Source organism: Phaethon aethereus (assembly GCF_964289735.1).
Source record: "Phaethon aethereus genome assembly, chromosome: 3".
Lineage (NCBI taxonomy): Eukaryota > Metazoa > Chordata > Aves > Phaethontiformes > Phaethontidae > Phaethon > Phaethon aethereus.
The window spans coordinates 69,820,359-69,964,537 of record NC_138576.1 but is presented as its reverse complement, the minus strand read 5'-3'; the positions used below and the strand labels follow the sequence as shown (position 1 = coordinate 69,964,537).

The following is a 144,179-nucleotide window of genomic DNA, read 5'->3' as shown; positions in this document are numbered from 1 at the left end:
CAGTACATTGTTAATAACTGATAACTGGTTTATAAGTAATGTTTTAAACAAGAATAAACCTCAGGTGCTTAACCCAACTGAAAGCTCAGATGTGATTCACAGGAGTATCTGAGTCAGACATGTTTCCAAATACTAAATCACATGGGTGCCTTGCATGTATTTCTGCAACTGAATTCCCCTTGCTTCTGTACATGGGGTGCATGGGGTTTCTGTTATTTGGTGCCCCATAAATAAGTCTGTATGAACACCACAAAGGTAACCAAGCACCTTTTAATGGTGAATGATGGTTCTTTTGACAGTATCAGAATTTGAATGCTGCTTTTTAAAACTACTGAGCTGCTTATAGATAATCCACAAACTTTAAAATTCTTAAGCACTGTTGTAAATCTGGAAAATATCACAGTTTCTCTTTTTTTTTTTTTCATGCTCTGTGGCAGCAGTTGTCTACTGACCTGTCTTGTAATTGCATGGAAAGAAGCTGTAATTTGTTTTACTACCTTAAGATTTTAAGATCTGTTACATTCTAACACTTTTAAGAGAACTAGTCTTATAACCATCTTAGTCCTCATACTGCGTCAGTAAGTTTTAGTCCTTAGATGCTTGAGCTGAACAAGGGGCCTCCTGATGCGTAGGAATTCATTCGAATGCAAGTTTTTAGTGTGTGTGCTGCCTGTAATGCTGGCCCCGAGTGTGTTTCAGTTGGCTTTGGGGTGTGCTGATGTTTGCTTACAAGTAGACAGCTATTAAGAAGCTCATATTCTGTAAATCAAAAATAAGATACGTAACCAAAAATGAGCCTGAACAGAGTTCAGGTCTTCTTTCCTGACTAAAAAATTATTTTCAGCAAGACAGTGAAGTCCTGTGTGGTAGAGCTGAAGAGATAATCTGCTTATAAGGTCTGAACAGCTAATCTGTCCTCCCTCAGGAAAGCCTAACTGGCTGAAGCAGCTAGTCAGTCATTGTCTTTATGACTAAAGAAAACATTTCCAGGGCTCTTTAACACTTGAAAACTTGCCTAGTCACTTCTTTCTTACACAAAATCATACAGAAATGGTTTCAAGGTAAGCTTCTTACACTTTCATTCTAATTCTAAAAGTGCCAGTGGTTTAAGCCACGTGCATGTCGCTGGGAATCGAATATTTCATTACTATCCCTTACCCTATTAAACATTTCAAACTTTGTGTTTTGTGCTTTTTGGAAACCCTGCATGCTTTGTTAACCATTTGCTTGCAATATAAGGTGAGTCTTTTAATTCTTAATGAATACTTAATTAAATACCTGCCAGAAGTATTGTAGGCACAGCAGCTTCTGAGGCCAAAGAGGAGCTCCCTGTTCTGTGTCTCCTCTGTTGGCAAGCATGTTTTATTAGCAAGAAGAAATGATGCAAATCCTTGTTCCTTAGCTTTTTATCTGTATTTAATTTGGTTCTAATGTGCTTATAGTCAGTGGCGTTGACTTCAAATGACTAGCTGCAGGCTATATAACTTACTTTAGAGTTGAAAAATTGCTCAGAACAAAGTGAGCCAGCAGGTCAAGAAACACATTTTTAATGTAAATTTGTAGAGTAATGTGAGGATCCAGCAGTTAACAGCTGGTGAGGGAACTTGGAGTAATGATATCTGAATATTGTGACCTCTCTTAGTCCAGAAGTGGAGTTCTTGATTGAACTTAGTTTCACTTTTTGGATGAGTTTGTTTTAATTCAGATGTTGCTGAAAGCAAAAAACAGTTGTGTTAAAAACCTCTCTTTAGTATTACATTTCTATTACACAAGTTAATTTTAATGTTTCCTTATTGTTTAATAAAATCATTGTACAAAACCAATTTGAAGGGATGGTTTAGTCTCTTCAGGCTAGTAGGATATTTTTCTAGGCAGATGTAGTTGGGCACATACACAAGAACAGTGATGCCTGGCACTCTACAAGCAATATACATTTTCTCAATTTGCTCTGTATTAGCTAAAAAGATAAGCATTGGGGTCTTTTCTTCTTTGTAATAAATCTTTATCACTTCAACTGTTAGTTTCTAGAATAACATATAATCTCTTGAATTCCTAAAGGAAGGCTTCTGTAGGAGTCTGTCTGAGAAGACAGTGTGCCTCGTGTCCTCTTACGCTTCCATCTTCAGTTTTTTGTTTTCTTCTCGTCTCTTAGGAATGCCTGTGAGAGGAACATGTGTAGTGATTACTGTAGGCAGGACAGGAGGTTGCTGCCTTTCTAGGCTGAGAGGCATAGGCATTTGAAGAGCCGCTTGATATTTCTGCGTAGGCTATCCAAATGTACACTTTGCCTAGCAGTCTGATACAGTTGTGATAGAGGGACTAAAATGAAGTGGCATTTTTTGTCAAATCATAGCCCCAGATGTTGCAGCTGCTGCAGTGAAAATCTCATCCGTCTTGGAGTGCTTACTGGCTTTTGGGTGAGCTTGGGTTTCAGGATAGAGTGGGGGGAAGGTTAAATCTATCTAAACAATAGCCACTGTTAGACAAAAGGTAGCATACTCTGAGATGGGAACGAAGTGGGGGGCTGCTGCCTGTCTTTCTGAATCATTTTTCTTCCTGGTTTTCCAAGCTCTTTGGACACTATTTGTTTTAATTCTTCAGCTTCTTGCAGTACCTTTAGCAATATCAGCAGTGGGAGTTAGTGTTGTGTTTTGACTTGCTGAGAGTTTTCAAAGACGCATTGACTAAAACATGGCGACTCGAGTAGTCTGTGAATGGTGAAATGAAACAATGGTTAAACTGATATTTAGAGCCTTGCCTACCCTACATCATTTCTGTAGCTTCACTGATGCAATGAGGGTTTAATGCTGACTCTTCAGCTGATAACAAGTCAGATGGTCTTCCAGTTGTTCTAAGTAGTAAACTATCTCAAAGACAATATTAGACAGTAATCGTAGAGCAAACTGCTGTGAAAGATCAAACAGTACAGAACAGAAAATGCAAAAACAATCTCAAGTTAACTGCCTTTTGTTTGCAGAGTATTGCCACTTTTAAATGCTTAATTTTGAACTGTTCTTTCAGATGTAATCAAAAGATATTGCCAATTTCTGAACTGATTAATTTGCAGCTAGGTTTTTGTCTTTATTCTTTCCTTTCTGCTTCCTCAATTTCTCTAATCCTGGCATCCCAGCCTGTATTCCAGGAATGCTATTTCTATTTTGTTCTCTTAGAACTGACCTTTAGAGTTTTGTTCCTAAAACCAGTATTGGTCGGAAAAGCAATTGGGGGGGTGGGGTATGGAAACCAACAGCCAAAAAACTCCCCAGAAATGCAATCAAACAAAAAACCCCAAACCCACATCCAAAAAACTTGTAGTAGAGAATGAATAAAACGCAGTCAGGAAAGACTAAATGATTCTAAGACAGAAATGCATTTTACTGTTCTGTGCTTCCAGGTGTGATCAACATATTGCTTATCAGTGTTTCACAAGCAGCTGGTTTCAAAGGCTTATGCTTACTAGACCTACTGAAAAACATTTGTACTAACTGATGCAGTTTTTGTAGTAAACCTTTCTGAAGTTTATTTATAACAGAAATGTTACTGGAGTTACTTGAGGTGAGCAGAAAACCTTTGTTGTTCATTCCAGCTAAAAGCTTAAGCTGCTGTCCTAGAAGAAAAGTACAAGTCTGCTTACTGTCAAGGCTATTTAAAATTTAAGGACTTGACACGTGAAGAAGAATCCTAGCTAAAAAAAAAAAAAAAAAAATTATGCTAATGACTGTTTTGGGTTTTTTAAAAAGACATTTTACCAGGCTTCCCAAATTAGTTTCTGCTTCTCTAGTGGGTACAGGTTTCTTTGAAAAGATTTATCTTTCCAAAACAGAACTATGGAATTTGATCCTCTTTCTGTGAATCTGGGAACTGCTGCCACCAACAGTAGGATAGGAAACTGGAGACGAACCATGAACCATCCTTGCTGCTGTGGTACAGCAGTTGTCTTCCTGAGACAGTGGCACCAAGCAGATTAAACCTGTGAATCCGTGTCCCTTGAAAAGAGCACTTACTGGATGGCAGAAGCACTGAACTGCTGAAGTGCTAACTAGTAAAAGGAAGGCATGCATTTATGGGAATTTCATGCTATGAACCTTTTCTGGATATTTCCTTTGTACTATCTGCTATTGCCAGCTGTCTAAGAGGAGCAATTGTAGTACAAGTTTCCTGAATTTTAACACATGGCTGACCCAAGAGCTCATTCTATTACAATGAAGTCCAGTCTCTAGGGAGAGTGTTTTCAAAGGTGTGTCCAATTTTTGCATAGCTTCTCCAATTTTAGTGCTATAAAGCATACTTGCATTGTAACACAGCAGTTCTGCATCAGAAAGTCCAGCATTACAAAAACATTTTGCTTCAGAAGTGTGAACGGAAACAAAAATCAGTAATTGCTCTATGTGGGTCGCTAATCATTCTTATCAACTGAGGTTTAGAGAGGGAAGCTGTTGTCAATAAAAGCTGCTGTGCGCACAACGGATGTGCATTAGCTGTTAGTGTGTATGCTCATGGCTAGTGAGAAATGCACAGTGGTTTTCATTGTCCTCTTTCTCCATGAAAGAGCTAGCCCGCTGCAGGTGAACTGTAATGCGGGCAAGTGTGTGCCTGTGCACATCAGGATTGTCAGACTTGGGGGTAAGTTGCTCTTCTGTCTGAGTCTAGTGTCTCTTGAGTGAAACATCTTAGAAAATGTGGAAAGATTCTTCTTATGACTCTTCTTATGATAAATAGGTGCTTCTGTTGCTATCTGCTCTTTCAAGATTCTGGGAGAAATACAGAAGAGCCAGTCAAGATGTCTGTGGAGATCTTAGATACTCTTCTAGTAACTTAGTGTAGTGATAATGTAATTTTTCATTGGAATTTTATTTAATGACTTTTGCTAGCCAGCTTCCTTCCCACTTAATTTATGCTAAGAGTCTTGACACACTGACAGTTAAGTTATGTCTGCTTGCAGAAATAAGTTGGCAAATGCTCTTGGTTATTTTTTTTTTCTTGGTTTTTAATATTTTTGGGAAGAGGAGGGAGGTACTTAACTCAGCCAGAAGTAATGGAGGAAGGCTGAGTCTGTTCCAGGTCTGCAGAGGAATAATACTTTTCCTAATCTAGGTTCTGCTTTTCAATGCAAAGAATCTTTTGTATTCTAATATGCTTAGGTACTGTTACTGTTATCTTTCTAAAAAGACAGTAATAGTGATTGATGGCAATGCTTAGGATTTCTACAAGTTAGAGAGGCTTCACTCTTGTTTGAGTGAATGATTGTTCGATCAGAAGTAAATATGAAGTGCAACAGTTACTGTAACAAGTCTATTGTTTTTTAAAGCCGTGTTTGAAGAAGTTGCCTTTGTGATGTTCATTCTGTGACCTTTGGAATTTGTGAAAGATTCTAATTTTATAAATATTCGAAATGTCCATAAGCCTAGACCTAATATTCGATGCATGTATGGCAGTGCCCAGGAGCTAAAATAATTTTCTGATTAAGTGCTTTCTTTTCTCCATGCCTACATGCTATCTTGCGGCAAAGATCGAACTCTAAGCCATAAGTGCTACTTGGATGTAATATTTATGGCCAGTAAGTAGGAAAAAGCTTGTTACAAAACCAAACCATTTCCCTTTTTATAGTATTTTGGAACTGATTTTCAAAGATTTAAATAGGGTTGGGGCTGATGCCTCTGCCCAAGGAGAGGCTAGGGGGAGGGTTTTTCATTGTTAACAATACAGATATTAAATTGAGATAAAACGTTTAGTCACTTAGTTTCACTTGTTTTGGAATTGGTTGAGTTTATACCCGTTTTCCCATTAAATCTCAAGGGTCAGAGGATAGCGTGAAAGCTTACTTGCCAGGAGTTCCTAGGAGCTCAATTCCCAAACTAGGCAAATGTAGTCCAGAAATGCAGTGAAATTTCGCTCTCTGAGTGAAAACTGAGTACCAGCAAAAAAATCTGGGGAATGTATTTGAGACGTCAATATATGGATCAGGTTACCAATGTATTTAAAATGTTTAATGCTCTGTAAGAATCCATTTCTGTAGTATTGTGAATCTTATTTTTTTCTTTTAAATTTCTCAAACTGTGCTAAGGCAAAAATTACTGGGTTTGTTTGTATTTTTTTCCTTCTACTTTTTTTTTTTTTTTAACAACTTCTGAAACAGGAATCCGGAGCAGGTGAATGGATAGACTTTGGCATGATGACTTTATTAAACTCTATGTATCTCTCTTGGTCTTTCTTTTCCTACAAGCTGAATACCTCTAGATTTTTTCTGAGTAACTTTATTTCCCTGCTACATCTGGAGAACTGACTATTTGCATCTGAGCTCTTATTAGACAGAAATATATCTTACCTTTCCAGTCTGGTTGTTACTGTGGGATGTTTTGCCAGTTTTCCTGAAGGCTAGTAAAACCTGCCTTTGTCCTGCTGAACTCTCTTCGTTCCTGTGAATGAAAGCAGGAACTTAATACTGTGGTGTGTTATTTGGGGAAGGCTAAGGCAGCCCCCTGGTTAGGAAAGCTGCGTTCCCCATGGTTCAGATGCCTAGCATCTGAGCTTTGTTAGATCGACTTGCAGGAACCGGGTAAGTATTGGTAACCTGTAAAAACATGTTCAATACAGTCATCTACTACTGCTGAGGGGAGAGGCCTGGAGGGTGTGCTTTTTACACCCCTACTTAAAATGTTCTTGTATTTCAAAAGGTATGTTTCTTCTCTTCAGTTTAATTTTAAGGAAAGTAAGGCAGCTTATTCTTATATTTGCATGGAGGCCTGATTTCCTGCTGGAAGGAAAGCAGTCAGTGTTATTACTGAAAACAGTTTTCTTCTAGTCAACTTTGTTTTGCATGGCATACTCTGAAAGTGCTGAAAGCCTCCGTTCTGAGGGAAAAGCTTTCGTGCAAGGAAGTGTTCAGTGTGCTTTGGGGCACATGTTTTTTTCCAATGTTGTACTTCTCTACTGGAGAAGACCAAGTGTCTGATTTGTTGTGCACATAGTTCAGGATTAGCTTTGTCAGCTGAACTACAACATATGTGTTTTTTCTCTGCGCTGTTTTTATTTACACTGAAGTAAAATCTTTGGGTCAGGCAGAAGTATTTGCACATGATACTTACGAAATTAAAATGTGGAGGAGGGAAGTTGTGTTTTTTTCTGGTTTTATGTCAGAAGAAGGAATGTCTTGGTGGGGAACATAACTTGTAATTTTGAGACATACAAGGCTTGATGGTCTGATATTTTTTTTCCTATCACATAACTGGCTTTCAACAGAAATCATTATTTTACTGTCATCTTTAGCAGAAACAATTAGTTTCTTTTTTTTCCTTCCTTCAACCTCCAAATACAAGAAGGACCTCATTGCTGTACACACTGTCTGACGTTATTAGTAATACCATTATAATATTCTTTTTCTTGGATTTAGTTTTTTCATCTGCAAGAACAAAGACCACTTCTGTATGAGCTGAGGTAACAAAAGCAGATGTGTTGATGGTGAAGATGAGACCATAGTCTTGCCTCTTTCAAGATGCCCTAGGGAGACTGATGTGTTTCGTGAAATAAACTTTCTGCTGCTCTTAATCCTGTACAAGCTGGAGAAATAAGGGCTATGATGTGATCTGTATAGAGTATTGATTTTTTTAAATTTTTTTTTTTAAAAAACTTTAAAAAAAATCTTTTAGCAGGTGTATCATGATAGGGAGATGTTTCTCTTCCTAGTTGTCCCTTTTCAGGCCTGTAAATCAATGACTACATTATCACTTTTAGATGCCTTCATATTACAACTACAAATCTTCCTAACTTTGCTTTTAGAAATTACTTGTCTCCTAAACTTCAAGCTACTAAAGATTCCCACCCCCCCCTTTGGAATTGAGTTTATAGCTTGTTGTTTTAGTTGTACAAGAAAAGCTTTTTGTTATAACTGTTATTACTGTCAGTTAAAATCTGTACTTTTTCTGTTTGGCTTTCCTGACCTGTAGTCTAGCTTTCCCTTTTGCTGCTCAATGATACTGCAGCATTGGTGTTAACCACATAAAATAATGTATTAATTACTTCTGGGGCACCTGGTAACAAAGATTTGGGGTGTAAATAATAAGGCTTTTATCTTCTATAATTTCTACTGGGGTGATGGGATTTATTTCAGGGGAAAAGCAGCTTAGATAAACGGTATATTGCTGTCTTGTTCAGCCAGGTTTAAAGTTTATCTAATACGCCACTTTAACTGGAAAGGTAAAACTTTGACTCTAGATCTTCCTTTAACAGTTCAGGGGAAAATGTGGTTTCTTTCTGTATCCATTTCAACAGTTTGAGAAAATAAATATAGTCACTTTTTAATTTTTGAGAGCTTTCTCTACTTTTACATTGGAAAGGAATCTAATAGAAGACAAGGAAAAGATGTTTAGGAATATAATCTTAGACCATGTCACAATTCTTTGTATAGAGGAGCAGAACTGTTCCTTAAATGTTAGACAACTTTGTCAGTGTTTGAAACATAACATTTCTTTATGTAGTGTACTATCATAGTCAGTACATGGTAAAGCCTTTGTATGTCTAAACACTTAAAAACAAAAGGTTTTGTTTTTCCTTCCCTCTTTGTGCCAATACGTAACAGGCCTACTCTCACTGTTTGTGCATTTGCAGAGTTCCTCCCGTATACAAAAACAGTCTCAAAACATAATTTGACATACTACTTTTTATGTATAGCTGTGGTTACTTACATCTGCAGTAACTTGTTTTTCTTTTTCTGAATTGCTTGCTCTATGAAACAGTTCCCTTTACCCGAATTGGAGTATGTCTTGTAGAAAAAAGTACTAATTGGATTGTTTGTTAAAGTTTCCTTCTTCCCCTGGAAAAAGTTGTATGGATAGTTCTGGACATGACAAAGAACAGCCAGTCTTAAACTGTGAATCCTCCTGGAAAATAATGATTATCTCTAACAAGTTCCGTAGGAGACTTTCATCTTCTAAAGTTTGCATTAGTGTTTGGCGTGGAGGTCAAATTTAGAAAACATTGGCTTCCTACATGCTGAGTTGCTCTTCGTACATCTAGCCTTTCCCCACCTAGTATTTCTGCTGCTTAAGAATGAGTTGTGCTGATACTTACTTCATGAAATCTTCTAAATAAGCTGGAAGGCTCACTGGTATGTTCTCTTTCGCATACAGGCTCGTGTTATGTACGATTTTGCTGCTGAGCCTGGAAACAACGAGCTGACTGTCAGTGAAGGGGAGATCATTGTAATTACCAACCCGGTAAGAAAACAGAGATGAAATCAAGGCTTCGGTGTGCTGCCCTGACCTACTTCTAGCAGGTGGAAGAAAAAAGGTGCTAGTTGACATCTGAAAGCTGTGGCTATCCTCCTCCTCAGAAGCATGAAACCTGCCTCTGAAGTTAAATGTAAACTAGAAAGAGTGTCTCCAGATCTTGCATGGCATGTGCCTCTCAACCTTGAGATTATCCTTAATATTCTTGTGGGTTATAGCTCCTGCTCATCACACATCTCTGCACCTTCAGTAAGTGAAGCAGAGATTTTACAGATACTACCAATAGCTTAATGTCTTGAGCTTTGTTTCTTTATAATCTGTTGAATAAAATTAATGCTTTAGAAATAGTATACTAATAGCTGTGTTTTGATGCAGTCTGTGTCCAGACAATTGACTGTAGTTTCATAAATGATCAAAAGTCCTAAAAATCAAACTTTTTCCCCCTCATGCTTGTTAAATCTAAAGCCCATAACAGCCATGTGAAACAAGCATGATCTGTGTTCTGTTTAAATTAGTATCTACTGCTTCAGCAAATTTAAGTGAGTTTGTTCATGGTCATGCAGTTGTAACTGTATTTTGAACATTGCATTTGATAGCAAGACAGTGATTCCTCCTGCGCCATTTAAAGCATGCCGTGAGATCCATCTAGCAAAACTATTTGTATATTGTTACTTCTTTTAGGATGTTGGTGGAGGCTGGTTAGAAGGAAAAAACAGCCAGGGCGAGAGAGGACTTGTTCCAACAGATTACGTTGAGGTAAGTGACTACTACGCTGCTCTGCGCTAAGAAAGCAGAACTACTGCAAAGGCCATCCTCTGGTTTGCTGATCAGACTGTATTGCTCAAACATAAAACTTCCAGTGTTAAAGCTTGGAATATATAATCTTACAGCAACTGTGGCTGGCTTTGGAGACCAGTGCAAGCATGCCATCCAAAGCTACTGTGCTTCTTACTGGTATCCCAAGAAATGCAACAGGAGGTTGTCTATAGTAAATACCGGTGATGTGCAGAACACGAGCTATTTTGAGTCTGCTTCTGGTTTTGGGGGTCTCATAATCCAATCATTGTTTTGTTTTCCTGTCTGAAGATACAGATACGGAATCGAAATGAGTAATGCAAGTTTACACTGGAGTTGCTGTGGCAGATTTGCCACATTCTCATAAATCTCTGGAATGGAGCCCCATTTCTGGGGCTCAGGATATGGGATCCCAAATCCAGGGACTACTCAGCAATTTTTTTCCTGAGGGCCTTTGCTGTCTCTTCAGTGTATGTTGATCTGCTCTTTAGGACTGGTGGCATGGGGTGGGGATGGAATGGGGGTCTCAATGCAAAGGCTGAAATCCAATTCACTGCTGGAGGGCCCAGTGTCTGTATGTCTGCAGGTTGCCAGTTAGGTTAAGACTCTGGCTGTAATTCCTGCAGCCTCATCTTAAGGCATGTTTCTCCTTTCCTTCACCAGTGCTGTGTGTGTTTATTTAAAAAACCAAAAGGAGAGTGGTGGTGAGGGGAGGATGCTTGTTCATGTAACCTTGGCTTTTTGTCTTCAGTTGGATAGCTTATGGCCTAGTAGCTTTTGGCTCTCCAGACTTGCTGTTCCAAACTGATCCTCTGAGTATTGAGTTCCCAGTCTCCAAGCAGTAATGTTAACAACCTTGTTAATCCCCAATGAATTTATAGTTAGGTGTCTACTGCCACAACAGTCTTAGGTGTTACATTGTGATAATGCAAACCAGTTCCATCTGTTGTGGGAGTAAATCCTCTAGATTCTCACATCAACTTCTTGTAAAAGGTACTATTCAATGTGAATTCAAAAAGAGTATGTGCAACTGTCTTAGTATCTAGTGACATGAATGTTAGTATGATTATATATGATAGACAGCATAATTTGATTAATGGAAGCATGAAAAATCTTTTGCAACTTTTTCCATTTCAGATTATAACCGAAGGTGCAAAAGATGGAATTAGCTGTGGTAACTCATTAGCTGACCAAGCCTTTTTTGATTCCCTTTCTTCAAATACAGCTCAGACCAACTCTGCTGCAAAAAGCAGTAATCAGGTATGTCTCCAGGTTTTCTAGGCACAGTGGGCATGACAGGTTCAGTTGACATAAATACTTGTACTCTTTGGTTGTGCTGTACCATATTTATAAACCCTCATAGAAGTACTAATTAAAGGAACTGTGTTTCCATTAGGGAACATTTTTGGTTAATATTAATGACATGTCTCTGCTACTGTCCCTGCTGGAAAAATTAGTATTCTAACACTTTCAAAAATAGAGCATTTTTATTCTTTCCAGTCTGCAATCATGTAAATCTGGGACTACCTGTGTCTCAGTTCTGTATAAATGCACTATAGCAAATTTACTTTATTTTCAAGTCACTTGTGTTAGTATGCTAACTTTTTTAAGTAACTATAACTTTTTTTAAATGTCTCCTACAATTGGGTGGTCCATGCATCATGAGCCAGAGTGAATGGATATTTATTTTTTTCAGAATTTGAGTAAGAGTTGTTTTTTTGATTAAAGAAGATGAAGTTAAGTTCGTGCATTGTCCCTAGACAGTTGGAGAAGAGGCTGACTTTGGAAGAATGTGAATGTTTTTCTCCTATTCCCCCCCACCCTCCCTTTTATTCATTGCTTTTTGCCCAGTGTGTCAGTTCATTAAGCAGCAAGTATTTAGTCTCAGGTTAGATATCTGTAGACATGCATTATCTTAAACACAAGCTGTTTATTACGGTCTGCAGATTGCTGCATGTCCCACATGTAGGAACAGTTAAACATTTCAAAGTCCACAGGTCAACAGAAGGAACAAAATCTGCTTTTCCTAACAGCAGCATGCAGAGGTCTCGCATGTTGGAAAGTAAATGCTTTCTTCTTCATAGCAGCTGGGGACACACACCTGCTTGTGGATCAGTTAAATATCAGTTATTAGTTTTCTTAATTGTAGTGTGCTACACAGGACTTTGACGTGAAGTGAGATCTTTTGAAAACTGTACATGGGGTGGTTTTGTATGACTGTGAATGTAACAGTTCATTGACTGTATAGTGTTTGATTTGTGCTTCCTTGTATTCAGCCGGACAATACCAGGATTGTGATTCTGTGATCACACATGTAGTGAGAACTCCAGACCTCACTGTGACTGGTTCACTGTTTATCACTAATTATTCTTTTTAATTGATGCCAGGTCAATATTTAGGTTAAAGACAGAATTCTTGAAATGCCTCATTAGTTTCTCATGTCAGACTGAGCCAAAAACATTGATTATAGGTTTGTTTTCCCTCAGTAAAACTTACAGTAATTTTGAAGGTAAAGTGGGAACCTCATTTCTTCTGCTCTGTCTGTTAGCCTTGCCCCATTTTTTTACTCCTATAGAGTTGCTAGCCAAACTTTATTTCTGGGTAAGCTTGAAATATTTGTAGCAGCTACTGCTGTCAAATCCAAATACTGTTTCTCTTCTGAAGGAAGAGAAACATATAACTTAATTTCACCTGGGAAGAATTGTGTACTAACAAAATGAATATACAATATTTTGAATGGTAGTAGAGGCATCTATGAGAGATTGATCTGTGCTTAACACAAGGTACTTGTGCCTGGAGAAGAAAAAAAAAAAAAGCCCTTGCCTATATACGACGAAAGGTTAGAATAAAGATACCTATTATATCCTAAATAATAGAGAATTACTATGGTAATCTAGTTTTGGAAGTTGCATTTCTAGAGGAGGGAAAAGTTTAAAAATACAGTCACTTTACAATACAGTTTACACAGTATCAGCAGTATACTGGCCCTGTAATCTGTACAGATTGCAGTTTCTCCTTAAATTTTGGAAAGGAGTAACTTTAGGCGAACATCTTATTTCACTGCCTTGTTCTTATAAGTGTCCTATTCCTCTCCATTATCCTTCAAATGCTGTGTGAGACAGTTGGAAGAACCAGGGTACCATAGTGTATTACAGTAAAACTATAGTGCTAACATTAATAGAAGAGAGAGGGAGGAGAAAAGTGTGCACCTGGATGCAGTCAAGGCCATGCAAAATGCAGAGGAAGCAAACTTCCTCAGGCTGGTGTGTTTGGATCTTTGGTTCCTGCTATGAAAAAACAGGAAAACAATACGGTTGTGTGGTCAGGATTTCATGTCATAAGTAATTTCCATTTTCTCGATTTGTTTTTAACTGAGTTCAGTAACTGCAGTTTAGTTCTATGTACTTTCTAGAAAAACAGCAGATCTTGATTTGAAGACTGGTTTCTTCAGCTTCTGACAGACATCTGGTAGTTTGTTCCAGTGGCTTATCACTAATAGGAATTCAACTTATATACTGAGCAGTCTCACTTCCACTTTCAGCTGTTAAGCCCTTCTCCTGGATCAGAGAGCTCTCTAGTGCATGGTATTTTCTCTTTGCAAAAATTCTATGGCTAATTGTCCTCTTGATTAAGAAGTTCTATCTGTCTGGTGTAAGACACTTTTCCTGCCCTTAAGAAAACCTTTTTTTTTTTTTCCCTGCAGTTTCTTTGATCTTGTGACTCGTCTGTAAAATGTGTGCATTGCTCATGTGTACATCACATGATGTCAAACAAATTTGACATTGCTGTTCCGGTGTATAAAAGCTTGATATAGTGAAAGATTGCATTGATTCGTGTAGTATTGCATCATGACGTTATACTGAGTTGCTCATTCCCTGCATACTGGCTTCTCTTTTAAAGCCACTGCTTATAAGAATATGATCTTCTACTTTACGGGTATGACCCTTCTTCCTAGATGTATTACTTTGCATTTGGTTATGATAACATTTACATTGTTCATCATGAGTTCGCTCAGGCACTTTGGATTGAGCTTGCAAGCAACTGACTTACTCTTTTCAAGTGCCTTAATGAGTGACTAGTTCAATATACAAAGCATTTCATCTTAAATGAAACTTGTGTGTTCAGGCTATGGAGAGCAAAGAAAAACAACGAATTAGGTGTCAATGTAAAGGGAATCAATGCTGGGCGTGGCATAGTAGAGGGAACTAAAATGTTCATAGATGTAGTCTGGTGGACTGAATAAGAAATGGCAGCATTCCTGAATGCTGACATTTTATGCTATTTATTATATTTCATAGTAACATGGTGGGGTACAAGTTCATTACAAGAAGACTTTAGAAAAGCACTTCTAAATAAATGGGATGTTTTGGGATTTTTCTTACTACTACTTTATTGAAGAAATTACCTTCTGTAAATATTAAATCGCTTTAACATACACGTAATTACACAGCACCCCCACCCCCCAGTTTCAATAAGTCAAAAGCCGTTTTAATTCTTCAAATTCCTTTCCGTCTTCTAACAGTAAACAAAAACCAGGTTGTTGCGTAGTCTTTTAGTACCAAGCCTTATTAAAAATAATAGATCTGGTTGAGTTGAAATGTATGAGTATGGGGTGTTTTTGTTTTCTTAAGAGATCAGTTAAACCACTGTGGTGTGGTTTAACCCTGGCTGGCAGCTGAGGCCCATCCAGCTGCTCACTTATTCCCCGCCACTGGGATGGAGGAGACAATCAGAAGGGTAACAGTGTGGGAACTTGTGGGTTGGGATAAAGACAGTTTAATAGGTAAAGCAAAAGCTGTGCTTGCAAGCGAAGCAAAGTAAGGAATTAATTCACTACTTCCCATTGACAGGCTGGTGTTTAACTGTCCCCAAAAAAGCAGAATTCCATCATGCTTAACAATTACTTGGGAAGACAAATGCCATGACTCTGAACATCACCCATTCCTCCTCCTTCCCCATAGTGCTTATTGCTGAGAATGATGTCATATGGTATGGAATATCCCTTTGGTAAGTTGGGGTCAGCTGTCCCAGCTGTGTCCCCTCCCAGCCTACTCGCTGGAGGAGCAAAGTGAGAAGTAGAGAAGGCCTTGACGTTGTGCAAGCACTATTCAGCAATAACTAAACCACCTCAGTGTTATCAACGCTGTTTTGGTCACAAATCCAAAGCATAGCCCTGTACTAGCTACTTTGAAGAAAATGAACTCTATCTCAGCCAGTACAACCAGTTATGTTTGAATGCAAACTTCATGTCTATAGTTTTATTTTCTAAGTTCTGAAGTGGTTAGGTATCTCAAATGGCAATGTGCTTCTCACAGGGCTTAAAATTATTTTTTAGCTTTATACATTATGTTTTCGCTGGCATATCTGCATATGCCCTGATAAGTCTGAGGGGATAACTGCTTTTCTTAGAGTAGCAATGCTGCATGTAATAGAGAACCCTAAGTCATTACAGTTTTCCCAGATCAGTTTCTATGCATGCATATTTCTCTCTCTCAAAATAAAACTTACTTCCTCCCTCTGCCTACACCCATCCCTTTTTGCTTTCCAGGCAGACAAGAGGCTTTTGGTTTCCTACTCTGGAATCCATAACTTTTTGGGGTTAAGAAAACCTCATCAGCTCAAACATTGCTCTGCTCCCTGTCTGTCCTTTTCCAAGAAGGTTTTTTGTTGTTCAGTAAATCTCCTGAAAAGTAATTAATAAGCAATAACTAAAAGCAGCTGCTCTTACTTCTTTTTCTTCACTGAGAAAGGTACAGTGACTACAACAACAATTTGGTGTTGTACCTTACCTGGGTGTGCCACAGATGTAATGTGACAGAAAAGGGGCACAGAGATGCTTCCTAAGGAGAAGAGAAGAATTCCACATGACCTTCGGCAGTTCAGTCTTCTCCCACTCATTCCTTGCATCAGTAGTGTCCTGGCAATAAGCTGCCTTGGTAAAGCTTGCAACTGCTCTTTTAAAGAGCTACCGGTAGACGATATTGGGGAGATGGAAAGCAATCAGAGGAAGCAATGAAGCTAATTGTACACAAACAAGGGAGAAAAAATGACTCAAGGTGACTGTTTTTACACTCAGAAGAAGAAAAACAGATAGGAGAATTTAATGTTACATTTGCCCATAACATTTGTGGTTTAATGTCTAAAAAGCCTTTAAAAATTATTCACCAAAAGTACAATTTAAGTAACCCTTAGTTGCCAAAGATGGAGGGTGTTGCATGGCTTTTCTATGGGTCTCGTGCTGTTTTGACCTTGGACAGAGCGAAATGAGAAATGTTTCTTCTCTGTCAATGTGCTGTTCTGAGCAGCAATGCAGGTTGCTAATTTTAGACAGTCATTTGGAACAACCAGTAAGTACATTGGCACTTATGTTTTTTCTACTTGTTAGAATTGCATATATATATTAAAGCAAATTACCTGTAAACTCTTCTGGTATTAGAATGACACTGGCAATAATGGTACTGAAATTAATATAAATTATGGCAGGTTAAACCAAATAAACATCTTGAAATACACTGAACACAAGATTTCTCATTTCTGATGAAAAACGAGTGGTATATTGTTCTGCTGTAGTATTTCTTTGATGCCAAGTTGCTTCCAAGGGCAGTAGCAACAATGGATATCCTGTTTCACACTTTAAATAGTGTTTCTCATTGCGGTTGACAGAGACTGTTAGCTTGGTGGCATTTGGACCCCTCATAATTAAAGTATGTCTAGAAATACAAGCATTGATGTAAAATTCATTCTGAGTACTCTCCTCCAACTGTTTGGGGTTTTTTTTGCAATCAAGACTAGTGCTTCTCAAGTCACAGATGTACTTACATTTATTTTGCATGTCTTCCAGGTTCAGAAACTTCTGTTTTAACGGTGATGATCTCTCTCTCCATTCTAAACCACAGCTTGTGGTGGTTTTTCATTCATCTAACTTAAAATGTTCTAAGAGTTGTGAACAAATATGAACTTTACATTTTAACAATAGTGTTTATCTGAGTTATTTAATCTAAATCTGAATGATATCAGCCTAAACTAGTTCTCCTTATTAAGAAGCTAAACCATACAATAGGCTTATTAGTGGCCTGTAAACAAACTGTATGTACCATTAGCCATAGTGGCTATGTACAGCCTGTGTAACATGCGTGTTTGAACGCAGGATAGAAGTGCTATAAATTTCAGTATACTACGCATTTTAGTCTGTATGGTTTCTCCTCCCTTCCCTCTAGAGGTTAGTCTAGCATCTGGTGGGTTTTTTTTCACGCTCGCTCTCTCTCTGGAGGATAGAAAACTGGTATTAAAAATATGTATAAATGAAAGTGGAGTACTGCCTGTCTGTTTCAGGGTGGAAGTGAACACCAGCTATGTTGACGTAGGAGCTGTAGATGTGTATTCAAGACACAGAAATAGTTCTTGTAGCTAACCGTAAGCTGCATTTGTAGAGGAGTTTGTTCCCTTTTCTTGACACTGATTCTCTAATCACTGCCAAGTCTACTTCTGTATGAAGATGACTCTACAGCTCTTCTTAGTTCTGGATAAAAGAAGTATCTTGAGAGTTCGCATTTTTGTGAATTGCAGATTTGTCAATCAATTCCAGTGTGACCTTGGTGAATCCATGTTTCCTGTCTTCCGTTATGTTATGGGCAGAACAGCAAGGGCCCAGGGGTAGGTACAGGAAGCAACCGACAGAAACCTCTCATGTCTGTATTGTTTTATCCAGTGGTAAGTGTGAAATAACTCAGAATAGTTTCTCTCTCAGTGGAAGAAAGATAAACTGCTATACAATTGTTGAAGGATGTGAGAATAAATGGACTGTCTTATGTGTAGAAAACCCTTTCCCTTCAGAAAGCTATGGGACTTCTGTATAGGCAGGATGACTAAATAGTAGTGAAAACACCTAGTTTGGTGAGCAGGAGCTGAGGCAAGTCTTAAGTTACTTGGTGTGTAGACATAAGTTGTTGAACATGCATAAGGAGGACACTAAAGCAGCTATTCTCAGAGATTTACTTCCTATCTTTTCTACTCTTTGCAACTTAGTGCTAGAAAGGCAAATTGTCATTGTTAAATTTGCATACCATAACTTCCTGTGCCCTGAACTTCTATGAGCAGCAATAAATGCGAAGATGAAGAAAATAAATATAGTGCTTTTATTAAGAGTACACTATTCTACTTCTGTGGAAATTTTGACATGCATGTTATTGCATTCCTGTAACAGCATTTCCATTCTCTGGCGTTGCTGTGTGTGCAGTAAAGTAGAAGTATTGTCATGGGAAATGTGACTCACTCATGTTTGCTTCAGTCCAGTTTGTCTTGTTAAACCGCTATGCTAAATTACCTTATAAAATGCGCGTGTACATTCACCATGGAAGTTACAATTACTTACGGATTTTGGAAATTAGTGCTTCCCTGACTAATAAACCTTAACTCTGCATAAATGCATGTTTGTAAGATTAAGTGTAAAGTTGTCTCTATGCGTAAGTCACGTCTAGAAGGGCATAGTGCAAAAGATACCTAAAAAGAAATATAAGCAAAACTAGTGCGTTAGAAATGTTCAGAAGAAAAAAAAAAAAAAAAAAAAATACCCAGAGTGTTTTATGCTAGTTTGGCTTTCATGATTAGTAACTTCTAGTTCCTGTTACAGATTCTCCATTGCTACGTGTAATTTGAAAGTAACTCTTTCCCCCCACCACCCAGTTTCAATCGCAATATTGCATTCAGACCTGTGACAGTGATTTGACCAGTTCTTGTTTAACCAGAGTACCAGGCAGTGACTCCCGTACAGTATGAGAAATGGTGGCTTGCTTGCTTTGAAATAAATCACATTCACATATTAAAAAATAACTGTCCAACATATGATAGTGATTGTACAAATTATGGAGCTGTTGAGTTTTTTTCTTGTGGGTGTTCCAGTGAAATGTAAAGGCTCAGGCAGCAAGTTGTTGTTAAACCGTAGTACTGATCACTCCTCACCCGTGGTCTATACCCATACCCTCAGGCAAAATCTGACTATTGAAATAGTTTTCCACAATTTGCAGTGTTTGAATGCTCTTTTTCTTGTAGCATCGTTTTCATTTGACTTCTTGTTTTGTGAGGTAGCCTTGTGGTCTCGTAGCTTGGCATTGACTACTATAAAGAATATTTTCATTTTCTAACCGTGACAGTCTTGTCAGGTCTCCTATGAGTGTTCCTACTTGCTTGCACACTTAGAGTGGCAGTGGCATGCATGTGTTGAACGATCCCCTTCACCACAGCAGGGGGCTTACTGCAGTATATAGTTCCCTTTCAGATTTGAAATTTTGTTGTTGTTGTTTATTGTTCACTGAGCATTTCTTATTTTAAGGTGGAATCATTGGCATTTGCCATTGAAAGTGGGAAACTGGAAAGCCTTAGCTGGTAATAGTCTCCAACTCTTCTTCCTCCAAAAAAAAAAAAGCCAACAAGGGAAACCCCTGTCCCCCGTTCCCAAACAAAAATACAGAGTGCTTTTCCCAAAAAGGAAGGATAAAGCCCTGTTTAATCTCTGTAGCCTGATCCTGGGATGTCTAGAGAACAGCAGAGAGGAACAGGGAGTCTTTCTTCTGTTTCTGGCATTGCTGTGAGTGGAAAACTGCCTGAAATTTCTCATCTGTGTTTCAAGAAGAAATCATTAGAGATTGAAATCAGCTGAAGAGAAGACAAGGCTATAAAGAGGTGTCTTGATTGCCATTTACATGTGCAGGTGTGGGTAACAAACAGAAGTCTGAGAGCACTCAATTTAATAAATGTCTACAAGATTTTTAGTGGCTGAAAGTTGAAACTAAGCAAACTTAAAATCATTTCCTTTAAGCAGTGAGGGTGACAACAGATGTGTGTTCTCCCTCCCCTCGTCCCATCACTGATTATTCTTTACTCAAGTCTAAGTTATGTATCTTTTTAAAAGACCATTCTGTACTTCAAAGATGGGTTTTTTTTGAGCCGAATCGGGAGTTAATAGATGGAAATCCTCTGCCTGCTCTGTGCAGAAGCCATGCGGCGTCTAGTCCACTTTAGTAGTACTCCATTCTTCCACTGGTGGTTTGGTTTTTTTCCTGCTGAAAGCAAGAAGTGTCCAGTGAGTGTGCCTCGGCTGCGTGCGGCCTGTGAGCAGGCAAAGGCCAGCTCCTTTGCAGTGACTACTTTATGAAGGGTGCAATGGGGCTGGGAGTGGAGGTGCTGAATGATGATTTCCTCTGGAAGGAAGCGCGATGACAGGAGCAGCTGAGGAACAAATGGGTTCCTTGGACAGCATTGCTCCTGCCTCCTTGTTAGCTGCTTCTGGAGGTCCTCCTGTTGCTTTCATGTATTTATCCACAGGAACATTCTAGTATGTGAATCTGTAAGGCTGGTTATCTCTTAAAGTCTAGCCCATCTCCACTCATGCTTTTCCTAGAGGATTTTTTCTCAGGAGAAAACATGTTTAAATTGTGCAATAGAAAAGACGGCCTTCCTTCAGGAGTGAAAGAAGTGCCCAGGACCACAATGCTAAGGTAATGATTTACCAGGAAGAAAGCTTGGGCGTAAAATACCATGGGCATGGCAGTGACTTAAGTATCTGCTAATGTGCACACTTGCTCTATGGTCAATACAGCACAGTGAATGCAGTTCTGTGGTTGCTGCAGAGTAGGCTTTTAGCCCTTCACATTCCCTTCCTGGAGGAAAAAGCTTGATTTTTAGGGTGACTGTCTATATTCACTTTTTTTCCTGTATCTACTCAGAGGCTGTTATCCAAAGGACTTGAGTTTAGTGTAATGTCTGAGTATGCCTAAGGCTTTGTCTCCATGCAAGTAACTAAAGCAGCTATAAAACTGGAGAGGTATGTTCATTCCTGTGAGCTATTCAGCTGAGCCACCATGACTTTTCTTGTATTTTGTGCCATTCCTCTGTGCTGTCTGTCTCTCCTCAGCCCTCTTCAAGAGTTTAACAATTCTCACTGCAGCTTTGACTGTCCTGGACTTCCCTTGGTCTGATCAGACTTACTTTCTCTACGCACTGCTTCAGCATGGCTTTTGTCTCCGAGTGGATTTCAAGGTGTATTTCTTACAGTTGGAAGTCGTCATTTTTGATGGCAGTTACCGAGATCTTTTCAGGTACTGAACTTAGTTTTAGCATCTGAACATCATCTTTGTTTTGGCTTTTGTCCCTCAGGAGTGGAATGGATCTATTCATCCATTAGGAGCATCCCTCAATATGAGGAATGAGTCTGCCAGGAACAAGTTAGTTGTTCAAGAGGTCAAAAAAAGATTTTTAGCCAGGGCAGAGAAACGCCTCAGTGACTTAGCTTAGCTTCACTGTTGTACTATTTAATTCATGATTATTTTGGTAAAGATACTGACATTCTACCCTCAAGCTGAGGATTTTCCTGTTGTGGTAGAATTCTTTCTCATTCAACTATAATTAGATCTTTAAAACCGTACTAGACTTCTCCCCAGCCCCCCACCAGTAATGATCTGTTTCTATAGTGAGTTTGAATCTGCCCTTATTGGAGGACTCTTAAAATATTTAGTAATGTGTTCCCTCTGTTGTCTGTTCCCCAGATAACATTTTGTAGTGTTTTTTCTCCTGGAACAGTAGGAGTGAGCAAGTCTGTAATAGTCCACAAAAGAGAAAATCAGGTGCCTTTAAGGAGTTATCCTTGAATTTATTCTCAGTGTACTTGTTTGATGTTACCTTGAGGAGCAAGGAGATGCAATGCTTCATTTGAAGGTTGATTAGTTTCTTAGTTATGTGTGGTGTGGCATTTCTTTTTGTGCGTTTGCATTTGAGATTGCGTGCATACTTCGATGTTAGGTGTGCTGTATCAAGTTCTATTGACTAAATAACAGCTTCTTACAAGAATTCTTCATCTTTTTTTGTGCCGACTAAAGAGATCAGAGGATTATCAATTTCAGTTATGGAAAACTAAAGGTGTGAGAACATGCAATTTAATCACTTAGAAAATACTTGCTGGCTTAATTAGGGTTTATTCAGCCAGAGGTAAGCTGCATAAATGGCTTCTCATACAGAATTTGTCCACTGCTGAGATCCACAGAACCACGGAGTAGAGCTGAGATTACCCTTTTAATAAATGCTGTGTCTTTTACTTGGTCCTCCATGGTGCTATGGGGCCTTGAGGATGGCAGGCCTGATTCCTGAACCCTTCTCCATGTTTACTGATTTTTGGCTACCATTTAAAAGTGTCCACAGTGTGTGTGTATGTAGGCAAACGTTTGAAGAAAGATGAAAGGAGACATGTAAATGCTCTTTGAGAGGTGTTGTCTATATATACATTCCTAACCCATCTCTTGCCTCCTTCCCCAGTGCCTTGGAAAGAAATGTGGACCCTTTGGCTGAAAGGAGCTGAGTGGCAATAGCATATCCCACCCCTTTTATAGCCTGGGTGATACACTTCAGGGCAAGAGCTTACCCAAAGCTTTCTTGGACACCTCAGAAGTAAAATTTTCTGATTTGAATAGTGCTTCCATGTAGGTACATAGAGATAAGACATCTAAGAGGGCAATTTAAGTAAACCATTTCCCCTTGCTGTACAGCATTCAGGGTATATCAGCGACTGTCTGCAAGTTTGGTGACGATTGCTCTTGACAGTCATTCTTTAGTAGTGTACCCAGTGTTAATATTATTGCCTCCCCCTTGTTTTGCAGCACATTTTCAGGTTTTTTTGCCACCCACTCATGTACCAAATTTCACATGAACTGCAGAGAAGAGGAAAACTTTACTCAGCCTTTTGGCAATCATCCCACTTCTGGGCTTTCATTTGCCGGTGATCAGCGCAACATATGTTGCAGAAGTATATGCAAATGAATATTATGCAAACTATTCTTTTTCTAGGTGCTCTAAGTTATGTTAGGAGCAGGCATGGTTTCCCATATAGTTGGGCCCCAGCATATGTGTTTTACTTTAGCAAAGATGACAAACTCTGAATGATGTATGTTTTTTTCCTCTTTACATAAACTCCTATCAGATGAACATCATAGGAAGAGCAGGCTAGTATAAGCTACCAGCAGCTTGTTTGTAATTGCTGAGAGTTGCACTGTGGATCAGCTAGCCAAGAACTGGGTAGACCTCAACGATATTGCTCCCTTAGGGAATAATGTTCTTGCATCAGTTTCATCCTCAAAAAAAAAAAAAAAAATCTCCCAAACTATGAATATAGAAGTTGTTCACATAATCTCTTTGACTCCATCAGTTCCTAGAGACCCACTGACTCTTGTGAGTCTTCTGAATGGTGATTTCCTCCCCGCTCGGGGGCTTGATCTTAATTTCCAGATCCTGGGGATTCTGTACCTAAGGAACAGGTGTTACATGCTATCAACAGTGCTTTCAAGTCTCAGAGGTTTGATAGTGTCTGTGAAGTCTGTCAGATTACTTTATTTTAGGAAAAACTAAAGCAAGACCTCTTATTCTTAAGTAGTATCTCAGAAGTTGAAATGAAAGGAGAGAATTTTTAATGAAAAATGGAGAGTTGAGTAGTGGTACCTTTTTTATGTATTTTGTGTAAGAAACAAACTTATTCAACATTTTTGCAGGGAATAATTTGGCTTTTAGTGGGAGCTTTATTAATTTTTTCTGTACTGGCAAATGTTCTAAGACTCATGTAAATGTTACAGTCTAATAGCAATTCATTTATATTAGGCATCCCTTCTTTGATATGCTGCTTCATGATAAAAATAATGCACTGGCTTCTGTAGGTTTTGAGACTTCCTTTTACAAAACTCAGTTTCTCCCTCTGCTGAACAAGACAAGCTTTGTAGGCTTTGTTTGCTTTCCTTCCCTTTCTCCTCCTTCCTCCTACACTTCGGGTGTGTGGGGTTTTTTCCTTTCTGCCAGCTAGTCTCTGCACTAAGTGTCTGGAGTAGACTGCACTTAACTAGTCAATGCTTTTTCAAGGTGTAGTGTTAAAATCAAGGAGCTGAGCAGGATGCTAAGCTATTAATCCAACTTACTGAGAGAGGAATTTGACAAATTGATGCAGTAGTTAAAGACATGTCTGCTCTACACTCTCACTGAGGTTTCCACCTCCACAGCAGCATCAGCAGAAGGGTATGTGTGATTACTTTCACCAGGAGCTTATGCTGAGAGAGTAGGTCTACAGGGAAATGCCAGACTGTTCCCTGGCAGATGTTTGTTTCCTTCTCTCATCCTCAGTGTGAATGAGTTAAGCTCTGACAGGGAAGCTGAACAGGTTGCTGGCCCTTATTCCCTAACTGTCATGCCAAGTGTGATGGTGTGGGTGTGCAATTTATGATTTGCTTTTAGTAAAGCCACTAATCTGAGCTTGATAAAATAAGTATTTGAAAAAACCTAATCCTTGACTTTTGCATTTCTGTTTTAAATGTGCTAGTTAACCCATGGCTTTATGTAATTAGTAATTCACATGCACCATACTTATGGTGTTGGTGTAAAATAATTACAATGGGTAAGAGTGCTTCCTAACACGGACGGAGCAAATAGTTTAATTTCCCTGAGGAGATGTAACGCTCTTATTAGTATGTGTTGGTGTCACATTGCCAGAAAGCTGATCAGTTCTTCCAGGTGCTTACTGCATTTAAGAGTTGTGTAGTTGGGAACATAGGATTTGGCAGCTGCTCCTAAATAGAACAAGTGCAGTGCTGAATGCAAACCCATAGCCTATCAGCTATGATCAAAAACTTCAAGAAGAAACTACATGGTCATTGCTCATTTCTTCTTTACTTTTGTCTTTATACAATATAGGCAAACAATGCCAGTGATCCTTGGTCCAGTTGGAACGTTGGGAAATCTGGGAACTGGGATAATGGAAATGCTGTTGACAGCTGGGTGACAAAACCTGAAAATGCAGCTGGCCAGAGAAACAGTGCTTCAAATAACTGGGAGACAGCAGCAGCATTTGGTCATCCACAGGCATATCAAGGACCAGGTGTGCTAATAATAATGCGTATATTTTTGAATACATTAGAGTAGGTGAACAATAGAGGTAAGAATTACTTAATCTTTCATAACTGTAGAACACGGATTACTGGGGAAAAAAAAAACAACCAAGACTGGCTTCCTAGTAGCATATTGCCACGTGGATAACTGGACATGAAAATAATAGGGTTTGTTTTTTTTTTAAAAAAAAAATCAGATCCACAGTAACAGACACCTCAAACTTGTATGGCAATCTGGCAAGCCGAAGTCTTGTGCATACATAATCTATTCTCAGGCCTGTTGTTGAGCTTGCATAACTGGAACTTAAACACCCTTGAATTTGTGCCCTCAGGCCTGTGAAGAAGTCATATCTTAAATCCTTAATTTTAGGATGTGGCTAGCTTTCCAGAAGATTCCTCTACCTTTTTTTAGTAAAGGCCTAATTTAAGAGGAGAACTCATAACTAGGGAATGCTAACTTGGAGTCTATGAATATGGAACACTATTGAATTCATCTTAACATGCCAGCATCTCTCCTTTCTTTTTCTTGTCTCCCTCCCCCCCAGACACTCTCCCTCAATGAATTTCTAGTGTAGAGTTTTGCAGATTGTATTTGGTGAGGATGGTGGTAATTAAGGAGGAATCACAAAATATTAAGAGCTAGTTCAGCCTTCTGTATTTACCTTGTTGATTACTTGCGTAGGAGTGCTGAGGTAGCTGCTTCTACTTTTAAAGAGAAAATGTTTAACTTTCTCCTTTCCCTACCCCTCTGCCCCCTCCTGCAGCTGCTGATGACGATGATTGGGATGATGACTGGGATGACCCAAAATCAACTTCACCATCTTATCTTGGTTACAAGGAGGCTGAGGCATCAGAGCCTGGGGGGGTCCAGCGTGGAAATTCTCGTGCAGCTGCTATGAAGTTACCACTTAACAAGTAATGGAAAATGCGGGGCAAATGTGTATATATTGAAGAGAATTGGAATTTGTCAAGATGTGTAAATGTGTGGCCATTCAACCTTCTTGAAATATGCAATGTAGATATTACAGTTGTAGGGTAAAAGTTGAGATGGATTTGTAGCTCAGCATTCTCCCTGTGTGATCAGACAATGCAGATCCATGACAACTTGAAAGTACATGACAAAGCTGTATAATTTTTGGACATGTTATATAGTCAAATGACACTTGCAAGGTCTGAATTTCTGGTCTTTAAAATTTAACTGTCTTTAACACTATGTCTGCTTAGTGAAAATAAAAGGTAATGGATGGCTTGTCCATACAGTGAGACTGATCAGACATGCTGTCCCAGAGTTTGTGAGCAATTTGAGTTGCTAAGAAATGGGGAAAAGTTCTGCTCTTGTGCGTCTGTGCATCACTCAGGTTGATTCTTGAGCCACAGAAAGCTCGATTTTTAGATAAAAAAAACCTTAGAATAGCATGAAGCTTTGTCAGGATTATACTAGCATTATCTTATGTTACAGCTTAGTGTTTATTCAAAAACTACTGTTACTCTGAGAAGCTACTGTGTGGTAATCTTGAAGTGGATGAAAGCAGAGTGGAAAAGAATTGTAGAATAAAGGTATCCTTGGGTAGGTAACTAAAATTAACAACTAGTATGCAGAGGCAGTTGACTTTGTTCATCAGCAGAGGCTTTGTCCAGTTTTGCAACAGTACTTCTGCATCATTGTGGCATCTACTCGTTGCAAACCCATTTAGTATAACCAGCATAAACATACCTTGTTTAAGAGTGTTATTTGTCTGTGAAGTAAGTCCTAATTTACTCCTGGTGTTTCTGCAAGCAGGCAGTGCTTGAAGGGCTAAGTATCTTCCTAATGAGAAAGAGAACCACCATTTGCTTTTTGTAAGACTTTTTACACTGACTTTACAGTTATTTTTGTGTGGTTTTCTTTCTAATTGGTGGATGAATTATTTAACGTAACTCATGTTTAGAAGCACTTGGTAAATCTGCAGTTAGTTGTTCTTTCAAATGATTGAAGTCTCATCTGAAACGGCAGGACGGTGTGCATGAGTGTGTGTGTGTGCGCGTTTCCAGAGAGGGTGGACGGCCGTGGAGTGGCAGATATTACTTTGTGTCCTCCTGTTATGTTTGCCTGATGGGCTGCAGAGCACAAATAGCAACTTAGCCTTGGAAGAAGCGACCTGCATTACACAAATAAAAGCTGGAGGTCAGGAGGTAAAACTTTTTCAGCACTTTCAGGTCAAATTGTTGGTTGTTTAAATAATACACATCAATTCTTTTCTATACTTGGGAAATACTAGAGGTTTCTTCCTATAGTGGCAGGTAATTCTGCATATGTCAATTCTTCAGAGGAAGTAAAATACAGAATAAACCTACCACTTTGTTTTATTGTTAGATTTCCTGGATTTGCAAAACCTGGGATGGAACAGTATCTGTTGGCAAAGCAGCTAGCAAAACCCAAAGAGAAAATTCCCATAATTGTAAGTTAGGGATGTGTGTGTGGTTTTTGTGTGTGGGTGGTGTGGTTTGTTTTGGGGTTGGGTTTTTTTGGTTTGGGGTTTTTGTTTGGTGTAGAGTTTTTTTGTTTAATTCCTCCCCACTCTTCCCTTTTTCCCCAGCTTAACTTTTAGTGTCAGGGTTGCTATATGTATTTGGGTCAGAAGAAACTGATACTGAACATATAATTAGAGATAGAACTGTCATAATAAAACTGTGTACCACTTAAGTATTTTAAAGTTGTGGTAGACAACTTTCAGCATCATATATCACTGAGGGATTTTTCAGGGTCAAGTTGTAACTCCTCCTTTCTTCTAAGTGTGCTGATTTGTATGTGTGTCCGTTCTGTACCCTCCCACCCCCCCCCGGATCTGCATTACTTGTGATCATGAAAATAAGCCTTTTTGGGATTGGGAGGCAGAGCAAATGCATTACACTGCCTATTAATTATCTAGATGGTTATCTAATACATAGGAGCTACGTTCATAAAAGCTTGCAATATTCAGTCATGATAGTCAGGTCATCTTCTGATCTAAAAACCAAACTGTTTCTAGATATATGCAATTCTAGTGAAATGTGGTTGAAGGAGTATTCCCTAGAATTCACAACTACTTCGCTATTAGGGAAAAATTGTAAAATACAGAGTATAGATTTTTTTTTTTTTTTTAATTTCATAACATAGATATTACAAGGTAAATACAACTGTGGTCAGTCATCTCTGGTTGTGAGAAATGCCTCTATTTCTTGACTATCAGGCTCTTGCTGAAATCAATGGAAGCTTTCAAGTGAAGAGAGAAAGTATTTGTCTCCTTGTTTGCAGCTAGTACAACACAATGTATTTAAAGATAATATTTGCAATTTCTTACAGATTGGGGATTATGGCCCAATGTGGGTTTATCCTACCTCTACATTTGACTGTGTTGTGGCAGATCCCAAAAAGGGTTCGAAAATGTATGGTCTCAAGAGCTACATTGAATATCAGCTGACCTGCACTGTAAGTATATTTGAAACAGGATCTTCTCTCTCACAAATATGGGTCATTTGTACAGACAAATAATGCAGTTCGTGTCACTTGGTAACAGGATTGTAAGACTAAGTGGTAGTTGTCATACTTTTTTCCTCAAAGAGTTACTTTGTTTTAGCATTTCAAGTTCTTCTGTAATTACAGATTCAAGGCTCTAAATCATAAATTTTATCTACATTCCATGTATTTACTATTCTGGTCACACTTGTTTCATGTCACTATCTGTAGATGCCTGTCAAAATTCAGAGTTGTGTTTCCTTTACAGAACACTAATCGGTCTGTCAACCACAGATACAAGCACTTTGACTGGTTGTATGAGCGTCTCCTGGTTAAATTTGGATTAGCCATTCCAATCCCATCTCTTCCAGACAAGCAAGTAACAGGTAATTATTCCCAGTTGTGAATTCATGGGACAGGAAATAAGGAGATCACTTTTTCACAAGGTTCACTTATTTCTTGCTGTTTGTTTTTCTCATTATTTTAAAAGAAGGTGTCAAACAAACCCCAACCTTTCATGATGCAAAACTTACGATGACTTGTGGTGGCCTTTTGATAATAAAATACCAACATTAAGAGCATCATTTCACAACTCAGGTTTAGTAGTCCAGCGATTTAAAAAAAAAAAAAAATTAAAAACAAACAAGAAAACCCTGGTTACTACAGAAGAGAATATTTATTATTGGAGAGAAGAGATAACTACTTATGTTCCATATTTGCAGACTCCCTGGAGAAATGGGGGGGGGGGGGGGTAGGTTGGCTTTGGGGTTTTGTTGTTGTTGTTTTGGTTTTTTGTTGGTTTCTGTTTGTTTTCCTTTTCTTTTGCATTTGATTGTAAATGTGTTATCTTCTAGGAGCTTTGAAGCAAAGCTCCCAAAGTAAAGGGAGCATCCCCTGACAAACTGTGGTTTTGGGTTTTTTGTTTGTGGGGTTTTTTTTTTTGCTGACAAGTAAAATGTTGCAGCTGTTTCTCGTGTTGCTTGATTTCACATTTGATTTAGAAAGCATTTTTCATTTGTATAACATTCGGCTCTAGTTTGATGTCAGTTCAGCTTGACCAAACTCTCTGAATCTTACGGAAATCTTCTGTTCTGACTTCAAGAAAAGTGGGATTGGGCCCTTTTAAATGCTCATGAGTTCAGTCAGTGCAATCAAATATGGCAATGCCTGTGCATTTTCAGTAGTGTCTGGCTTCCTTTCTACAAGGGTGTGCTTGAGAGCACGTGAAGAAAAGAATGGATACCTGTATTTGAGGAAAAGGCTTTACTTGTGCCTATTTCCACTTGTGTGCTTTCTGGTAATATTTTTTTATACAGCCTTTAAGACAACCAGCCAAAACCAAACATACAACAGCCGGCATGTCGCCAACCATGTGGCTGTGGGCATCACTGAAAATGCAGCAGCTCTGCTATGTTTGAAGAAAGCTAAGCATTGATGCAGATGCTGGGATAAATGCCGAGGAAACTGAAAAGTGAGGAAGCGACTTCCTCCCGTTTCCTTAGTCTCATGTTTAGAATTCACCAGTATTTTTGCTTAAACATGTGCATGTGGACTAAAAGGAAACCTGAAGACCTGATGTGATCTCTGCATTTTATTGTAACTGTATTTTAAAAGACTCAAGAGTTTGTCATCACCGTTAAACCTTGCCTGTGTCTTCCAGAGTCTGTGGGAGAGGATAACTTGTCTCATAAAAAAAACCAACCCACAAACCAAACCAACAACCACAAAAAAAAACCCCAACGAAAAAAACCCCCACCCATGCCTCTTTTTCTCTCCTTTTTTTTTTTGTTTTGAAACATTATGGGGAAACTCTGAGCTTATTTTTCATTGTGTTTAGGAGTCTTCTTTCTGAAGACTGTCTAGAAAAGTATTTCTGTCAAGAAAAATATTTCTGTCCATTAGTCTTGGCAAGCAAGACACTTTACAGACAGACTGACTTTGCTCAGGATCATGATGTTGCTGGTGATGATATGCCTAATGACCAGCACATAACTTCCAGATGTTACTGTTCCTGTTGCCTTGCATTCCATATGCTGGCAGGAATGCTGTGTAGATTTCAGTATAGATTAAGGGTGGAACAAGGTATTACTGCAGGTTATAGAATGTCTTTTCCACAATAGTGGATTTATATAGTTTGTGTTAAAATCTCTTAACTACTGAAAAAATGAGTTAGCCTTACATGTATGTATTCTAACTGGTTTATACGTATGACTTATTGAGATTTTTTTTTAAGTTTTTTTTCCAACACATTCCTTTACCTATATGTAAATATGTTTATGGGAGGTACTGATTTTTTAAATCCGCTATTCGTATCTGAGCACTCCAATTTAAAAATGCTTTGTTATCTAGGATATGCCAATTTGGAAAGTAAGTAGTTCCTTTTTGTCCAGTGTTTTTGAGCCTTATGTTGACCAAGGATTTACTAGACTGTATCAGAAAAATGTTTGCATTCTGAGCCTGGGCCTAGCTTCTCTCGTGGGTCATCTGAATATGTAATTTTTTCATCTGAAAGTTTGTTAATTTTTTTTTGGGGAAAAAAAAAAGATTATCTGAATTGTGGGTGGGTATTATGGTGTTCTAATATTTCCTGGCTATCTTTAAAAGGAAGAGTAGTCTTGGTCAGTAACCAATATACTGAAATTTAAGGTTTTTCTGATTTGTCAGCATAATGTTTCCTTCTTGTAAGTTCTGAGTAATTAAACGGTTACAAACTTGGCCAATGAATTAGGGATTCTGTTTTAATTAAAAAAAAAAAGATGGGGGGGGAGAAGAAAAGAAAAAATCCAAGGGTACTAGAGTAGAAAAGTAACAACTGCCATTCAATGTATAACAGGGCGCTTTGAAGAAGAATTTATCAAAATGCGTATGGAGAGACTGCAGGCTTGGATGACGAGGATGTGTCGCCATCCTGTTGTCTCAGAAAGTGAAGTTTTCCAGCAATTTCTCAATTTCCGAGACGAGAAGGTAGGAAATAAACTTTACACACAGACTGAGATTGAGGAATTGCTCCCCCCCACCCGCTTCAAACTTGGAGTTCAGCTTTGCAGCCTTCTCACTTGTCTCCCCTTCACCGCGGGCAGTAGTGGCGAGCTGAAAGCTGCTGCCTTCACTAACTAACTTCGCTGCTTGATTAAAATGAGGCATAAAATTGCTTGTGTGAAAGGCTATATGCTGTTCCAACAGAAGTGGAGCATCTTTAAAGTAGCTTTGTTGCCAGTCTTTTAAGGACAAGTTTGTGTCTTCCAGCAGAATAGGAACGTATACAACAACTCTTTTGGCTGTTGCCCTGATCTGTCTCTGTTGGAGTTACTGAGGTTTGTAGCAGTACTGTGGTACTGCTTTGTTAACAGAAGCTCCTTTGTAGGAGATCTTGGAGGTGTCTGACCCTATATTGTATTTACCCCCACCCAAGTTTTCACTGGAATGAGTTGTAATAGCATTATGCTGCAGTCTTAACTGATGTAACCCGCTCTTTTATATTCCCATGTCTGTCCCCCCACGCATTATCTTATGCTTTTTTAAGAGGTTTTAATATCTTCACCTCCAGTAAATAATTGTTTCTTCATGACTGAACTGCAGCTCTGTTACTAATTTGGGTATCTACTGATGAGGAAATAAACAGGAAAACTGCTGCTTTTAACTCAAAATAGTCATACTTCTAAATACACATAGATTTTGCTGAAGAAATAAATGATCCTTGGAAGTTTTTAAGACGAGACTGGATAAAGCCCTTAGTAACTAAGGTCACAGCTGACCAGTTTTGAGTAGGAGGTTGGACTACAAACCTCCTGAGGTCACTTCCAACCAGAATTATTCTGTGATCCTGTAAGTAGAGGCTTAATAACATAGTACGTAGCAGTCCTAGTGAAGTGCTATTTGGATGGCCAGTGGAGAGTTTTATAATTGTGCTAGCTAGTCAGCAGTTCTTAGAAGTTCTTCTAACTTATGGACTGCTATAAACAGAACAGATGTTGCAATACATGTGGAATTTTTAACCTTTTTATCTGCTCCCACTAAGAACTTAGTATGGCAATTGCATAATAGTCTCATGATCTTCTTTAGTAGACTGTGATATCAACACTATCACATCTGTGGAGACAGCTGAATATAATTGCTCTTATGCTGTATTTCAGTAAAATACAAGAAGGGTCTTTTTACCCTAGAATCTAGAAAACAAAGTGCACAAAGAAGAGGGAGAGAAACTCTAAGAAACCTTGGCCCCACTGAAACTTTCATTTAAAAGGTTTTAATTTATGGGTGGTCTATTGGTCAACTGTTCTTGTAAATGCTTCGTTCACTGCCTAAGTACATGCCCCTAAAGATGCATGAACAGTGGTGGTCAAACTTTGTCTTCCTCCCCACCCCTCTTTCCCCAACTTCCTTCAAGGAGTGGAAAACTGGAAAGCGGAAGGCAGAAAAAGATGAAACTGTAGGAGTCCTGATCTTTTCTACAATGGAACCAGAAGCTCCTGACTTGGACATGGTAGAAATGTAAGGTGGTTTCTTTTTGCATGGACATTATGCATCTGGATATACAACAGATACCGAGCTAATATAAAAATAGAATAGTAAGAGTGCACATATATTCATGGATTTGAAGAGGTACTCGTCAAGGCAGAGCTGAAAAATTGTTTGAATGTGAGATCTTCATATCAACCCCTCCAAAACTTGGTGGAACTACATGTGATGTCTCTTTGATTTCAGTGGCTGAATACTCATCCTAAAAAGATTTATGCAAAGCTAGTTGATGAGACAGAGTACTGGCATATCCTATGGAGTTATGTTTTATATTGCTATCGAAGTATATTTTGATTTTTAATCCTTCAATTGTGAACGGTTCCAAGGTGTGCTAGACTTACCAAGTAGCTTAGGATAACTGTAGGTGGACCATCAAGGAAAACAACGTTTCTGTAAAATACTTGTATCCAATGCACACACATGGATCTGGAATCCATGGAAAGCTATTAAAAATTAAAAGTGACTTAAATTATCAAATTTCATTTTAAATGGGTTACTACATTTTTCATATATCCTTCTGGAAGTGCAAATGGATATATTTATTTTATATATGTATATGTTATACATACACTTTTTTAATGTATAGTTCTCTTGGTGGTAGACCTTTGGGTTTCATAGAGTGAAACACTGGATTTACTCTGCAGCCTTTCTTTTACTCCTTTAGGCTTAATTATTTTTCTTAGATGATATGTAGTATGCATGGCATGTTTTGCTTGCTGTTGTAGAACGTGGAAACTTGGATGATGTTTTGTGTCTGAAACTGTGGATAAACTAGTTGAAATGTTTATAGTGGCAAAGCAGTAGTGTACCTACACCTGGAAATAACCCAGCATAGGTTTTATCCAAGTGATGCATATTAAGATGTCTATAATAGCCATGTGGTAGCAATTCTGTACTAGTGAAAAAGATGGACATTTTTAGGTCACTTCTGCTTTGAACATGAGGATTTCAAACTTGTTTGCTTTTCTTAAGTGATGTGTCTTACATATCCCAGCGGTATAAAAGCCAAATGGGTGAACCAGAGGGATGGTTTTGTGCATGGGGTGCAGGAGAGAGAGTCTGTATTATATACAGAACCCTGGCAGGGAACAGCCAGGATGTGTTCTGCAGAATAGTTGATCCCCAAACAGGGTGAGGGCAAGCAAGCAGCCTGTGGGAGACGCTCCCCAGAGGGTATTGGCTCCTGGGCTGGGGCTGGCAGCCTGGGGCGGTTCTGGGGACCTATCCCCAGGCATTGCAGGGGTGGCTGTAACACCTCAGACATCCACACCATGTTCCAGTGCCTGGGAATGTCACAGGGTACTGTTAAAAAAAAGCATGTATGAACATAGTCTTGAAAGCCATTACTCCTGTAGGTGGACAAACCAGCTTGTTCAGTAGTTCTTAGGTTCTTCAATGAAAAGATGCTCTTTACTGAAACACTTTTGCTAGTGCTCTGGCAGTCCTGTGTCATCCTGGTTTTGATCAAAGGATAGTAACCCCTGTGCTGGTTTATGAACTTTTTTGTGATCATGATACCGTAAAGTATGACATACAGAAAATTAAAAAGGATGGTTTGCTACTGGGAAAACTGGAGTAAAACAAGGGCCTCTTGAAAAGCCCAGGTTCTGTTTCTGTGCAAGTAACTCTTTGGGTAGGGTTTCCAGCTGAGGAAGGAGGTGCTGGTGGGGAGGTGGGAGCCTCTGGATGGTTGGGCCATGGCTGGAGCTGCTGCCCTGGCTCTGGGGAGTCGTTTAGAGTTGCCTTGCTGTGAGAGCTGTCTCGTGCAGGCTTTCACTGAGAGCACTGGTAAGATCTGATGCAGTTTCAATAATGCTCGTTGAAAATTAGAAAATACATGTCTAGTTTTCTTTTGTACAGCTCACAGAGTAGTGCTGTGTATGCAGTGCTGTGTTAATGGAAAGCTTTGATAGCTGCATGAAAACATGCTTAGAGGGGTAAAAAAGCACATACTAATGCAGAATTCTCTTTTGAGCATCACTGATTTTTTTTTTATTATTTTTTATTTACTCTCTGTAACACAACTGAACACAATGGTATTGTCAATATAATATGAAATTATGCATATATATTTCCCTAGAAGAACTGCTATATTAATTTTTATTCACCTATTTTAGACTTTTATTAAAATATCTGGAACAAGTATTTTCTCTATATTTGTTCATTGTTGTATGAATTTTGATAATTCTGTTGTTCTAACATCTAATTTCCTGTCAATGTGGGGTCCATGTATTTGTGTTAAGTACTCTAGGGATGCATTTTCCTCAAACTGGATTTTGCTGTTCTGTTACTGTTTGGCCTCATTGGGGAGGATACTTAGCTAATAGACTTTTTTTTTTTTTTTTAAATTTAAGGTAACTAACTATAGTGAGAATGATAGTCCAGTACCACATGTTTAAAAGAGTGGGGGAAAATAGAATGAAAAATACCTGTATCTGAAGAGGGAAATTCTGACCTTAGTGAACTGGCAGAGATTTCAAGAGATTAATTTATTTCTCTGATTAAGACCTAGCTGACACTACTAAACATTTCAGTATTGTGTTTAAAGTTAGCGTAATGTATCTGTTAAACTGCTTTTTGGTTTTGCTTTTTCCAAATGCCACAGAGAACAGAAATGCGATGCAGTCGGTAGGTTCACCAAAGCAATGGATGATGGAGTTAAAGAGCTGCTGACAGTGGGACAAGAGCACTGGAAGAGGTGTACAGGGCGTAAGTGTCCCTTCTGAACTCAGCAGTCATTTCTGTGTTGCTTTTCTCCTGTGTTTTTGGGGGGGGGGTTGGTCATTGTTTTTGTTGTTTATAATTCAAGGCACATCTTAAAACTAAAGGAAATCCTAAATTATCATGAGGCTTGTATGGCATTCTGGCTGCTTTCAGTGTCTATTGTGCAAGTTTGTTGTTTTTGTGTGTGTGTGTGTGTGGAGGGGGGTTTCTTTTTCTCATAACAGAAATATTTGGTCCCTGCCCATAATTTTAAAAATATTAAAAGTTAAATAATTCTAGTAATCCAGCTAAAGCCCTTGTTGGACCTGTTCTCATATATTTGTAATTTGTTTACATTTTAGTGACATGGGCAAAGTAGACCTGGCTATTTGATGAACTCATAAATGATTACATTTTATTAACCCCTTACTTAGGATTCTTGCATGCTAGGAGGAGTAATGTAAAGATGAAATGAGTTTAAAAAAGAAAAAGGAAAGAAAAAAAACCAACTTGATTCTAACTTAATCTTTAGCCCAATTCTTTTTCTCCTATCTTGTCTCTTCCTTCCCACAGATATTTAGGGTTGCAGAACTTCACACCAAGTCCCTATGACTCTGCCTGGGCTCTAATTTCCTAGTCCACAGCAGTGTTCAGTGTTTGTGGCCACCACAAGGCAGCTATTGAAAGGAAGCAGGTACTACAGCTGAGGATCATAATAAGAAACACTTCAGGGCAGGCTGTAGTGTCTGGCGACCTGTCACATAAATGTCCTCAAATCTCCTCTATTTTTTTCTTTAATTTTTTTTCCCTCCTTTTTAACTCCCGCAAAAAAACATAGTCCCCAGCCTTGGGAGTAAGAACATTTCCTGAATTCTCTTTTTGATGCTTTCTAACATAACACTGCAGCTGAGTATCTGGGGCTGCCCAGAGGGAATGGGAAGTATAGAAGCCCACTCTTTTCTGGTAGTGATAACATTAGACCTTAGTATCTGTTGGATGTGAACTTTAAATTATTTACATTTCTCCACTTTGAATAAGAGGGTTTCTTTCTACATATCACTGACGCTCCTGCTGGTCAAAAATAGTGTAACACAGGATACAGCTCTAACATTGTACAGATCTCACTTCACTAGGGAAATGATACCGAGGGGGAAGTGGAGGGTAGGGGAAGGAATAAGATTCCTCAGATGAGACTAGAAAAATAACATTGCTTTGCAGTTACAGAAGCAGTGATCAAAACTGCATACTTAAGGGCTGCCTGTGACTTGTGCTTACAGTAGAAATTCCGTATTTTGTTCATGGCTAAAATCTCCCAAAACTTAGACACTAGTGCTTTAGGTACGGAGTGACTCTTCTAATACTTACAGCTATTAATTAGTTAGCATAAATGCAGTAAGTCAGATGTGATTGTGTTGAAAATTTTAATTTTCCAGACATTTATATGGAATAGAGAAAGGACACTGGTAAATTGGGACGCGCAAAACTGAAGAATTTCAGTAGTCTCCTAGGTTTTAAGTTCCTTGTCAGCTCTAGTCCCAACTCCTAGACAGAAGTATTTTTGGCATTTCCTGAGTAATAGTTACGTGCATTCCATTCTATGATACTTAAAATGACTGACAGCGGAAACTTCTCCAGTGCAAGTGAAAAGAAACCAAACATTCTTCACTGAAGTTTCCACTTGGGCTTCAGTAACATCTTAATGGCTGATAACAGAACTCTGATACTGTGAATGGTACCTGTTGTATTGGAAATACCAGTTGTCATAAATAATCTACATTCTGGGCAAGAACTTGATCAAAGATAACCAATAAACTTAGGCAGTTTGGGGGGTTTGTGGCGTTTTTTTAGTGGTTTCTTTTGTTTCGTTGTTTTTTGTTTGTTTGTGTTTTTAACCACACTAAGGGGTTCATCTTTGAAAATCAGATTGTGTGGGATGCTAGAGCAACTAAAAAACTTCTGTCTACCTGGATAGTGTACTGTCTGAATGCAAATGTTTGACAACAAAAAGCACATCTACTTGAATTTTTTTCTGCTAGCATAGGTAGCTTGTAAAAATTGCTTTCACTTTTCAGATTGGTTTTTAAGGTGGCTGGGGTGGTGGTATTCAAAGTGTTAATACTGAATACACTCATAAATCACAGCTTATTGACTTAATTGAGGAAGCAATTTATGCATATGTTTTCAAGAAATAGATTATAAAAACCAATTTTATTATTTCAATACTTGCATTAATTTTTATCCCTAGATAATCTTGGTTTCTAGTACCTTTAAATATAAAATCTATGATTGGAGGAGAGTTTAGGTATTATAGGTCTGTGTAGTAACCCCCTTTCTTAAAATATGAATAAAATCTATCACTGCAGCACTTCTCTTTCCCCTCAGGAGGATAAAGGTTGCTCATGAGGGGGAGACAAAATTCTCACTTTATGCATAGGAGGACTGAGCTAGGAGTGCAGTGAGATTTTTTCTTTTTTCTTTTTTTTTTTTCCTATAGCAGTCACACAGTTTCCCCAACTGCTTGTGGCTTTCAAAAATCCAGATTGCAGTTGCTTTATCCAGTTTTGGAACGTCTGTAGCGGGGGAGGGGGGAAGAATGTGATTGTAAATGCTTCACTAGAGGAAATGTAAAACCTAGTTGGTTTTGACATCTGCTTCTGTCACGGTTTTGAAATGCTGCATATTTAGTCTCACTTACCTTTGTGGGTTTTTACTTCTGTTTCCTTCTTTTTTCCCCCATCCTTTTCGCCCTTTCAGCACTACCCAAGGAATACCAGAAGATAGGAAAAGCATTGCAGAGCCTGGCACTGGTCTTCAGCACTAGTGGATACCAAGGTATTTCTGTAGCTTCATTTGTACTTTACTTAACAAAAGATATTTTAATTATATCATGCTACGTTTTTTGCCAAATATCTTAATGCTTTCCTCTTTGAACCTTAGATGTTTAACATGATTCTGGAAAAAATATTAAAAACTTGTTTCCCTGTGTATATTATGGAGTTTTTATATTCTAGTCTGCTATCTTGTTTTCTCTCACTATATAATCATGTGGTGGGTTGTTGGTAGTGGAGTTTAGCTTGATCCCATTAATATAAAATCTGGTCACTGACCTGACTGACAAAACATGTTGTAGCATTATTTGTGATATCAAAGGGGAGAAAATGCGGCCTTGAAAATATCTGCCGCAGAACTATTGTGTGACTCCGTGAAACAACTCCTCCACACAGGGACAGAAAATATATTACAAGATTTTTGTGTAGCCTTATGTGGGATGGAGGATTGGCTACTGTAGGCTTTTCTTGTCCTTCGCCTTTCCTTCTCCTTCAAGACCCCTAAAATAGAGCCTGTCATGTTAGGTATAAAAGTTGTGGGAGGGAAAAGAGGGTGTCAATTGCCCAAAGTTCTCCTAAAATGTGGTCTTTAGGTCAAACTTAAAATCCTGCTCTGATATGTTAAGTTGTGCTGATGTCTTTCTGATAACTGGAAAACATTTCCTCATATACCAGAGGGAGCTAATTGAGCTCATTTTCTCTGGAGTTCTTTTGTCAAATGTATTTTTTTTCCTTTCTTTTTTTTTTTTTTCCCTAGACTTAATAGCAAAACTGTTCTGTTATAAAACCCTAAATGTTGTAGCATAGAGGCTTCCTGAAATCTTTCCATCTTGGGACTTCTAGTTGATCAGTACTTACTCTGACTACTCATCTGTCCCTTGCTTTGTACTCTTAAAGCTTCCCCCCGCCCCCCCCCGCCCCCCCCCCATAAACCATGTGTTAAAATGCAACCACTTCTGAAACTCAGGTTCTCTGCTGCTGGAAACATTGGAAATAGGCATAGTCCCTATAGTTTGTTCTCACCTTTGTCCTATGGTTCAACAGAATGACTGCTTAGTTAGAATCGGAGCATAGCATGTTGCCTAAAACATTACTTTTGGATGTGAAAACCAAGTTAGGGATTTGAATAGTTATGTACTCTTAGCATGGGTTAAAAAACTGTAAATCCTACCCAGATAAAATCTATAGCAAGAATTTTTGAGAAAGGACTGAAAATTGCTTGAACTATAACACGCATTCTTTTGCCAGGGTAAAGGGAAAACAATGTGGCTTAAAGCTAGGATGCAAAATTGCAGATTAACCTTATGAAGGAAAGCTTCAATTTAGTTTCCAGCGTATTCAAATGGTATGAAAAAATAGATCCCGTGATGCTTGGGAACAAGGCAAGGATGTTTCTTTGCTGTTTGCCCAGTTGTACCTGATTGCACCCTAGTATGTTGCTCAGGAAAATGCCCGTCACACTAATGCTTTTGTCCTGATTCCATATATTTTGCTCTTTTTAATAAGTGGTACACCAGTGTATTTTTTCAGAATTAATAATATATGGGATTCTTTGCTTTTTAATTTGAGTTCCCAGGAAGAGAGAGTAAGTGCAGTGCACATGTTGCTTTAGATGTCTTCATCACTGCTGCCCTCATTCTGTCCTGCCTGCTGTTTGTGTACAATTTTATCTGATGGCTGGCTCAGGTACAGGTCTGTGGATTAAGCAGACTCTATGCAAGAGATGTAAGCACCTAGCTTTAAAGTGATAGAATGTGGCTTTTGTGATCTCAATATTTAAAAGAAGGCACTGGACCAATTTGAAATAAAAGTCTTAGCTAGGCTGAGTTTGGGGTATGATTTTTCTGCACTTATTGGTAAAGAGGAATGGCTCCTTCAGCCATCTTTGAAAGCACTCAGTTCAGTTTCTGTTGGGAGCTGAATCTCTTAATCCTTTTTTTTTTTATTATTATTATTAAATACTTGTGTTCTGGAAGTTTAAGCATGTAGGCTGCTGAAGATCGCAACAACTGATTTGATGACATGAACATTTCCAGCTACTGGTAGCTGACTTGTGACATACTGAATACACTGTTAGTTGGTTCATTTGCACAGTTAGGATGGGATGTATCTACTGTCTTTACCTCTTTCAAGAGTGCTGCCTGCTTGCTTTGCAAAGCCTTATGTGTGGTGGATGTCTACTGCCTTTTCTTCTGATTTCCAGCCTAAAATGTTTAAGGTTGCTCCAGCCGAGATGTCCTTGTTAATCTGACTCACTCAAGCTCTTTTCCTTATGCTGCAGAATGAGCCTTATCAGTTAGTTGCCAGGCACAGTGCATATTAGGAATCTGTCCCCAGTATTTGCAGAGGCAAGGGTACCTTTATTTGAGAGGTTCTTCTTTAACTTGGCCTTTAACTACGCGTACTGTCCAATTGGTTTTAAGAACACAGGCTCTGAAAGCATGATCCTGGTCCAAAAATGCATACTGGACAGTTCCAGAATATGCCTGGAAGTATCTTGCAGCCTGGCACTATGTTGCCTGTCCTATTGCATCATACGATGCTTTTAGGTTAACACAGCATTAAATAGCACAGCTTCTCTTTTGCGGTGCCAAATCTGGGCGAGTCTTTCTCCTATATTAAGAAAATGTGAATGACTGTGGTATGCCATTGAACTGTAGTAAGATCTCCTAATCCTACATCACTCCTCCGGAATTTTGTTAGGTGGTTACGTGCAGGTTTCACTATCCTGCCAGCTAGCAACAGGCACATCTTGCCTTCCAAGCTTCTTATGTGCTGAACATCAGTCTGAGTTGTACTTGTCAAGAAAAATCTTGCTACAAATAGTTCCCTAGTACATCAAACTTGATCTCTTTTTCTACTCCTGGATTCTGTTAAAACATGCTTTGAAAGAAAAGAAAACAAAAACACTTCTTGACAAAAAAAATCTGCTGTCCTAATCAAGACTTACAGAATATTAGTTCCCTCAAACATGTCTGATGTATTCCCTCAGAGGTGATAATCACTGGCATTTACCAAGCAGCTGAATTGCTAAGAGATGCTCTGCTAAACATCTCCGAAAGACCCCTCATAGTTTTACATCTTCCTTCATCTCCCCCTGACAGCATGCAGGCCTGTAAATCAATGAAAATATCAGTTTCTCCTTGTGGTTCGGTTAAAATATCTGTAGATTATTACTGGCCATTTCAACTGGTCTTTTTACAACTACGTTCAGTCAATGGTTTTAAACCCTCTGTTTCTCATGGGGATATATATAATGCATTCTGCCCTAATTTTGTTGTAATTGTTAGCAGCACGTGGGGTTTTCTGCTTTTCCATTGGTTGAAGAACCCCTGACATCCTGGTATATCCTTGCACTGGGACCCAGCTTAACTTTCACGGCTTGAGTTAAGCAGCCCATTCCCAGCTTTGCATCGGTTCAGAAGCTGAGAATGTTACTTAGACAGGGACAAGTTTCTAGCAAAGTTCTGACCAAAACCCATCCTGACAACAGTGACTGGGAGCAATCTGCTGCTGGAATTCAGGTTATTCTGATGTGAGCATGGAGGTTGTGTGTGGTGTCTCTGACAAGGTGGCCTGGTGTAGGGAGTGATGGGTTGAGCATGGCATGACACCGCTGATAACATGTATTAGAACCTTTGGAGGGTGTCGCAGGTGAGAGATGACATCTGACTCTTTAAGGCTGCCCTGGCACTACCTGAAAAAAAGATTGTAGAAGAAAATAATGCAGTATGGGGAGCTGCAGGCATTTTTCTACCACTTGTGTACCTGCCTGTTGTCGGGATCCACTGTCTGGAACAAGTTTTAAATATACTATCCCTTAGCCCTACTTTTGGAGGAGTGTGAATGCCTCTGCTAGTAGTAGAAACTCTTAATGCACTCTGTGCCTTCTACAAGCTAGCTTTGTGTCCTGCTGCTCCCAAAGGAAAGAGGATCGGTGTTGGGAGGGTTTGCCTAGATTCTTTGAAGCTCCAATCTATGCAGGTCCTTTGAGTGAGTTCTGCACAGAAGGGGGTGATTTTCTCTTTCTCCTCAAATATACATACTCCTCCTCTTTCTTTTTGCTCAGATAGGAAAAAGTCATCATTTCTTATGGCATTATGAAATGAACAGCAACATCTAGACCAACCTGGCTTCGAACTCTAAAGACACACCATGTTTTCTCCCAAAATCTAGGAGTCAGCTGCCTAAGCAGCAGTTGCTTCAAGGTTACTTCTGAGCAGACATAGGGAATTCTGAAATAATGAAATTATTTAAGTCTACCTGAAATAATGAAATTGATCTCCCTGAAATTTTTTTATTGTTTTACAACAATGTGAAGGTATCTTCTGAAATACATACCGCTTGGATCTCACTATAGGATTTCATGTTGTTCTTATTTTATCCAGACAGGCTCAAATAGGAGAAAAAATAACTATTTATTTAGCAGTGTTTGTGTTGCTGGACTTACTAGTTCTTAGGATTAGTAACTTTCCCTCAAAGCTTCTGGCTTTATCAAACCAGTCTAATGGACAGTAAGAATTGATTGATAGAACTGAAGCAACATTCAGTCATTACCTTATTTCTTTCAGGACATGCTGAAACGAAGGAATCCTATCTAATAAATCTCTAACATAGATTAGTCCATATGTTGTAGTAAAAGGTACATTTTACATTTACAAAAGGTTCATCATTAATGAAATCAATGTTTGGTAATTTTCAGTTAAGTCACTGATTAATGTCTATAGAATAAAACCAAAATGTTTGTAAAAGACTAACTGCTGCCTAATATCAAGACATGTCTGAAAAAATGAGAAAAATCATTTTTTCTTAAACTAAACTAATATTCGATATCTGCAAATTATACCTTCCCCTTTCTCTACCTCAATTTGCTGTTCGTACTGTTGACTACATGCTTTGGACAAGCTAACAAGGATGGAAAAAACCTGTGTTGTTTTGGGAAGGTGAAGTGGCATGAAAAAAACAAGAATGTAAGGCTTGTTTCCATCTTCGTCTCACATAGCCATGTCCTGCTAGTCACACAGTGTTATGAGCGCTTGTGGTGGTGTCTAGCTTAGGATTTGTGGTGATGTCTGTATTTTTAAGGGTAGTTTGTGGGGTCCTTTGATCTATTTCATATGATGATGAAAGTTAGAAAAAACACTCTCAAAAGCAGCTTACAGATCTTGAAAATATTATCCGAGTTCCCTAAAGGGTCAGAAATCTTGTTGGTAAGAAAAAAAACTAGTTGGGCCTCCTTCTGCTTCCCTGACCTAACAGTTATAGTCAAGAACTGTTGGAGAGCTTAGGGCTCTGTAAGGCATCGTGGAGAATTTACTGCTTATGAGATATGAAAAAAATTTATTAAAAATCAGAACAGCAGGTGTCTCTTCAGCTTTGTTAGTCTGTCTTCTGGTGTAATCCTCCTCATTCTCCATTCCCTCCCATTCTGGGTAGGCTTCCTGTTGCCTCATGTCAGGGATACCTGCGTATTTAAACTACATGTAACTATGAAACATGGAAGTGAATAGTGCTAATACTATGGTAGAACAGTGTTTATGTGGTCCCTTTAGGATTAATTTTGTACCAGATCTTGCTTTAATGGTATAAAAACTACTAATATTTTTTAACTTCTTTATTATGGCTGGTTATAAAATGATGACTAGGCATTTAATCATTGTAAAATAAGCTATTTTAGAAATTTGCCTTGAATCAAGGCAAGGTTCTTACTGTAATTGACTTACTGTAATTTGAACACTGATGTTTACTTTTTAGGAGAATCTGATCTTAATGGAGCAATAACAGAAGCAGGAAAAACTTATGAAGAAATTGCCAGTCTTGTAGCAGATCAGGTAGGAGTATTATGAACGTATTGGCATAGCGTGTACAAACATATCACCTATTTGCATCACTTCTGACTTTCCCTCTTTTCTGTTAAAACATAACTGCTAGTGCTGCAGACCAGTTAAATGAAATTACTATTAAGACTTTTAAATGCACGGTCATCTTTTTTTCTACTACGTGTCAGCTTTGGGGGGATGTGATGGGAGGCTATTTCTTCTGGATCAGAAAGATCATATTCTAGTTTCTAAACATACTAAAATGATTACTTCCTCTTTAAATGTGTTTTTTTTTTCTGATGTCAGTGAGCTGTCTTCATTACTGATACAAAAGAATGAGATTTAATCAGTTATAGGGTTTCTACCTTCCACCTGCATTCCCCAAATGTCTACAGGATCCAGATCTTGCTACGTTTCATTGTCTTGAAATGTAATTACCTGCTTCAGTAAAAATCTAGCTTAAATAAATCCTCTTTGCTGTCAGATTCAAGTCATAAATTGATGTTTAGTGTATTAACTTTACAGTCTCCAAAATGCAGCTCCTCTTGATCTCAAGCTTGAGTCTGGAAGTTCTTAAAACAGCTTTCCAAGTTGGCAACTAAGGAGATGCACCTGTGCGTGTACATACCTGTATATGTAAGGAGATTGTTGCTTAATAGTGCAGTTGGTAGGACTGGTAACTCCAGTGAAAATTTGAGGCAAAACCCCACTTCATAAGCTAGTGTTGAGTAAAACAGAGGCATCTGCTCACTGGTGCTCGGTGCTTTACTCCAAAGAGCTTATATTTTAATAAGGACCTTCTTAAATATGAAAAATTTGCAACAAGCAATAAAGATTTTTGGTTGTTTTTTTTTTCTGTTCTTCCCTTTTTTCCCCTCACCCTTTTTTTTGGTATCACAGTTTCTTTTCTGTCACGTTAATATGCCACAGATAGTTTTACTAATATTTACACTCTGTTTATTAGCCAAAGAAAGATCTTCACTTTTTGATGGAAACAAATCATGAATATAAGGGATTTCTTGGTTGCTTCCCTGACATCATAGGAGCTCATAAGGTATGTGAGGGGCCTTTCCTTTTAAGCGTTGGGCAGTAGGAAGATCTACAGCAAGAAAAGTGGTGGTATGGTATGCTACATTTGTGCAGCAGCCTGGCCCCTGCTTCCAGAAACACTGACAGATTCTGTGAAACTGGCCTGTTGATTTTTAAAATAAAAAATACTTAGAGGGGAGGGAAGCCAGAAGTTGAGATTTGAGAACATCCTAACTTTCTGCTGTAGTAGAGCACTAGAAGCTTCATTATTTTCTTTAGGTTAACTTCATGTCCCAATATGGTGAATAACAGTAGTGTAAATTCGTAGTATTTGAGTCTGAGATGGTAGCTAATACTAAGCCATTGTAGGAAAAACCATGTATGCTTGCATGGCTAGCTTACTGATATGTGATAATAATCATGTGCTGCTTAGACATTTCTTTGATACTAAAAAATATAGAGATAATTGATACTAAAAAATAGAGAATAGGGCTAACTTGGGGAGGGGAGGCAGAACTATCAGCAACAAAATCCAACCACTTTGTTCTCTGTTTCAATATGAAACCCATTGAATAATAAAACAATAGATTTAGCCCTTGTGTCTGGTTTTGTCTATTATGCTTTTTTTTTGGTCCTAGAGTTTTCCTTAAGTTCATGTGCCAGCTGTAACGTATTTCAGGAAACTAAAAATGTTGAGGTATTAAACAAGTACTTAACACTTGAAGTGTTAAATGTATAAAACAAGAACATACTTCTGGGAGCAACAAAGATAAAAGTATATCAGATTTGTGTATTCTTTCTTCAGGACACTTATGGTCCCTCATCCCGCAGAATCCTCGGGGAAAAAATATCATAAAAGGAGAAGAAATGTTTTTAAAACTCAAAACATAAGCGTACTGCCAAGAGATGTGTAAACAGATTCTCTTGAACGTTGTTTGGCACAAATGCATTGTGAAGGGGGAGGCATTTCTTTTTATGCTTGTTGCTTATGTGATACAAGGATTTTCCTGAATCGAAAGTTATAGATTGTAATGCATTGTCATCTCTTGGAAATTAATTTATGTTGTCTCACCTTTTATAATGTGCAAATAAGATTCTACAGGCATTTGAGAGTTTGAGGCTTTTGGATGTCTGATATGTTGGTCAGTTGTATTTTGAAACTTGGTCCTTCAGTCGTTTCTATATATAACCTCATGTATTACTGCCTTTACCAAACTCAGCTTCCTAGTGACTGTGTTCATGCCTGTGTTTGAAATTATTTTTTGCAAGCTGCTAGGACTCTTGAAAGTAATAGAGTGAAATAACAAACTTCAGATGAAAATATGGGAAGGCAGAATCGGTCATTTTGCAGGTATATGTATGTGTATAGCGTGCAAGCTCAAAGTGTGTCCAGTGGCGTTTTAGATGACTATAAAGACCTTTAAGTTGGCTACTCTTTTAATCTCCTCTTTTAATCTTTCTGCATTTGGTTTCTACAGGGAGCAATAGAAAGAGTGAAGGAAAGTGATAAATTAGTTGCAACCAGTAAAATAACGCCACAAGACAAACAGAACATGGTGAAACGTGTGAGCACCATGGCTTATGCACTGCAAGGTAAACCAAATTTGGGGCTAAATGGCAATGTTGTAGACCTCTGAAGGACATCTCTTAAGTAACAAACTTTGAAAGAGAATCTTTGTTCTACTGGGAATGATAAGAAGAGCTAGGCGTAGGTTATGTTTGTGTGTTTGGGTTTTTGGTTGGGGTTTTTTTGTGGTGTGGTTTTTTTTTTTTTTTTTTTCTTTGTAACCTGCTTAGGTTTTCCTAAAATTGCAGTTTTTTTCCCATTGTTTTCTTTCAAATCTCATATTGTTATTGCAAACGATGCATGTTTTGGCAATGCAATTAAAAAAAGAAAAAAAACCAAAACAAACCCAAACCAAACAAAAAACAAACAAAACGAAAGAATCAGTCTGGGGTGGCTGATTTTTGATTTTGAAATGATAATGTCTCAAAGAGAAAGCATAAGCCCTGATACAGGTCAGTTCATAACATGCGGAAGTGTTTTTCTAACTCATGGTTTGGTCAGACATGATCCAGTTGAGATTCATGTTCTTGTGGATAAGATTTTATTTCCTGGATGTTCTTTGAATGAACGTTTTCCTCTTTAGGTTAGAGATGTTGTAAATGTGAGACATAGCACACTGCACTTGAAAAACCAGGGAAGTGAGGAGTCGGGGCTCAGTTCTGCAGGGTATCAAGCCCTTAAGTGCATCCTGTTACTGATTTCGGTGGGACTACTCATTGCTGAGGGAATTCCATCTTTTTTAGCTGACTTAAAGCCAAGAGGACTCAGTATTTTACAGGACCAAGTCAGAGGAGCACACAAAATTGATTTTAAAAACAAACAGGAAAACTCCCCGCCCCTTCCTTCCTGGTCACAATGATGCAAGAGGACTGTGCTGTATAAGTGGTAATCATGGAAGAGACCTCTAGGATGACTTTCACAATCTAGAATATTTCTTCTCCCTCTACTGGTATCTCAGAATATATGTAACTTTTAATTTCAGCCATAAGCTGTGATCTGACAAGAGATGCAGAAAGTGGTGAAAGGTGTTATGCGTTCAGTAATGCTGTTTCTCAGGTTTCTACTGAAACAGCCTCAGTCAAGAATGGGTCAAACACTACTGGCTGTATCTTTTTTGGAGCTAAATATTTACAGCTGTGGCTTACAACTTGATATCTGTACCCTTGGAAATTTGAATGTCGTAACCAAATTCTGTTGCAAACACTTCAGGAAAAAGCAGTTACCTCAGCAGGAGAAAATCCTGCTTGTATTCTGTATCAAATCTTTGTACACCTCAGTACTGTAACAAGAACCTGGCTTTATCCAGGAAGCATCCATATTTTAGCAGTGAGTAATTGACATCCTACCAATTTTACAAACAGTTCCATCATAACTTGAGTGCTGCAGGCAAAACGGGTTGCAGAAGCAGACCAGTAACGGTACTGGCAGGGCTGGACACTGATCTTGTTGCACCGTAACTAACGTGAACTGAGTGAAACTGTTCCCAATTACAAATGCTTCTCTTAAATAATTTGCCTCCTGGGTCTAATTGCAGCCGAGATGAATCACTTCCACAGTAACCGGATTTATGACTACAACAGTGTCATTCGTCTCTATCTGGAGCAGCAGGCACAGTTTTATGAAACGGTAAGGTGTGTTTTATGTTTAAATAAATAAAGAAATAATAAATAAATAATAGGATTAAATAAATAATAAAACTTAATCATAAGTTTTATGAAAAGGTAAGGCACTACTTCAGTGCCATTTTCCTGGCACACTGTACTGCTACTTTTATAAGAAATACTCACAGTACTCAATCTTTTTGTATGAGCCTTTCCCAGAGAGCAGAAGAATTGTACATGTAAAAAAATAAAGCAGGAAAGAATGAGTTAAAATAACGTTTTCCTGTAGATACTATCCTATGTACATGACTATGTAATGTAGGTCATATTAGACCTATTAGACCTAAAAACAATGCTGAGAAATGTTGTTGATGGCTTGATTTTTTATTTTTTTTTTAATCTCTCAATGCCAGTACTAAGGTTACAAAGAATTTTAGTTCTGTGATGTGCAGTAAGAAAGACCTGCTGTACTGAATACAACAATAAACCGTTTGAACGAAACTTCCCTCTCATGGGACAGGAGAATGAAGGGAAGCTTCTGTGAATTAAAGGCTGATGTATACAGCCGTGGGGTGGAGGGACTGGAGTGGTTTAGGTGACTTATTAAATACACTAACTCTGAGCATTTGACCTACAACCTTAGTTTTCATTTAACATTGTTCTTATGCATTTATTCCTTGTGGGTTTTTTAAATGAAACCCAAGAACAAATTTTTTAATGTGATACGCTGGTAAAACATGTGAGTTTGAGTGTGCTGGAACCTGGCTTCTGTCGCTTTTAAAGGAGTAACATAAGCAACTGGTTGCCTTTCACAGCAGTAAAAGCTGCCAGTGGGGCTTCAGAGGTATCTTTAGTGAACAAGAACTTCAGGTCCCCCCTCAGGTCACCTTGCTCAGTTTCTCTGACACATCTGATGGGGTTAGGTATAGGTTTCCCCTTACCTTCTTTCAGTCTATCCTAGTTGTTCTGGTTGCAGCCTCAGCAGTCTCCTTGTACCAGTCCTCCCTCCCCGAGTACAGGGACCAGATCCATGCTTACCTGTGGGGTGCCGGCTACCATGAGAGCTGTGGGGAGAACACAGGGGCTCTGTTCTGATGTGGGGCTTTGTTTCAGCAGGGAAATGGATTTCGTGAAAAATCTGGCTTTATTCCTGTAGCCCTCCCGCATAGTGCAGTGCTAGATAACCTAATTGTAGGCAGGCTGACAGCCCTGCCTACAACACTTTCTCCAACACAACCTGAGTGGTCAAAGCACAAAATGAACCAGGCAGAAAGTATGTATATGAGAAGAAAAGTCTTTATAATGGAGTGGTTTGAATCCTACATACACAAAATCTGCTCTAAAAACTGCAGGTTTTCAGAAAATGAGGGAACAACTCATCTAATTTCTTAACCTGCAATTGTATTTCTGTGTAGTGTGAAGCAACTATATATTTAATACGTTCTGTTTCTTTGTTTCAGATTGCACAGAAGCTGAGGCAGGCACTCAGCCGCTTTCCTGTGATGTAGAGAATAAGGAACAACTCCGAAGTGCTTTTCTGATTTGGGGGCAATGCTAATAAAAACCTTGTTAGACTTTGCCAGCCAAAAGCAACCCCAACAACAGCAAAAATCAGTTGTAGAAAAAAATAATTATTTAAAATTTTACTTTATCAGCCTAAATCATAAGATAAGGTTCTCTTATCTTGAATGCTCTCCCATTTGTATCATTATTTATATAAACACAGCTAGATAATGCTGTTGGTTATAGGGATCTAAATTATGAAACTGATATGTTGCCATGGTCTTCATGCAGACTTGTGTCTATTAGATGTTCTTCCAAAAACTCTTAATCAACATCAGTTACAAATTTGTTTGTTTTTTTTTTTAAGTGGAAAAGCAGACAAGCTTGAGAAGATGACTTTAACACTTGTTATATTCAGCTCAGCGCTCTAGTGATTCAGCAGCCAGGAGGAATTTTATTCGTGAATGTTTCTGGTACATGTTCATGATAATCTCCAGAATCAACACTTTGTTCTAAATTTTGCTTCCCGTTCGCTGCCATGGCATACTGCTCCCATTATGACTTCTGGTAAATACCATTAGTTCTTCCCTTTCTTTTTTCCCCTTCTAACTAAATCTTGCGCTTGTGGCACAACACGTCAGAGCTTATGTCAGGCTCTTTCTTTCTCGCTATGCACTCTGTAAGGAGATAAGTACAAACAAGGAAAGAGCCGTTCAGGAAGGTGTGAAAAACAGTTTTCCATACCAGCACTTTGACAACCCCCCAATGTTATGTTGTAAGGCACTGGTGTTCCTCAGTGCTGTACAGGGCCAGCTTCCCTTTTACCCCTCTGAGAGTTTGAAGTGTTTCAGCAGAGGGGATACTGCCACATATAACAAACTAATAGAAGTCCCCAAAGTCCAGCTAAGCTCAGGTCTTCATGCAGTAGTATGGTGTGCTGTTGGCTCGGGTTAACTTTTTGTTACCTCTAATGCAAACTAAAAGGTGACAAAAGTACTGAATAACATCATTAGTTATCACACAAGCTGTGCTTTGATCATCATCTCTTATCAAGTGGCCCAGTGTCCTCTTTCATGCTACTGAAGTATCATTTGAGGCCTGGGCTTTTCAAAACAAAAAAGCCACCACTAACCCTCTTCACAATGGGCACCAACTTACAGTAATTTCATTTCATGCCGTAAGCAAGCAGGAAAGCCAAAATGCAGTTTCTGCTAAAATGTGCCTAGAAAATGAACATTTTAGCAAAAAATAAAATTTTTTTAAAAGGCATTTTTACTAATAAGCCATTCAAAGTGATGGGTACAGTCTGCTGGTTGAATAGTTGCCTTATTCTCTTTTGCATAGGTGTTACTTTTGTGTGCTAGAATGAAAATCTGGGTCTGCCTGAATAACCTGAAACCAAACCAAACAAGACTAAGCCTAAGTCTAGATGCCTTTCCGTGTCACGGGTTTTGTTCACGTTTTATAAGCCTTGTCTTTTTCTCCTCCCAATTTTAGTTCTTAGCTTCCAAAATTCCATAGCGGTGTTGATACAGCCATTTAAATATGTACAAATTGTAAAGAATGTGTATAAATGTTTTACACCAAATGTAAGATCTGCTTGCATGTAGAAGCAGCTTATATAATAAATTGTTACAATGTGTATAGTAAATTCTGAAATCACTTTTTCAAGCCAGCATTTTTTTAGCATTTGTATATTCACTTTTTGGTAATGAAATCTCTTTGTAACAGACTCTTACTTTGGGAGGGGGAAGGGGGGGGGTCTTTTTACCAATCTTTAAATAGCTCCGTATGCACTAAAGTTGAAGGTTCTTTATCTTGAATAGATTGTTTTGGAATCTAAGTGTAAGCTGTGCATTCCCAGTGCAGGGAAGCTATGACAGTAGCAACTGTGTCAGATGCAACATTTTGGCAAAAAGAAAAACTGTTTAAAGACTTCTAGTAAAATGAAGTTAAACTGATAATAAATATTTATGTATATCCGCCAGACTATTTTATTTTTTTCTTTGAAATCATCACGTTGCTTTTTAACAGGGTGATGCAGTAGGAGGCAAATCCTCCTTATAGCTTTTCAGCAGCTTACACACACTGGCCAGCTGAGGAATGAGAAAGCATCCATGTGTCTTCCATAAAGCAGGCATCACAACTGAGCAGTACAATAGTGCTAGTGACTGCAAACCAGCAAAGGCTACGGGTATGTTGTAAACTTTCATTATTCAGGTCAGCCCAGCTTGTGGTTGATGGAACCGTCCTGACTGCAAATAAGTAGTAGAGCACAGTGCTACTGTGTATTCCTGGCTTTGTGTAGGCATGGTGTTGACCCAGAATAGAAATTAGATTGTCTTTGGTATTTGTTTTTTAAATTAGACATCAATAGTGGCATAGTTAGGTTGGGTGAGTTCGGAGCAACAGAAAATCTTCACACTGAAGATGCAGTCATAAAAGAAGAATAACCAGTTAGAGTAAGACTTGAGCAGTGCCCTCCTGAATTTCGTTCGTCTTAGCTGAATAATTAATCTCTGGAGCATCAAAAAGCCTTAATACAGTTTCCTGGCTTATGCTTTTCTTTGAGGGTGAGACAAACACTGGCATTATCCTGGTGACTTTGTAAAAGACATCAAACCTAGCTGTTGGGTTTAACTTCATATTTTAATTGTTTGTTCCATTACTGCTAAAATACGAAATTAATTTTTTAACAATGAAAGTGTAGCTATACAAAGGGGAGTGTTATCTGTATTTCTTGTCTGCAGTTAATCCTACGTGGGATTAGACGGCAGCAGCAGATTTTGTTGTTGCAATATATGGTATGTTTTATATGGTATTGTTTACTGCAATTAAGAGTATTCTTCAATGCTATAATGAGGCCTAACTTTGCATGGATACTGACATTTTTACATTACTGAGCAATTTCTGTTTTCTATGACAAAGTAGTTGAGAAAGTATTACCATAACATACACTTTATTCTGTCAGTTCTGATTAAATAATATATATCAATTTTACTGGTACTAAATCACCTCTCCTATGAAGAAAGGGTGAGAGAGTTGGGGATGTTCAGCCTGGAGAAGAGAAGGCTCTGGGGAGACATTATTGCAGCTTTCCAGTACTTAAAGGGGGCTTACAAAAAGATGGGGACAGACTTTTTAGCAGGGCCTGTAGCAACAGGACAAGGGGTAATGGTTTTAAACTGAAAGAGGGTAGATTTAGACTAGATTTAAGGAAGAAATTGTTCACAGTGAGGGTGGTGAAACACTGGCACAGGTAGCCCAGACAGGTGGTAGATGCCCCATCCCTGGAAACATTCCAGGTCAGGCTGGACGGGGCTCTGAGCAACCTGATCTAGTTGGAGATGTCCCTGCTCACTGCAGGGGGGTTGGACTAAATGGCCTTTAAAGGTCCCTTCCAACCCAAACTGTTCTATGGTTCTAAACTTAGTCTGAATTATTTTGCTGCACTAAACAAGACTAACAGCCTTGTAAAGAGAGAGAAGCATCTCTTGTGCTGTGGTTTAGTTTGGCATACACCGGACACTCTGCCAGTCTGTATTGGCCAAAAGCACTCCACAGCCTCGTGGTGCGCGGCTGTCCGCAGTGAGCAAAGCACCCGCTAGGCTGGCATCCTGCTGTAGCGCTTCACACCGAGACCTGTGAGCATGCACCAGGGGAAGGTGAGTTGTGTGTGGGACTTCACTCAGTTGTTTGTTTCACTCTACAGCCTTTCTGTACTCTTCTGTAACTCTTCTGATAAAATTAGCACTAATTAACAAACAAGTACAGAACAGGAGAGGTAACCATTTGGGCAGAAAACCTCCTTTTTTTTCTGTCTAAAGAATCCCTAACAAAAATGACCTCACAGCATTAGAAACATAAGGACTGGCTGGAGACCAATCCACCCATCCTGTAGTGTGGAAATACCATTATAGCCATACTATTTTAAAGGACATCTAAGTCACAAATCACTTTTTCTTGGAATCTTGGAGATTCCACAATATGCCCGCATAGCCCTTTCCAGTAAATCAGCATGCTACCGCTTAAAAAGCTTTCCCTTACATACATCATCACTTCTCCAAATTGTGTGTATATAAAATGCTACCTCTAAGCTTGAGTTTTCATTAACTAGAACAGTTAACCAACCTATCTAATAATTTTTATGTACTAGAAGTCTTCCCTCATGTTAAAGTGTATCACCTTTCTTCCCCAGGTGCATAAAGCGAATCTGTTCTCTTGCTCATGCCAGTCCTGTTCAGTCATGCCAGAACGAGGATTGTCGTTCTCACCCTTCCAATGGTCACACTGCTGGCTTGTCAGTTCACGGTATTAATGCCCATGTTGCCCAGCTGTGTTGCTGCCTGGCTGTGTAACTTCCACACAGTGGTCAAATGCTATACGTAAAGCTTTGTGCATTGTGTGCATATCACAAATGAAATGGAATTCCCAACCACATTTTCAATTTGTAATACTTGGTTCTGTCTGTATTTGCAACCCAGGCCTAGCTAGGGTCATGCAGGTTTTTCTGCTTTTAATCAATATACGTTATACTCCAATTATTTAATAGACTTTTAGTGTAAGTTTTCAACTTTGTTTATGCCTATTTAGTAGTCACCATATTTAGAATACATTTTCTTGAATTTCTTCTGATATTTGAATGTGAGAAATTTGTCCAAATTATTTCTAAAACCCTTTTGTTTGCATCTATATATCCCCTGTTAGGCTAATCTTCCAGTCAAAGGAGACTATTTGACTATTTACACAGATTCTTCTCAACAAACATGGATTAGCTGAGTTTTGCCTTTTTTTTTTTTTTTTTTCTTTTTCCTCCCCATGGCTCTTTGCACATCAGTTGTGACTTTGGGATCTTTGCAGTATCTTTGCTGACACAAGTCAGTATCGTTGGGATACCGAATTTTAACCAACATAATTTCCTTGTTTTATAAAAGTAAAAGATGCGTTTGTCTATTTTTAATCTTCTGGGCCTTTTAATCTTTCCTAACTGGTCATGCTTTCGTAAACTATCATAACTTTTTGCCTTCCTTCAGATTCCAGCTAGTACGCCTACCTCCTTCCTGCTGAACTTTCTGAACTCTAGGGTCTTTGTCCTCTAGAGAGTTAACAACTCTTTGCTTCAGGATAAAGTTGATTAGTTTCTTTGAATGGGTCCTGTCAATCTGAAGCCAGCTTTCTCATGTTTACTAAACACCGTTCTTCTACAGCCTTTGGCTGTATTATCCTGTTAAAATATGATTAAGTCACACATTTTTCTGTCAGGGCTGAAGGAAGAAGATGTATCATACTATTTTCCATTAACAGCAGACTTTTTGTACTCTAAGTTTTCCTCTTACACCTAGCATCTTTAAAGACTATTCACTCTTGAAAATTATTTGCTAATAAACTCATTTTGTCTTAGCACACATTATCAATTTAAGGTCACTTTTCATTCACATTGCCTTCTGCTGCAATTAAATCTCAGTAGGTCCAAATCTAAAATTGTTACTCTTCACTGGTATCTTTTATCTTCTGAAATGTCATTCTGAAATAAACAAATAATTTGATGAATTGTTATTCCAAGAAATGGTTTTCCTAAAAATATATATAATGAAGTAGAATATTAAAGATGTAATTAAGTTGCTAGCTCCAAGAGGTTTGTTAGAGGTTATCTCTGCAGGATAGCAGCAAATGGTAGGAGTATAAAAATAACAGAAAATGTAGAAAGATTGTAGGGACTTTTTAAAAAAAAAAAAAGTATGAAGTGGTTTGTTTTCTTTTGAATTGTATGTCAGTTATTTGACCTTAGTTATTAGCCTGTCCCCAAAGACACTCGCCAAGAGCGAGGAATAGGGGACAAGTGACATATGTGTATGCACACACATAGGACTGTGCAGCACTTGTGCTAATGAGGATTGCTGAACCAGTCCCTGTGGGCTGACAGATCTGCGAAGAAAAGCTCCAAACTGAGAAAACTCATCTGCCAAGTGGGTCAGTAACCAGGCAGGTTCTTTGACCATCTAACAGAATTGATAAAGGGGAAGGGGGAGCGAGGGACACAGAACAGAGCATTTGCAATTGGCCAGCTTAGAAGAGGCTTGGCTGGGGCAGTGGAAGAGCCTGAAGAGCTTGGAAAGGCAGAGAAAGTCTGTGACTCTGGAAAGAAAAAAAAAAAAAGGGGGGGGGGGGTGTGTAAAGGTTGCCTTTAAGGTTTTTAATTCTTTTTCAGGGTTTCATTAAAAGATTTGCCCAAAGGTTAGAGGCAATGAGAGAAGGGGCAGTGGTTAAGTTAATTTTGTTTAGCTGTTGGGTGCCTGCCAGAAATAACTACACTTTGGAACCCTTACGCACTTTCAATCATAACATGTCTCTCAGGAAAATGCCTCTGTGCTGGACTACCTAGAAAGGATGAGCTTAAGCTGTTAGGATCAGTGAAAGCTGGCCCTGATGCTGGTATTGTGGAGTCAGTGAGCTGCACAGTCCCATTTACATGAAGGGGTGACTGACAGCAGCACTGAGCTTAGGGGAGGAAGAGCACTGCACAATACCTAAGCCAAAGCAGGTCAAGTGTCCTTGGGAGTGAAACACAGCTGCCTGGGGGTGTCTGGCCAAGGGCGCGTGCTGCAGTCTGATGTTTCAGTGTCTCACTGTGTTTCTTCAGACTTCTTCCTGCCCATGAACAATCTCTGCCATGAACTAGGAAAGACCAGAGCAATATGAAAGCAAGCACCAGATGAGCTCTCCAGAAACAGACTTTCTACATGTGTGGTTTCAGTAAATTAACCTGCACTGAATGTACATCATTTTTCCTATAGGCTTCCTTGCAGGAAATGTCAGTGCGGGGATGTACAGACAGACAAGTATTTTTACCTTTTGCTGTGAAAGACCTGTACCAGGATGTGTGAGTATCTATATCTCACTGGTAGGGAAACTGAAGGACAAATGAACTGTCAAGAAGGTAGGAGGACTGAGAATGGATCCCAACTGCTAATTCTGAGAAAGAAATTTGATGCTGAAATTCATCTAAATTCAAAACTGCAATTCCCAACCCCTACCCAGCTTCCTTCTCCTGCCTTGGGCCTCCCCACCTCTCCAGCCTCTTCAGCTGCTGACAGATCACGATGGTAAAGTTTCTTGTACATGCAAGAAGTATCTATTAAATTGCTTGTCACAGCGTCCACCCCCATCCACCTGCAATTATGTGATGTCTTAGTGACTAATGAATTTGGTCACCCACATGATACTTGAAAATAGTGGGACAGCAGCCTGGAGTTTATAGAATAGGGACTGTGAAGAGCATGCTCTCATCCTTTCTGTACCAAAGATAAAGGGACTGAAAACAGGACCTTGATAAATTGAAAGGCAAGCTTTTTATTTGTGACCATTTACAGTAGAGTATCTGAAGAAAATTAGCCTGTTTAAAAAAAAACCACAAAACCAAATGACAGTTGTGGATGAAACTGGATGCTAAGCATAATGGTACTTCTAATGCAGAAGCTAAACATTTATCAGACTTCTTTCATATCTGTAATTACATAAAGATAACTATATTAGGTTAGTTAAGGTACTATCTTTTGTACTTTGTATCTCTTTCTGTACAAGAGTGGTAGCAGCTTCTAGGACCATGAATTATCTAGATTAAATGCTTCATTATGTTTACTCCTCTGCTTTACAGTTTGGGGGAAGAGGATCTCCCCACTCCCATGTGATCCTTGTGCATTGCTCATCTAGACCTTCCTGGACCCATCAAAATTTATTACACTCCTAATGTAAATTGCACTGTGTTCACTTTGTTGGTATCTCTGAGACCCTGCATCTCCTGCTAGGGCAGGACAACATCATTGCTAGTACATTCTTGCCATTCTGTAAGACTGTCTGGAGGGCTTTGGCTAGGATGTCATCCCCTTATGATACTACCAGCACTCAGAACTCTAGTAGGAATCTGAAATATATACCAGCGTTTCTTAAAGCCCCTTAAAATGTTTATGTGAAAAGCCCATCTTTTTTTTGGTTTTAAATGTGCTACTGAAATTTCCAACTACATGATGGAAACACAAATCTTCAGAAGCCTAAAACAAGAGAGTGCCACTGTTTATCCAAAGTACATCTATTTATTTTATTATTTTGAATCAAATTCTTTCCAAGCCAGACATGGCATCTTGTAAAATTTGATGCATCCAAAAATATAATGATTCATCAAGTTAAACTATTGCCAAAGGGGAAGGTGCCTCAAAAAATGAAGGCAGGGGTGAGGGACAGTTTTCTAATTATTGACTGGTTCCTGACTAGATGACTAGTATTTTTAAGCTCAGTAACGATTTTGTTTAAAAATTCAACAGCTGGAAGAGAAATGAAAAGTTAAACATAGCGTCTGTTGCAATATAGTAGCAAAATATAAAACAGGCTGCTTGGTGTTAGGATGGAGCTGCTGAGCTTGACATTGCCCAAGCAGGTTCCCATCTGATTGCATTCACCAGGACTGCACCGCTCGGGACTCGTTATGCCAGCAAAGAAAGTTGAGAAGTAAGGAAACTCTTCATTTGTCTTCCCTGTTTAAGTAGTGACACTTTTCTGGCTAATTCCAAATTGTACCTACCAAACTTTCAGCATGGACTTCCCCCCCCTCCAAGACAAAACTTTGGGAAGGAGGTAGGTGTAGAACACTTCTTCCCTAGTATGAGCATGTTTATGCTTACTTGGCAACAGATAAACTTTACTGGGCTAAGAATTACTGCCAGTCTAGCTTCTACTTATAAACACAGTATTAATACTTGGCAGAAAGGAAACAACAACAACAACAACTCCAAACAAACAAAACCACAATGCAAGTGTTTATGAAAGCCTTCCAAAATTTAAACCAAAATTGCAATCAGTAAGAGGAGGTTGCTATCCAAAGACTGCTATACTGTAAACTAAGTCTCCAGGATGGCTGCAGGAGTTGCGATCTATCTAAATGTGGTGTAAAATCAGCATGTGAAAAGAGCAACTTGCAGGGATTGCAACGGTTTCAGAGGGGATTGAGGGTCTGCTCCTAGAGCAAGAGTTGAGTTCAGAAAAGCTGTGTTTGTAGGTACTGTCTGGCACAGCTCCCCTCTAAGTGAGCTGCTAGGTTTATACTGTAATTATCTAGTGTTGGTATCTAATAAAAATGACTAGTGGCCTTAGGTCATTTTTAAATAGTAAAACAAAACAGACCTTCCTGAAGGGGATTGTGTGTCACAGGGAAAAAACCAAAACCCACCCAACCAACCAGTAAACACTGTATTGGGTGGTTGCAAGGGAGTTTGTGCAGATGCCTGCAGCTGTGCAGAAGTCCTGCAGAGCTGCGCACGGTCTCCGGGCTGTGCTTCTCACTGCTGTGGAGCCAGAGAGCAGTAATCAGCTCAGGTCCACGGCTGAACCCTGGCTGGCTCAAGGTGTATGTGCGGCACACGGGTCTGGTGATAAACTCTTCTACAGCATGGAGAAAGACTAGACAGGTGTGCACCGTCACTGTGCTCTTCCCCGCTCAATCCCAGGATCCAGTGACACCTCAACTGGCCCTGTGTGGAGCCAGCTAAGATCTTACAAAGAATATTGGTTCTGCTCTGTGTCTTGCAAGATGCTTTGCTAGACAGCTGATGGCCCTGAAGGCAGAGAGAGGGTGTGAGTGTAGCTGGCTCCTGGCACAGTGAGTAAACAGCCCTAGAAATCTGCCCCAGGATACCTTATAGTTTCCTCCTGTGCAAGTCCAGCCACCACTAAGTTAAATTCAATAACCAGCACTAGGCAACAGTTCAAGTGCAGATGATCATTAAAAAAAAAATATTAATCTAATAACTCTAGTCAACGTGCATAGATTTGTCTCTTAAGGCAGGAGGTTGCTTAAACAGTAGTCATTTTGTAATGGTTGTATCCTGGCCCATGCAGGACTTCCATTCCCGTATCAGGGCAGCCTTCTGAGAAGCAGCTTCTAGGATTAAACTGATTTTAGTTACGCCGTCTTCAAAGAGGCATTTTTAAGCTCACAAGAGCATTTTTGCTTTTATTCAGGCATGCTATGAACTCTATGCATCAGTATTTCTATGCGGAAAATATCTGCACAAGTTCTGGCCCTTCCACGTAGTTTGCAATAAATCTCCAGGACCAGAGGAAGTCTCTTTCAAATTTCTGGAAGGAGTAAAGAGAGAATTCAGCTGAACTCCTACCAAAATATGCAGGGAATATTATTCAAGATAGCTACTCTGTAACAAGACCACAGGAAAGCTGTCACTGCACCCATCTTTTTAAAAGACACAGGAAGCGATTGCAGGGATAACCATGCAGTAACTCTCCCCGTGCATCAGGATCACTAACAACAGAAACTAACCATCAGCAGACCAATTGGGCAAAAAGCATCAGAGAATGAAGCAGGGAGAAAGGAGGGGTAGGGACAAAGAAGGGGGGGGTAATGGCAGCGTAAGGAACAGCAAATAAAGTTGGTGATGAGGACAGCAAGGAAGGCAATCCAAAGACCTAATGAAGTAGAGGTAATGAAAAAAGCAGCAAAAACACATTGCACGAGGTGAACGACAGTGGACTGAGTGCCTGACAGAAGTAGGGCTGTTACTTTTGGCTTGTGGCTCACTCAGAGGGGGAAACATGAACATTGGTGTCATGCTCGAGCCGCCCCTGGCCCCTCCAAGGTGTGTTTTCCATGGCACTGTAATTCTCCCACCCCAGGAGCTGGCTACCCCACAAATCCACAGCTTTGCTGAGCTTTTCAAGCCACACCCACACGCAGCCTTTATCAAGCTGCTGAGATTACTTTGGCCTGCCCATGCCCAGCAGCCTGCCCAGGTCACAGGTACTGCTGGGGTACCTGTAACAGGGGCTGGTACCAAAAGCAAGGAAATGTCCTAGGAGTAGAGTGCAGACTACAGGGAAAGATGGTTTCTCATCTCCCTTCCACCCTCATAATTTTTAAGACCTCCCTCCTGTAGCTTGGAGAAAAAAAACCTGCTCCAAATGAATTTACAGCTCTAATTCCTGCAACTTTCAATCAGCAGGGCCAGTGAGCCCTAGACCAGCCTACTCACCTATATGGACTAATTGTTTTTGCTATGCAATCCATGACCAATCCCCAGACTAGCATGGGATGGCTACAGACACAGTGAAATCTAAACCCCTGCACCCTGGAGTGGGAACATATCATTCTTAATCAGCCTCAAACTGCCTTAATGGTTTATATGTTAATAGTGGACACGGCACGAGTTAGAAGCACAGGCAGTTCTTTTCATAAAAGCAATGCAAAATCTTGTTTCAGTGAAGTAGAATGGCACACCTAAGTAAACAAGTCAAATGGTCAAAAAACAAATACTGACTAGCAAGCAAAATGAAAGCCTACCTATGTTTACTTAAATCCACAGATTATGTATATGTACAACTGGTGCATTAAGAATAACGTAACGTATCAAAATGGTTGTTCAAATAACTTAAAACCATGGTATTTCCACAGTCCTTCTCTTTTCTGGTCTGTTCCCCCATTCACACACTGTGCTATTTTGTCAGCTACCCAGCTACAGCGGCACTGACAGAGATCACGCCTTGTTCTACACTCCTCCTTTCCTTTCAAAAAAAACATGTTATTCACTCCTCATTCACCATAAATCACGGGGCTGTGAAATAGCTTGACTCCTTATCCAGTTTGCTCTATTTTACTGTTTCAGGTTTTCTTCACCCTTCTCCAGTTCATGGATAGTGGTAATGAGGAATTTCATTAACTATTCTGATTTGAACTAGTTCATACTCACTGTCTTTTCAAATTATTCAGTCCAAGTCATCTGGTCATAAAGCTGCTGAGAAGGAGAGGAACTCCTGAGATTTATCACCCAATGCCATTTCTACAAGGTTTTTCAAAATTGACAAAAACCACTTAAAATCCCAAACCCTCAGTCTTCCAGGTAAATGAATGTAGTTCTCTTTCCTTCATGGGAACATGTTATTACACTGCTTCTTGTTCCCCTTGCTCTTTGGTCTGAAACCCCTCCTAAATCTCAAAATTAATGAACAGGGCTTTATAAAGCATGAGGAAACATAATACCACAAAGCATCTGTTTATGAAATGAAATGAGAGAAACAAGCCTAACTTCAGTTTAAAAGCACCACATATATTGTACTGGAAACAACTAAAATGCAAAAAATGTTGGCATGTGGTAATAGAAGAGCAAATCTATGCGTGCAAGACAGTTTGGGTTGCTTTGACAGGGTGACTGAATACATGGCTTTTTTCTATGTGGGTTAGTATCCAGCATATACCCATTATCAAAGGCAGTAGCTAGAAATTCTGTATCTTAACAAAGATGCAGCAAATAAATCCTGAACGTTACACCTAGGGCATGTTTCCCATGACACTTACATATGAGAACTGGGGTTATGGATTATATTTAATATTTGGGAGAAAAGAACTACTCATTACAGACATATGGGGATCCTTTTCTCTGTAGTTGTAGGGTGGTGGTACTGCTTGCTAGACAGCTGTTGTGTTCCACCAGGCTAATGGCACCGACCACGGCTGCCACACACTGTGTTTAAAGCAGTTTTAAAGACCTACGAGATCTTTCTGTAGAAAAGTGTAAAAAAGTAAAATGCTGATAATATATTTATCTACACAATATGAAATGAGTCAAATAATAGCAATAGACTTTTGCCCCTTGCATTCTCCTAAGTCGATTATTCTTTTCAAAAGCAGTGATTTCATGTGCTTTTGTTACAAATTCATGTTTCTGAAGGTAAGCACTTAGCTTCTAAAAATCTACTTATACTCTCCAAATAGAACACTATTTTTTTTTACCCCTTTTTTGGTTCAAATGCTTGAGTAAACCTGAATCTTTTACATGGACCAGGTTGTATCCAACATTCACTTATGTTCACAAAAAATCTTTAGCTTTGTGTTATGTATGCAAGAAAAACCAGAACTGGCATGTGAGACTACTTTAAAATACCAACCTCTATTGTTTTTATACATGCATTTCTGTGAACACAGAATATGTGCTCATCTAACTAACAAAATCCTATTATAAAATACAACAATTATAAATAGCCAGCAATGAAAATAAACTCAGTTAATGTGCTCTATTATCCTTATGACTGTTCAAACAACTCCCACTAATGCTTACAAGCAGAAACTCCATAGAAGATATTCACCCTTGAATGTCTGATCACACTGAGGGCAGACTCTAGTTCAATAAGCTTTAAATAAATTAACATTAATTAGAGTCATGAGTTGAGCATGGAAACTCAATTCTCCTTGTCCTTACTTCCCACCCCTCATTTTTAAATGCCTCAGTATAGGTCTCACCTATTTCGTATGCTCCTTTTTTCTGATATGTAGTCTGTATTATCCAATAGGACAAAATAACTAAAGATTCTTATGTTAACAGAATTAATTTACAAATGAATCATAGTAAGAGGGTTCAGAGGCTAACATTTTCCTTAACAAATAAAGTGTACTGCACCATCAAAATTATCCAGATATATATGAAACCCTGCTGTGACTTGACTGACTGCATTTTCTCCATGTTTCAATTTTTGTACAACTTGCCTAGACTAAAAAATACAAAGGTGTTTTTTATTCTTTCAAATTATTTAGCTTTCAGGTTCATCTTCTGTATCATAATCAGCTTTCTGTTGTATTCTTGCATTTTCTACCCTTGTATTCATCTGTTTCTGTCTGGCTAGCTATAACATCTCAACAGAGAATGAAATTCTCACACTCTAAACAACCAGAAAAACTCTATTCTTCCTTCTTACAAATATGGTGCATGAAAAGAATAGTTCAATTCTTATTTAGGAACGACTTTGCTGCACCAGGCAGTCTCTTCTAGTATCCTGCCTATGAAAATGGTAACCACTATATACTAGAGAAATGCCACAACAGGCAATGTGGGATCACCTCTCTCCAGAGTTTTCTTTTTCTCGGACAAGAGGAAGGCCTCTTTCACCTCATGAAAACCATATCCCTTCATATGGGGTAATCACAAAACTCTGCTTTCACTTGCTGATGTTCAGCAGAGGTGTGCACAATTTGTCAAAAGGTAAGAAAAAGCATATGCTCACTGAGAAAAACTGACAACTGACATGCCATCTCTCTCTCTCTGTGGATATTAAGAAGTTCATTTTAAATTTGAACTTTCTATTTTATTAAGCATTTTCGTTTTCCTCTCAGGAGTTCCAGAAAATTAGTCCAGAACCAGTGGAAAACTCTGTGTTTTCCCAGTCCTTTGAACATCAGAGAGGAATACCTACAGCTAATCATAAGCATGTTAGTCTGGAAGAAAGAACAAAAATTTTATCGGGTTGTCTGGTCACTACTACTGCCTAAATAAACGCCATCTGACTAATGCTGTTCATCTGCACATAGTTTTGGGATGAAGAAAGTTAAGCTTTAAAACAGCTGCTGTTACTGAAAATAGTCTCTTAATAAGAAAAGGCTAGTATCTGTGAATGCAATCTGCCTCTCTAGATAGAGCTCTTTCATTTAGCAAGCACCCTGTTAAAATATAAGTGGAAAAGGAGGTGAGAAATTCCACTGACCTCCCAACACTTCAAACACAATTTGTCATTAGCTGCATTCGTAAAACAGTTAGCACTTCACCACAGCATCTCACAGCCACTTCTGGTACATTCAGAGCTTAAATTCACAGCCCAGTCGTCTGCCAATGTGGAGCTAGCACCTGCAGGCAGATAGGCCCTGACTCAGTCTGAACGTAAAGCCAGTTGGCTTCCAGTCCAACCACCTTTAGCAGCTGAACCTGCACTGTTTATTCACTTGAGAAGTCTCACCCAAGCAAGGAGCTGTGAGATTTAGGCTACTGATAAAGTTAGGCATATGTTTTAGTGTCCTGCTGAACGGGAAGCTCAGGTCTGCTTTATTAACCCACCCCTCTCCCTTCCAAATAATTGGTTAAAGGGTAATACTGATACAGAAATATTAGTATTAAAACTCTCTTTTTCCTGCTGTAAGGATCACAGTCCCCAGGGACAAGGAGTAAGGGGAGCTCATCAGGAAAGGTTGTAAACAGGAGTGGAAAGTTGAGTGACCAAGCACTGGAACTTGCTGCCCAAGGAGGAGGTGGAGTCACCATCACTGGAAGTATTCAAAAAACGTGTTGATGTGGCGCTTTGGGACATGGTTTAGGGGGCATGGTGGTGTTGGGTTAACGGTTGGACTTGATGATCTCAAAGGTCCCTTCCAACCTTAGTGATTCTGTGAAATATTTTCACTGGCTTAAGTAAAGAAGATGTCTCTGCATCACTCCTCTTACACTCATGCCAAGATCAAATGTTATTTGTCAACCTCTAAACACACAAATAAAGCATACTAATTTATCACTTGTGCTTCTCACACTCTTCAAAGTTATTTTTAAGGAAATGCTGTTGACTTTTTTAAGAGACAGTGACCTAGCTCAAAGTACATCATACTGTCTCTGTAACAAAGTACCAGATGTCTTTTGCACACAAAGTTCTTTACACAGTCAAGACAAGCATAACCAACTAGAATAGAAAGCTCTTCTCACAATTTCTCTGAGTGTAAGAGGTGACGTTAAAAACCTACAGCTACTTTCAGAGCAACATTTTGAGCACTTTATCAACGTTGCAAATTCTTCTCTGCAGCAAATTCAGCTTTCAGTAAAAGTTATTCTAATATTAACTAGAAAATATGAAAACAATAAAAGGTTTTGCATATTAGCAGCAGTTACGAGTTGTTTTGAATGTCATGTGCAGGAAAAGCTATGCTGAGGTATTTCCCATTTCTTCTTTACTTACCAAAGTAAAAAGTTTCTCATAAAAGGCAAAAACCAAACTGTTTTCAATGACCTTGTGGGCACACACATTTCCTGAGGAATTTGTGACCACTGAGGCTATGTGCAAGTTGCCAGAAATCTCCAGGAAATGCCGTCATAAGTAATCTTTTATATTTAGTCTCAGAGCTTTAAAAAAAAATACCATTGCTTCCAGTAGCATAATACTGGACAGAGACAGGCATTTTTTGTTTGTTTCTACCGTGTATACCCAAAGCTTTTTGGACTAGAGTCCCAGATTGCAAAGATCACTCAACAGCACATAAAGACAGACAAGTAATACTACAGGGACATTCACCCATTCTATGCCCTAAAGTCTGGGATATGGGGTACACACAGCTCTCCCAGACAGACAGCAGACAACTATACACCGTGCTCTCCCCAGTTCTGCTAAACTCTGTTTTGCAACACCCCTGTTGTTCCTCTTCTGATGCGTCTCCAGACAAACATACAATGCCGCCTGCTAAGATCAGCATGCAGGACTCTCTTTCATTAAGACAGTTATCCAGACCCTGTAAATATCCATTACGGTAAAGACCTCTGAGCAGGAGTCACTGTAATACATAGCATGCTTCGGAGGTAAACAAGGGGCGGGGAAGGGAGTGGAAATGTGAATCAAATTGAATAATGACTTGGAAGATCACAGAATCATTAAGGTTGGAAAAGACCTTTGAGATCATCAAGTCCAACCATCAACCCAACACCACCATGCCCACTAAACCATGTCCTGAAGATGAAAATGTTCAGCAATTTCACTGAGGCGATTTCTACAGCTGAGGCAACAGCTGAATTTCTAATGATAGCAAAAGAACTGTGCTTAAAAATATGTATAAGCACAGTATGGATGTTATCTTCAACACAATTTATGCCACAGGTGAGTTATCAGGAACCAAACTTTATTTAGTAGCTGAATGCTGTATCCTCCTACCACAGAGGCTGGCCCTCTAACATACCAGTGCTGCAATTTTGTTTGAACTGTATTTCACACAGTTCTGTAGTCAGCAAACATGACATCTTAAGGAATCCTCCCCTTCTGATACGGAGAGAGAAGGATCTCTCTTCCCATCGTCTAAAGACAGGAGCTGGAAAAGAAGTTGTAAGGAGAAAAAGAAAGCAAAAGAGCACTTACTGCTGACAAGATATATTCCATCCCCCAAACTACTTCCACTATTCTCTTCATGCAGAATGGCAGAGATAGCCCGCTGACTTGTTGCTTCTCTCAGCTGAAGGCAGCAGAGACATCGGAAGACCACCTCCCACTATTTATCTGTGGGAACATTCAGAAAGCAATGCAAAATATCTGTGACTGCTCAGATGTAGAAAGAGTGATAAAGAACCAAAGATGGGAGTGCGAAGAAGGGCAAAGAAACTAATGTGCTGAAACTATCAAGGCAGAAGATTAAAGGAAAGGAAAAACCCACTGAGAAAGGAGGATGAAATGAAAAAATGCGGAGGAGTTCATGAGGGTGTGTGGCCTGGGTAAAACCAGATGGTGTAGAAAAGGGAATGAGTTCACCTGGGGGACTCCTCAAATGACTATGGGAATTAATCTGTTTCCATGATACTCATACAAATGCTCCAGAGCAAAAGATAGCTCAACTCCACACGTCAGCTAAAAGATGATCTGTCAATCTCAACATTTTCCCTTAAAAATGGACTTTCATGCATTGAATCATAGTCAGTTTGGTTAGATAAAAAGATCTTGACTGCTATAAAATAAGGCAAGGGAAACCTTCGTGTGCCCCCCTAATATATTGAGCAAGGTTCCTGTCTGAGCACTCACTTTGGACGTCAATCTGTGTGAAGGAGGTTTGTAAGTTGTATGGCTTTATTCACCACTCCTCTTCACCATTTTCTCATGTTTTCTCAATTGTATGTTTCTAAGATAACTGACCTGTGATACAAAGTCTAATTAACTGATTGACTGCTTTTTCAGTAATCACGACATCACACCTTTTAAAAATGCATCTTTCCATGCTGTGGATGTTTTGCAACCAGAACCCTCTGAGAAGATCTGTTTGTAACAGATTAAAAAGGATTCACTCACAGAGCCACCTATGGAAGCACTGCTTTGTCACACACATTGCTAAAGGTTTCTAGGTTTCCACCTTCATCTGAGTTTTCTTTTCACATCTTCACCTCCTCATATTGATTTGAGGTGCTGAAAAAAATGCTATCCCACATGCACCCGTCCTTTCTCTAGTATTTTGCTCAACAAATCTGACAGTAAGTTTTTATTAATAATCAGAAATTGTATGTTCTTGAAATCTGCAGTGAAAAGCACTGCAAATTACTAATGAGTTACAAGCATGGGCAATAGAGAGTGACATACCAGTGTGCTCCAAGTGACAGTCTACTCTTATGATGGAGTTTAAAGAGGACTATGAAGAACCATTCCTCAAAGGCAAAGACACACAGAAAACAAAAGTGGGGTTTTTTTTTCGTTCTTATTAAACATGTGAGTACATGATCAAGGGCAACTTTTTAAAATCAGATGTGATACAACTGTCTTAGGCAGCTATGATTGTTTAAGTGATACTTTCAGTATTATCTCAAGTAAGCATTCTTCTCTAGGGAAAGAGGACATGGTGAAAGATGACAAAGATATAAATGGATACTTGGTCTGCCATTTCCATAGGATAGCTGTAAGAAAAACTTTTCTGTTTAAAATACAGAATGGTTAATTCACATGCTTTCTTACATTCTCTAAAACCCCCAAACTTCTGAGCTGTGTTCTCTCACATTTTTCTTCATCCTGGACACTTAATTTCTGAAGTTTTGGGGTCATTTCTGTTACATTACTCATCACACTTTATCTCACCTGACATACTGCATCAAAGATTAGGATGGGGCGGGGGGGGGGAAGTTCTATGCAAATACAAATTCCACTTTCCCTGCCAGATCCTTTCAAAAAGCTGTCTATTTCAAGAAGGCACCATAAACATACCTAAAATTAACCTTGTTTTCAAATCACTGCTTGTTATACACTAAATGAAAGAGAAGTGACAGGAAAATAGTATCTGCTTTTCATTTTGTTTGCACCAGGTTCACTGGGGGCAGGACCCATGTTACGCTACACATGGCTGATCACAGCCATGACCAATGTCCTCAATGTTAATGCAAGACAATAACAACAGATGGTAGTCTGGGTATTTTGAATTTCACAGTTTTCTCTACATGTAAAAGTAAAGTATAATTCTGTCCTATTAGCAAATTAGAATCATGCTTGTTTTACTTGTGTATAGGTAGCAAATATGCTTTCTGCTAGAAATTGCAGCAAATTTCTCTCATCTGAACATACTTGTGTACCTGCACCTACCTCAAACCATTCCTTATGGCGGAACTCTGGAAAAACCTAGTGCTTCATCCTGTACTGTCTCAACAGGGAATTGCGATAGGAATCCTGAAATATCAGAGGGAAAAAAAAAAAGCGCACTTTTACCTGAAGGAACACCGGTTTTAACTACTAGTTAAGCTAAAACGTGCATTGTGCCTTTTACCCGAACACAGACAACCCACGGGACCGCGCTCTCTAGGCACGGCAGAAACGCGCCCCGCGGAGCCCGAGGGCCGCACCCGGCGCAAGGAGCTGCGCTGCTCGCCCCTGCCAGCGGGACCGCCTCGCCCCGGCCGCCCCGAGAAGCGGGCCCGGGCGGCGCAGCGGCCCTGGGGGGGCCGCTCCCCACAGGAAGCGGAGAGGAGCGCGGCCTCTCCCGGGGCAAACCGAGAAAACTCGGGCAGAGGAAGCAATTTTGGCGCTTGAAAGCATTTCACTCATCCTGGCCTTCCTCGCCTCACGCAGCACGGCTGAGAGCTCGACGACGAGCTCTACCTCGGCCGCCGCGGCCCGGACGCGCCAGCGAGGGGCTGGCGGAACAGCACCTTCGGGCCAGGGCCCAGAGCGCCCCGCCGGCCGCAGCCACGCGGCACGGCTGTTGGGGGCGGCCGCGGCCGCCGCTACTCCCCTCCCCTGTGGGCGGGGGCTTGTACCTGTCCCGGAGGAGGAGGAGGAGCCGCAGCCGGGGAGCCAGGGGGACAAAGTTAACTGGAAAGTTTTAAAGGACCCCGTGGGTGGGAAGAGAAAGGGAGAGAGGAGAGGGGGAAGGTGGCCACCGCCCGGCGTCGCAGCCGGGGACTCCCTGAGGAGCAGGCAGCAGCCGTGCCGCAGGGCCGCCGGGGACGGGGAGAGGCGACGGCCGCCAACTCTCCGCTCCCTTCAGCGCTGGCCGACCCCTCACAGGCGCTTGGGGGCCTGCTGAGGTGACCGGCTCCCGGGAAGGGGACGCGGCCGTCCTCCTTGCTTGCCTTCCTGGGCGTTCTCGCCGCCGGGGAGAAGCGGGCTTCCAGGACCGGGGAACCCCGCGCCCGGACGGGGGCGCGGGGCTGCTGGCGGCCCCCCCCCGAAGCCGCCTTCGCCACCGGCGCCGGGGGTCGCATCCCCACTTCGCCAGCACCCCCTGCTCTTGCCTCACTGTGGCCGGCGGCTCCCATGGCTCTAAGCAAAGGGCTGCGGCTGCTCTGGAAGCAGGAGCCGGGGCCGAGCGCCCTGCTGGAGGCACGCACCCGCCAGGACTGCCTGCTGCTGGAGGCCGGCACCGTGGCGGCGCTCAGTAAGTGCCCCGGGGCGGGCCGGGCCGGGCGGCTTCCCGCGCGGTGCGTGTGGGGGAAGGCTGCGGCGTGGGGAGATGGCGTGTCTGTGGGTACGTGCCTGGTGCCTCTGTGGTGCCAGTGGAGGGGTGCCGGGGGGCGGCAGTAGCGGCCGATGCCCAGGAGGTTTTTGGGGCACTTTTCCCTGTGGCGCGGAGAGAGGAAGGGGAGAGCGCAGACCTGGGCCTAGTGGGGCGCCGACCTTCCGGTACTCGCTCACCTCACTTTAGACCCCGGCCTCCAGCATGGCCCTCCAGGCCTGCCCACTTGTTTGGCGTGACCCCCGGTGCCCTGCCGTGCACGGAGGGTTTCCTCCACGTGTGACTCCTGGCCCGATCCATGTCCAACCGTCTCTTTTTCTGCTCGGGATGCCTTTAGCCTGCTCGCCAGCAGCCAGGGTGGAAGAAGCAGGGAAGGCCACCTGCCTGCCTGGTGGCTGTGGGGTCTGGGCATAGGGCACCTTTACTATGCAAGCCTTGTGCTCTACAGCCTGGTATGAGCCTCACTAACTGCAGAGAAGGGTCCAGCTAAAGGGATGGGGCCCGTTGCCTCTTGAAGAAGTTTCTGTCCGGCTACATCGAGTGCCAACCACCAGCGTAGACATCTAGTTCACAGCAGAGATTGTTTTGGGTGACTGGCTTGAGATTCATCTCCCGTAAAGAAAACCTGGCTTCTTACTGTGTTGCCATACCTGCCCTTGTGGTTTGCACTGTAAATGGTTACTTGAGCGTCTGGCTCTTAATGGAGGAGCTCAAGTTTCACTTGGGGCAGTAGAAGTCATAAACATGTTGAGGGTTGTATCATCTGGTGTTTTGATAGTTGCCATCCGTGAATTAATGCAATGCTAATGTTGAGACTGACACGGAAGAATGGGGTGCCTGAGAATGTAAGATGCAAAAAGTAATGCAGGGGAAGACGTGCTTGTGCTGTGTTCCTGAATTGTTTTGTGTGTAATATTTACCTGTTCCTCCAATCATGCCACTGTTCACAGTGCTGTAGGAGTTCGTATTCAAGTAGCTCAAAGGAAAAGGGGAAGTCTTAAACTGTGAACTCTTTGTAGTAAGAACTGTATGTATATTATTGGTTGTACAATGTCAGCCACAACGTAAGCTCAAAATCTGGGCCCGCTGAGCTGAATCTTCCATGATGTACAGTGGCAAAACATCCAGACTAAAATGCTTTATTTTCAGATATTGGGGATTTTATGAATGAAGAAGGCCAAGAAGGTCATCAGGTCGCAGCTGATAGTGGAAAAATTTTGACCTGTCTGATAAAGATCTATTATTGCCACACTGTGGCTTGGGGTTTTTTGTAATTTTATTGGAATTTTATGTTCTGTAATACTTCGGGGGTTCAGTTTCTTGTTAAATTCACTGGTAATGGTGGACATGAATGTGTTACATTTTTCTAGGGTTTTTTGTGTCAGTTTTCAATGAACTGACAAAGTGAGAACATCAATTTTCAATGAACTGCCAAAGTGAAAAATCTCTTAGTACTAAGCAGCATTTTACTCACTTTCCCTGATTCAAAAACCTGTTGATTTTAAAGCTTTCCATTGATATCAATGGCTTTTGGTCTGCATTTCGTTATTCTGATACAAATCTAAAGCAGCTCCACTAAGGCCACTGTGCATGAATAACATTGAGAGACCAATATTCACATAGCTGACCCCAAGCCATTTGCATGACCAGTAGTTGGAAAGGTTATTTGTAATCCCACTAATTAAAGGGGGATTGACTTATGGTAGATTTTTCTTCCTCAGTGTTGCTATCCCCCATTTGAATTGCTAATAGCTAAAAATGGTTAGAGAATTTATATAGTCTCTCTTAAAATGTGTTAGAAGAATTTTGAAGTAGTGATTCATGTAGTGGCTAGTGTAAAAGCCTGTTTGCCACGCCTTTTGAAAGTCCAATGTCACCTCTTAAGATAACTGTAATCATGCATGCATTGGCATCCAGCCCACTCCATGTTAATAACTTTGTCATTTTATTTAATTTGGTTCCTCTTTTCCTGCCTGGGTTGGTTCCTATATTGTAGGAAAAGCTAGTTTATCCAGTTGAGCCTGTTTAGTTTGTTTCTTCTGTTTATGGAGCAAAGGACCAGAAAAGGAGGGAAAACCAGCATTAGGTATTGTGGTGGTAAATATACAAGAATTGTGAAGAGGAAGCTCCGCGGCCAGAGTGGTAACAGAAACATTAATTCTGTTTTGTTTGTCTGGCCTTTAGGTAGCTGCTAAACATAGAACACTTCAGTGGAAGGTTAACAACTTGTGTATGTGTGGTTTCAGATATACTAGCCTTTGGATTGTGTTAATTTTCACTTCTCTGTCTAATTTTCCATTTCTAAAATGAAATTTTTAAAAAATTGCATACCTGTGGTGAGGAGTTATGCAACTGTGCCTTATGCAAACGTCCACACTAAATAAAAGCAGATACCTATACCTGGAGCACTCAAGCCATGTAACAGTTTACGCAATTTTGCAATAGCAGCCTCGTGTCAATAGAACCCTAGAGAGGAATAATCATGGATGGCCAGCAAAAGCCTGAGAAAAAAAATTAATAATTGTTCATTATTCTTTTTCCATAATTACCAAGTGTCTCTTTGCCCTTGAACAGGTATAACATCTGCATTTTTTTGAAAGGTCAATTGCTTCTATAATACTTTAGCACTAGAAGAAACTTAAATGTTGAATTTAACCTAGTTCAAGTTACAGAAGGGAGTGAGAATAATCCTAGAACAAGGGGTGTTGCAAGAAAGAAATCTAAAAAACCGCACACTTGGATAAACGTAGTGTCTATACAGGCCATGAAGTTCTGGCAAACTCATAATTAAAATAAACCCTTTCAAATATTTAAACCAAAATTTTGATACTGTCTTGTGAATGGATGACTTCATACTTTTTTCCTCTTTCAGTACCTTAGAAAGATCATGATGACCATTTTAGTTGTAAATTGGTTATGTTTCAGGATTTCCTTATTGCACATAGAGATGTAATACTTCCCACTTGAAAAATATTTTCACATTTGATGTCAGTAGTGCAGATCTTTAATTGTCTGAGATGTCAGCAATTTATAAAACGAGCACTCTCGGGCTATAATGGAAATCTAACCTAAGAAACTTTTTGAAAAATCAAGGAATCAAAAATCACAACGGGCAACCTAGCTACATAACCCCAAACTGCTTAACTTAATCTGTATAGGAATGTAATATAAACAGAACAATTTTCTGTTCTATCATAAATTAAATAGTATTTTTGAAACGGGAGTTTTTCTTCCTCTTCTCATGATGTCACAGTGGGGTGGAGGGTAAAACTCACTGTTTTGAATTTAACAGCACATTTTGCAAGAGGCTTTTTTTGCCACTTGCAGCCCTGAAGCTTCAGTCCTCTCCAGGAATTCTATGAACTAGAATATCAACAATTATCTTCTATGGAAGAAACTTACAGTCATGAAGGATGAAGAAAAATTGTCACTGATTTAGAAGTGTGTGCTTATACAAGAGGGAGTAGTGATACAAATGTTGGTCCTACTTTTAACACGTTACAGTTTTAATGCTTTATGGATGAAGTGAATTGAACTAAGGCTATCGCACTGAAATACAGATATTTAATTTTACTATAGCGGGTAATCTCAGTGAAATGATGCAACAGGAGTGCTCTGATACAAAAACCTTCTTTATGCTGAATTTCAGTAAGGGCAGAGCCAAAGGGTGCACAGAATTATTTTTTTTGTAAGCACTTTGATTCTGCAATTGCCATTATTAAAGGTTGTTAAACCACCTATTACAGTGGATCCTAAATGACGACAGTCTTTTGAATATACTGAAATTTAAAGCTGATAAAGTGCACATTTTTGCAAATATGGCTGAAGGTTTTCCTCCAGACTCACCCACAGACCTGGGAAGTAAGCCTTTACTAGGGGAAAAACTTACATAGTGTTAAGAGGTGTCTACAAATGCGCAGAGCAGCTCTATGCCTCCTCTGTGGCTTCAGTTGCTGGTATGTGTGTGGTTCTCTGATGCGTCTGAGTAAAATCAGGGTATACCCTTGCAGGGAGAGGGATGCAAAACCAGGAAATGGCAATTATTTACCTACATATCTTTGTTTGTACAGAATGCAGTTTCTGTGCTGTATGTACATTCACTGTTGACAATTAGCTTTAGTTTTGTGATTAGGTGGATAAATATGCCATTGAGTGGTGTATGGAAATCAAACACCAATACTTGTGTAAATGTTTTGTGAATGTATTTTTAAGCAATATACCCAATGCAAAACAGTGAGCCCTACAGCATGACTCATTTTTACTCTTATGCCAGGATATTTATATACCTAATCTCCCTATTCCATCTGTATTTCTAAAACTTCTTCTTTAAATTAACAACAAAAAAAAATCCAATTACAGATTTTTATGTAGTTTAGTGGTGGTCAAACTTCTTACATTTGTGGATCCCTACAAAACTTGTGGTGGAAGTAAGCTATGTAGCAGAAACCTTGCTTTCCTTGGTTACACTGGCACTGGGCACTTGCAAACTGTGGTTTACCGGGCTGAAATTCACTGTTACAGGAGCAAGTGTGTGTTAAAGTTCCTTCGCTGTTGTTGAAATGAAAATCAGGTACACAGAAGGTGAAGATGTATTGGTATAAATGTAGGGTGTAGATTACAAGACTTGTCATCTATGCTAGGAAACTGGTAGTGATTGTGAAGTATGAATTCTGCTTGGTGGCTTATGTCTGTAGTGACTACAAGTTTCTATGTTAATATATGTGATATATGACAGGAACCATGACAGGAACCACATAAAGATAATGGTCAAGCTCCAGGGAAATGACTTAGGGACTTCTCTTTTATCTTTATGTTCTTGACCGCCTGCAGACCACAGGGCTGGCCAGTAGAAACCTGGTGGTTTTATGAGTCCGTTCTTCTTTGGTTGTGAATAAATATATTCATATATACACATGCAAGTATGAAAACATAATCACTTGCTAGAAGCAGGATGTTCTCAAACTAATATAGAAAGCCAGTGAACTGATCTTTCCAAAATGCCATTTTCCTGATGTTTGCTGTGTTTTAAACCAGAAATACCACTTTCTAGAAAATTGGTAAATATATTGCTTAATGACTCTCTTAACTGTAACTCTGACTACTGACCTCTGACTACTGACCTCTTCCCAGCTCTGTATTTCTTGACCTATATGGTATTTCAGAATACAGTCTGACTTGCATAATGCCTGTGTAGCTCAGCTTGAATGTGAACAGGATGATTCTAGTGATGAAAGATAATGAAAATAAATGAAAATGCAACAAAGTTCTTTAGGACTGTCTGAGGATGACAGAAAACAGAATTTGGAGGCAAGTTAATTGTCTAAACTCATATAATACCACACATTGGACATCTTTCTAGGTAAGACGTGGCACTTCGGGGCATGATTTAGTGGGCATGGTGGTGTCGGGTTGACAGTTGGACTTGATCTTAAAGGTCTTTTCCAAACTTAATGATTCTATGATTCTAAGACACTGATGGTAGTACATATTTTTTTTTTTTCGCCTCACATGTTTTGGTGGGGTTTTTTTGTGTATGAAATTTTTGTTTGATTATAGATTTGCTCTTTCTGGGGAAAATTCACACTTCTTTCCTCAAAATGCTAAACAACACAAAGCAAACAAGCTACTGAGACCCCATCACATCAAACCTATGTTTCTAAAAGTACTTAGATATGCTTCAGAATATATATGTATAGTGGTTCCGACAGCTAAGTAGGGGTCTATTTCCAGAATCAGGCTTACTAATCAGAGGGAGAGCAAGAATCTGTAACCTGGTCCCAGACTTTTCTTCACGAGCTCTTTCTTCAGTTTTATCTTTAAGTTGTAGGTATTACTGTGTTTGTCCTTAATGTTGCACTTGGAACTATGGTACCTTTCTGCCCTCTCCCTCTGGTCACTGACCTTTCTGAGCACCATACGTTTGAGAGCTGTGCTTGTTCCTGCTGAAGTCGAGGGGATCAGCCCTAAGGAAGGGTTGAATAAAGGAAACTGCATAGGTCTGGCCAGTTCCTGCTAGCCATAAAATCGAATTTGCAGCTTTTACAAGCAAGAAGTCACACTTAGATAGGCCATGTGGTATATGTAGTTGTATGTCTTTTCATGGTGTTTTTCTTTGGCTCTGAAGTATTTTATGCAGGGAAGAACATCACTTTTAGTTGAGTTTACTGTAGCTTAGGTTCATGAATTATTGCGTGCCTTTTGTTTTGCAAGGGTTAAAATTTTTGAACTAAGGTGCCAACCTTATGTATGATTTACATCAGGAGCCTTTACATAATTGATATTAAGAAAAGTGCTTGAGGAATGCAGACAGTGTGCAGGTCTGTAAAGCTGTTATGAACACAACACAGTAGTAATTATTGCAGAAGGGTGGATACTCAATTATATACTTAGTGGAAGGAAAGATTACTAAAAAAATATTAATGGGAAGCTTTAGTGGAGTTTGGTAATTACTATGCGTACTGTTTAGTTACTTATAGTTATTATAAAGTAGTATGCACTTTATAAAGTAAACAAATGCACTCCGTATTTGAAAACTCAACTTGTTCTCCCAGTAGAAAACTTCATGAGTTTCATCAACTTCTGTAGCAGTATTGTGCATTAACTATATATGCAATGTATCTCAAGCTGCCTGACTTGAAAAAGGAAGGAATTTACGTGTTATGTTAAACATCCAGACCTCATCCTAGGTTTTCAAGCAGACTGCTCTCTCTGCTTCTGCATTTCAGGGTTCTTATGAAAGCTGTTGCAGAATAAAAACCCTGAATCTGGAACATTTGACAGAGAAACATGGAAATAATTTTCATGTTACCAATTTAAAAAGTGCTATGTCTTTAGACACATCTGTCAAATGTTGTTGCTAAAACAGTATTTTAAATATTGTTGAAACTTGTTAGATATGGTTTATATTTTCCCTGTTCGTCAGCAATCCTTTAGACTTTTGTAGTAATTTTTCCCTTTAACTCTCTTCTTCATCCAGCAAAGACAGGAGCACATCAGTTAGTTTTGTTCTCTGTCTAGTGATTCTCTTTCTGATTCTGGCTCTTGTGTCCTAGTATCATTTGTGAATACTTTAGGAGATGTTTCAGACCAAGTTTTGATGACAGTTATTTGAGATTTCAATGAGAAATTTTTAAGATTTATAAATATTTCTTTTTAATAGTAAGATATGACTTGGCTCAAGCCTTCTGCAGTAATGTCCTTTTAAAGTCACATTTTAGTCATCCTTTCTATGTATCACTTTTTATTGTGGTTGTTGGGGATTCCTCCTCCTTTTCCACCTCCAAAAAAAAAAAAATTTGTCTGGGGTGTGTCAGAATCCAGTGAGGGCCTCCCAGTGCTGGAGGGGTGACACCTGTACCCTCGTCTGCACGCTGGCAGGACATGGGACGAGACAGTGCCGTGGTGGTTGGAGGCTGTGAGGGATGAAGGAGTCATCCTCAAATTCATGAGGGCCCTTATGGAGGGGGTGCAGCATACAGGAGCTGCTGCCTGGCTTCTGCTGCCTGAGGCCCCTGCCCTGGCCCATGCGAAAGGACGGTGGTCACAGTGCAGCTCGGGAGTTTGTGCGACACAGAGGAGTATAATGGAACAGTAGATTTCAAATGCCATGAGTATCTACAACAAAGGGATTTTTTTTTTGCCGCACAAATTTGGTCTCTATGCACTAAAATATTCTGGCCTCTCCATTTGTGTGACCCACAGGTGTTAGTGTGCCTGTTCGGCGTGTTTCTTCCCTCTTGGACTACCCCCTGGTGAAGCTTTAGAGCATGCTGTATCTTTAGAGAGTGCATGTCAAGGAAAGATCACTTTGTCGCTTTTTGGTTTCTTTGTCTAAATTGTTCCAGGGAGCAAAATGAACCCTAGAATAAATAACAGAATCTACCATGTAGTGGAAGTTATTGGCAAGTTGTTAGCCAGCCAAAAAGAGTGGCAGTGCAACCCAGAGTCCTCTGAGAGCTTTGTGTTTGGAGCCTGCTTTTCCTTTCCAGGCAGCTCTGCTGGTACTGATGCCCTGGCTGATGCTGCTGTGCAGGCAAATGTTACGTCAAATGGCCTGCCCAGAATGACGGGATGTTTCTGTACCATCAGTACAGATGTTACTTCACAGTACAGTGCTTCTGTACCAGTACCAGTACTGGCAAAATGCAGCTATTTGTCTGTGCATTTGGAAGAGTCCCATGCCAGGAGCTGATGTGCATGTGATGCCACTGGCTTGACCTGGGAAACTTTGGTGGCTTCTGGACATGCCAGTGTCAGGTGCTTCTTGCTGTTAGCAGCATGAGTTGTGTGTTGCTTATTTCCGCACTGAAATAAATTCCATTCTTTTGGATCATACTCTTACCAGACACTTCAACAGCCAGCTTTCCAAGCCTTAATTCTATTTTGAAGAGTATTACTGTTCTTTCAAAATGTCTTAAATGTTTTCAGGTTGTGCCTAGCCTGCAAGTTTGCGAGCTCCTGCATCAGTCTGACATCTGAATCTCTTGCTATTTCTGTTGTTCTCTATTTCTTCTTAGAGATGGAATATTTGAAGGGAGAATTTTGTTTATGGTTTTTCCTTTGTATTTTAAAGGGAGCAAAGATAAGCTTTTAAGGCCGAGAATAAATGTAAGAAAAAAGTATGTTGTTGTTGCTTTTTTCTAGTGAAGGTGCCATGGAATGTGAAACATCACTTTTGTAACTTTTTTTTTTTAATACATAAGGAAGGCCTGAGAGGGAGTATTTTTTGTTTTTTAAATGAAACATTGTTATATTTTATCTAAACTTTTTTTGCTGAGGTTTTTTTGAAGTGCCAGAGAACTGAGCTTCCAGAGTCAGCTCTTAAGAGGTGCTGGTACTGAATATTGAAATTGTTGCTGTCCAGAGGTTTGGTTTACCCAATAAAAATCCCTTTATCTTCTTTCTGTGGCTTATGTTTTGTTTCACTGGCGTATGTGGTATCAACATTTTACTAGTTTCTGTAATTCACTCAGTGATTGCAAGAAAGCAAAATAGGGAAGTTGTGGAAGTCTGATGTCAAAAGTAAAGTTAGGAAAAAATTAAGTCTTCTCTATTTGTCACAGATGCAAAAATTTGAGACAAATGTGTTTTGATTTCCTGTGGGGCTTGTCTCTACTGAGGACTCCACGAGAGTTGTGCAAGTGGAAGTGTCCTTCCTTTTGCTTCAAAATGTCAGCGATATGAGAGATAATTTGTTTTCCATGCTTCTCACTGAGCTACTTGCCTCTTGAGGTTTATAAAGAGATTTCTGCTTCTTTCTTTCCTGCTCTATCATCCATTGCAGGCAGTTCAGTTTGTCCTTTTTATGCTTGGAGTTTTCAGATTTTTTTAAAGTGCTGAAATTTATAGGAATGTAAGATTCTAAAGTATTAGCTAACCTCTGAAAGTACCATATTGCTGTTGATCTGTGGTTTGAGAAGTAAATAAGACATTTGAGGATCATTCCTCATTCATGAGGCTAACCTTGCTCCTCATTAGGAAATACATACAAATTGCAGACTTGCTCATTGAGGAAGTGCTTTGTTTTTACTTTAAAGTAGCCAGTGACAAGTTTGAGCCATGTTATGGCTCAATATCTAAATGTTCAGTTTGTGCCCATTGAAGTCAGTTGTTGCAGAAATACACAAATCTAACATTAGCATCTGACCCTTTAATTTTATTTATTTATTTTTAAACAGCTAATTCTTACTTCACTAAAATATAAGTTTAATCCCTCTTGAAACTAACATCTGAAGTGTCTATATCAAATTGTGTTATCTTGCATAAAAAATTCTGATTCTGTCTGAAACTAGACTGTGCCAGTCTGGAAACAGAAACCATCCTTTTTTACACATTAAGAAAAGATGTATTATATTTAGTTTATGGCCAGAGAAATTATTACTTTTGCTCTTATTTTAGAATGGTGTAAAGTTTACATGAACCTGCATATTTCTTTACTTATTCTGAAACTGATGTGGCACCTGTAACACAGAATAAGAACATCACTAATGTCCACCTTGATTGGAAGGGTAGTTAGTGCCCTTGTTTCTTCCAGGGTGGTATGTGGAGAGGCTATGCATTTCTGTCCCATGAATTTTTAACTGCTGTGTTCTTACAGCATTTTAACCATACCGTTGTACTGTAGTTTTGTTTACTCAGCAAAATCAGCTGGGAAGCATTGCTGTAGGCTGTAGCAATCTGAAAATTTGATAAAGACTAGAAAACTAAGGTTTGCTGCCTTTCGTTGTGTTTTTCAGCTCCGGAAGAAAAGGATGCAATTAAAGGACAATATGAAAAACTCATGGATGCTTACGGCTGCTTAGGAGAGCTTCAGCTTAAATGTGGTAAGTGAACATCTGTATTACTGAGATTATAAAACGCCCAGACAATGCCAAATGACAACAACAAGTGGCTAAAGTTGTCTGTTTCCTTAACTTGTGAAAGCTAATTGCAGCTTGTGATGTTCAGTCTGGAAAAGATCTATTGCTTTTTTATGCTGTGCCAAAAGCATACTGCTAAGCGATAGTCTAAGGATTTTGGATTTTTTCTAACTTTTTTTTTGTCTAACATTCTTAGCTGCCTGAAGATAATTGGTCTTTTTTCTCCTTATCACATTTGTCCAAGGCAAATTATGATGTCTCACTTTTTTAAGGATCATGTTTAAGCAGTGGTTAATCATAGTCATCTGAGACTGTACTACATGTTCCCAGTCCTTGCTGTAATGCTCAATTGCCTTTAACGGGTAATTCATGTGGATAAGGATTTGCAAAAGCAGGCCTTTAACTTCAACTAGTATAGTAACGAGTATTTATTGTCATTGATGTAAATTTCTGTACAGTTTGGCAATCTGGATTTAGCAAAGGACTTGCTGTTACACTGCCTACAGGAATGTTAATGGAAATAGCATGCTTTAGGGAAAGAACTGCAGTCATTGATTTGAAGGTAATAGTACTTTACACACCAGACTTCAAATTCACTGATGAAGAAAGATGCATTAAAACAAAAAGCATTATATGACTTATTCCTATGGTCTTCTTACAGCAAGCTTTAATTTTGACTTGGTGGAATGACAAGACTGTTTTCCATATAACTTGATGCAGTGGTGTGAGTGCTGGTGTGTTTAGATCAGTGTATCTTTTTGTAGCCCACTTACCATTTTATGGCATGAGTAATACGACTTCCGATTGATCTGAAGAGGCAACTGCAATCTGAAAGATTTCTGTGTCATAATTTAAAACTGTAGGTCCATTTAGTCTTTTTAAATGAATGTGGGCTTTTTGTTTGTTTTTTTTCTTGTGGAGTTAATTAGGCATTTCTATGGAGATTAATATCAATTTGCTAATGTAATTAAAAATGGAGGGCTTGTGATTAGTTTTTCTTGGCACTTGGACCTGTTTTTCTTCATAGGAGTCTAATGAATCATGCTGTAATAGTAAAGGAATGTAGCTATTGAATTCAAGCTCTTCAAGTTACAGATGAGGGTAGTTTCTTGTACGTGAAGGGAACTAAATATATCTTATTCTAGTCTTTGTATTAAAAGGTGAATGATTTCAAATGGGGTATGTGATATTCCCAGCATTTTTTTTTCTCTTTTCTCCTTTTATTTCTGTGTTTCCCATGTCCTTACTTTTTTTTGAACAATACCTGCTTAACTTCAGTGCCCTTAAAGTGTGAGGTTTTTCCTCTCTGAGCTTTGTCACTGCACTTCTGTCTTGTTCTAGCATTCAATTACAAGTCCTGGTACAGGACTTCCTTTGGAAAGGATTGTTAAAAATTTTATTGGTAATTGGATTAAAAAGTTAACTACTAGAGGCAAACTTCTAATTGTGATTGAGTGAAAGTCGGGAGGGTCATGCTGTAATGGTAAGCAAACATTTTCTGCTGCTGAACATGTTTGAAAAAGCAAAGAAGATTGCATGCCAGCTCACCATTCAAGAGGTAGCCCATCTTTTTTTCCACCGTCTTGGTTAGATCTTCCATCTTACATATAAGTTCCATTCCTTTAACTATTGCTTACATAAAAGGTTAACACTAGAAAGGAATGCAATGTAACTTTTTTCTTTTTTTAAATAATGTATTCTAGCAGCTGCAAACAAGGGCATAATTGGCCAGCTCTTCGCTGAACATCAGTGATCACACAGACTTTGTTCAGGAGTATCACTATTTTTTTCTTACTACTGGAAACCTGTAGATCTATAAGTACTAAATTAACTGAAAATATTTGTGAAAGTACATTCCACTGGGATATTAAAAGAGTATATTTGTAGAGCAGGAGGAGAGACTTTTTTTCCAACACATGAAAGATGTCTCTGAGCACTGTAATTAATCTGTAAATATCTCTACTTAGGAATCCAAATAAATCACATTGTATGCCTGCCAAAGTAGATGCTTTTCACAAGAAAGTAGATGAAATATGTGAAACTGACTCACAAAGTTAGTGTTTCCCACCAGTAAGAACATTCACTCCTATGTATTTATGTCTGTTAACATGACTCACTAAGTTCTTCTGCTTTCTTTTGTGAGATGGATGGCAGCAGAATGAATTGTACAGTGTTTCTGAGCTGTATCTCAGCCAAGATTTTGCTGCTAAAGAAGATCTATCAAATACATCTTAAACTAAGTGTTAAAAGAGCTGGCTTTGCAGTGTTTGGTTTAGACACTGTGATGTCAGGAAGGGGTACATACATAAGGTAGTGTTTTGACACCATCACCACATAGGTTACTTAGTTTAATACAGTTACTGTATTTGAGGAGGCATTCTGAATTAATTTGACTGTGTATATACTCTTGCTGTTGCATATGTACAATGTGTAGTTGAAAGGAAGACGTTTCAGAGGCAAAAAGGACAACTAAGTACCTGTTTTCTATTCCTTTTGAAGATATCCTAATATGTAATTGTATTTAGAAGAGGGAGAAAGAGTATCTTTGAGACTAAAACTGTAGTTTGGAAAATCTGCTATAGATTTCCTGAGAGATTTTCAGATAGATGCTTAGAATCTGTTCCTCTGCTGTGTTCTGTTGCTAATTTTGAAGGCAAAAATACCTTGCAAATTGTTTTTCAGTGGACTATAAAGTGAAGTGGAGATATGTGTGGAATGGAGATGGAACAGGCTGAGAGAACATAAGGCATGACTGTGTTAGAATGGAGAAAGAGCAAAAACTGGAACGAATTCATTTTTAAAAGGAAAAGGCAGTCTTGAGTGAAATATTTACAGTTAAGAAGGACGAAATAAGAATTGAATACTGTCTCCCTTTTGCTGCAGCTCGTAATATGCAACTCTGAAGTCACTCCATGAACTGCAGGGGAAACAATTGCCTTGAGTCATGTAGACAGGTTAAATACAGATACTGCAGCTTATTATTGTAGGGTGTGACGTACCAGAACTGTGTTTCCTGTTCAACTTGGATTAAGGCAGTTGATTTCACAAGAGCTTTTGAAAAAATGGATGCAAGTTATTTTTGTCTTGTTCCTATGCCAAATATTCTCCATCCTCTGCCTCCCTTGTGCAACCTGATAAAAGGGCATTCAACACATACCACTGTGAGCAAAACATTTCTTACACTTCTTCGAAAGTGTTCTTTACAGATGGTTGTGGTGATTTATAGCTGTAATGGGGCAAAATAATGATCTTGATCATGATACATGAACATTTACACCCATGTATCTGATATCAAAATTTAGCCCGTAGGCTTTGAAAGATTTTTTTTTCCTTCAGTACTGTAGGTGGGTCTTGTTTTTTCATAGATGTGTTGCTGTAGAAAGCATGACACTTCACTTCTTGCTCTAAAATTATTTCAGAGATTTCTTTAAAACATTCCAGATTGAATTCTAGGGAGATGAGGGACATTTCCACAGGTGTGAGCATCAGTTGCAGTTCTTATGTTCCTAAATCACTTTCGTCTATGTGTAAAGTTTAGAAAGGCTAATATGAAGCAGGATTGCACATCAAACTACTTCTAAGAGCTTTAAAAAAAAAAAGTAAGTTGTTTTCCAAGGTGGGGAGCCTGCTGAATAGTCTGCAGCTGATGTGGCTGTTGGTACAAAGTGAAGTGTAAGAGTCAGACCTGGAGCCTTGGTTACTTCACAGGAAAAAGTTTTCCGTTTTTTGGGTTGCTTTTTATTGGCCTTAGTGCTGGCCCCATTCATCATGCACTTCGCAGCTGCAGCTGAGTATAACATGCTTTCTGCTACTGTACTGCACATGAAATCAGAGGAAAATTACCATAAATTTTCCACCCAGTGTACTTCCATTAATTACTTTTTTTGATAGAAACTTCAGGCTCCTGTTTCAAGAAATAAGACTGGAGTTTGGCCTGTCCCCTACTCCAGATACGCAGGGAGCTCCTGAGAGCGGGGATCCTCTGTAGACTGGTTGCAGCAGTAGTACTGGCGAGGCCACTGACTTTAGGGAATTGATTTAGTGTTAATTCTTCCTTTTGATCTTGAGGATGCACTGACAGCATTTTAAAACTTAGCTTCCTGACTTAGTTGAGCTTATACTGAAGTGGTGACTGCTCATTTCATGGCTGTAGTATTTTTTTCCCATGTTGCTGTTGATGTTCTGGACAGAAGAAACAAATACTTTGAATACTCTTCAGCTCCTTTCAAAGGTTGTAACCCCATAACACAATTCCTGATGCTGCTGCCAGGTGGATTTGACTGGACTACCTGATGTATTTTTGTTGTGATTTGTGTTGGTCTGGTACTTCAAGTGCTACCTGCATAAAAACAGTTTCACTGGAAACTTAAAAGGAGCAGTATTTTTAATACAATTACAGAATTGGAAATGGTAGTGAGCTGCAGTTTTCAAAAGTTAAGGCTACAGAGATTAATGGAATAGTCTCAACTGTTTTAAGGGGAAATACTTTCTAGTTTTAAGGAATGTCTGTATGTTTCGATTTGATCAGTTTCATTAAAGTTATGGTATTTTCACAGCTTGCTCAGCAAAACCAATTTAATTTAAAAAATCCTCTCTTTCTTGTGCCGTGGACTCACAAACCAACTACCGTAGGAAATTACATGTTGTGTTGATGGCAGGATTTTTTTTTATTTTGTTTTGTTTATTTTGTTTGGGATTTTCTGTGGGGATTTTTTTTCTTTTTTGGGGGAGACGGGGTAAGGGGTGGGTGTAGAAAACCAGGAATGCAACTTCCTGCATTTTTTTTTTTATATTTACAGGATAATAAAAATGAATTGTTGAAGAACTAAAAGAATTTTTCAGTAAATTCTTGTCAGCTAAAAATGTTATTTTCCTTGCAATGAATGAACAATTACCAAATAACTTAGTATCTGCAATTTTTAGAAATGGAGAAAGTTGATTTTAATTTTGCTTTGTATAAAAATTACTTGCTCCAGTAGCAGCATCCATCCTGATTGAGCAATTGAAGGAATTTCTGCCCTTAAATTTAAGTGCATTTAGGTACAGTTGTGGTTGATACAGGTGTTTTCATGTTAAGTATCTATTTTCTATGGGAAAGATTATGGCTTGTTAACATTTACATACCAGAAAAGAAACCACATTTACTTTTTAAAGTTTAAATTTAGAAGTGGACTGATTTTTTGCTTTAATATATCCATAATAATAATCAGACTTTCAGTGACCGGCAAGCATTTTTCCTGTGGCTGATAATGTGAGATTTCTGCCATATTAAGTACTATTTGGATATGTAGTGCCTTTGTTTTATTCCTTGGTATAGCATTTTCAATCTGACAAACTGCCTAAGTGAAAGCATGAGTGGAGGTAGTGAAGTTATAATTTCATCACAATCCAATGTCCAATGTAGTTATTGATGTAATTAAAAACATTGGCAGCCTGGGTTGAGGGAAAACAGTGTGAGAAAAAAGGTTTGGGATTGAAAGAAGATTCCCTGCCATAAAATGATGTTGCTGGCAAAGAAGGGAAGACGGGGAAAGCTGCATTTCACTGTGCGTAGTTGTATAGTTTAGTGCTGGGTAATTTCTTAAACCTTAGTAAAGACATGATTAAAAGATGAATAGCAGAGTAGTGTTTTGGTAGCATTAATTTTGCTGGGTGAAGTTCCAAAAGGGTGAAAGGCTGACAGTAGCCCTACCTCTGCTCAGGACCCTGTGGCTACATCTGTGTTGTGAATAAAAGTGGGGCAGGGCATAGGCTTGAGTGCTGTCAATAGGATGTTGTGATTAGCTTGCTCCCTGTCCCAAGAGTGGCATGTGCATCGGGCAAGGATCTTCCTCCCCCAGGCAGTGCAGTGATAGCCTATAGCTGATTCCCAGGAACACTGTCCAAATATCACCTGGGATGAAGGTGATACCACAGAACGGGGCTTGGGACTTTTTTCCAAGGTGCAGAGTCAGATCTGTGTTAAGCTGGGGCTGTGGAGATGTAGGGTTTCTGCATTCTGGCTGTTCTGTAGTGTATCCTGAGTGATTTAAGCAAATCAGAGAGGTTAGAGTTGATCTGAAGACCACCTCATCTCACAGAGCAGTCTAGGAGACACGGTGGCAAAGCAGGCTAGTGTTATTGTAGCTTAAATCTATTTCACAGAATCACTGAATCACTAGGTTGGAAAGGACCTTCAAGATCATCAAGTCCAATCATTAATCCAGCGCCACTGTGTCCCCTAAACCATGTCCTGAAGTGCCACATCCACACGTTTTTTGAACACTTCCAGAGATGGTGACTCCACCACCTCCCTGGGCAGCCTGTTCCAATGCCTGACCACTCTCTTGGTGAAGAAATTTTTCCTAATATCCAATCTAAACCTCCCTGGCGCAACTTGAGGCCATTTCCTCTCGTCCTATCACTAGTTACTTGGGAGAAGAGGCCAACACCCTCGTCGCCACAACCCCCTTTCAGGTAGTTGTAGAGAGCAGTAAGGTCTCCTCTCAGCCTCCTCTTCTCCAGACTAAACAACCTCAGTTCCCTCAGCTGCTCCTCATAAGACTTGTTCTCCAGACCCCTCACCAGCTTCGTTGCCCTTCTGGACACGCTCCAGCACCTCAACATCCTTCTTGTAGTGAGGGGCCCAACACTGAACACAGGATTCAAGGTGCGGCCTCACCAGTGCTGAGTACAGGGCCACCATCACTTCCCTACTCCTGCTGGCCACACTAGTTCTGATACAGGCCAGGACGCTGTTGGCCTTCTTGGCCACCTGGACACACTGCCAGCTCATATTCAGCCGGCTGTCAACCAGCACCCCCAGGTCCCTTTCCGCCGGGCAGCTCTCCAGCCACTCCTCCCCAAGCCTGTAGCGTTGCATGGGGTTGTTGTGGCCGAAGTGCAGGACCCTGCACTTGGCCTTATTAAACCTCATACAGTTGGCCTCTGCCTATCAATCCAGCCTGTCCAGATCCCTCTGCAGAGCTCTCCTACCCTCCAGCAGATCAACACTGCCACCCAGCTTGGTGTCATCTGCAAACTTACTGAGGGAGCACTTGATTCCCTCATCCAGATCATCAATAAAGATATTGAACAAGACTGGTCCCAGAACCGAGCCCTGGGGAACACCGCTTGTGACCGGCCGCCAGCTGGATTTAACGCCGTTCACCACAACAATTTTGTCGCTTTTTTCCTTTTTCTCCAATTTTCTGGTTTTTAAGTGTGAACTCCTTTGCCAGTCTGCCTCTGTTCAAATGCATTGGGAAAAGTGCATGAAGGGTGAAGGCAGCTTTGTAATTTGGAGTGCTGTAAAGAGACTTATTCTGTGTATATAGAATCATGGAAGGGTTTGCGTCGGAAGGGACCTTTAAAGATTATTTAGTCCAACCCCCCTGCCATGGGCAGGGATATCTTTCACTAGATCAGGTTGCTCAGAGCCTCATCCAGCCTGACCTTGAACACTTCCAGGGATGGGACATCCACAACTGCTCTGGGCAACATGTTCCAGTGTCTCACCATTCTCACTGTAAAACATTTCTTTCTAATGTTTCTAATCTAAACCTGCCCTCTTTCAGTTTAAAACCATCGCCCCTTGTCCTGTCACTACAGGCCCTGGTAAAAAGTATATTGAAAGGTTGCAATAAGGTCTCCCCAGAGCCATCTCTTCTCCAAGCCGAGCAACCCCAACTCTGTCATGTGGGATTACTGCACAGTGGCAGGAAAGAGTGTTACAGCTTTAGAAAGCCATCAATCTCCTGATGCTTCAGGGACAATGCAGTAGCTTCTGAGCTGTGATTACCATTTTTGAGCTCATTAGCTAGTGATTTGGGGGAGTAGGGATGCTGGACCTCTGCATGTGTAGTAATGTGTCTCCTATTTTGGGGGTGAGTGGTTATGTGGAGGAGGTAGTAAAAAGAGTCTAGAGTCTCTGCTAAAGGATAGCAAGTTTCTAGGTAAGGCAAAACTGTGCAGTTTTGGTTGGCTTTTCTGTCATGCTTTATTCCTACTCGTTGCCTTCTTAAATTAAAGAATTGTTTTGTTATTTTCCAGTTATTTTCCACCGGTGACAAGCTCGTCGAAGGACAGAACCACAGATAACAAGACCACTATTATTAAATTTTTGTTCTTTTTGGCTATTTTAATATTGACTTTCTCATTCAGTCTCTTCTGAACCATCTAGGAAAGTGTAAGGTCACTGAAGCCAATGAAGGTGCATGTATTCTTTGTCTCAGCATCCCAGCCAGACGGCTCTCAGAGTCTGTCACTACTGGTTTTCTGTCCCTGAAATTGACTGATAGTAAGGCATATTAATAGTGTTTCTATACATTGCTTCCAAATTCTCATGAGTGACAGTTACTTCAAACTGATCACTTTTGCATGGATTCAGCAAAGTTACAGAAGCTATTAGCTATCCTGAGAGACAGCTAACTCCTCCTAACCCCTTCTGGAGGCTGCAAGACAGTATTTAGTCAGGTATGAACTACCATGGTGATAACTGATGTATCTCCCACTCTTAATCCTTTATAATTATGCACACTTACATACAAAGGAGGAATCAACTGTCAGGTTTTATGTATTTCTAACCCTCCACTATGGTGTCATCTAGAAAAGTACAGAAGACGTACTTCTTAAAAACACTCAAGAAGGAGAACACAGCATACCCTTGTTACATAAAGAAATGTGGTGAACAGAGATTTTTAGTAAATACCACCTACACTGGCCTTTATGCAAAGCTGGAGTCAGCAGAACAGAATGAATAAGATCTAATCTCCCACCTTGTCCTGTCATTCCAGTCCTATGTGCCTACACAAATATTCTGGCCCTGCTGAAAACCACTTCTAACTCAAGTTTCTGTAGCCAGCCTGCGATCTGGAAGCAAGGACTCCCCTGCTGATGTTTCAGAAAAAACCTAGTTGTTGCTTGAGAGTTGGTCTGCATTTGGACAGTGGGCCACCGTGGACGGTTGAAGAGTGATTCTACAAAGTGTTCCCCTGTGCTGTCTGAAACCATACTATTCCAGATTGTCACTGTGCCCTTAGCTAATTAGCTTGCTCTTGGCAGGTCAGCTGTTGTTTCTGCTATGCTAGAGTGATAAATCTTGGCTCATTTCCACCTTTTCTTACTAACTGGAGTGAATAGGATGACACTGTCTCCATGAGAGGCCAATTTAAGTGAACCAAACAGTTTCTTCCTAGCAAAACCAGTGTTTTCAGAACAGTTGTTCTACTGTTTCTTAATTACTTGATCATTTCGGAGAGAATGAGCAGAGGTTGAAATCCTGCTGTGTATGAGAGATCTGATCACAGTGGTGTTCTCAAGCTTCAAAATTTATCTTTTAGTTTTGGAGCCCTGAAGTTCAGCTGCTTCATTTTCACACTTTGCTTCACAGCCATGAGAGCTGGAATTCTTTTTAGTGGTAATTGAGGTTGTCATCTAATCATGTACATCCTTTTGTGACATTAAAAGTACGATGTCAAGAATTGGTAATACTGAAACTTTCTGAATGGCTGAACACACCCAGCTTCATCTGAAGCCAGTAAGAAATCTGAATGCTTCGTATCTTTAAAATTTGGAAGTCAGTTGAAAAATCCATAGTGAGGAATACACTTTATCTCATAAATGACCAGTTTTTTACCTTTCCCTTCAATCAAATCCAGTGAAAACTATGTTCTCTAGGATGGTGAAATTTGATTTTTGAGTAGTGTCCCAACACCAAGCTCATTGCACTTCATAAAGTAAGTGGGAGAAACATTCTAATGTAGTAAAGGATGGGAATGTGTAAGTATTGTGGAATATTATGCAATTGCACTCACTCACCTGCAGTAAAAAAAAATTCATAAATGTAAATGAACACAGGCTGTGTGCTTGTCCTTTGTTTTCTTCTGAAGCAAATATACTGGCCTCTGCTGGGGCCGTGTCAGCATTGCATGTGACAAGACTGATGCAAAATGGCATAGCCTGTGTCCAACTGTAACCCTCTGTAACTATCTGTCACCTTCTAGGTAACACTCGGCTGCACTTTCTGGTCCTGGTGACAGGCTGTACATCGGTGGGAAAAATCCTGGACGCGGAAGTTTACAAAATTACTGCAACAGATTTCTGTCCTCTCCAGGAAGAAACAAAGGAAGAGGAACGTGTTACTACCTTGAAGAAAATACTGAGCTCTGGGATGTTCTATTTCTCCTGGCCTAATGCAGGCTCAAACTTTGACTTGACTGTGCGGGCTCAGCGGCAGGGTGATAACCACTATGGATCTGGTAACTCGTTTTTCTGGTTAGTACTGTGTGTTACACCAAAGTCTCCTGTCATCCCCACCTGCATCTTATTGGTCAGACTTTCTCAGAGGGAAATGAACATACGCATTTCAGGCACACCTCCTTTGTGTCTTTTTACAGGGCATGTAGCCTTAGTGTATTCATGGTAAACCTGGGTCAAACAAGTAACTTCTGTTTAATTAAAATTAATCTGATAGTGAAATGCAATTCTAATAACTGGATGTTTTATATTGTTAAGAAGGAGACACAAGATGTATTGCTCACACTACAGAAACATGTCTGTATATGTCATGAATAGTTTCCCCTCCAGTTCTTTTTAATAATTTGCTTTAAAAGTCACCTAATAGCAGCCTGCGTTTGAACTGTTCATAAAACCCATTGCTTGTGCTGAAGTATCTTCTGCTTCTTAAAAGTGTATGTGTTTAATGTTTTAATAGCATGCCCTAGTTTTTATGTTGAAAATATCAATATTAAATATGTTTGCAGCTTAGTGTAAATGTATGCTGCACAGAACGAATCTCCTGTGATACACTGCTCTGTACTTCTTGCTTTCTTGTGCTTACATAGCAAGGAAAAAGTATTTCTTGTTGTGGTAAGTACTAGTTGAGTGGAAAGGAAAACACACAAATGCTGGGTTTTGTCTTCCCTACAGAAGGATGGTGCACCCACTCTACAGTTGGTGCATCGTTGCTGTAGTTCAGTTTGTTTGCTTTACAAGTTCTGCCAAAGTGCTTGAATTCCTATATCCTAGTTTTTTTTCATTTTAAACAAAAAAGATAGTCACACAGGAAGCATAGCTGTACTGGAAATAAACGAGGGTTAGATGATTTAGGTGGAAAATAACTGGCAGGGTTACGTGTGGGTGTGCTGCTAGAATGTGTGATAAGTCTGGTGGCCCAAAGTAGGTGAATATTATTAAATAAGCAAAAAAGTTCATAATGGATGATAAATAACCATGAGAGAACAGTTCGTTCAGGCTAAATAACCTTTCTATCTATGACTGGTAAGGTGTAGTGTTTTGAGTGTAACTCAAAAGAGAGATATATAAAAACTTGCTTTCAACTGTGCTAATTATGCATCCCTCTCAAAAAAGCTCTCCCAGCATGTCAAATGAGCTATGTTCCAGTGTTGAAACGAAACAACCTTTAAAGCAACTCTTTTTACCTGTACTGTCTTTTGAAACTTTTGTTTTTGGAAGATAAGTATTTGAGCTTTCCTTCTTTGCTGCTTCTGGCTAATCTAGAAGTAGCCCTTGAAGAGGTTCCATTCTCCTGTATGTTGTAGAACAGGGATGAATGGCGACAACATCACATTTAGGGTAAAAAGATGTTCCAAAGAAAATTAATCGAGGCAAATATGTGATATGGGAGATTTCAGACCAAACAATATATTCTTGAGAAAAGTAAACAATGGGATAAATAGTTACATGATTAAAAGTTCCAGATGACCTTAGTTATAAGCAACACAAACTGCCTGTTAAATGAACTGCAACAACAAAAAAATTCTACTGGAATTTGTCTGAGTGAGGACTTCCTCTGTGAGCGGAGCTGGGAGAAGGAGGTGGAAGAGATATCAAAAATTGTTGTAGAGCTGCTTTTTCAGTTACATATTTGGTTCAAAAATGTAAGAATGACTTGTACCTTTTTCGGAGAAATGCTACACTCTAGAAGGACAATTTTTCAAGGGTTTTGTTGGATGTAATAACTCGTAGAGGTCTGCTGTTGAGCAATAAATGATCATAAAGGGGCCCTCATCTGTGACTAAAAGCACATTTTGAAAAATGAAATGATGAAAACCATTATAATAGAAGATAGTAGCATCATTGTTAAGTAGGCATAGTAGGTTTTTTGGGTTGTTGATCATAAAATAAATTGAAGGTTAAAGCAGACATTCCTCTTAATTTTAGTAGCACTTTTTGCAATATCCCCATTGACTTCTGGGCCCAGTTTCTGCTTGGAAAAATTTTCCTGGAAATCCTGGTGGATTTTAAAATGGCTCTTCATCCTGTAGTATGTGCTAAGGTCTGGGCAGTACTGTTCAAAAAGTAATTATCTTGACAGCACTGTAATTTATGAAAAAGATTACTAAATATAAATGTATTTCTGGAGCTGAAAGCGGTGACGTTTGCATCTGAATTTATAAGACAGAAGTACAGTATACAAGGACAGCACCTTGATGGTAGCTGTGCTATTAAAATTTGCCATGTTCTGTTCACTGTAGTATTTCGGAAGGATTTCTTCCTGATATTTCCTGTTTTTGGATAAAGAAAAGGTAGAACAGAAAAGGAGTCACAAAACCTTAATTGCTTAAATTAGTGATTGTTATGGGGTGGCACACATGCCTGTCTCTTATTTTCTTCAGTAATGTATCTGTATGTTGTTGAACCTTTCAGGAACCAGCTATTGCATATCCCCTTCAAACACTACCAGGTGAACTGCTCTGACTGGTTGCTGAAGGTGATCTGTGGTGTAGTGGACATTCGCACTGTTTATGCTTCCCACAAGAAGGCGAAAGCCTGCCTCATTTCTCGCATGAGCTGTGAGCAAGCTGGTGCCCGGTTTCACGTTCGAGGGGTCAATGATGATGGACATGTGTCTAACTTCGTTGAGACAGAGCAGGTAAGCGGATGTATCCAATAGCTTTGAATAATTCAGTCCACTCGAGTTTAATTGGGGCAGAGTTTCCAACAAGAATTAAAGGAGTTCAGCAAGTATTTTTTCCAAGAATATTTAAAATATTATTGCATGACAGGTCTATTTGTTCATGCCTGTTAAGCATTTCTTTGCAATCTGTTCTTTTTCTGTGTTTCTGACTTTTCCATGCACACAATTTTCACAAATACTTTTGACTTTTTTCCTGAATGTGGAGGTCTGGCCATTTGATATTGTCGTGAACTATAGACATGGGGTTTTTAAACCATTCAGAGAGCTCTGTGTGTTAATTCATGTGAAATCAACGTGTGTAACAATAAGTTTCTCAATTGCACAAAACTTGCTTAGAATTATCAGTCATGAGGCCCATGTATTAAGCAAAATAATGTTTTCAAATCTGTCCCAGAATAAATGGCACGCTTTTATACATTCTGCGTACATTTTAAAGCATATTTTTTCTAGAATTTATCATGTTTCCCATGCTATAGAATGTTGGAAAAGAACTAGTTTGAAAGTTTTTCTATAAAGTAATGGTCTCTACACTTCATTTCTCTTTCATTCATTTTAAGTATCCCTGTTAGTCCATACCACCAGGTTTTCTGGGCTAGCCATTGAAAGTCCTTTGCACAACAGTGGTATAACTATGTCTACAGTCATGTAAAAGAATTTGGTTAGTGATGCTGGTGATTTTCAGCAAAGACTGGAGCTGAGATTTGCTTTTGACTCTAAGGAAGTTACTTAGCATCATATAAAATCATGATCATGAATATTCGTATTCAAAGTTACTTTTGATGCAGTATTGGATTGAAGCCATCAGTTCTTTGTACAGTTGTTTTTTCAGCTATAAAAGAGGGTGATTATTAACTTCCTGCCTCACAAGACTTTTGCAGACCAGTGAGGACAACATTTGTAGAAGGTAGGTAGTATATGCCATGCTTTGGTGAAGAACTCTCAGTGCTCAAATACATCATTCTAGTTAAGAGGAAACTGCCCAGCAAAGGAACTGTGTTCACTGGGAGTCTTTGGCTAGTAAAGGAAATGGAGAAGAAACACCATCTTCTCAGAGCAAGGCAAATTCCAGCACAGCTCATTTTGGAAGAGACTTTGCTTTATATTCCCCTTTGCTTCATGGGGGATTCTCTCCAGTGAGAGGTGGTATGACACAGTTTTTATACATACATACATACTAAAAACCCTATTTCCAGCTGATGCAGAGACAAAATATATGAGTGAAATGCATTCAGCAGGCTCCCTTGATTGACACAGCCAAACAAAATAACAGAGCCAGCTGGTTTTATTGCATGTGGCTTAGCTTACTACCTTGAAAATGAACAAAAAGCAATGGACCCTGAAGAATGCGAAGTCTTCTGTGCCAGCTGAAATGAGTGCTTTCCTATTCAAGTATAATCACCTTTTCCTTTTTGAACAGAAGTAGTAATTACTAGCAGTCAGAACCATCATACAGAAATGGATGTCTCTATAAGCAGAATAGATGAATGGCTGGTAGTAGTTTTCAATAAAGGACAAGGATCTGCTTCTAAAATTTCATTGTTTTCACAGAATCACTAAGGTTGGAAAGGACCTTCAAGATCATCAAGTCCAATCATTAATCCAGCGCTACCATGTCCCCTAAACCATGTCCTGAAGCGTCACATCCACATGTTTTTTGAACTCTTCCAGAGATGGTGACTCCACCACCTCCCTGGGCAGCCTGTTTCAATGCTTGACCACCCTGTCGGTGAAGAAATTTTTCCTAATATCCAATCTAAACCTCCCTGGCGCAACTTGAGGCCATTTCCTCTTGTCCTATCACTAGTTACTTGGGAGAAGAGGCCAACACCCTCGTCGCCACAACCCCCTTTCAGGTAGTTGTAGAGAGCAGTCTTCAGCCTCCTCTTCTCCAGACTAAACAACCTCAGTTCCCTCAGCCGCTCCTCATAAGACTTGTTCTCCAGACCCCTCACCAGCTTCGTTGCCCTTCTCTGGACACGCTCCAGCACCTCAGCATCCTTCTTGTAGCGAGGAGCCCAAAACTGAACACAGGATTCAAGGTGCGGCCTCACCAGTTGCGAGTACAGGGCCACGATCACTTCCCTACTCCTGCTGGCCACACTAGTTCTGATACAGGCCAGGATGCTGTTGGCCTTCTTGGCCACCTGGACACACTGCCGGCTCATATTCAGCCGTCTGTCAGCCAGCACCCCCAGATCCCTTTCCGCCGGGCAGCTCTCCAGCCACTCTTCCCCAAGCCTGTAGTGTTGCATGGGGTTGTTGTGGCCGAAGTGCAGGACCCTGCACTTGGCCTTATTAAACCTCATACAGTTGACCTCTGCCTATCAATCCAGCCTGTCCAGATCCCTCTGCAGAGCCCTCCTGTCCTCCAGCAGATCAACACTGCCACCCAGCTTGGTGTCATCTGCAAACTTACTGAGGGAGCACTCGATCCCCTCATTCAGATCATCAATAAAGATATTGAATGTGACCGGCCCCAGAACTGAGCCCTGGGGAACACCGCTTGTGACCAGCCACCAGCTGGATTTAATGCCATTCACCACAACTCTCTGGCTCGGCCATCCAGCCAGTTCCTCACCCAGCGAAGAGTAAACCTGTCTAAGACATGAGCCGCCAGTTTCTCCAGGAGAATGCTGTGGGAGACGCTGTCAAAGGCTTTACTAAAGTCCAGGTAGACAATGTCCACAGTCTTTCCCTCATCCACTAGGCGTGTCACCTGATCATAGAAGGAGATCAGGTTGGTCAAGCAGGACCTGCCTTTCATGAACCCATGCTGGCTGGGCCTGATCCCTTGGTTGTCCTGCACATGCCCTGTGAGCACTCTCAAGACGAACTGCTCCATGATCTTCCCCAATACGGAGGTCAGGCTGACAGGACTGTAGTTCCCAGGATCCTCCTTCCGGCCTTTCTTGTAGATGGGCGTCACATTGGCAAGCCTCCAGTCTTCTGGGACCTCCCCTGTTAACCAGGACTGCTGATAAATGAGGGAGAGTGGCTTGGCAAGCTCCTCTGCCAGCTCTCTCAGTACTCTCGGGTGGATCCCATCAGGCCCCATAGACTTGTGGGTGTCCAGGTAGCTTAACAGGTCCTTAACTGCTTCCTCCTGGATTATGGGCGGGTTATTGTGCTCTCCATCCCCATCTTCCAGCTCAGGGGGCTGAATACCCTGCGGATGCCTGGACTGGCTATTAAAGACTGAGGCAAAGAAGTCGTTAAGTACCTCAGCCTTGTCCTCGTCCTTGGAGACAAGGTTCCCCGCCATATCCAGTAAGGGATGGAGATTCTCCTTGCCTCTCTTTTTGTTGTTTATATATTTGTAGAAGCATTTTTTATTATCCTTTACATCTGTGGCCAGACTGAGCTCTATCTGGGCTTTTGCCGTTCTAATTTTGTCCTGCTTGACCTAACGAGATCCTTGTACTCTTCATGAGTTGCCTGCCCCTTCTTCCAGAGGCGATAAACTCTCCTCTTTTCCCTGAGTCCCAGCAAAATCTTCCTGTTCAGTCAGGCCGGTCACCTTCCCCGCCAGCTCGTCTTATGGCACATGGGGAGCATCTGCTCCTGTGCCTTTAAGATTTCCTTCTTGAAGACTGTCCAGCCTTCCTGGACCCCTTTGTCCTTCAGGACTGTCTCCCAAGGGACTCTCTCAACCAGTGACCTAAACAGGCCAAAGTCTGCCCTCCAGAAGTCCATGGTAGCAGTTTTGCTGACCCCTCTCCTTACTTCGCTCACAATTGAGAATTCTATCATGTCATGGTCACTAAGCCCAAGACAGCCTCCGACTATCACATCTCTCACCAGTCCTTCTCTGTTTGTAAACAGCAGGTCCAGCAAGGCACCTCCCCTGGTGGGCTCACTCACCAGCTGTGTCAGGAAGTTCTCCTCCACACACTCCGGGAACCTCCCAGATTGTTTCTTCTCTGCCATGTTATACTTCCAGCAGATGTCCGATAGATTGAAGTCCCCCACAAGAACAAGGGCCAGCGAATGCAAGACTTCTGCCAGTCACTTACAGAATGTCTCGTCTGTCTCTTTGTCCTTGTTGGGTGGTCTGTAGCAGACTCCCAGCAAGATATCTGCCTCATTGGCCTTCCCCCTCATCCTTACCCATAAGCATTCTACTTGGTCTTCACAATCGTTGATTTCTATACAATCAAAACACTCCCTAACATACAGAGCCACCCCACCACCTCTCCTTCCCTGCCTATCCGTTTGGAAGAGCTTATAGCCATCCATTGCAGCACTCCAGTCATGAGAAGCATCCCACCATGTTTCTGTGATGGCAACTACGTCATAGCTGTCCCGCTGCACAATGGCTTCCAGCTCCTCCTGTTTGGTACCCATGCTGCATGCATCGGTGTAGATGTAGATGTTTTCAGTGTCTTCTGGGCAGTTCTGCAAAACTGTATGTAGCGTAGATTGTTTTTATATGTGTATGTATGTGTGCCCATACAATGAAAGTAGATTGCTTAGGTGATGCTCATAAGGGAAGGCTGGTGAGACATCTCTGTAAGACACAGTGACTGTAGCATAGAGATATTTAAGCTATCTGTGTCGTGACTTGTTCCGGAAGAGTTATAGCTGTATCGTTGTAGGAGTGTGTCTGACTGCTGAGGGTGGCAACACCCCTCAAAAGTGCCCATATTTTATCACCAGTGTTTCCTTGTGGCATTGTGTGAGTGTAGTGGCTCACACTCAGTGCTGTCCTTTCTGTTATCCCACTGCACGAGGCAGGCTTGCCTTCAGGGACCTGTTTGGCCAAAATCTAGCCATGTTTGGGCACTTGCAAAGTCTCCTCTAAGATGTTGCCTTGATGGTACAGCTTTAAGCACTTCACCTAGTTCTGCCTAGGGACATGTGTAGAGCTGCCTTAGACTCGGCAGTGCTGCATTGCTCAGCAGAAGTCCCAGAGGAGTTGCAGACTGGTATTCCCCAGTCTGCTGGTGAGGTTTAATCCCCAAGAGGTGCTCGAAACATGCAAAATATTACACGAGTGACTTTCTGCCTAGTGGTCGGAGTTCTCTTTGGGGATGTGGGTGGCTTTTTGCTCATGTCCCTCCTTTTCCTGGTTTGCCTGAATTTTCAGTAGGCTGGCCTGGCAGCTTTCCACTTAGTGTTCAGGCTTCCACAAATTCTGCTTGTTGGATGCCAGACTCTTCCTCTGCAGTGCTTGGGTCTCTAATGTCAGCCTCTGAATTCTCTGCTAATAATTATCTTTTGTGCCTCTGCTCCAAAGCAACTGCAAGTCAAATCCTGCAGCATCTACATCTTTCTAGAAAGTCTGTCAGTGCATTGGGAAATGCAGATAAGTCTGCTCACGAAAAAGTGGAATTTTTCCCTGGAACTTGGGAACAGAAAAAGGGACATAAGCCATTTTAAGTTATAACTTGGTACAGTCTGCTACTTCAGTTGAGTGTCTTCTTATGAGCATTAGTGCAAAGTATGTTCCTCAGGATTTGAAGAATGTTCTCTTGCTGAAATGCAGAGGAAAGAAAATATTAGAAAGGATTGTCAGCTTTTTTTCAGATCAGTCTCATATTTGCAGCACTGCACTTAGCAGTTGTTGAATTATGGGAAATACTTCAGCTGTCCTGGCCACTAGTTGGGTCAGAAGTATCTCATTCTATTTAATTATATTCCTGGAGTACATTATGTTGCAAATGATTAGCATGAAAAATAAGATGGCCCTGGCACCCCAGCAGAAAACCTGAGGATTGGCTCAGTACTTGGTTGCTAATGCTTCCCTTAGTTGGGGCTGGGTCAGGCTGTTCACAGGAACTGCTGTGCTTTGCTCCCCTTCAGACAGGGGCTGCCATGAAATGAGAGGACTGAAGGTTTTTGAGTGTTTTGCAGTTGGGTAAGCAAAAGCGTGAGAGTGAAATGGTTATAGGGTGAAAGGCTTGAGTAGGTTGAAAATTATGACAAGGGTTTGCAGTTTTAAAGGATTGTGTGTTTTCGTTCGGTTTCTGTTTTTAAAGGAGAAAAGAAGGTTGCTGTTGCTCATGGTGATAAACACTAGTTTTACCAAGCGGCGTGTCCTAACAAAGTGAAGTTGGGCTAACCACTGGGATGCCTGAGATCCAGTTCAGACTGGCATCCGCTTACCATTAGGAAGGAAGAGTCCTAGAATAAACTCTCTCCTGCTTCATAGTAGACTACTGAGTAATCGGCTATGAGGTAATATCTTGGCTGAATAACATTTTGTTTCCATTTGCTGCAGCCTGTACAGTATAATGGCATGCTGGCTGTGTGCTTTCATGGATAAATAGCATCCTAGGATTCTGAAAAGCCGGGACTTTTCCCCCCTTCATAGGAATTACTTCTAATATTTTTCTGTTTTTAGAAGAGGGAGAAACAATTAGTCTTATCTCCAGGCAGCTCTTTTATACATAGACGGTATGCTTTTGTCTCCCACTGAGTTAGCCTTGTGGCATTTTAGCTCCGCAATGAGTCATTTTTTGTGGGCTCACTTAACTGCTGTGACTCACAGTGTTTGAGAAGAAGGGAGAAAAAGTTAAATAGCTCACTTAACTTTTGCTTTTCAAAAAATAGCTACTAGTAGATCTTTCAGATATTTGATCATTTGGCTTGCATCTTTACAAAGAAAAAAGAAGAAAGAAAAAATGGTAGGAAATGCTTAAGGAGAAACAAAACATGATGGAAGGAGAAAAGAGGGCTTTTTTGAAATCCCTCTAATGTGTACTTCCACATTTGCTGCCAGTGTTTTGTGATGGGATGGCAGCCCTTTCTACTTGCAATGTTGCAGTTAATCCTTGAGTAGTTTTAAAATCAGTCTCTGTTTCCCAGTGATAGCTTAAATCTTTCCCTTCACCCTTTCTTCCTCCGCTAGTAATCCCCTAATGTTGAGACTGTATCGCATTCTTTAAATTCTTTTCTGCTGATAGGGTTGAGAAACAAGCGTGCTTTCTTCATTTAGTTCGTGTGCCTAACCCTGTTTAGATTTCAGCTCCTCCCCCAGTTATCCTCCAAAGAGTTGTGCTAAACTTTTGATATCTTAGTATGTGCCTTATGGGGAACAAATGTAATTTACCAAAGATAAATGAATGGTTTCATTTGTTTTCCCCCTTCATGAAACTGTTCAATAAAGAAAACGGAAACCTTGACAAGACATTAAAAGGAAATGCTATGAATTTGGATTAAACTTCCCTTCCAGTTTAAGAAAGAGTTGTCAGGCATGGATTAAGAAAAATTATCCCTATTTCTCAATAACTCCTAGACCATGTTGGATAGCTCTTCAGGAGAGGAATGGATGCAATCATGTGGTTAATTTATTTTTTGGATCAAGTTTTAGTATGGCCCCAGGCAGGGCAAAGAGGATTATTTTGGCAAGTATATCCTTGAATCCCGTGGTCTGAGTTAAAGGGACTCGTGGAGAGGTATGTTTAGGCCATCTGTTATCCATGCTCTTTGTGGATTGTGTGGCAGAGCTGGGAATCCCAGAACAAGCCACGTGAGTATCTATTTCATCATGGACTGTGTCTTTGTGCCCCTTGAGTCTGTAATGAATTTTGCCGTTTGAAGTTGTGACTGGATAATTATTTCCTTCTAATGAAGCTGAGTGATGGAGATTAGTGTATAAATTATTCCAAGTGATGAATGGGAGCAGCACGTTGGGATTAGAAACACCAGCTGGTTGACATAGATGTTTGCTTCTTGCTCAGAACGAGTACCAGTTTGCTTCTTGCTCAGAAGCTTACTAGCAGTTCCTGTGCATGAAGCTTGAGTTATCAGGAAAGGTCTGGTAAAAATCACAGGGGCAAGGTCTGGCCCTAGGCAAGAGAAGAGAAAGATTGAGAAACGTCCTCTTGAACTGTCAGCACTATCACCTTTGATCCTGGAGTCATAGAAAGAAACCCCAAAAAGAGTCTAAGACAGCAGAAGTCAAAAGAAAAATGTGGCAAATTCTAACACCCAAGGCCAGAGTGCAGGCAATCTATTATCAAGGTGAGGAGGTCCTCCACATTGGTTAAGTATCCCGTTGCTATTATGTTGTCTGATGGCAAACTGCAGGATACATGTCTGAAAATTCATACAGCTAACTGAATTGGATTGTTCTACGGGCCAGATCCTTTGAGATTAATGAAGTTGTTCTTGAGAGTTTTGAGTATTTGATAGGAATGAACATTCTCCTGGGGCAAGTGGGCAACAACTTGCTGTCATTTTGGATCTAAGACAAAAGATAAGACTCCACAACAGTTTTATGAAGCCCAAAGACAAAGATTTAGCAGTATGTATCAACCCTAATGACAAAGTGTTGTCCACTGATGTGGACACTGATGTTGAACTGCTAGAGGAAAACCTGTATGATCTTCTTGGATGTATTTCTTGTGCATGAGTTAAGGAAAACAGAAGACAGGAAAATTCTGGAAATAAAATGCTGTTTAGGAAGGAATAGTTTCTTTTCTTATAGAACTGTTCATTTTTTGTGTCATGCCTTAGAATAAGAGAAATGTATCTGCTAGAGGACAGGGTAGTATAGTCAAAACTAGAACGACAAAAAAGTGGGACAGATAATGTGCTTGTAGAAAACATGACATTGTGAACAAGAAATGATCAAGGTTTGGAATAATACGAGAAAAGAAGTTCTGTACTTATCCATGCATAAATGCTGGAATTGCATAAGCAATGAAGTTATGTTTTATTTATGTGTGTAATTTTAACCTGGATGTATTATCAGTGCTTATTTAAGATTTTAACAAATGGGGTTTCTTACAGTGTATATGGGTGTTAAGACTATGCCCATTCCAGAACTGGAAAGTTGTCTTAGTCTTTCAACCTGCTTGCTTAAGAAATCTGCTGGTAGGAAGGCTGTTGCCACTATTATTGTAATGTCAAGGGGCATACACAGTAGAAGGCAATGTCAAGATCAGGGATCATGTTCCTTGGAGTGGAGAATGAAGGATAGTGGGTATTACAGAAATTCAGGGAAGATTTGCATGGTCGTAATGCTTAACGAAGTGATTATGGTCTGTTTAGGAAGGAATGACTGTCAGAAAACAGTGTTACTGTCCCACTCATTAAAAAATACTAGGTCTTTTTCCAACTCACTGGCAACTTTGAAGAAAATAATTTTGGATTCATCTGGGTCACGAGAATGAAGTGAGGATTGTGAAAGACCGCAGAATTGCTCCAGAGAACAGAATGAAGAGCCCTGAAAGCGAGTGGGGAGCGGGGGGAAGGTGCTAATGTGGAGAACTTTTTTGTGAAAGACTGTGTTGGAGAGGCCATGCTCCTGGTTCAAAATCCACATGTGAATTTCTAAAAGCTACATGACAATGTGCATAAAAACGTCAGTTTCTTTAAAATGCCCTATCGTCATAGCGGAGTTTTGTATTAGATCTCATCCTGACAGAGGACATCCCCAGCTCTTCACAGCAGGACATGGGCATCCTGTTTAGATCACAGGAATGATCCCCAAATAGTTTGTATTTTTTTAATTGTTGTTCAATTCTCCAAATGGACAGCTTAATAGAGCAGAAAACAGTTGGAAGAGGTAATGGGTGAAAATCAGTGAACAGAAAATGTGAGTGATAGTAGTAACAAACATCTGTTAACTTTTATGATGTTGAATCACTAGTAAGTGGAAATGTGAGCATCTGTTAATGCAGAAAGGCAGAAATATTTGGTTAGTATTTTTGTTCTGTATTTGGCATAAAGAATGCAGGTTATATATTCATGGTCTGTAACTGTCATGAAATACTTTCCATTTAAACTGTAGCTCAGGAAGATGTTAAACTGCAGGTATTAAAAGTATTATTATTATATTTTAATAAGTGGGTCTAGAGGATTTGCAGCTGGCCAAAGAGATACTTGAGCTGTCGATTTTTCAGTTAGTTATGGAAACAGGATGTTCCAGAAGATTGTAAAGAAAACTGATCCTCTGTAGCAAGCTGAGTGGCCAAATTGTAGTTCAGATGAAGCTTTGTCTGTAATCGTAATTATTAGATGTTTCATTTCAACTCACTGCATCACTAAGGTGATGATTCGTGTCAAATTTTGAAGTGAGCCAGTCCTGACTCTTTTTTTGCACAGATTCAGGACCTGATCGTCATTTACTGTGAGTCAGGATAATGCTGGGGCTGTCCGTGGAGCTACACAAACTTGCTTTAGCTTAGAATTGGCTCCTCTGGGTCCCTGACTGTGAGTGAAAATATGATTCAGTGTTTAGAAGTCACTGAGTCATCTTGGCACAGCCTGTCTCAGTGAGGATGTGATAAAGAGGAAGAAGGTGGGCAGGCTCATTCCTCCTGTAGTCCAACTGCAGGATGAACTCTTCTGAGCACAGCAGTGCAAAGAGAGGTGCACCAGTGTGTTGCCATGGTAATTAGCTCCTGCACTCAGGTACCGGCAATGTTGGGAGAGCGTGTTTTAGGCCCACATTACTCAAGGTGTGAGGCAGGCCTCGCAAGGAGGCTTTTCTGAGCAACCCCCTCTCTCGCAGGGGGTTGTGCTAGGATGAGGTGCAGCAGAGAAAGGTTCTTAATTCATTGATGTGAGGCTGAAAACATTGAAACATACAGTTTTGCACTAAATCTGGGCTAGCCATCATTCTAACACTGACAGTGTGTCCTTGACAAAGCCACTTAAGTCTTTCATCTTAGTGAAATGGGTATAGTAGTAAGTGCTCTGCAAAAATATTGTAAGGAATAGTTAGATAAAACTGGTGGCAGAATATTTAGATACCTACCTCTCTGGTCTAGCTGTACTTCTTTTCACACTTGTAGCTCTAGAAATTGTACATTCATAGCGATATAAAGATGAGAGGTCAAGGTAAATGAAGGCACTTCCCCTGAGTCACCCAGCCAGCATATGTAGTGGCAAATCCAAAAGCACAAACCCCATTAAAGCTGTAGAGTAACCCATTTTCATGTTCTCGTCTATTTTGGGAGCTACTAGGCAGCTGGCAGCAGTTGTGCTAAGTGATACGATGTGTTTAGAGAAGCAGCTACCTGGATGACCTGGATACCATTCCTCCACAGGGCTGCAGAAGACTCATTGTCGTGCATGAGAGAACGGAGATGGGTATCATGGGTATCATGTGTCCCCATGGAAAACAGCCAGGATTCCGCTGCTAAGTATAGGCCAGGGGAGTGAGCCAGGCTCTGCACAGTTGCTCTGTGGTCATACTGAAATCATAGTACCTTTTGTGCTAAGTTAACATATAACATAACGCTTTGCTTGGGGGCTGGTGGCGGGGGAAGGCAAAGGGGAAAATCAGTCTTTGTACTTTGCATGGATTTGACTCAAAATCAGCGTGTTAGCAGTGATCATAAGAACAAATACTAAGGGAGAATTTGAGGTCTGGTTAGGGAGGGAAATGGGGAGTTTGGAGCCTCTCGCTGTAAGCCTCCTGGAAAGGAAGTAGATCACATGCTGTTCACTGAATCTCAGAATGGGAGTGGCGAAGCTGCTAGTTTTGCTGAGACTTATTTGGACACTCTGACAAGGCACAACATGCAGTGAAATAAGAAATAGTAAATAAAGCAAGAGATAAGCTTATCCCACACCTGACATTACCCATCATCAGTCACAAGGAGCAATGACATTTTGCACAGTTAGATTTTGAGAGAGACAGAGGGAGAGTATATGGCTGGTCTTCCTGAGTATCTCCACCAGTAGATCAGATCCATCTTCATTGTGAATGAAAGATTCCTTCCTTTTGCCAGTGGTGGTGTTTTAAATTTTCTCTTCTTTCTGGTAAGTAGTGAATTGAATCTGCTGAGGTGACATGAAAGCAAATACGTTGTGCTTTGTTCCCCTGCCTGAGACTATGGAAAAGTGGCTGAGCAGTAAGTGGATACATGGAGATACATGGTTTACTTTTTTTACCCTTTGAGTTCAGAGTCTTAAACTGTCACCTGGTGAAGGGGTCACACGCTGATAGATCTAACTGCAGAACTCCTTCCCTTGATTTTCTTTTTGCAGACAATTTACTTGGATGATGATGTCTCTTCCTTTGTGCAGATCAGAGGTTCTGTTCCACTGTTTTGGGAGCAACTGGGGCTTCAGGTAAACAAATAATCAAAAAGCCTGCCTTACTAATCTCTCTTGCTACTTATAATTTAGAAGTTACATAAAATCTAATTTTTTTTTTTTAATGAGCTGCAAAGCTCATTCCTTGAAAATGCAGAGCCCTTTCATTTTCGGTTTACCTTGTAGGAAATTTTGTGTATTTAGACAAACAGAACTAAGCCAGGCAAATGGCTATAGTTAACTGAAGTTTAACATTTTCATGTGTGTGTTTGCCTCTACAGGGAATTATTTGTAAGGGACTATGTCCTAATGTCTTAAGCTGAAGCTTACAGCAATATCTTTATTACATTTTCGATTTGATTTGGAGTAGCCTTTCCTTCTGAAATGCCTGGTTGGCTTGATGATATTGACCTCCACAGTAATACTGGAGTATCTAGGGATACCAGGAGCTCTATAGGAGCACGTTACCTTGAAACAAAGTGTAATGTCTGGATGGTGTATTTGCTAGATTTCAGTGAAAAGGGTGATGATGATCTAATCTGATCTTCTGCAAGGCAGAGATGTAGGGTTTCATCAGGACGTTATTACTAGTGGGTTACATATGGTCTGTGACTTACAGTTTATATACAGTTAGAAGCTCAAGTAATCATCCTAGCACTCTTTGCATTCTCTGAACAGAGGGATGAGCAACCGGAATGAGTACGCACATATATGCATATATTTTAGTATAGAGAATATGTAATATAACTGGTTTTTTAGATTCTTTAAAGATCATTTGATACTTTTTTATCAGTAAATCTAGCACTTAGGTAGTGTTCAGAACTACTGGATTTAGCACAAAAGGAAGATGACTAAAGGATGTGTGGTGTTGTCTGTTAGCACCATCCAGTGCAATACTTGCTTCTTTTTATAAAGCAGGTCTGCCCGTATGGTTGTGCACACATTCTGCCCATGGTGTGTCTGTATCCAGCACTGTTCTGTATGTTATGAAGCTATAGAGCTTTTCCCCAGGTATTTTTGGGCACTGGGTAGCATCTCTAGTTACACAGAATTTTCAATTTTTTAGTAGGGACACAGTCTGCATTTTTACCTAATCTGGGTTAGATTATGCAGCTTTCATTTATGTTGGTGAATACTCATAACTCTTATTCCTTGGATATGATTATGCTGGCATTGGTGTTAAAAAGAATTGCAGATACCAACCTCATGAAAAACAAAGGAAGATGATGAAGTACAGAAAAAAATGCATGATCCTATAAATAATTAGCAGTGTAGTTTTTGGAGAGGAAAGAAGTGATCTGCATACTGTAATAACAGTAGCTAGCATTGAAAAGGAGCTTGAGGCTACTGTTGTTGACATCCATATTAAAAGTCCTGTTGGATTGATGGCACAGGATTTAATCCTTCATATTTTCAAAGAACTGTTCTGATGCTTTTTAGTTTTGGTAAATAATGAAAGATGAAAGAACTTGGAATGCATAACACATGGAGCTGGCATAACTGCAGCCTTTTCTGCTGAGGGAAGGACAGGAAGAACGCTGGGCACACAGCATACTCGTGTGAGGCAGTGTGAGATATTTGCTAGAGGAAGCTGGCGAAGGGCTGTGATTTGTTTAGCCATAAAAAGATGTGTAGGTATCCCTTTGTTTAATGATCGTTGTGTTTTCACTTGTAATTGTAAATGTTGTTGTCTGATAAAAGCTGTGGATTTTGTATTAAGGATATTTTGTGTGTGGGTGTGTGGAATCTGTTAGAGGTGTCTGGTGCTGTTAGTGAGATAGTTTTTCTCTGAAGGAAAAAGGGAGACATCTAGTGATTTAGGACTGTAGCAATTTAAGAAGTTATTTCTCTCTTTCTTCTCTTTCCAATATTTTATTTTAGGTGGGTTCTCATCATCTGAGGCTTAACAGAGGTCTGGAAGCAAATGCTCCTGCCTTTGACAGGTAAGCTTCATTCCACTTTGGCAATAATGCAACAGCCTGGCGTTTAACCAAGATTCCACAACTTTATGCCTTCCTATTAAATCCTGAGAGATGTGAAACATCTCTCGGATGATGTAGCCAATCCCCCAGATGATCTGGGATTATTAAGTGGGTTTACATTATTTATTCACTTTTTTTTTTTGCATTTTCCTTTCTGTTTTCAATGGTAATTGAATTAATTTGGTCTCCTGGCTTGTTTCTGTAAAAGCTAAAAAATACTGAGTGATATGCAAAACGAAGGTCTGTATATCTCTTTGTGGGTGAACAAATGTGAATTTACACTTCAGGTACACAGAACAGATCTTCTTTACTACTGTAACCCAGGCAAGTAAAAAGTAAACACTGCTTTCTCTCCAATTTGGATTTGTTTTTCATCATTGTTTTACTGCTATACTGAAACAACAGTGTCTTATTCTATGATCAGTGTTGTATGGTGCTGTCATGGTGATGCTTTCCTACTTTACCTAAAGACTAGCTTGTAAACCTTTTTAAACCATTAATACTCTGCTTGTCAGCTGGAAACTGTAAAAAAAGCTGTACATTATCTTGATTTCTTTGAATATCTGACTATGAAGTCCTATCCTTTAAGGGCAAACTCCCATGGACATCAGTGAGAACATTGCCTGAAAAGGACATGAAGGATTTGGCCTGTGGGAAATTTTCAACTTCTAAGTGCCAGGTCCTGTGATTAATTTCTGTTTTGATTTGGATTTGGCAAAACAGAGTTTATGTTGATTTTGGGTAAGGGCTGTTAATTCCTTCATTTCATTTACTGCAACTGTTAGCAAATATGACATTAGTGACTCTTAATAGTTTTGCAGCACTGAAGACCCCAAACAAGGATTAGAATCTAAAGTGACTATGCACTATAGCAGTCCCAGCTCCAAAGAGTTTTAGCCTACATCCTCCAAGCTTTTAAATCCTACTGAATTCAAATGCCTTTGACGCTCAAGGTCTTGTGGTCGTCTGGTGCCATGATAACTTGCCCTGCCAGTGTCCCTGAGGCTCCATCTTAGAGGTTTGCATTCCACAGCAGAGATAATTTACATAAGAAGAAAACAATAACTTACTCGGCATCCTCTTGTGATGCTCAAGAAATTGAGAGTACCTCAGCAAGGAACAACTCTGTAAGACCATTTAGCTCAGAATCTTTTTTCTGTCACCCTGATGCAACTGATGAATAGCTTTCTTGTAAGAAACATGAACATGACGATCAGCTTGCACTATTCCTTCTTTCACTTGTGCACAGTAAAGCCTTTAGGCTAGATGAAGTTAGAGATGTCTCTGCTTACAGATCTGTGAAAGACAGTCCTTTGAAAATGGGCAAGGAATAAGCGACTGCTTACATCGAAAAAGACACTGAAACTTAACAACCTGCTACAGCTTTTCTGAGAGCGTTAGAGTGGATTTAGCCTGTTATGTTTTCCCATCTGATAGGTTAATGTGTTGAGAAGGCACTGTCAGAAATGAATGGTAGTCTTGTTAGAGGATCTTTTTCATCCCCTCTCCCTGAGAAATCCTCAGGGAGCTCTGCTTGCAGTACTCAAGCAGGTGACCTGAGCTTCAGCAGTTTTGTTGTAAGGAAGCAACGTTGGTGGAGAAGTAGGATATTGATGGGTCAGACCAGAGGGGTGCAAATGTATGAGAAGAGTTGGTGTACAGAGAGCTGGTTGCAGAATCAGGAACATACATAGCACCAGAAAATATATTTAGCCATGTTTCTTGAAGGCCATGCTGATAACTTTGTCTTTCTTTTCTCTCCTTCCATGGTTTTCTGTGTGGTTTATTTCGGGTTAGAGGACTTAAAGGTGTGTGCCAGAAGATGCATGCTTGCTGTTTTTCTGATGCTTTGCCATAGCATGTCACTTTGCAGCATATAACAGCTTTTCATTTGTGTGAGTGTTTATTTTATTTTTCTTGTCTATTTCTATCCAGCTTCCTTTTAAGTACTACTACAATATTGTTAGCACATGATGGAAGATGGCTTTAATATCTAATTGTTTCTTGATGATCCAGCACAGCTGGATGGCACATGCATGCCAACTTGAAAAAAGATTTATTGAAGGGAGAATGGGTGCCTCTGCATCTGGCTAAAAGCTCTTGACTTGAAAGTCCCTGAATATCAGGCTTTGAGAGGTTGGGGATATATGCCAAAAATATATACCACTTTATACTTGTCCTATTTTGTGTTTTTCCTGAAGAACCTGGGCCAGGCCACTTGGCTAAAAGGGTCTTTGGTCTGATCCAGTGCAGCAGTTCTTATGATTACTAACCTTCCTGCTTAATTTAAATATGTTGAGAGTGAATGTCTCAATGTTGCGGTAGCTCAAAGATGTTTGAACCCTGTCGCCTATGACATACGTGTTTGTGCCTCTCTGGCTTTGGCATTGGAGTCCTAGGCCCCATTGCTGCTGCTGCCCCTTTGTAGGCTCAGCCCTGTAAGATGCTGGGCAATTCCTGTTGAAGTGTAGTATGTTTTCTCCTCTTCTTGTCTTTCCTATGTAGTTCCCAGGCTGACAGCCAAGACATGGGAGCGTACAAAAGGCAATATCAAAGCTAACAGTGACATAAAAGATCTGGGGTCTGTTTCCTAATACACTGCTTTCTTAAAGTTCAGTACAAAATACTGTGTCCATTAATTGCGTATTTTCACCATTTGTACTATTTAATAATTGATTGCAAGGAAGAGGAAGATGTCTGTAGCTGCTGTGGCTGAAACTCTCTGCTGGATGGAACAACCAGTGATCTCTACTTCTGTATTTTGAAAAAGGTAGTAGGCAACATAATATGGTTTTGTTTAGTACTTATTATGGTTACTTTTGCTGTAGGCATATGATGCTTCTGAAAGAGCAGTATGGAAAACAAGTGATCGTTAACCTGTTGGGAAGCAGAGGAGGGGAGGAGGTGCTCAACAGAGCTTTTAAGGTAAAAGCAAAGTTGTTGGTTTTTTGTTAACTACTGACTTCCGCTGAGCCTCCATGTTCTTCTGCTTCCTTTCTGGCCCAGTAGGCGATGAATAGTGTATTTCAAGAAATGATGTTATCTCTTTACCAGATGTTACATACTGGTAGAATGGCGCTTCGTTGTCTTATGGCTTAATTTCCAGCACTGACTTCCCTGCTTATGTGTGCACACAATTATGCACATTCTCTTTAACCAGACTTTAAAAAAAAAAAATTGCCCTAATTCTCCAAAGAGTAATTCACATTTGCAAAAATGAATCGTGGCCAGCTTTGTCATAGTATGTAGTCACCTATGCAGTCAGGTGCTTCATGGGATTGCCAAGAAGTGCTTGGAGGCCAGGTCCTGACCCTGGCTCGCTGAGTGTGAGCAAGCTGTCTTGCTCTGACTGTAATGGGAAACAGCTATCTTGCACTGATTGTGATGGGAACTGGCTGCCTGAGCACCAGATGAGAGTCTGGTGTACAAAGAGAGGTTGTCCTGGCCCCTACATGTCCCTAGGCACAACTAATACCTGAAACCATCTGGGTTGTGCTTTCAGGATGTCAGGCATTGTAGAATTAAAGCTGTGCTGAGTTCTAGAGCAGTATTCTCATAGCCACATTTTTAGAACGAATGTGTACTTGAAGCCACAGATTGGCATTGAGTGGGATTTGCAGCACTGCATAGCTGCCTGAATCTGGCTGGAGGCTGATGGAAGTCTGCCTCCTAAGTGCCTGTTTCTTTAGAAATCCGACACAGATACTGTGGAGTATATTTTTGAAGAATAATCAGAAGAATGTTTTAAGTACATACCTATAGTTAAGTGTTATGTATTTATCATTGGTAAAGAATGCTACAACAGTTGTGAGTTCAAATGTTCACTGTGTGAAACTAAGCAAAATAAAAATTGTAGTTAAATAATAGTTCCTGATTTGTTTCCCTCTGCTAGAATAATGTACTCAAGACAAGGAGGGTCTTGATTTTTTTGGCAGATTTTCTGTGTGACCATTTCTTCCTTATCCAAAAGACCTGGAGAGGACTATCAGTTTCCCCAGTGGAATGACAAAAGTGAAAGTCTCCCCCCTGTACAGAATATGGCCAAAGAAAGTGATTATGACTAAAGCTTGCAAGGCAATGAGGAAGGTACAGAAGTGAAGTCTGGACCCAGCTTCTGTTTTCAGATTCTTATTGAATTTCTACATAACCCAGATAAACCTCTATAATCTCTTGATTTCCCTATCTTTAAAATAGGTTTTATAGTTTATTTTGCAAAAACAATGAATTTTAGGAGTAAGAGATGATCACTTGCTAAATGCTCAAATAACTTATGACGATACAAATCTGACTTTTCTTGTTAATTTAATACTGATATTTTATCAAACACTCACATTCTTGAAGATAGTGCTCTGGCCAGTATCATACAAACAGAGATTAAGTCAGAGGACCTCTCTAGAATAAAAACCTTGCATTCATTCATTTATTTTAAATAAAGATCTGTTTTAATTGTTAAACTTTATTGATGTTTAAAAATAAACAAATTATGAAAGCACTCTGTGTGCTGAAAGAATTTAGACTGACAGCACCGGAAACTGAAGTTATTCAAAATAACCACCTTTTGTTTTTTCTTTATCTTTGTGTTTTAATAAATGGATGTTTGTAAAGAATATATACTTTATTTTTACTTTGATGATTTTAAAGAGCTTCAATTAAAAAGAAAGTAATTGGAATGATTAGGAATGAAAGCTTTTCTCCTTTTCTGTCATTAGTTTATTTCTTTGTTTATTCCTTTGCTTGTATTTCTTCCTCTTTTAACTCTTGCTCCAATCTTAGTAATTCTTATCAGAGTTGGTTCAAAATATTCTTGCAGTTACTGCTGCTATGATTTCTTGATCAGAATGTCACCGCTACCATTCTTTTATCCAACAGAAACAAAGGAAAAATTGTAAATGACCAACTTACCTTCAGCTGTTACCGGAATCAGCTGTTACCAGGCCAAAAATCAATATTGTTCTCAGTAATGCTGTTCCTCTCATAAGCATCCCCTGTAACAGATGTAATTATGTTTACAGTAAAAGCAGTGCTGTAGCGTACAGTTACAAATACTCTGACAATGATTTCCACTGAGGCAGTGGGTAAATGTCATCCTCAAGTGCATTACTAGTGCCAGCAGCTGTAAAGGCAAGTTGAGGTGTCAACAACAGAGAAGCAGATACCCAGTGTTTTGGCTTTTCTAACAGCAATGAAATATATTTTGCACATCTCTCTCCAAACACCATGCAACACCTTTAAATTTGCTTCTGCGGGGAGGGCTTAGTGGCTTACTTGATACAATTGTACTGGTGGAACTGCTGCATGTACACTTTTAATGTAATATCAGTATTGTTTTTTTCAGTTTTGTGTCACAATCTAAATAGAGGAAAGCATCTGTCTCTTGAGAGAGAATGTGCAGGAGGGAAGGGAATAGACAAAGGCTTCCATAGTTAGAGTTAATCTAACAGTTCTCTCTGGCTTTGTCGTGGAGAGCAGGATATATTCTTGTATCTATTACAGATACCTTAATGAAATTTGTGGTGATTACAGAAATTCATGTGAGGTCATGGAAATTGGAGTTGAAATAATAAGGCAATTTGTGCCTCTTCACTTTTGTGGTTTACCACAACCATTTTATAATATGTTTCCTGGGTCATCATTTCTTTCTTACTTCTTCCTCAGGCACCCTCTACCTAAATTTAGGGCCATGTTTTCCCATCTCTTGGCACTTCAGGAATGGTTAAAAATACACCCATGCAGTGTTACGCTTTTCTACCTGAAGCAGCTCTGGACACCCTTCCTATCACGGTCCCGGTCCTAAGCCTGCCCAGAGCATCACTGTTGCTGTACACTCTCACACACAGAGGTAGCCGCCCACTGCTGCAGGGCTGCCACTAGCCAAGGTGCAGACAGCAGCAATTCTGATGTATACTTTGCAGTTACAGTTTGAGTACCCCTGCAGAAAAATTGGGGTCTAACAATCCAGTTTACTTTTGGAAAGAAAACAAAATGGGGAACTTCAGTCACTGTTTTCATGTCTGGCCTTTCAAAATTCCCTATGAGCTTCTCAATATTAAAAATGTGATAAACAGTCAAAGTTTAGTAATGATAAAAGCATGCTGGTATCAATTCTTACGTTGTGGCTTGAGCAGGATTTGTTTTCCTTCATTCTCTATCTAAACAGAAACTGCTATGGGCCTCTTCCCATGCAGCAGACACTCCCATGATAAATTTTGACTACCACCAATTTGCAAAAGGTGGTAAAACTGAGAAACTGGAAAATTTGCTGAGGCCTCAGCTGAAGTTGCACTGGGAAGACTTTGGAATCTTCACAAAGGGCGAGAATGTAAGTCCACGGTGAGTGTCCCTGCCCCTCTGTCCCAGCATAACCAGGCACCACCTGTCTTGGCCTTCCCAGGTTTCTTGCTGTGTTCAGACTGTGAGCGTAAATGACCATCTTGAAATACAATTTTGAGACAAAGTGTAGTCTTGGTGCTAAATAGATTATTTGGCTTAACTGCATCTCCATTGTTTGGAATCTGCAAAATTACCAGTGCGTGGATTTGCTAATACAGTGTTGCAAATGTAGTCAAGTAATTAGACATGTTAATGGAATACATTGTGCACAATGTGCTTGCACTGGCAAAATGGGGGTGGGGGTTATATTCAGACTGAACATTGGATGATCTTGTTCAATCAACTCATGATTAGATGTTATTTTAAAATATGTCTTTTTTTTCCTCCCTCCTCTTGTGTTTGGTTACTGAAGTCTGCAGACAGGTACTTTTCGAATGAATTGTTTGGACTGCCTGGATCGTACTAATAGTGTACAGTCCTTCATTGCACTGGAGGTGAGTTTGTCAGAAGACCTTTCATGGATGCTTGTGCTGCATACATTGTCTGTTCCATGGGAAAGACAGGAAAGAGGGCATAAGCCTCAGTTGAACAAGTCTGTCTTGCCAGCTCTGTGATACAGAATGGTGCTGGCTGGAATACTTAAACTGAAGATAAAAAGCAAAAACACATTTAAGAACAATGCGGTCGTTGTTTTTTCTCCTTCTGTACCTAATCCAGATCCTGCTTGCTCAATTAGAGAGCCTTGGGTTGAACTCTAAATCTATAATTGAGCGCTTTGTGGAATCCTACAAAGTGATGTGGACTCTCAACGGTCATAATCTGAGCAGAGTATTTACTGGCAGTCGTGCCCTTGAGGGGAAGCACAAGGTAAAGAAAAATGGTAAAACTGTTTATTCGCAGCTAAAGAAAGATGTCCGATTTACTCTTCAGTGTCACATGTATTCACGATTCCTGCCTGATATAGGTTGGGAAACTCAAGGATGGTGCCCGCTCTGTGTCTCGCACCATTCAGTCAAATTTCTTCGATGCAGTAAAGCAGGAAGCCATCAAGTTGCTGCTCATGGGTGACTTCTTCAGCGAGGAATATGCAGACAAAGGCAAGATGCTCATGGACCACACTGCACTGCTGGGTAAGGCCAGTGTAAATCCTTCACTTTTCTTTTGTGTCCGTGTTTAGCTGTCAGAGATAAGCAATTGCACCCTTTTGAAAAAAAATCAGTAAGTAAGCTACTTTTGCACAAATCTGTTGTTTAAAAAGCTGCTTTCAAGGGACTGTAGCACAGCTCTGTGTTTTTTAATTCCACTGTGCTTATTTCTCATGTTTTGTCTTGGACTTCTGAGTAAATTTATCTGCTCTTTGATGATGATCTTCTATGACAGTTTAGAGGAGTTGGACCAGAGGGGAAGATTTTAGGGCTATATTCTCAGTCTGGTCCAGTCTGAGTTTGTCTTGAGGAAATCTCTTCAGCTTGGATTTTTTATCTCCTTATTTTTGGCCTGCAGTGTGTGTACATGCTTTTAGCCACTTGATCTTTAAAGGCACGTTTATGTTGTTATGTTAGTTCATTCCCTGCTTTACTCCAGGGCCCTGATAGTCCACAACATATACACATTTGTTTGGACCCATTTAGAGTAAACCAATTTAATTCTCTCTGAGAAGATACTTGTGTGCAAAATACCGCTTGTGAGTGCAATTATCCTGTATCTGGTGGTCAGTTTGCTCCAGAGAACTAAAGGATTTTAATAGGATAGACATGAACTATTCAAATCCATGTCAGTCCTGGGGCCGTTCCCTGATGCAGACCACAAGGAAAATCAGGTATTTAAAGATTAAGGTTACCTCAGTTGCTCACACAAAAAAAGCACATTGCTAATTTTCTATACTCATCAAAAATAAGTGAATATAGCAGGTTCCTGTGAGGAGTTCTGACCAGGCTAGAGAGCCACAACAGTGCTGGTTTTGGACTGATGTGAGACTGTGCTGCTCTCCACCTTTCCCTCCACACTAAACTTCTTAGGGCTTCAGTTTCAATCATAATTTGTGACATGCTTCATCGCTGTAGGCTAAACTGAAAAGACTAAGCGAGGAAAAAGAATTTGTGTGCTTATTCCTTGAAGAAGTGCAGGAAAACGTATGCTGAAAGTGAGTGACCAGTCTTCCACAAACTTTCAAAAGGTGCCTGGCTTCTGGAAGAGAAATTGCTGATGTCAACCCCAGTTATCTTGTAGTTATTGCCACTGCCATGGGAGTTATTACTTAGCTGTTGTGTTGTTGCTGCTGGAGTAATGTCCTTATTTCACACTGACTGTGTCACTGCTCTCTGTATGCTTTCTGTCCTTTTACAGCACATTCTTCTTTTACACATCCTCTTTCTCTCTCCCCTCTTCCGTCAGTAACTCCAAGTATTTTGAAGGCCATGTCAGAGCGTCAGTTTGAATTCACAAGCTTCAAGCGTGTTCGTGTTGCCACGGGGACCTGGAACGTGAACGGGGGGAAGCAGTTTCGAAGCAACATCCTCGGTACCAGTGAGCTGACAGACTGGCTGCTGGATTCTCCCAAGCTCTCTGGAGTTTCTGAATTTCAGGGTAAGACTTCACAGTCAAAAGTTGTAAGCAATATTGGTGGGCACCTCTAGAGACAGTGAGTTGGGACACAAGATTTGACCAGCTGTTCCTTTCAAAGGCAGTGCATCTTGGAGGGCATTTTCATCAGTTCTTAGGGGTGTATTCAATTCTGTGTAGGTGTGTGTTGCCTACCTGCAGCAGTGGAATGGTGAGTGAGGGGCTCCTGATAGACAGAGCAACTCCTGAGTCTTACACCATGTGACTGTTTTGAAGTTTCAGCAGGTCAGAATTCAGAGGTCTCTTTCATGTCATCATGGAGTGTATTTGCCTATTCTGCATCCCATATTTCAGTTTCTTCTTCCAGATCTCTGTTCTTTGCTCTTCATTGCTAGAGGGAACTACATGCATAGGTGCCCTCAGAATGTCTCCATGGTCTTTATCTGGAGCTAAACATATCTGTACATTCTGGACTCTGACTATGTCTGGAAATGTTGCTATCAAAGCCTTCAGACAAAGAGATTTATTTTGTTGAAGGCAAGTTCCTTTCTTTTATCAGTATAGAAAGCTCTTGTGCTTGTGGCTTGCTTAAATTGGCTGCTGAATTTCTTGTTTACAACACAAGGTCAGGTATTGTAATTGATTTACAGATTTTATTAAGGAAAATTAAAAGTGAATGTTCTGTAATTTAAAAGTTGAGTGGTTGCAAAACTATGGCAAAGCCTGTGCTTTGTTGTTACCGTGGAACTTTTGGCTTCCTGCTGGCATCATAGGGATAGTTCTGTGCCTAACCTTGAAGCTCAGCAGTTCGTTCCTCAAATACTTGGCTGCTTATACGAGTTGTCTCATTGGAACCCTTAGTGCTTGAGAGCATGGATATGTGATTAAGTGCAGACCACTGTACTCTGAGCAGCTTAGGTGGGTGATTGGTCCAGTCTGTTTCAGTTTAGATGTGTTAGCACATGACTATGCCCATGTTATTAAAATTTGTTGAGAGCCTGTCATGTGCTAGCCTTGCTAGGCCTTCCTGTGAGAGAATTTGAGGAGCAGGACTACGTGGTATGGGCAACCATAACGTGATAGGTCTAAGCAGCTTCTGGAAAAGAGATGAGTTATATGAATGGGCAGAGTTAGGGTGTGACCATGCAAATATCTGTGTTTGTGGTAATGTCAGTGCAGTGCCCACACAAATTGGTAAGTGTTCAAAGACAAATATCCAAAATTATTAATGGGAAATACACATGTGACAGTGCCTGTTATGTTAAGCCAGTAAAAGAGGCTAGCTGTCATGTGCTAGTTTCACCCTTGTATCTACAGAGAGTTGCTGCATCCTGCCTGACCCACCTAGTGGCCTTCTGTGATGGAGTGACCACATCAGTGGACAAGGGAAGAGCTACTGATGTCATCTGTCTGGACTTCTGTAAGGCCTTTGACACAGTCCCCCACAACATCCTTCTCTCTAAATTGGAGAGAGATGGATTTGATGGGTGGACTGTTGGGTGGATGAGGAATTGGTTGGATGGTCACATCCAGAGGGTAGTGGTCAATGGCTCAATGTCCAGTTGGAGATTGGTGACAAGTGGTGTCCCTCAGGGGTCTGTATTGGGACCAGTACTGGTTAATATCTTCATCAATGACACAGGCAGTGCGATCAAGTGCACCCTCAGCAAGTTTGCAGGCAACACCAAGCTGAGTGGTGCAGTTGACACGCCTGAGGGATGGGATGCCATCCAGAGGGACCTGGACAAGCTTGAGGCATGGGTCCATGTGAACCTCATGAGGTTCAACAAGGCCAAGGGCAGGGTCCTGCACCTGGATTGGGGCTACCCTAGGTTATCAATACAGGCTGCAGGATGAAGGGATTGAGAGCAGCCCTGCTGAGAAGGACTTTGGGATACTAGTGGATGAAAAGCTGTAAATGAGCCGGCCATGTGTGCTCACAGCCCAGAAGGCCAACCGTATCCTGGGCTGCATCAAAAGAAGTGTGGCCAGCAGGTTGCGGGAGGTGATTCTGCCCCTCTACTCTGCTCTCGTGAGACCCCACCTGCAGTGCTGCGTCCAGCTCTGGAGCCCTCAGCACAGAAAAGACATGGACCTGTTGGAGCAGGTCCAGAGGAGGGCCACAAAAATGATCAGAGGGCTGGAACACCTCTCCTGTGAGGACAGGCTGAGAGAGTTGGAGTTGTTCAGCCTGGAGAAGAGAAGACTCTGGGGAGACATTATTGCAGCCTGCCAGTACTTAAAGGGGGCTTAGAAGAAAGATGGGGACTTTTTAGCAGGGCCTGTAGCAACAGGACAAGGGGTAATGGTTTTAAAGTAAAAGAGGGGAGATTTAGACTAGATTTAAGGAAGAGATTTTTCACAATGAGAGTGGTGAAACACTGGCACAGGTTGCCCAGAGAGGTGGTAGACACTGGCACAGGTTGCCCAGAGAGGTGGTAGACCTTTGTTTCCGTTCCTGGCAACATTGAAGGTCAGGCTGGACAGGGCTCTGAGCAACCTGATCTAGTTGAAAATGTCCCTGGTCATTGCAGGGGGGTTGGACTAGATGATCTTAAAAGGTCCCTTCAACCCAAAGATTCTCTGACTCGATGATTTTATGATTTTACTTTTCTTTCTGTTCTTATTTTCTGGGGCATATCTGATTTAGTTTCCTATGGTTGTCTACTATTTAGGTCTTCATGTTGAATTAAGTTATTGTTACCTTGGCTGTATGACAGTTTTAAAAAAAAAAAAAATCCCTTTAGGCAATGAACAGACCTGATGGGTCAACAGATATGCTTCACACTATTATATGAGAGTATTTGATGTTTGGTGTTTTACCAGGGTAATAACCACAGGCCTGGTCCAGGGGAGGGAGGGTCACTGTGTTCTAGAGTGACCTAACCTAACCTTAATGCAGGTGATCTAAAAAGGACTCAGAAGAAAGAAGATAAGAAGAAACTTCAAAGGCCTCCTTAAACTAGTAGATAAATTTACTAAAGGCATTGAGATGGAAGTGACATACTGGTGTGTGGACAGTAAGTTCAGTTACATAGGAATTAGTGTCAAAAAGGAAAAGCATGTTGGGTAGAATGAGAAGTGGGTGAAACATGGTGGGTAGTGAGATGTTGTGGCTTTAGTGATGAGTGGGGTGAGGGAGAGAGAACATTGAATATTTTCTCATCTTAACATTGCTACAATTTGATGCTCTGTTCTGAAGTGCTTCCTGCAAGAGAGATGGAGACCAACTGGTGGGAGAAAAGCAGGAAAAAATTTCAGAGGAACTGCAGGGGTTATTTTGTGAGATTAGATTAAAGGAGGTATGAATATGTATAGCTTGGCAGGGGATACACAAGATAGAACTACAGAAATGATCTCTGACAGAAATTAGAAAACAAGTTGTTAGAAGAAACAGCAAAGTAGTAACTCTTGTGTGACCTTTCCCTCCTGCCAACAGATGATGAGAACTGCCCTCCTGACATATTTGCAGTGGGATTTGAAGAGATGGTGGAATTAAGTGCAGGGAATATTGTGAATGCCAGGTAGGTAAAAAACCCCACCAAAATAACAAAAAAACCCCAACCCACAACTCAAAACAGAAAAAACCCCTCAGCCAACCCCAAAAGAGCACCCTCTCCCCCAAAGGAACCAGCCAAAGAAGAGTTGTTCTTTTTTATTTTCAGATGTATAGAGTACTTCCTTCCAAGTCTGTTGCTTGTAATCCTAGCTGGAAATATGTTTGCCATTAACAAATGGTACTGGGGTGGCGTTGAAAGTGCTGTTTCTCTGTGAACTTTTGCGCTGTAGAATACACTGAGTTTTCTAAGTCTCTTAAGTCTTTATGTTGGCAGAGAATTCTGATGGTTGATATGCACAGAATCACAGAATCATTAAGTTTGGAAAAGGCATTGATTCAACACTTGTCCTTAAACCCTTGTCTAATGTTGGAAAAATGTGCTCAGTGCCTACAAACATAATTGGCATTCATGTGGGAACTCTGAAGTGAACGAAATGTCTCTGTGGCTAATTGTATTTGTGAAAATTATGGCTAGAGAAGGAGTTAAAGGCAAAGCCTGAGCTTGGCATGTCAGCATGTACAGTAGGCTGTGGTGTATACCAGTCCTTTTGAATCTGAATCAGGGTGGAACCCTGAAGATAATGTTTCCAATGCTGATTCATCAGGCTGACCTGTTAGTTGTCTGTTTTGGGAATGACAAATTACAGCCGTGCTTAGCATGGCTGCTGGACTGGCGGTGTATCTGCATGTATCAGTTGACGTTGGAGATAAGAAAAAGCTAGGTCTGCAGAAGCGAAGGTATATGCGCCCACCCACAAACCTTCAGCTATTGACAGCCAACAGTTGTGGGTAGCCAGTCATCTCCCAGTCAGAGAAGATCTCCTCTTCACTGTGAGCACAAGAAATCTTACAGGTCATAAGATTGACATGGATTTTTGTTTTTATGGTTATGATTACTACAATCAGCTTCCAGTTATCCTCAATGAATGGGGGTATCAAACATCATGTGAGCATGGATTTTTCTAAGCGTAGTAGACAAAATCCTTGTCATGTCCAGAAGCAGGATAACTCTGTTTATGTGCTGTGCCTGGGCTCACTGACCCTGCTAACTCTGGGCTGGCTCACAAGGAGGTATTATCTGTTTCTGCTATGCATCCTACAAGCACTTCCAGTTCTACAGCCTAATGGGATGTCTGTAAACCTAAGGCACAGTTAATCTGCTCATTTTATTGACTGTATGTGGTTTGTTTTGATTCCATTAAATGATTTTATGTTTGTTCCAGTACAACGAATAGAAAAATGTGGGGAGAGCAGCTTCAAAAAGCTATTTCCAGGACTCATCGCTACATTCAGCTGACATCAGCACAGCTTGTTGGTGTTTGTCTTTTCATCTTTGTACGACCGTATCATGTCCCCTTCATCAGGTAAAAAATAAAACAAAAAAACCCCACAACAAAGCAAAAACCCCAACCTGTGTCTTCGGTAACATCTGCTGTTGGAGGGTGGCCAGAGAGGGTGGGAGTGATTTTTCAGCTTGGTTGGAATTATGCAAACCTGGATTCTGGTCTCTGCTCAGTGTGGGAGAGAAAGGCAGCAGGAGTCTGGAGTCCATCCTCCTGGGTAGCACAAAGGCCAGGCAGCCCCAATATCTTCCTCCAGTTCAGCTGAGAATCTGGGCATGGTCCAGGTGCGCAGTCAGGGTGCAGCACCTTGTTTGGGTGCTGTCTTTCTGGAAAAGGAATGACCTGAGCTAGTAAGTCCAAGAGCGTTTGGAGCACCAAGTGAAGGCAAGTGCCTGCCTCTGCCTGAAGGGCAGGTTTTATCTTCTAGCCCTCTTCTTAGTGTTTCCGTATGGAAACAGGTCTGGCTCCAGACATGAAAAGAATGGTGGAAAAGATGGAAAGGTGGATGGGAGAAAGAAAGCTAATTTGGCCCCTGACATTTTATAGAATTGAGAGCTATAAGGGTCTGTTAAGTGTTTGTCTCTCCCAAATGTCACATGAACCAGAACTATGTGCCTAGTCAGGAGGGTGCAGAGCTGTGTGTCCTCAACCTGCTAGCACTGATGTCTCTGGAGACTGACCAAACTCCTCTTGCTGCTAGAAGATTACCAAGCCACAGGGATATCTGCATTAAAATGCCTTTGCTGTGGGCAAGGATTATGCAGGCCAAGTGTAAATGGATAGGAAATTAATAATGAGCCAAAACTATCTTTGGGCATCTGTCTGACCTTAAAGTCTAGAATGATCCAAACAGTGCCCTCTACCCCATGTTGAGGGCATTGGTTGGCCACTGCATTTTGTGATTAAAATATCAAAAGCTGCCTCTTTCTTCACTCTGATCTCCTATCTACTGAGAAGATCAGTGCAGAGCTTGCGTAACATCAAGTGCTGTAGACTAGGCAGAGTAATGCAATCCAGGTAACCCTGATGGTCTTGCATTGCTGCCTTCCCAGTAATCTTTGTTCAACATGATTTTTAAAAATTGTGGATTTTTTCTGTTTATGAAGCAGTCCAGGAGAAGTGTATCAGTCAAAGTTTTTGACTTTTCACCTGGCTTACAAGAAATTTGAGTAATCCAGCAGGAAGTACGTGGTTTAAATGGAAATCAGAAGCAGAACTGCACAGTGCCTCTGTTGCAGCTGTCAAACTGCTAGGAATTGGTTGTAGGCCTTTGAAACTCAAGAGAAAAAGGGAAGGGTTTGAGTTTAGTGACCAAGTTTCATCATTTAATGCTAATGTGCTGCTATGTGTTATGTGAGTGTAATCAAACCTAACCTGTATGCTTGTGTAGTTTTTCCTGTGTCTATAAAAGGAAAACAAAAATGATCAGAAGTGCAAAAAAAGGTTTCTGTGCTTGCAGAGATTGACGAGATTAGGACAGAAGTTAGAGAATAGAGAAATAAAATGAGAGAATAGCTGAAGCTTATACAGCAGTGAAAGGATTGATGAAATACAAGCAGTTGAATGTACAGTGGGTTTATCTCAGCATAACCTTTGCCATGAATGCAAGTCAGATAAATATCAGTCAGCAGTTGGGTAGGCAGGCAGCAGGAAGGGAGAACTCAGGGTGAAAAAGACTGAACATGTACATCTTTCACAGTGCTTAAAACCCATCTTTTCATAGAAAACGTTGATGGTCCTCTTTTGCCTCCCTGAGGGTTTCTTCTGGTGGTTTTCTGCAGTCAGGAAAAGAGAGGAAAGATAGGGTGGGGCGGGGGGCAGCAGGGAGAGAAAAAGGCGCGGCGGGAGGAAATGAGCCTGTAACATTTTGCATCATTTTCAGATCATGGATGCCTGACAATAACACAAATAAGACTTAGTGGTTTTCTGCTTGCCTCTTGCTTAAAGCCGGTAATATTCTAGCCCAGATCTGTTTGACTCCTATCTGGAAAGTAAAATTTTCTCACTGGGAAGGACATGTATGGTGCTGGGGTTGGTTACAGCAATGATCTCATCATTTACTTATCTGATCAGACAGGCATGCTTTATTCTCAGACTAGACTGGCTATCTGGGATAAATTATCCCACAAGCAGGTGGTCTGCTTTGCCAAGTCATCTTTCTGTAGTAAAGTGTATGCTAAGCATGACATTGAAATACTATGTAATTAACAACGTGGAAGCCCTAAGCAATTTGTCATCAGTACAGAACTCATTTTAGGAGTTAGGTATACATAGTTGTATCCACTAATCACCGATTTTATTGCATCTGATTTGACAAATTATGGGTTATGATCTGTTGCTCTTTAATTGACTGGAAAATCTGACATCAGCTGTGAAGCTGGGTTTCAACACATAGCAACACTTATTAAATTGTTAACTCTCTGAAAAGCAGATTTCCATGTGTTCAAAAGTAAAACGAAACGTAATAGTAAAATTAGTTATTGTCACTATTTTAAAGATCATGCTAGAGGTAGACTTGAAAAGTATATTCTGTAGAAATTCCCAATATTTCAGAAATAATGCCCTTCCAAGCAATACACCAAGACAAGCAAGCAGAGGAGAAAAATACTTTCAAACAGTTTTATTTCTATACTATTGTATTATACTTAATTTGAAACATAAGTACATGAATATCATCAAGAAACTTTGCAGCCTAAAAGATGGTGCCTAAAATCAGCAAGCTTTCTGGATGGGAGAAGACCTGGCATTGTAAACTGACTTTTCCTTTATGTTGCAGTCAAAGTTATTTGAATGTTTGTCCCTGCAGCCCTTTACTCTCTTCTTTCCATTCTTTTTTAAATACAGGGATGTAGCAGTAGACACTGTGAAGACAGGAATGGGAGGAAAAGCTGGAAATAAAGGGGCAGTGAGCATTCGTTTTCAGTTCTATAGTACCAGTTTCTGCTTTATATGCAGTCACTTAACTGCAGGGCAGACTCAGGTGAAAGAGAGGAATGAAGATTATAAAGAAATCACACAGAAACTCAGCTTCCCAATGGTAAGTGCAGGTGTACGTATGCTAAAAACATTGGAGATAAAGTTCTTTACATTATGAAAGCTGATCTCAGGCTGTCTTCGATGACAGGTCATCAAAGAAGTCATCTCAGTGCCATGGAGAATGGGCATAAAAGAAAATGGTAAAGAAAACATTTAAAAAAAAAAAGGGACGTGTTTCACAGGAGACCAGATACCACCCAGTGTAGCACTTGCTTTACAAAAGTTCTATGTCTTTCAAAAAATATAGTTGCTGCAGTGCTTGAAAAGTCCTCACCTTTGAATAGCTTTCAAGTTGTCAAATAGGTCACCCTAGTGTTTTATTTCACACTTGTCTCCTCAGGACAGCAGATAACCCATGGGATTTGGTAGCGGTGCTTCTTTTCTTCCCTTAATGTTGGTTGCTTTAATTTCCACAGTGCTTTCTTTCTCATTCGTCTCTGGAGAGGTCATAAACCAAGGAGGGAATGGACCAGTTTGTGTATTCTGGTTAGTCAGCAAAAAATGGCATTTAGGTTGCAAAGCATAAAATTTTAACTTCCTGTTGTTTGCAAGTTTTAGAGGCTTGGCACATGCAGCATATCAATCAGTTGTTTTATGTAAGAACTAATACTGACAGTCTGAATGCCCTACATAGAATATCTGTTCCAAATGGCCATAAAGTTGTGCTAATGGTAGTTTTTGCTTCCAATTCCTCTAACTATTTATGTCTTTTACATTTACAATAGTTAAATGTACCATGTGTGTATAATGCATAGAAAGAGTGCCCTCTAGTGCTGTGACAGCCACAGCTCTGGAACATTTCTTTTATGAATCTCTGGCTTTTAGGTTTATAGCTTAATTGAAAAAAAGACTGCTTAGAGGATAGGATGTTAAACTTAGAATTGTAGTGAGTTTTCGTTGACGTTTTATTTCAATACATTTGCAAAACTGACGTGCATGTAAGATAACTTTTGTAGCTTGTTCTTAGTCTGGACCTTTGTTGTTGAATGTGTCTTGGTACCAGAAGCACATTTTGTGTTATATTCAGAATATGTAAATATATGTGTGAGAAATGTGTTAGGGAAACAAACACTTAGTTTTAATGGTCATGATAGCCAAATTGTGAATATAAAGCTAGGGTCCCAGCTTAGACATACCTTCAGGAAACAGGGGTCAGAGTCTGACACTCTTGTTTACAAAATTCAGCTCAGCAGGATGTAAAAGGCGGTGAAGGAACCATTCCATATTAGCACAAAATGGATTTTAAAAAGTAGAATGTGGCAACTAGGTCTGGTATTTAGTAATTCAGAGAGACCGAGTTGTACATTTCAGTGTATTTAAAAGGTGTTTTCATGAATGTGATTTAACATTAACAGTATTCTGTACCTCTGATCTAGGGGCGGAGCGTGTTCTCACATGACTATGTCTTCTGGTGTGGTGATTTTAACTATCGCATTGATCTAACATATGAGGAAGTCTTTTATTTTCTCAAACGTCAAGATTGGAAGACACTTTTGGAATTTGATCAACTACAACAGCAAAAATCCAGTGGAAAAGTAAGGCAGTGACCTCATTTTCTTTGATACCTGCATGTTGATTTGGCCTGATTGAGAGAGTGAAAAAGTTGCATTTTCAGACCCTTGTTTGTAGTACATGAATGTAGTAATTTGTTTAAAAATCAGAATGTTGTTTGTCTGCAAGGAAATTGATATATCACAATGGCACTTCCCTCATCTGTAACTTAATCAGAAAGATTGTATTTCTTTTCATAGATTTTTAAAGACTTCCATGAAGGGACTATTAATTTCGGACCAACATATAAATATGATGTTGGCTCAGAGGCTTATGATACAAGTGATAAGTGCAGAACCCCAGCTTGGACTGACAGAGTGCTTTGGTGGAGAAAGAAACTGCCTTTCGAAAAAACAGGTGCGTAGGATCTTTCCTCTTCCTTTATCTGAAAGTTGTTTTAGATTTCATCCAGAACCCCTATAAGGGGATTTAATCTAGTGAATGATGAGGGAGTTAGTGAGTTCTGGGCTAAGAGCTGTCTTTAGATGTCCCATAAACTTAGTCAAATCGCAGTAGCTTTACTCGAGCAGATGTTCTTTCAGCTTCACTGGAATAACTTGCACAGATAGAGAGAGCCTTTTCTTCTTGAACATGTGAACAAAGGCTTCATGCTACAGACTGAAAAGGTGCTGGGGATTTTCTGAGGAATTGAAAATAATCTAGATTTCTAGCAATCTAGAAATTATTCTGTTGCTTTTGAACAGAATCATTAGTCCACATAAAGTTCCCGTGTTATAACAGCTAGATGGTTATAACTGTTGTCCTCAGTAGATGTATAAGCACTTTTTTGTAATTTCTTCTGCCTTGGTAATTCTTAGGAATATTTCTGCTAGTTTCTAGAATTGGGGGAGATTTCATTAATTAGTGCTTGTGAAGTAGTTTGAGATCATGAGTGGCCAGCACAACAGAAGGGCTGTTTTCACTTGTTATTGAAAAGTTACATTAACAAAATAAAAAGTATTTCTTTGAGTATCCAGGGTCAGTTTTCATAACCATTCTCTCAGTCTGCAGGTACATCTATCTCCCAGCACTTATAAAATCTGAATAAATTCATATTAAAAGTGTAATTGCTGGAGAAGTAATTTGATTTGTGCCTGCTGATGTGATGTTTCACATGCCTGGGAAGTACTGCTTGGAATCCAAGTCATACTATGCGTATACTAAGTGTAAAAGCTACAAAGCAAAACTAGGGCAATTGTAGAGTACATGTCACTGTGACACAGAGTTATTCACCCTTATTTAAGGAATGAAAAATAAGGTAAAATGAGGAACTTAAACCATTGATAGAAATGTAATCTGGGAAAGGAAAACTGTATGAGATGTAATGAGTAAGTGAAAACAGCCCTCTTGTGCTGGCTGTTTTCAGTTCAGGAGAAAGAAAACCCTTCAGCATTTTCAATGCATATTCCTTATTTTGCATGGCAAGTCTTGCCCCTGGAAGGACTTTAGTTGATGGAGTGCACACAGAACATAGGACCTGTCTAGCTGGTCTGCAAGAGCTAAGGCAGGTTCCTTTCTTCAGAGCTTTGTAGGCCTCCCACAGCTAGCTCACATGGGCATATAACTGACCTCTCATCTGTTTGCCCACCTTCCCAGCCCTGCAAAGCTTTTCTAATTAGTTCGCTGCCGGAGTTCCTCTCCTTTACTTTACTGCTGGTGGCAAGGCTCTTCTGCCTCTCAGCTTTAATTCTTTTGCCTTGCTGCTTTTTGCTGCTGTGGGCCAGAGGACTGTTTGCCTTCTGAGAAGGTGGTGTAGCCCTAGTAGAGTGATAGGCAAAACTCTGTATTCTGTATTAACTCATTTTCAACTGCATAGAAAAGAGGTAAGAGTTATCCATTAGCCCAAAGAGTGACCTAAAAACTTTCCTGTTATTGATAGCAATATAATACCTCACTCTAACGTAATGTCTGTAGCACTTTCTGTCACCTTAATGCATTGCAAAAGAAGTGTTTGGTGGTTGGATTTGCAAGGGTTTGCTTTCTCCCATCTCTTGTCTACTATTTCTCCAATCTCTGTGTATTATTCAGGTTTGCAGTGTATTTTGCAAGTACAGAGTTTGTTTTTATGCTCAATAATGGGGCAGGGGGAAAAATACACTAATATGACTCTCTCAACCCAGATTGTACAGGTAATTGATTGGGTGACATTCAGGTTAACCATTTTGCAGGTGTCTTATTCTAGTGATCAGCTGTCTCTGTTGCACTCCCTTGTTCTTTCTGTATTTTTTTTTTCCTAGTCCCTAACTTATAAATCTTTTAAGATACGAGCTCTTCTTTGAATGGTATATACAAGAAAAAAATAAACCCACCTCCCACTACTGGGGTCTGTGAAGTGCATCCTAATAAAATAGCTTTTAACTGTTAGTAAAACTAGCTTTGAGTGGGTTTTAAATCATGTTTTGTACTTCATAGCTGGAGAGATTAATCTTCTAGACAGTGATCTGAATGCTGAAACTAAAGTCAGGCACACCTGGACCCCTGGAGCCTTGATGTACTATGGGAGAGCAGAGCTGCAAGCATCTGACCACAGGTAAAGTCCTAAGCAAATAATCGGAGATGGGGCCACTAGGTTAGAATGTGTCATACTGAATTACACCTTCCAAGTGAGGGACTGAGTCTGACTGTAACAGGAACGTCACCCTTACTCTGTGTTCAGTGTCTGTTAGGTGTTTTTTTTTTCCCTCATGATGGGTTTTATACTAGGGTGGCAAGTATCTATGGTCCTGTATTGATTTCTGCTGCGCTGTGATCTCAGCAAGGGTTAGGAAAGTTGCAGCAACAGGTATAGGAAACTAAGGACTTTCTGTTGCTTGGTTTTGGAAAGCTCCGATACCAAAACAAGCTGCTCTGATGGACTTCCACTCAGCTTGCTGTGGGAGAGGAGGAGGTTGGGACTGTGTGGCCTGAAGTGTGACCTAAGCCATGTGTGACCTCTTCAGAGTAGTGAAGTGTTGGACTTCTGGCCTTCCCTTAGACATGGAGATGGGAGAAGGAGGGAAAAACAAAGATGAGGGCCTTTGGTTGGTCCATATTATTAACTTCTCTTTAGGGATATGAATGACCTTTCTTTGTTAAACTTGTTCACCACTTCACTTCTCTGAAACAAATTCTGTGCTAAATACACCTTGAAAGTTCCCTTGCATTCAGAATGATCTTTTGTCTCACCCCTTGCATGCCCTATGGAAATGCTACAATATTGTTCCTCATAGCAGCACTCAGTGACCCGCAGTAGCTGTCTCTGGCCTTCTCATGGCACTCTTGGATGCGAGGACTGTTCTGTATTCCTCCAGCAACAGAAGAGCATGCCTCTCGCAATCGGTTTCTCTGTGTCAAGGCTTTGACACTGCTGTGTTTCACAAAGCACAGTAGAACTGCTGCACTCATTTATATAGGACCCTGAGGATTCAATCTGTGAAACATGGCTGTTGTACATTGGTTTTTTATTTCAGCAAACTTGACTGCAAAAACTGCTTTTTAAATTACAGTCAGCAGGTTTGCTTTCCCGAGGTTTGCGCTGGAAAAAGGACTTAGCTATATCTTCATGACATATGGAAATGCATTATGATTCATGGTGCTTATAGAAATAGTTAATACTTCCTATACCTTGGGGTTTTTTTTCCCTTTACTATTACTTTCTAGCTCTGCTGTTGTTGCTTTCACATATTCTGGTAATGCATATTCCAAGAGTCTGCTCGATTGCAAGTAGGGGGCAGCAATTTTGACATAGTTAGAAGAGCAGCCATCCCAGTTATTGCTCTGTGTATTTGTGCAGGTGGAAATCTGAGAATGTGGATCACATCCACTGAGATGAGACAAGCTTTACTCTTTCAGACAGCTTTCTCTATTTTATTTTGACCTAACACACAGGTAATTTGTAAGAAATGGCTGAAGAAGTAACTTTGCAGTGTTGACTGCTAATAATGTGATGGATTGACATATGATTGCTACATAACCACATTGTACACTTAGAGTACCTCGTCCTTAGTTTTTGGAAGAAGACATCTTTATGTGGCCTTGTCTAACAGAAAATAGTATATTCCCTTTCTGATCTATAGATGTTTTGGGAGACAGCTGTTTGATAATGAGTGAAGTATCCTGGTGTTTTTAGACTGCAGGTTTGCCAGAAGTGCTACACACAATTGTTACTTGAATTCCTTTATGGTGTATCCTCACTGTTACACTCAGCTGATGCAGGGCTGGTAAACTTAATTAGCAGTGCTCAAGACATGATCTTTTACTGCAGGAAAAATGAAACAATCCACCAGGCTCTGAACTTACAGGTTGTATTGCGAGCCACAGTGCTTTTCTGCAGTGAGACCTTAAGTAATTTGTTCTGCTTCTCTTGCTGTGTAGAACACAGATAATAATCACTTCCTTCTAAGGTATAGCAGGCTTAACTGATTTGCAATGAGATTTGACATTGTGGAGTTAAAAATGATCATAGATGTATGGAGTTTAAACAATACACTGTTTGTCCTTCACACAACTAAGTGCTTACCTGTCCTACTGCTAGATGCTGATTTTAGTTTTGTATAAGCATTTCCTATTAGGTGATTTTGATCTTAATTTTAAATAAGCATTTCTCTTTTGTTTCGTGTAGGCCAGTGTTAGCTATTGTAGAAGTGGAAGTTCAGGAAGTTGATCAAGCTGCCCGTGAGAGTGTTTTCCAGGAAGTGTCGTCTTTCCAGGGGCCACTGGATGCCACAGTAGTGGTAAATCTGCTGTCACCAACGCCTGAAGAGAAAAATGAATTTCCTGAGGAGCTGCGAACAGAGCTTATGCAAATGTTTGAGGATTATGGCACTATTGTTCTGGTCAGGTAAGTCTGGGATCTGAAATGGCATGTCATCTATTCACACAGACTAGAAATTCCCATTTTTGTCCTGACAGAATTAACTCTGTATTAGAAAGCAGTATGCTGAATTCCTTTACTTCATGTTGAATTCTTCATTAGAAATTGAATACAAGTGTTCTGAATATCTTTTACCTCTCATCAACCTGTTAAAGAAATAGTCTAACAGCTCTCTTGGCTGAGTGGAGGAGAATTTTATTCAGTATGGCACCATAAAGCAGAGACTTTCATGTGAATCATCACCTTTAGATTCAGGCTTCGTTTCCATGCACTGCTTCTGCTGGTGGGTCCTTGCTGCCTCTGACGAGGTCTGCTCTCTTCCAGCACTCTTTCACACTCACTAGGATTTCCTGGCTGGCTCTCCTTTCTTTTGGGGGTCATTTTGCTTATTTTTTAATAGTACGGCTTTTCACAGTTCTATCGCCTACTGAGTTTGAGAGGGAGAGTGTGATACCTTCTGGAAGAGCAGTTTCATTTCATTCTGTTTGATTCTGTAAAGGGCTCCAGCATAGCTATGAGACTTCTGTTTTGAGAAATACAAGCAAAAGACCTGACAGCTGACCTGGGAAACAAGACTAGAAATTTGTTTATGTTGTATTTATTAATGGAGAAAACTAATGATCTGTTGTTGTATGGTTTTATGAAGTACCAAATAAAAGTTGACGGTTCAAAAGTGGCCCTGCAGGAACAGCAGCACCACCTTGCTTGTGAAGAAAAGGAGCAAGAAAAGAACATACTTTGGTGGTTTGGGGGTTTTTTGTTTTTAATTGCTTTAGAGCTTGATGGTATACATGTCTTTGGGAACATCACATGTCCTCTGAAGTGAGGGATATGCAGAGCTATGGAAGTTAGTACAGAGGGAGTGTGGATATCAGACTTGATATCCTGTCAGCAGCTGCTGAGATGTTTGTACTGCTGCTTCAGGGGCGATCCAGTAAAGGGCAGGGTGCTGGGGTCACACAAGGGAGGATGGAGGAGAGGAAGAGCCCAACTGGGATTCATAGATCACTTGTTCCTCCCCAAAAGAATAGAGTTGTGAGGAAAATACAACTAAAACCAAATACATAGCTATACAAAACTATCATGTTTGCCTTTAAGGCTTTTCATTCAGTGGTGAAATAAAATACACTGTTCTCTTTCCTCTGCTTTTTTTTACTAGGATCAGTGGAGGTCAAATGCTGGTGACATTTGCAGACAGCAAGTCAGCTCTTCGTGTTATGGATATAGATGGTGTCAAAGTAAGACTCTCTCAAATCTATAATAATGATTTCAAAACAAATTTCTCAAAAGTGGTTGCTTAGGATGAGATAGTTGAGTTTCAAGCTAAATTAAGTACCATTATTTCAAAGAAACTTAGTGCTCACAAAGTCCTTAACTTTCACAGCTGCTGAGGCTTTTAATACAGTATTTCAGTTTCAAGAGGACAGGAGGTGACTTTTCTTGGCACTCCTAAGCAGTGTTTAGGATCTGGCCTCTGATACCACTGCGAAATACATGGACTCTGTCATTGTTCTGGCACTTGAAGCAATTCTCCTGAGGTTATGTGTGACTTCATACTGTTGCCAAAGCATCCTCATAATTGTGGTTTGGAGATTTTTTGTTTCTCTTAAGTGTATCAGATAAACTCCTTCTACTGAGGTGGAACACCATGATTCATTGGCCTGCACGGCAAACTCAGCATTAACAGTAGGCGTTTACCTTCCCATTCCCTGCTTTTCCTTCCTACACACATAATCTACAATTTATCAACTCCCTCATTTATGCTGACAAAACTGTTTGTGGGGCTGCACTGTAAACTTAACACTGAAGTAATGGATTTAACTCTCATTATTCTTTCACATTTGGATTTTTATCTTTAATTTAGCTCATTTCATTGATGTAACTTATTTATATCACAGACTGAAACACAATTGTATGTGCACAGTGTGTGAAGGTGCTGGAAACGTGGGTCAGGAACTTTCCAAACTAATTTTGCTGCCAAAAGCTGCTGGCTTGGATACATCTCACCCCAGATGTCATGGAGCAACATATATAAGCAGCTGTGGTCTTAATCTGCTTAATAACTTTCCCTATATATCAACCATCATATTTGGGATTTTCTCAGCAGAGAGTCTCCTTACAGATGGCAGCAGGTAGCAAACTCTTGGGTGTTTTAAAGTTACTGACTCGAAAATGGAATCCTCCTACACCATTATTACTATCACAGTATCGTTTTGATGATATTTGATGTTTCACCTATTTTTCAAGTATTTCCCAAATGCAGCAGCAGTGCTTTTGAGCTTTGAAGCTTATTTGCTTTCAAGAATATTGTTACAATCCGAAAGCTTGGTTATGGGGGTAGGAAAAGTGCTTTCTTTTAATTTAGCTTCCGAAATGAAGCTTTAGTTGCATCAGTTTCTGAAGCAGTTGTACAATAGGCTGGCAGCACTTGCTTATTCTGTTCACATATTCTCATTTTATGAAGTTGCTAGGCAAAGGGGAAACAATTCTTTCTTTGCATTAGATTAGGGGCAGAACAGTGAAGATCCGGCCCAAGACTAAGGACTGGCTAAGGGGCCTTCAGGAGGAAATTGCTCGAAAACGGGACAGCATTGCCCCCATGTCACCCACGGCAAACTCGTGTCTTCTGGAAGAAAATTTTGACTTCTCAAGTTTGGACTATGACTCAGAAGGTGAGCAGCGGGTTTCTAAGCTAAGTTGTGAGAAATTGCTTTGCTGACTTTGGCTGCACAGAGAAGGTACAGTATGAGTGTCAATGGTATCTTAATTTGTAATGAAGCCACATTTCTTAAAAAGAGGATTGTAACTAAAGCCATGACCCAGCACTGTGCTTGGGCAGAGAACTGTTGCTTAGATAGTCCTATCAATTTAGTGTTATAATACAATGTATGGTACAGTTGTCCTGTGTAGAAACAAACTGTAATCAAACACATGGTTTACACAAGAAGCTTGCCCAACCTGTATATTAAATTCATTGGTAGTAGAGAGAGACAGAGAATGCATTTGCTCACTAGGTCTTTGTTACCTAATATTTTAATTCAGGTGATATAGTGGAGGATGAAGATGATTATTTAGATGATGCTTTGTGTCAACACCTAGTAGCAGACACAGCAGAAGATATGCCTGAAGGCTCTGGACATTTCGCATCCGTAGTTTTTTCAAACAAATCTGAACAAAACCCATGGTTGTATAAAGGTAAAGTATCTACTTTCCTTAAAATAAGACCTGAAGGTTTGTTGTTTGTTCTCCTTTTGTCTGTTTTTCCCTGTTCATTTATATTTTGATTGTTGGTCCTCCAAAGATAAGGGTCATCTTTTTGGTACATGTTCATGCGCAACCCTCCTTGAGTTAGTGACTATAACTGAGGCACTCAGGCATAATAGCAATACAAATAATAAAGCTTAGATCCTCCTCTCTAGCCCAGGGCAAAGCAAGAATATTGAGAAATGCTGGTTTCCTTTTACAGTCAGGAGAGATTAAGTCCTCTTATCCATTTGATGTTGTTTGGCACCGGAGCACACAACAAAAAGCTGTCCATTATTTTCTTATTGGTAAGGGCCAGAGCAGAATCAAACCAAAGGAATCCCGTTGATTCAGTGAGGGGCTTGGCTCTGTCCTTGAAGCAATAGCTGTGGCAGTGCAGTCAGGTGTAAGTTGGGCAATGCAGGAGGTTGTTGTGTTCAGATGACTGACTTCAGAGGCCTAAAGTTTCTCCTTGGTTCCGATTTTATTTATTGCTGAAGAAGTTGAGGTTCACACAACAGGTATATTTACTCTTTTAGTGCTTCGTAAACGTACACATTTTTCCTGGTCACCTGGCTTGTTTGCACATTATTGTGAAATGACTGGGTAAAGAGAAGATGAAGCTGTGAAGAGAATATTGATTAAAAAACTGCAGCAAGAACTAGCCAAGCCAGTGGTGGTCTTACACTGGGATGTCATCAGGACGTGCTTTTGTGACCAAGCATTGACAGGCTGTGTCATGTATTAAACACTTCACTCTGACAGCAGGTGATTCGGTAGCTGTCTTTTTGCACTCTCTCAGAAGCCCTTTGTCTTCTGACATAAAAGTGAAAACTTTAATACTTTCAAAGGTTGAGTCAGAAGTAGAGTTCAAAAAGATTAAATGAAATTCTTAAGTTTACACAGATGGATTTTGCAAACAGAGTAATATACGTTTTCTTGCCTACCTTGAGTCATATGCTGGGTGCCGTGTGGCCAGGCCCAGAAACCTAGCCCTGAGTCAAGCAGTAATCTGTCATTATCAAATACTGTGAAGCCAATCACTTTGTATTATAGGATGCCTTGCCCTCCAAACACCTCTGGCCTACTGTGTGATGATTCATTAAGCTACAGAGAGTTGCAGTGATTCTTTTCACCCACACTAACTCTTCTCCACAAAAAATACCACAAAGTAAATGGAGATTATAAAGTATAGTTTGAAGGAGGTCAAGGTGGGGTCATGATCTCACACAACTCAAAATACGATGTATTCTAACCATCTTGAAAGTCTCTGCAATTTCAGATGCCTCCATAAGCTTCCAATTCTGCCTGAGTAACTCCTAATTGAAGGTATGATGATTGTATAGCTCATGTTAGACACAGGCAGAAACCAGTCATGGGCAGAACAGTATGCATGCGTGTTTCTGATGGCAGAGAAGGGCATAGCCTCACAAAACTGATGTCCCTGGAAGCCGTTGCCTAAAACCAGCAGCCTTCTAGAGGAAGGGAGAGAGTGGTGGTGGCTGTTTTTTGTCTTGTGTTCAGTGTTACTGCCAGAATTTCAAGCCATGCTTCTAGGTGCCTGCATGACTCCTTGGATCCTACTGGTGAGCCTGTATCTGCATCTTAGAAGTATTGAAAATGCAGAGAGAAGGGGGAGGGCAGGTTGGGCAGATCACAGGCTGCGTCTCTGTGGCTGCCATCCGCTGCCGTGTGGGAGTAGGAAGCCATGAGGCAGCTCAGCATTCCCTGCAGAGCAGAGCTTTCTGAAAAACAGGAACTTGTGTAAAAATGCCTGAAGTATGAGAGACTGCTGCTACACAATTCCTTTGCTATTCTCCAAACCACAGGGACAAAACTAAACCCAGTGAATTTTGGAGCCCTGGAGAACATAGCTGCATGGCTGGGCAGCCATGGCGGGGTGAGAGAACTGAAGTGAAAGCCTGCATTACAGCAGACCAGGAGACTAAAGCAATCCCTACTTCTCACCTCTCCAGCTGTCAGAGAAGCTTAGATAGGATGAAAGACTCTGTGTAATTACCCAGTGGTGTAAGGTGCAGCCAAGGGCTAGCAGACTGAGGCAGGTCTACCTGGTAGGAGACGTTGCTGGAAAGCAGAGATGTGATGAGCGAGCCATTCAGACAGATTTTTCTCTGGCATATGAACCGTTCTCCTGAGCAGGGAAAGTTGTCTAATCCTCAGAGGAAATTCCTGTGTTGAGGAAGGAAGAGAAGGGATTGACCATGACTAGCCTCCTCATGGCTGCCATGACACAGTTGGAATGAGAGCAGGTTGCTACCAAGTCTGGCTTGTGAAAAGCTCAGAATCTAACAAGATGACTTGTAACCCTGAAATCAGATGCAGGCAGTCTTTGTGTTGGCACAAACAGTTAATAAATGCTGGAAAAGGAGAAACAGAGGTGTTTGACAGAAGGGTAGGTGTTTCCTGGAGTGGGTGTAGGGAGACATTTGGGGAGAGCAAAACACTACGAAAGGAGCCATGTCATGTTGCTGAGATATCTCTTGGGGCTTGCCATGCGTATTTGCCTCTCTCCTGACCACTTGGCTTTGGTGCATCTTACCCAGCGGGTATCTAATATGGATCCTTTCTAAAACTTCCCTAGATGATACAGACCTGGCCGATTTGAAGCGGGAGCTGGAGGCAAGTGGGGAATACCACCGCCGGACCCCAAGCAGGTCTCTGTCTATTCCTACCAGGCCTCGGCCACTTCAGCCGCCACAGAGGCCTCCTCCTCCTGGTGAGTTGCTTGAATGTTGTGTTGGCCCCAGCTGAACAGTTTTGCCTGACATTTCTGGGTGACAAAGAAAGTAATACCTTGTTCTGAAATGTCGGGCTGTTGAGGTACTTGCTTCTCAGCCTGTTTCAGCCTGACTATGGCTGCAGTTAGCAACGGGAGAAGTTTGTCTTTAGGATGACAGATACTTCACAAAAAAAAAAACAAACAAACCTGCATTTTGTGAGGATGGAATGCCCATGTTTCATACTAACTCGTCACTCAGATTAGCAAGTTGAACAGCCACTTTGTGGCAATAAAAATAAATGTCAATATTTATGCCTGCTGACTTCCAAAGTCACTCAGTGTTTTCTTACAGTTTCTTTTTTTCTGAGTTAATTGTAATCTTCCTTCTAAAAAAATCTTTGGCAAAATACTTGTTCTGGACAGTGTTTCTGCTTCCTGCTTCGCAAGCAATTCTTGCTTGCTTTTGTCTTTATGAAATAAATTCAAAATGGCTTCTGATTTTCAGTGAGGTACAAAGGGGAATTGATGTTCTTTACCTAAGCTCTACCCACTTGAGATGCCATCAATGCTGCTCCTGTTTTGATGGCTACCTTCTAGATGAATGCTGATTGCTATATCAGCATAATCATCTTTGCCTTCTGTGTGACACAAGCTATACATCACATTTTTTTTTACAGCCTAAATCTCTCTTCTGTGTACATTTTCCAGTCTTAAATTAAAGGTTCTGTCAGGCTCACTGCTGAAAGATGAGTTCTTTAGGATTATTCCTATTCATTTCTGAGTCTGTTGCACAGAAGTGACAATACTGGTATCTGTATTTCTGTGCTTGGAATCCAGTGTTAATGCTCAGCTGAAGTTATTTAATTAAATGAAAGCAAGACTAACTAGGAGACTGCTTCCTGAAATAGTTCAAGACTTCAGCATTTTATTCTGTGTTGAGTTTTTTTTTTTCACCTTAGATTAGACCAGTAACAGTTCAGCCCATCACTCCTCAGAGATTAAAGTGTCTGGCTCTTGGCACTCAGGCAGAGGCACTCAAGGTCCCCGGTGTCCTACAGGAAGGTCTTGCCTAATATGTCTGTCCCTGGAGGAGCAGGGAGGGTGACAGCATCTCTTTTATTTATCACAAACAGTTTCAAAGCACATTGGTTTTGCTCCATTGCAGCTAAAATGTTGTACCAGCTCTTGAATGTAAGAAGCCATTTTTATGCCTCTTTCAGCTGGAACTTCAGGCAAAAAGTCCCCCTCAGATGGTTCTCTCTCTCCAGGAAGCCACTTCACCTGCTCCATCCTGGCAACGGCAAAGCTGCTACCTGGAGCCCCTCAGCAGCCAGTGAGTCCTGCCACTCAGGGTGGCCACTTAGCTTTGTCCTGATCTCCCCCATCTCCGTAGACACTGAGCATCACGTACGTGACGCACCTGTCATACAAGGAAGGAAGTCCATCACATGCCTGAGCTGGAAACGCTAAGATGAACTTACTATACTGTGATACTAGACTGCAGGACTTGCTAGACACCAGATAAATGTTATTACATTGCCAGGAAGTAGAAAGGCCAAACGGGGAGAGAAAGAATGGTGCAAGACCAGGGCACTGTTGGTTTATTCCATGTACTGCTTTCCGACAGATGCTAACTTGAATTTTCAACATCATGATGTTATGCTTTAATTCTTTTCTCACCTCTTTTTTGATGGGCCATGCTAGTGCCTAGAATATGGGAAAAGTCTTGACAATTGCCAGAAAGGCTGCTAGCACTCTGAGGAGACCAAGGCTGCTAGCACTCTGAGGAGACCAAGACCAGAATGTAGAAACACCTCCCCACTCCTGCCTTGTTGGATCAGAACCCTAATGTATTGAACAAGGGATGGCTAAGGGACTAGCTGTGGCAGTAAGCCATTGGCCTGTCTGTCAGCTGGTAACAAAGATGTAGTATCTGCCAAAAGACTCCCACCATTTCTGTAATATTTATAGATTGCTAAATAGCCACTGGCAAAACCAGAACTTTACAGGTGTGAGAGCTTAGCTGTAAGATTACAGGCATACAATAAAAATCAGTTCTCTCAAGATTACTCATTCTTGTTTGTTTGTTTTTTTTTAAAGCCTAAAGTCAGGACTGGAATAAGTAAACCTTACAACGTCAAGCAGATCAAGACTACCACAGCTGAGGAAGCAGAAGAAGCTATTAGATGTCTTATGGAAGCTAAAGGAGGTGAGCACAGCTTTCTAAGTGACTTCTAAAAATCTTTAAAGAAAAGTGTATGTGTATTCATCCATCCCCTCATAGCCCAGATGCACGTATTTCTATTCAGAAGCTCACTTGAACACTGACATACACATTCTTGCAAGATTGTACTTGGTGTTCTCTGTCAGTTTTGATAATACTAACCTTTTTTTTCAAGATGATTCAAGTTGTCTGTTTTGTTGTAGAACCTGTTACTAGGAGCACCTTGGGTTATCTAGGTGCAGATTTAGTCTTAAAAAACTAAAAGATAAAGATGGGATCTTACTAAACTGATGGTGCCTGTGTTAGCTCAGGGTTGCATAAAGGGTATTTGCTGCTCTATTTAGTGAATGTTCACTATTCCAAGCAGAACCAGAGAGCAAGTACAGCTGTGGGAGAAATAACCTGGATTCTGTTCACATTTGGGTAGCAAGTGTAGTTGTAACCTAGATAGAAGCTTGGACCACTCTAGTTTGAATATCCAAGCTAAAAGGCTACTCTCTTTAGGCTCTCTATCTAATCCCTGGAGGAGAGCGCTTCTTGCAAGGCCAAGTTAGAGCAGGAAACTAGCTTAGATATTGAAACTTAGGCAGTGTGAATGTACCCTCCAGGGTTGCAAGTAGTCTTTTTGCTTATGCGGTATGAATGAGAGAGAATGCAGCATGACTCTGAGATCCCACCTGAGTTTGCAAGGCTCTCAGTTTAGGATAAAAACATCCCTTTTCATTCGTAAATAGAGCAAACAGTCTGGAATAATCTAATTTAATTAGAATGATCATAAAGGCATCTTGATGTTTGTTCCTCAGAGAGTGCTGTTCATTTGGTTTTGAAATCAGATTTACTCTCCATTAATTTTGAAATTCACATTAAGCATTTCACTCAGCGTGGGTGAGGAAACTAGTCCCGTCAGCATAACTTTCAGTCCCTTGTGCTATACCACCAGTTGGCATTTACAGTTCTTCCCAAAGTATGCACTTGATACCATTATGTTGATTTTCCAGATAAGGAAACCAGGGCAAAAGGAGACTCAGGATTTGAGTCCGATACTCCTGATCCCCCAGCCAGTGTTTTTTCCATTTGGCCAAATGGCGACACAGCACTGCTGGTTTGGTATGAAATTATTTCACACAGGGGAGTTTTTTCCCTAACTGCCTCTTACAAATATGACAGGATTGCAGAGGTCTGTGTTTATTTCTAAAACCTACCTTCCTGGCCTAAAGGGCACGCCCTTTAGGCATGCACATTTTGGGAAACATGATCGTGAAAGAAATTATCTTGAAGCTACGTTCCAATCAGGCCAAGACGCCATTTGGTTTTGCTTTTCAGGACTACAGGAAGATGCAGTAAAGCCTGTTCCAACTAGAAACCAAACGTTCACCAAACCCGAGCCTCCTCCCAGCATCACAAAGTCAGCATCACATCAAGGGTTGCAGGCAGCACCGGTGCTTGTGCCCCATCGCCCGCCACCCAAAGTTCCAACGACAAAGAAGCCAGTACCTCTGCAAAGGACCGGAGTCAAGGTGGAAAATGTAAGATGGTTGCAGCAAAATGCATCCAGCCTCCATTACACAATGCGAACAATGGCAAGAGGCGTGGGCTCTTAAACAGTTTGTATGAAGTCCTGTCATTTAAAGTTCTTAGCCAGCAGGCGCTGAAATGATTTTGTGTATTGTAATCACCAAGGCATAAAAATGTGAGAAAGATCCGAAAGGAAATAGAGCCTTGAGTTCCTTACTCAGCCATATTCAGCTTTTCTATTTGCCAGTCCATTCTCTTAGATTTTGTTACTTTTCTTCTGGTTTGTCTAAACCGTGTCAGGATTTAAGACTAATCCCTTCTTTGTCATAGTGTTTACTTTTGACCACATCATGAGTGGCCTGCTCTGTAATGATTTGAGGCAGCTTCTTCATCAGTATGCTGTTCTGTGTCCTGGTCAGAGACAGCTAGCTTTTCTCATGCACCTTGTAATGGAATTAAGCCTTTCACTGGATTCTGATCAAGAGTTCAGGTTCTTAAAAATCCAAACCTGTAGGTGTTTGGGTTTTAATCTCTGTCAGGTCTCTACAATGAAGATAATAGTTCTTCACCTCTAGAGCTGCTAAAATGTTTATTTAATGGTGAAAGCAATTGAAGTATAAGAGAAAGACAAATATAACCTTTTATATTTTTCCTTTGACAGAACCTCTGCTAGGAAGCTCTGTTATAAGTTGTTAGGACTCCTGCCTTACCTTCCTTTGTAAAGGCATTCACCCCTTCTCTATAATGGACTTTGTGCCATCTCTGCTTAGCAGATTCACAAAAGAAAAAAAAAAAACAAAAACAGCACCATGTGTGCCCTTTCCTTAAACATTCAATAACGAGGAAGGGTCTGTTTAGTGTATGTTGTTGCCATTCCCAGGGAACTCCTGAAGGGTGCTGGGAGGGATTGCTATTTTTGGTGTTGGTTATGAGAGATCTCCTGCAGGAATATGCCTGTTTCTGTTTGACTCTGCTTTAAGACTTCCACTCCTTCCTCCACCTGAGTTCAGATGGGAGCTGTGTACTTGAAAACCTCTACCCAATCCACCTCTATCGTTAAAAAAGCATGCAATCACATGTAGGCAACTTAACAACAGCATATAGACAGAAGTGGCAGGGGATATGTCTATCATGAAATATTGACTAAATAGTTTGACTGCATTAAAAAGCTCGTATATTATCTTTTAATAGTGTGCAAGAGTAATAAAGAATTAAAATGCTTTCATTCAGTCACACTGCGTGTGAGAAATCTGAAGCAGCCCTTGCCCTCTTGGACTGAGATGGACTCTAGTTGTTTATATATTTTTAAATGGTGAATGTATGCTAGATTGTACTTTGAGAGCTTACTTTTAGCTTCGGTTCCTAGCAGCAGTGAGACATGACAGAGCCATTAATGCATTTCTCGGGTTAGCATAAGCTAATTCTCGCTTCAACCTTATCTATCAGAATGTACCCAAAGGCATATGCTAATGGCTCCATTAATTTAGCCCTCTCTATGCATTCTCGCTTAAATAATATTAGTCATCAGAGAGATGTAACAAAATAAATAACTCTTCAGAACAGCATTAATTTTGCCCAGAGCAAAATCCTCACATGAGAGAGAGATGGTCAGAAAGTTCCTTATCCCCAAACAGCACCCTGTAAATTAATGTGGGTCCAAGGGACGATGCATGAGAACAGAACCAGGCACGTACAGTGTAAAACTGTGCTGTCACGCTGCCTCTCTGTACTGCTTTTTTTATTTTCTTCCCGTACCAGCAGCTTTTCTCAGTAAGGCCAGCAATAAGACCTGTGCTAGTAGTGGCTCAAGAGTTTAAGGTACCCCCTTTGTTCTCAAATTTCTTGTTCCTTTTCTCCTCAGGCCACATCTACAGAAGAGCAATTTGACCAACAGACAGCACAGTCTCCTTTTGGCTTGCCGGAGCCCCATCTGGAAGCCGGAGCTATTCTTAGTCCGACCAGGATTACTCCAGTCCCTAAACCCAGAACACCACAACCTGGGAAGCCTCAGGAGAGCCAGGGGAGCACTGAAACGCAGCCCCTCTCAGCACACGTGGCTGAGGCCATCTCGCTGCCTCCCCAGAACGCTTCCTTTGTCCCAAAGGTGCCACCACGAAGAAAGAAGTCGGCCCCCGCAGCTCTTCATCTGCAAGTTCTCCAGAGCAGTGACAACCCAATTTTTAGTGGGTTACTGTTCAGCTCCAACAACAACAACAATCCTGGGTCCTGCCCCCAGACTCAGGACACTCATGGCCCTGCCCAGTCTGCTCTGTCCTCTGCCTGCCCAGAAAACAACACAGCTAAGCAGTTGGCACCAAATGCTGCAGAATTGATGACTAACCTTCAGGGCCCTCCTGTACTGGAAGGTCAGCATCCACAGCTCTCAGATACCAGCTACCTTCCAGAGAACATTAATCTTTTGGACCTGGATTCTTCCTGCCCTCCTTCCATACATGCAGCATCAGCTACTTCTCCAGCACACACTCCAGAAAATTCAAAATGCCCCAGCTTGAAAGATTTCAGTCACTGGGTTACATTTAGTGATGACGAAGAGAGTAGTCAGTCATCAGAGAGTCAAGCACTGTCAGAAGGCTTCAACAAACTGCTTGGCTTAGAACAAAACAAAAACACCTCGATGAAGACAAACACTGATTTAGAATTGTAAAATTTTGCCTCCTTAATGTTCCTATAGAAATCGTAATTATGATGCAAAATGAAAAGCAACCTTTTGCACAAAGATTTTTATTTAAGGAAATAGATCATCATCTGTCCATGCTACATTTCATTTTCATGTTTAAAGATAAAGATACTGCCCCTGGAGGGATATGTATAGAGTATTTACAACCTAACATCATTTACAGCTTGTTTGAAGAGTTCTTTAGTCTAAGTAAGTTATTTCTTTTCATTAATCCATCTTAAGATGTTTTATTTCATTTCAGGTACCAATCATATGTAACAACATGTAGTGATGTATGGAAGAAAGACATTAAGAAAAACACTTTTCCTGTGAAACTTACGCATTAATCAATTTCTGTCGCTTGAAATAAAGCACTCTTATCTTGAATAGTTAGATTGCTACAGTTACTCTGGAACAAACGTCCAAGAGAGGAATATATAGCAGACTAACTACAGCAGTAACACTGGTATTGTTCTCCTTCTTCATTTCCACTGTGGAAACAAGGCTTAGACAGTATCTTCTTGTAGATCTTAACTAGCTGCAGTGTTGGCAGACCCTAGTGCTTCCCGTGTTAAACTCATTCCTGTGTTAAAAGTAAAATGAAAGGTGTGTGCTATGAGGCTGTAATGCAGAACCATGAGAAGTGGTGCCCAGGCATCGGCAAGAAATGCCTGTTTTCACTCCAGACCAGGCAAGTGAACCCCCATATTACAACAGACCTCTTTGAAGTGCTATGCTGTTAGCAGCGCTGTGGACACCTCAGCTATTCTAAAAGGGCTGGGTAGCCTCTCAAAACATTGTGCCAACCTGCAATGAGATCAAAGGAATCCCTAGG

General features: G+C 40.3%; 2 protein-coding genes across 2 annotated transcripts; both read left to right on the top strand.

The window, feature by feature from the left end:
• Positions 1 to 1,119: 1,119 nt before the first annotated feature.
• On the top strand, positions 1,120 to 49,976 carry SNX9 (sorting nexin 9; the record flags this gene model as incomplete). The annotated part of the gene is made up of 18 exons (XM_081998541.1): positions 1,120 to 1,239; positions 9,126 to 9,212; positions 9,906 to 9,980; positions 11,157 to 11,279; positions 24,735 to 24,918; positions 25,693 to 25,843; positions 27,282 to 27,366; positions 28,251 to 28,376; positions 28,672 to 28,789; positions 31,237 to 31,367; positions 32,791 to 32,894; positions 35,527 to 35,630; positions 38,379 to 38,456; positions 44,207 to 44,283; positions 45,236 to 45,325; positions 46,779 to 46,893; positions 48,402 to 48,493; positions 49,929 to 49,976. 18 exons carry the CDS (start codon positions 1,120 to 1,122, stop codon positions 49,974 to 49,976), a joined length of 1,908 nt encoding a protein of 635 aa, XP_081854667.1.
• Positions 49,977 to 70,197: 20,221 nt separating this feature from the next.
• Positions 70,198 to 143,332, top strand: SYNJ2 (synaptojanin 2; the record flags this gene model as incomplete). Its single annotated transcript, XM_081997275.1, has 27 exons — positions 70,198 to 70,381; positions 80,695 to 80,781; positions 90,801 to 91,071; positions 93,466 to 93,691; positions 105,683 to 105,766; positions 107,612 to 107,673; positions 110,541 to 110,637; positions 113,870 to 114,042; positions 114,455 to 114,536; positions 114,760 to 114,909; positions 115,007 to 115,172; positions 116,437 to 116,628; positions 120,044 to 120,128; positions 121,387 to 121,527; positions 124,351 to 124,543; positions 125,919 to 126,077; positions 126,294 to 126,450; positions 128,506 to 128,623; positions 130,694 to 130,912; positions 132,105 to 132,183; positions 133,449 to 133,617; positions 133,988 to 134,140; positions 136,791 to 136,925; positions 138,149 to 138,261; positions 139,029 to 139,137; positions 140,476 to 140,678; positions 142,529 to 143,332. Exons 1-27 carry the CDS (start codon positions 70,261 to 70,263, stop codon positions 143,330 to 143,332), a joined length of 4,548 nt encoding a protein of 1,515 aa, XP_081853401.1. The 5' UTR covers positions 70,198 to 70,260.
• Positions 143,333 to 144,179: the final 847 nt, after the last annotated feature.